Raw genomic sequence first — 128,874 nt, 5'->3', positions numbered from 1 at the left:
CACCCCTGCGGCACCTGCTGCTAGTGACTCCTGGGAATTAGCTCTTTTTCTAGCCAGGAGCACCCTCTGCAGGCTGGTGATCCGCCTGTCCTCTTGGCCCTCGTGTCCCTCCCTGGACCCCAGTACCCCTTTAACTAAAGCACAGTTAGAGAGTTACTCAGTCTTTAAGGCCCCCTCCACAGTGGTCTTCAGAGTCGTGTGGGCTCCCCAGCAGCCGGTGGTCTTCTCGGTCCTTTTCCTCCTCCAGGCTCCAGCAGCTCCCCAGGACAAACACAGCTCCAGCAGCAGTAGCAGCAGCAGCCCCTCCTTCTCCAGCAGCCCTGGTGGCCAGGAAGGAAGGACCCCCCACAGGTGGTAGATGTAGTGGTGGTGGTGGTGGGGTCCTGGCTTCTCCCTCCAGAGAGGGGGAGTGGGGGTTGGCCAGCAAGGCCCCCCACCCCTCACTCACTTGCTCAGCAGCAGCAGTAGTCCTGGGGGTCGCCGAGGCTGTACCGGGCTGCCTGCTGCACCTCCGGGTCCGCATGGAGGGGCTCGTGGTCAACCTCGTCAACGTCTATGCCCCGACATCGGCCCCGGAGCGGCTGCAGTTCTACCAGCAGGCGTCCGCCTTCCTCGGCTCCTTGGATCCTCGCAAGTGCCTGGTCCTGGGCGGGGACTTCAACACCGTCCTAGAGGAGCGGGACCGCTCGGGGATCGAGCAGAGCCCTGCCGCCGCGGACGTCCTCCGGGAGATTGTCACCCATCACTACCTGGTGGACGTCTGGCGCGACCACCACCCGGACGATGCCTCCACGTTCACCTATGTCCGGGTGGAAGCCCATCGGTCGTGCCACTCCCGGTTGGACCGCATCTATTTATCACGGTTCCATCTCTCACGGGCCCAGTCCTCCAGCGTCCGGCCGGCCCCATTTTCGGACCACCACCTCGTCACCGTGACGGCCTCTCTCTGTGCGGAGAGGCCGGGGCCGGCCTATTGGCACTTTAACAACAGCTTGCTGGAGGATGGGGGCTTTGTGGCGTCCTTCCGGGAGTTCTGGCTGGCCTGGCGAGGGCAGCGGCGTGCCTTTCCCTCGGCGCGGCGGTGGTGGGATGTGGGGAAGGTGCGCGCCCGGCTCTTCTGCCGTGACTACACCCGGGGTGCCAGCCGACGGAGGGATGCGGCGATAGGGCAGTTGGAGCGGGAGGTCTTAGAGCTGGAGAGGCGTCTGGCCGCCAACCCCGAGGATCCATCCCTTTGTGGGGCGTGCCGGGAGAAGCGGGAGGAGCTCCGGGTCCTCGAAGACTATCGGGCCCGGGGCGCCTTTGTTCGATCCCGCATCCGCCTCCTTCGGGAGATGGATCGTGGCTCCCGCTTCTTCTATGCCCTGGAGAAAAGGAGGGGGGCCAAGAAGCACGTCACCTGCCTTCTGGCGGAGGACGGCTCCCCCCTCACGGATCCGGCGGAGATGTGCGAGAGGGCCCGGACCTTCTACGCGCGCCTTTTCTCCCCGGATCCGACCGATCCTGCCACTTGCAGAGTGCTCTGGGACGGGCTCCCGACAGTCAGCGCGGGCGACCGGGACCGGCTAGAGCTGCCTCTCTCTCTGGCCGAGTTCTCGGAAGCCCTCCGCCGCATGCCCACCAACAAGTCTCCGGGCATGGACGGGCTGACCGTGGAGTTCTACCGCGTGTTCTGGGACGTCCTCGGCCCGGACCTGGTCAGCGTCTGGGCCGAGTCCTTGCGGAGCGGGGTCCTCCCTCTCTCGTGCAGGCGAGCCGTGCTCGCCTTACTGCCGAAGAAGGGGGACCTCCGCGACTTAGGGAATTGGCGTCCCGTCTCGCTCCTCAGCACGGACTACAAGATCGTAGCCAAGGCCATCTCGCTGCGGCTGGGGGCCGTGCTGGAGGACGTGATCCACCCAGACCAGACCTACACCGTCCCGGGCCGTAGCATCTTTGACAACCTGTATCTGGTCCGGGATCTCTTGGAGCTTGGGTGCAGGGATGGTCTGTCGTTCGCCCTCCTGTCCCTGGATCAGGAGAAGGCGTTCGACAGGGTGGACCACGGGTATCTCCTGGGCACTCTGCAGGCGTTAGGCTTCGGGTCCCAGTTTGTGGGTTTTCTCCAGGTGCTGTACGCTTCCGCGGAGTGTCTGGTCAGGCTCAACTGGACCCTGACCGAGCCGGTCAGCTTCGGGCGGGGAGTGCGGCAGGGGTGCCCCCTCTCGGGCCAGCTGTACGCCCTGGCGATCGAGCCCTTCCTCTGTCTCCTCCGCAGGAGGTTGACGGGGTTGGTGCTTCGGGAGCCGGAGCTGCGGCTGGTCCTGTCGGCGTACGCCGACGATGTGCTCCTCGTGGTCCAGGACCCGGGCGACTTGGCGCGGGTGGAGGCCTGCCAGGCCGTGTACTCGGCGGCCTCCTCCGCCTGAGTCAACTGGGTCAAGAGCTCTGGCCTGGTGGTCGGGGACGGGTGGCAGGCAAGCTCCCTCCCACCCGCGCTTCAGGCCATCCAGTGGAGCGCGGGTCCGCTGCTCTATCTCGGCGTTTACCTTTCTGCCACGCATCCCTCTCCGCCGGAGAACTGGCAAGGTTTGCAGGGCAGGGTGGCAGAGCGGCTCCAGAAATGGACAGGACTCCTCCGGTGCCTTTCCCTCCGAGGGAGGGCACTGGTGCTCAATCAACTGGTCCTGTCCATGCTCTGGTACCGGCTCAACACCCTGGTCCCGGCCTCGGGGTTCCTGACCGACCTCCGGAAGGTGGTTCTGGAGTTCTTTTGGCCAGGACTGCACTGGGTCCCTGCAGGGGTGCTCCACCTGCCCCTGGAGGAGGGAGGGCAGGGCCTGAAGTGCCTGCGCACTCAGGTCCACGTCTTCCGCCTCCAGGCACTGCAGAGGCTCCTTTATGGTGCGGGTAGTCCGGCATGGAGATCCCTGGCGCACGCCTTCCTGCGCCGCTTCCGAGGGCTCCGATACGACCGGCAGCTCCTTTATCTCGACCCGAGGGGCCTTCCGCGAGACCTCTCCGGGCTGCCGGTCTTCTACCAGGACCTCCTCCGGACCTGGAAGCTGTTCTCTGCGACCAGGTCCGGGGTGGCCACCGAGGGGGCAGATCTCCTCGCAGAGCCCCTGCTACACAACCCCCAGCTCCGTGTGCAGGTGGCGGAGTCCCCCGCGGTGCGCCAGAGGTTGGTCCTGGCGGAAGCTACCAGGGTCGGAGACCTCCTGGACTACGACCGGGAAGACTGGCTGGATCCCCTGACGCTCGCTCGGCAGATGGGGCTCTCCAGACCTTGTACTTCCCGACTCGTACTACAGGAGGTGAAGGCCGCTTTGCCGCCCGCTGCTCGGGCCTACCTCGACCGGGTCCTGCGTGAGGGCACGCCCCGCCCACCCCCCACCCCGAGCCCTCCAGACCTTTTCATCGGGCCTCTGCCCCGTGGACCCGACCGGCCCCCCCGCCCCTTCTCCGCCAGCCGGCTGCACGATCTGCAGCCGGTCCATTTCCAAACCGCGCCAAGGAAGCAGCTCTACGTGCTCGTGCTCCACACCCTTCACTTCCTCACCCTCGTGTCCCGCCCCAACACCAAGTGGCGGGACCTCATGCCACCTCTGGAGGGTGAGGAGCCCCGGTGGGCCAGCCTGTACTCCACCCTGGTCCCGAGGCCCGTCGGGGATATCAGTTGGCGGCTCCTCCATGGGGCCGTGAGCACGGGCGTGTACTTGGCGCGGTTTACCCCTGTCCCAGACACCTGCCCCTTCTGCGGCGTGAGGGAGACCCTGGCGCATGTTTACCTAGAGTGCGCCAGGTTGCAGCCCCTATACCGGCTCCTCACCGACATTCTGTTACGTTTCTGGCTGCACTTTTCCCCTCACCTCCTTATCCATGCACTCCCTATCCGTGGCCCCACAAAGTCGCGGGACCTCCTGGTAAACCTCCTCCTCGCCCTGGCTAAAAAGGCCATCCACGCGACCAGTGAGAGGAGGTTGGCCGACGGAGACTCCTGCGACTGTGGGGCTTGTTTCCGGTCCCTCGTCCGCTCACGTCTCCGGGCGGAGTTCCTCTGGGCGGCGTCCGCTGGCTCCCTTGACGCCTTCGAGGAACAGTGGGCGCTGTCCGGGGTTCTCTGCTCGGTGTCCCCATTAGGTTCCCTTCTTATGACCCTTTGACCTCACTCCTGTCCCTGTTCTTTTATTAGTTGTCCCCCGCACTTAGTGGGTTTCCGTGGCCCTGTGGATCCTCCCCTTAGGCTGGGGGGGGGGATCCGTTAGCATGGGGCGGGCTTCCGCCCGCCCCCTCTCCCGGATAACCCAATAGATACAGGGAGTGCTCTGTCTGCTTGGGCTGCCCTGCTGGCTGGAGCATTCCCCCTTCTCTGGCTGCCTTGCTGGCTGGAGCTCCGTCTCCCTTCCTGGGCTGCTACTGCTGCTGGCTGGAGTGTTCCTTCCCTGGACTACTGCTGCTGCTGAGCAAGTGAGTGAGGGGTGGGGGGCCTTGCTGGCCAGCCCCCACTCCCCCTCTCTGGAGGGAGAAGCCAGGACCTCACCACCACCACCACTACAGCTACCACCTGTGGGGGGTCTTTCCTTCCTGGCCACCAGGGCTGCTGGAGAAGGAGGAGCTGCTGCTGCTGCTGGAGCTGTGTTTGTCCTGGGGAGCTGCTGGAGCCTGGAGGAGGAAAAGGACTGAGACGACCACCAGCTGCTGGGGAGCGCACAGGACTCTGAAGACCACTGTGGAGGGGGCCTTAAAGACTGAGTAACTCTCTAACTGTGCTTTAGTGGTGGGGGTTTAGACTGTGTTTGTGGGGGCACAGGGGGTGTGGCGTGGAGCCTGCCCCCTGGTCCATCTGTGTCCCCCCCACAACCCCCACCACCACCGCTGCCCCCTCCACCACCCCTGCAGGCCACTTACCATCTGCCTCAGTTCCTGTCTCTGGGACTCAGCTGCTCGCCTGGCCTGCCACGCCCTATTGCCACCGTTTGGGCCTCCAGCAGCAGCCAGCCAGCCATTGACTGTGCACAAGTGCTTGTGGGTGTGCGCACCCCCCCCTTCCCCTGGATTGACCCCTTCCCCTCTGCAACAGGACCCCTAGCTTTGCCCCTAGTAGCCTTCCCCCCCCACCCCCCCGCCCAGCTTCAGTTTGTTTTGCCTGCCCCACCCATCTCCCTTTGCAGCTTTGTTTGTCCTGCCCCAGCCCTGAAGCTAGCCCCTTGGTCCCTCTGCCCCACTCCCAGCCTGGTTGCTCCCCTCCCGCCGCGGCCCCTCGCCCTGATTAGCCCCTCCCCTCGTGCGCCCATAGCCCCATCAGTGCGCTTGTGCCTCTCCCCTGTTTCAGTTTGCGACTCTTGCACTGCACCCCCCATTGCTCTTGTTTCCCCTCCCCTCCCCTAGTGCAGCTAGAGGAGCCGGATTTCAATCCTCTGTCGGTACCTGATACCCCCCCCAAGTCCTTGGTAGTCCCCGTATCTGCCCCCCCCTGCGCGTTTTGGCACCCTCCTCCCTGCCCACAGCCTAGCAGGGAGGAGTGGGTGACCTGTTCTTCCCCCCCGCCCCCTTTCTCCGGTATTTGCCCTCCCTCCCGACTCAGCATGGCGGGAGACGTGGCGGGTGAGACCCCTGTGACAACGCCTGTCCCCCCTCCCCTGCCTGCTCCCTGCAACCCCCCCCCCAGTCTCGACCTCACCCGCCGCTGCCGAACCACCTGCCACCACTCCCGCTGAGGCGCCGGCAGCGACGACCGATGGGGTGCCCTCTGCTGCTGCCACGTCCCTCGCCCCTTCTGCCTCTGGGGGAGCCCCCCCAGCCGGCAAAAAAAGGCCTGGGCACAAAGAAAGGAAAGAGCCCCGCTAAGAAGCCTCGGTCCTCCATGGCAGGGACTGCCACCACTGCCGCGGCCCCGCCACCGGCCACAGCGCCCCTCACCGCTGTTCCCTCCACCAGCTCTGCGGGTGCCCCTCCCCCAGCCCTCAGGTGGCGGCGCCTCCCCCCACCTGCCGCTACGTCATCTCCCCCGACCGCTGCCTCTGCTACCATCTATAGTGGCTGGGGCCCATTCCGCACCTTGACCAGGAAGCACGGCATCCGTTGCCTCCTGGTGCCCAGCTCGCCCCATGTGGAGATCTACGTGTGGGCGTTGGCGAGGGTGGTGGGGCCCACGGCCATCGTGGCGGCCTCCAAGATGTATGGCAAGGTCGTCTTCTTCCTTGCCTCGGAGGCCGTCACCTTCGAGGAGCAGTGGGCACTGTCTGGGGTTCTCTGCTTGGTGTCCCTGTCAGGCTCCCTCCTTTTGACCCTGTTAGGCCTGAATAAAGATGTAGCACAAAACCAGTTGTGCCAACCTGACTGGAGTCAAGCATCTAGAGGTTTCTGGGTAATCTCAGACTGGAAAATACTGAGAAGCAGCATTGTCTCACAAAGCCCTGGGAAACAGTGAGATCAGTGAAGGGGCTGGGACCAGCTGTGTTATATTGAGAAACAAACTGTCTGAGGAACTGATAAGAAACACAAGCATCTCACAGTTCTGACTCTAACTCCTTGGTTTAGTGTTCGGTGTGTTTTAACTCCCTCACATTCCTAACCTTTGGCGCTTGTTGAGATATTAACAATTCAATATTGTAGAGACTAGGCATGCGTATATATTAAAAGGTGTCTAATTTCTAGTTGTTAGACAAAGGGGGTGGATTGTTCTAGTGAATGATCTATGACGTAATAAAACTGTCTATATAAGCTAATACTAAGCTGTAAAGAGGCGGCTGGTTCTCTTCGGATACGAGCTGTTCTTTTACTGACACGTGCACTTGTCAATAAAGAACTTTTTATCGGACCTTGCTGGTGTTGCCTGTCTCTCTGCGGTCAGACAACGAACTTCGCTGTTGGGGTTCACGTCCCCGACAACCCTCTGACCGCACTCCTGTCCCTGTTCTTTTATTAGTTGTCCCCCGAACTCAGTTGGGTTTTGAGGTCCTGTAGATCCTCCCCTTAGGCTGGAGGGGGGGAATCCTTAAGCAGTGGGCAGGCTTCCGCCCGTCCACTTCCCAGAACCCAATAGGTACAGTTCTAAATCCCCAATTCAATGTCAACGTGAACTATTTCACTGCTGATCATTTTGGGGGATGGAACGGGGAAGCAGGTGGGAAGCAGGCAGTGGTGCAAGTAGAATTTATTTCTTATTGGTACGCTGCACCAGCTAAAGGAGGGGGAAGTGGCTGCCTCACATGACCCCTGGGGGGAGTGGGAAGCATTCCCAGTGCATGGACATGGCACAGCTGCTGTGTGGGCTGCTAAGAGGAGAGGAGGGCTTGCTCTCTGGAACAATAGCTGGGTCACAGTCACACCTGCTTTGGGAATTGCCAGCAGAAGAGCTTCAAACCAGCTCCCTCTGACAGGAGAGAATATTTTTTTTAGACATGATGGCAACCGAGCTGCACGCCAGCAGCTCCTCTGGTGTGGCTGTAGTGCCCCAGCCCTGCCTCCAGCCCCAGCCCTTCCACGCAGCTGCATCTGCTGAGTCCTGTCCGGGGTCTGTACAGCAGCCCCGCAAGAGGACAGGGCTGGGGATGGGGCTGGGGTGGTACAGCCATGCCAGAGGAGCTGCCGGCATGGGGTTCTGCTCCTTTTGCCGCTGCAGTTCCCAGGCTCCCCCACACTGGCAGCTCCTCTGATGTGGCTGTACTGACCCCAGCACTGTCCTCCGGTGGGGCTGCTGTCCAGACCCCAGACAGGAGACGCAGGCATGCAGCTGCGTGGAAGGGCTGGGGGCAGTACAGCCGTGCCAGAGGAGCACCAGCATGGGCAGCTCCTCCTGTGTCTTTCCGGTACGCTGTACTGGCTATAAATAGGTTACTGGTACGTGGTGTACCTGACCGGACCGCCCTACTTGCACCACTGAAAGCAGGCTTATACGTGTGGCAGGATGGGAGTGTGACATCCCCCCAGGGCACAATCTGGAACTGTGGGACCACTGAGTCCCCTTAAACTCTTTAACCTGCTCTATCTCTTATCATGCTGTGCTAGTGATAAGCCACAAACCTCTCCAGGTGCTGTGATCACTCAGCCCTCAACACGTGGACGTCAACACCCAGCTGAGTTGCATGAATTTTCTCTAAGCCACTCATGAATTATACACAGAGAGACCCCAGCCAATCTCTCCAGCCCCCCCCAGCCTTGCACCCCAGTGATATACCATCTTATACTGCTCAAGACCTTCTCAAGCACATTAATTAATTCACCACTTCATTAAAGGAAAGTGGACACGTACCAGCCTTTGTAATCTGAACAGATTCCCCAAGTGCTTTAGACAAACTCATTGGTAAGGCTAAAACATTAAAAAAATGTTATTAACTATAGAAAGAAAGATTTTAAGTGTTAGACACAGAGGTCAAAGTTACTTACATAATAAATAAAAATAGAATTGCAGTCTAAATTCTAAACAAGGGGTTGGCAACCTCTGGCACGTGTGCGAGCAGATTTTTAATGGCACACTGCTGTCTGTCAGGGTCTCACTCAGCCTGCTGCTGAACCCCGGCAGCGGACTGAGCCGGACCCTGGCAGGCAGCAGCATGCCATTAAAAATCCTACCCGACCCAGCCCGCTCTTCTCCACTCCCCACCTACTGCTCTCTCTAGCGGGGGCAGGGTGCAGAAGCAAGCTTAGTTATGCCAGCTGCTGCTGTAGAGCAGGCTCCGTCGGCAGCCAGGCGTCCCTCTTCTCCGCCTCTTCCCCCAGCATGCTGCATCGAGCCCCGCTTCCTCTCCCTCCCTGCCGCCGCTGGCCCTTGCGAAGGAGTGGAGAAGAGCAGCCCCAGCACCCTCGCTGCTCAGACTGGTAAGGAGGCGGAGAAGAGGCAGGAGGAAGGAGGGTAGGAGCGGGGCGTATCCCTCCAGCCCCTTGCCGTGAGCCACTCAGGGGGCTGGGAGCACCCCCCTGATCCCAGCCCACCCCCCCAGCCCTCTGCCCTGCACCCTACTTGCACCCGAGCCCCCTGCATCCCCCTACGACCCCATCCCTGAGTCCTGCACCCTCCACACATACCCAGCCCCACCACACCCCCTGCCCTGACTCCTGCACTCCCTCACTCGCCCCAGCCCTCTGCCCTGACCCCTGCACCCCTTGCACCCCAGCTCCCTGCATCCCCCCACGACCTCATCCCTGACTCCTGCACCCTCCACATATACCCAGCCCCCCGCCCACACCGCTGGCCTGACTCCTGCACTCCTCACACCCCCTGACCTGACTCCTGCACTCCCCCCACATACCCAGCCCCCCCACGCCATGCCCTGATTCTTGCACCCCCCACATCCCCACCCTGAGCACCAGGCTGGCAGCAGGCTGAGTGGGGCCGGCAGCTGGGACCCCAGCTGGCAAAGGGCCGGTAACCAGAACCCCAGACCAGCAGCAGGCTGAGCAGGGCCGGCAGCCGGGACCCTGGCTGGCAGGAGCCAGTGGACGGAACCCCAAACCAGCAGTGGGCTGAGCTTGGCCTGTTGCTGGTCTGGGGTGTCGGCCCCGCTCAGCCCGCTGCCGGTCTGGGGTCCCGGCCCCTGGCCCCACTCAGCCTGCTGCCAGCCTGGGGTTCTGGCTGCTGGCCACTTGCCATCTGGGGTCTGGTCACAGGCCCCGCTCAGCCCGTTGCCGGCCTAGGTGAACAGAACCCCAGGCTGGCAGCGGGCTGAGCCAGTCAGCGGCTTAAGATCAGCATTTTAATTTAATTTAAATTGAAGCTTCTTAAACATTTTGAAAACTTTGTTTACTTTACATACATCAGTAGTTTATTAATATTATATATAGACTTATAGAGAGAGAACTTCTAAAAAAACGTTAAAATGTATTACCGGCACGTGAAACCTTAAATTAAAGTGAATAAATAAAGACTCAGCACACCACTTCTGAAAGGTTGCCTACGCCTGTTCTAAGCTTTACTAAACTAAACAAGATTTGAAACAAACAGCTTTTCTCACCTCACTGGCTGTTCCTGGCAGTTTACAGTTCTTAATACACAGGCTGAATTCCCTTCTCAGCCTGGGACCAATCTCCCCAGTTCAAAGTCGTTGTCTTCCAAACAATCTCCCAGGTGTTGACATGGGGGAGGAGAGAGGCCAAGCGGTGATGTCATTGACCTTCATTTATACATTCTCTCCAAGTGCTAGAAAGATCCATGCTGTGACGTTGGGGTTAGGCAGCCCCTACTGCGTACGTGCCATCTCTGAGGAGTCTCTGGCCAATCTAGATGTAAATCTGTCTTGTCAGTGTTAGTTGCTCCTTTGTTGCCACTGGAAGGCTGGCTGTGGGCATTTTCCACTTACCACATATTTCAGGCCTGGTCTACACTAGGACTTTAATTCGAATTTAGCAGCGTTAATTCGAATTAACCGTGCACCCGTCCACACCAGGAAGCCATTTAGTTCGACCTAGAGGGCTCTTTAGTTCGAATTCGGTACTCCACCCCGACGAGGGGAGTAGCGCTAAATTCGACATGGCTATGTCGAATTAGGCTAGGTGTGGATGCAAATCGAACTTACTAGCTCCGGAAGCTATCCCACAGTGCACCACTCTGTTGATGCTCTGGACAGCAGTCCAAGCTTGGATTCTCTGACCAGCCACACAGGAAACGACCCAGGAAAATTTGAATTCCTTTTCCTGTCTGGGCACTTTGAATCTCATGTCCTGGTTGGACATCGGGGCGAGCTCAGCAGCACCTGCAACGATGCAGAGCTCTCCAGCAGAGGAGTCCATGCAATCCCAGAATAGAAAGAGGTCCCCAGCATGGACAGACCGTGAAGTCCTGGATCTGATCGCTGTGTGGGGCGATGAGTCTGTGCTTTCGGAGCTGCGCTCCAACAAACGGAATGCAAAGACCTACGAGAAGGTCTCCAAAGCCATGGCACTCAGAGGATACAGCCGGGATACAACGCAGTGCCGCATGAAAATCAAGGACCTGAGACAAGGCTACCAAAAAGTCAGAGCGGCAAACGGACGCTCCGGAGCACAGCCCCAGACCTGCCGCTTCTACGAGGCACTGCATGCCATTCTAGGTGGGTCTGCCACCACTGCCCCACCAGTGACCGTGGACTCTGAGTATGGGATAGTGTCGAGGGGCAGTTCCTCGGCGATGTTCGCCGATGGGGAAGATGAGGAAGGGTTTGTGGAGGACGACGCAGGCGACAGCGCTTACAATAACGCTTTCCCCGACAGCCAGGATCTCTTCATCATCCTCACAGAGATCCCCTACCAACCCTCCCCGGCCGTTAACCCGGACTCCGAATCAGGGGAAGGATCAGTCGGTAAGTGCTATAAACATGGAAACATTTATTTTTTAAAAAACAGGAATAAAAAAATATGTAAAAACTATATAAAACCTTTTGCTTAAAAAACTATATAAAGAGAAGGTCCACACAGATAGGGATGGAACAGAAATCCTCCTGGGACAGTTCCACGAAGCTCTCGGAGAGCAGCTCAAAAAGTCTCCGCAGGAGGTTCCTGGGGAGAGGTGCCTTATTTGGTGCTCCGTGGAAGCACACTCTTCCGCGCCAGGCCATCCTAATGTACAGCGGAATCATTGCCTCCACCAGCATTGCAGCGTACGGTCCTGGTCTGTGCAGGGATTCGAGCAGCATCCTCTCTCTCTCTCTCCGAGTGACCCGCCTCAGGCTAATCTCGTTCGGCGACTGCTGCATCTAATTAGGGCAATTAGTGTACTGTTACTATTGTGAATGCTTGACTTTTACTTTGCATAGCAATGACCTTCGCTTAACAGCCACGTGTTGGAGGCCACACAGGAAAAGCATACAGTGATCTTTCCCGTGCACAGCCGCGATGGGCTGGAACAGGGTCAGACTTTATGCTTTACAGATTGCCTTCAGCGGGAGGGCACAGCTATCCATTAACTGTTAAGCAGCCTATAGTGTAGTGCTTACCAGGCCTGGCTGCTACACGGATTCAGCTCTACCGCCCCGCTTGTCCGATCTCCTGTGCAAGACCGCAGCCAATGAAAGCGTATTCCGAAATCTCGAACTTGTCCTGAGAGCTCGTGAGACTAGGTGCCCTGTATGGTCTTGTTCACAGAAACTGACTAGACTGTGTTCAGTGTTCGCAAACATGTATCTTTTCAAGGAAATCACTTCCCTTTTCCCATCACACAGCTGCGGCTCTTTCACGAACTGCCCCGGCATCCCCCTCACAGAGGCTGGCGCAGATTAGGCGGCGAAAGAAAAAGACTAGGGACGACATGTTCTCGGAACTGATGGCTTGCTCCAGAGCCGAGGCGGCCGAGCAGAGACAGTGGAGGGAGACCCTATGTCAGCACCAGCGCTCACACAGCGAACGGGAGGACAGGTCATAGAATCATAGAATTCAAGATCAGAAGGGACCATTATGATCATCTAGTCTGACCTCCTGCAAGATGCAGGCCACATAAGCCGATCCACCCACTCCTTTAGCAAGCGACCCCTGCCCCATGCTTCGGAGGAAGGCGAAAAACCTCCAGGGCCACTGCCAATCTACCCTGGAGGAAAATTCCTTCCCGACCCCAAATATGGCGGTCAGCTGAACCCCGAGCATGTGGGCAAGACTCTCCAGCCATACCCTCTGGAAAAAGGTTAAGAATATCATATCATTGACCCATTGTACTATTTACCAGTGTGGCACTTAATTGACCTATTGACTAAGCCCGTTATCCTATCATACCATCCTCTCCATAAACTTATCTAGCTTAATCTTAAAGTCATGGAGGTCATGGTGGCGGCAGGAAGACCAGCAGGCGACTCAAACGCTGCTTGGGCTAATGAGGGAGCAAACGGACACGCTCCGGCGCCTTGTAGATGTTCTGCAGGACCGCAGGCAGGAGCAGAGAGCCCCCCTGAACTGTATCTGCAACCGCCTTCCCCCGCCACAAAGTCCTGTCCCCCCCTCACCAAAAATCACAAGAAGGAGGGGTGCTAGGGGCCGTGAAAACTGTCACTCCACCCCAGCAGAGCGCTCATGTACCAAACAGCTCTCATTCCCTAAAGTGTGAGAAGTGCTTCCCTTCCTGGATCACCCAGTCCCAAATCCAAGTTTCATCCCCCCACTGTGTAGTTGAGTATTAAAAGTAGTTTGTTGTTATTCACTGTTTCTGTCACGTTTTCCTTGTCAGAAGACTTTGTGTGAAGGGGGGGAGGGGTTTTTTTAATTGCATAGGACAGCCTCCATTACCAGGGTACAGACTTGGGGGCAGGATCAACAGCAGGACACATACAGACTGCAGTCACTAGGCACTAGGGTTATTCTGGGAGGTGAATGCTGCCCCGGGTCAGTCTGTGAGGTGTATGCTGCTCCAGGGTCCTAGCGCCTGACATCCACAAATGGCAAGGCAGGCTGCCCTTACCATGCCCTTCCCCCCTAGCCACGAGCCTCTCCGATGCCCTGAGCCCCAGCAAGAGCCATCATCCACGGACACATACTCACCCTTCCCACACACCCCTCACCCCTTCCTACGCCCCAACCCCCAGTCCAGAGCCTGCATCCAAACTCCGTCCCAAAGATGGCACCCCTCACCCCTTCCTGCAAACCCACCCCTTCCTGCACACCCATCTGCAACCGTCCTCCCCCCAGAGACCGCTGTAGGAGCAGGAGCCTGTCATTCCTCTAGTGTAGAAGCGGTCTGGACATCAGTGCACACCGTACCCACCACAGTCCACGTCCATGTTTCAACCCTTGAACAGGAATTCATAATTAAAGAAAACTTTATTAATAATCAGTGTTCCATTAAAGTTATTTTAAAACGTGTGTTGGAAGGGGGGAAACCAGGAGAACGGGGTATGTAACCGCAGATCGAAGTCAGTCACTGAAACAGGCTCAGGTTCAGCTTCTCTGTAAATCAACTGGAGAGTCATAGGTTACCCTGCTCTCCGAGGAACCTATCTTTCAAAGCCTCCCGGATGCACAGCGCTTCCCGCTGGGATCTTCTATCAGCACGGCTGTCTGGCTGAGCGTAATCAGCAGCCAGGCGATTGGCCTCAACCTCCCATCCAGCCATAAAGGTCTCCCCCTTGCTCTCACAGAGATTGTGGAGCACACAGCAAGCAGCAATAACAACGGGGGTATTTTTTTCGCTGAGGTCAAAGCGAGTCAGTAAGCTCCGCCATCTCCCCTTGAGATGTCCGAAAGCACACTCCACCACCATTCTGCACTTGCTCAGCCGGTAGTTGAAGAGTTCCTTCTCACTGTCCAAGGCGCCTGTATAGGGCTTCATGAGCCAGGGCATTAGCAGGTAGGCTGGGTCCCCGAGGATCACTGTAGGCATCTGCACATCCCCAACCGTTATTTTGTGGTCCGGGAAGAAACTACCTGCCTGGAGGCGTTTAAACAGACCAGAGTTCCTGAACACACGCGCGTCATGAACCTTGCCCGGCCACCCCACGTAGATGTTGGTAAAACGTCCCCTATGGTCCACCAGTGCTTGCAGCACCATAGAAAAGTAGCCCTTTCGGTTAATGTACTCGCTGGCCTGGTGGGCCGGTCCCAGGATAGGGATGTGAGTGCCATCTATAGCCCCACCGCAGTTTGGGAATCCCATTGCGCCGAAGCCATCTATGACGACCTGGACGTTTCCCAGGGTCACTACCTTTGAGAACAGTTGCTCAACGATTGCGTGGGCTACTTGAATCACAGCAAGCCCTACGGTAGATTTGCCCACACCAAAGTGGTTCGCTACTGACCGGTAGCTGTCTGGCGTTGCAAGTTTCCAGAGGGCTATGGCCACTCGCTTCTGCACAGTCAGGGCTGCTCGCATCCGGGTGTCCTGGCGCTTCAGGGCAGGGGACAGCAAGTCACAGAGTTCAAGGAAAGTGCCCTTACGCATCCTGAAGTTCCGCAGCCACTGTGATTCATCCAAGACCTGCAGCACTATGCGGTCCCACCAGTCCGTGCTTGTTTCCCGGGCCCAGAATCGCCGTTCCACACCATGAACGTGACCCATTGCCACCATGATCTCCACTGCGCAGCGTACCCTGCTTTGTGAGAGGTCTGCGCTACTCTGTGACTTCCTGTCCTCACCGCGCTGACGGAGCCTCCTCGCCCGATTTCTCAGCAGCTGACTGTGGAAGAGGTGGACGATAAGGTGCGAGGAGTTGACAACGGCCATAAGTGCAGCGATGATCGCAGCGGGCTCCATGCTCGCAGTGCTGTGGCGTCCGAGCTGTAACCGACCAGAGAAGGGCGCGAACAGATTTCCCGCCGGCGCTTTCAAGGAGAGAGGGCGGGAGTGACGGTTCAATGATGACAGTTACCCAAAACCACCCTCAACACATTTTTCCCCCCAGCATGCATTGGGGGGAAATCCCAGGATTCCAATGGGCAGCGGGGACTGCGGGAACTGTGGGATAGCTTCCCACAGTGCACCGCTTCCAAAGTCGACACTGGCCCCGTTACTGTGGACTCACACAGTCGAACTAGTGTATTTAGTGTGGATACACAATTTCGACTTCATAAGGTCGATTCCACAAATTCGAATTAAGTTGATTCGAAATAGTCTTGTAATGTAGACGTACCCTTAGTAACAAACATATAGCAATACTTCCTAACTTCACATACAAATTTCATAGATGATGTGTACAAGGGGCATGTGGGGTCAAGTGCCCCCCAGATTTCTGCTTGGTGTGCTGGGGAGGTAGGGAGAGGGGCTCTGCCTGCCTCCCAGCATGCTTGGCCCCTGGCAGTGGGGACGGCAGGGAGTGGAAGGGGCAGGACCAGCCACTTCTCATGCCTGCCGCTCCAATGCTCTGTGCTTCCCGCCTGGGCCTGATTGCTGGGAACAGGGGCTGAGCGAGCCAGAGGTCTCTCTGCCCCCCAGGACTTTTTTGGCTCACTCGCTCCCTATTCCTGACAGTGGGCCCAGATGGCGAGATGAGGGGCCAGGCTCCTCAGCCAGGCTCTCTGCACAGAGCAGTGACCCTTAGCAGCCACCTTCAGCTGCTTGAGAAGTGGCTGCATACTGCTCCCCGCCCGGGTCCTGCTGCCACTGAGAGCAGGCAAATGTGCTGAGGGGAGGCATAGTGGGAGAGGGACAGAGACCCCTTCCTGCAGGTAACTCTAGTGGGGTGGGGAGAGAGCAGCAGTCCCTGGCTGGTTGCATGCTGGGAGGTCGCTGGGGAAGGTGCTGGGAGCAGGTTCCCAGGCTTCTGCCTAGCTGGGGCCGGAGTTGGCCCCAGCGGGCCCAGAGGCACATGCTCCCTGCTCCTGTGACCCCAGGAATTACCCAGGGAGGACTGGAAGGTCCTCCCAAAGAGGCGACATATAGAGCAGTCATGTGTCCTCCCCTTTACATTGTGCCCATACAGTATCAGGAGGCAGGAGTTGTCTACACATGCCATGATAGTACATACCTTCAACAGGATAGTAATGGTCAACAGATCAAGACTTTTTAAATGATACCTCACAAGGCATATTTTGTACAAAGCATAGCATAATTATATCACAGTGGTAAATACAGGCGTTCCAGGGTGCTATTTTGAGGTACAGACGGTCACAGGGAGTTAATACAGGGAAAGAAATATACAAGGAAAAAAGAGGAGACACACAGACAGTGAAGGGGGGGAGATAAACAAAGGGCAGAAATAAGAACGAGTCCTAAAGGAGAGGAGATGTACCCAGTGAGTGATACTGAATGTGACAGGAAGATACTGAAGAAATAATAACAGAACTTTTCATTGGTTGGTATCTACTTAAAGGCCACCATCTACCCTGGAGCTCTGTGCCACCTCCCATTGCATCTGTGGGAGCTCTGCTGTGGAGCAAGGGGACTGTGGAGTCTGACATTTATTTCCTGACCCAAGGACCATAATTTAACAAGGAAATTCAGCCCCTTCTAAAGAGTGAGTTTCAGACACGCCATAGGTGTCAATGGGAGATGAAGAGTTAATTCCCCCAAGCCATCAGGGGTTTATGCTGAAACAGAATCTCTACTCTGTACATTGAGGTCTCTATTTTTCAGTTAAAGCAACTCTTGCTGAAAGCTTCTTCTTCGCCTAGCTAAACTTAAAATGGCCAGAGAGATACAAAGCTCATTATGGCATGTCCTTGCTTAGAGTTCCAGAGAGAATGATAAGGCTCCAGCCTGGTTGAGGCCTCTAGGTGCTATTGTAATATAATCATAAAAACAACACAAGGGGATTGGACATTTCTGTAACCTTAAATGCCAGTTCCAGGAGACATGAGTGGAAAGGCTGTTCTCAATTTAGTCCTAGTTGACTGAAAGAAGTTGGTTCAGTGACCACAACACTGCATGTAACATCTTTAGGGAAGAGATTCTGCCAGAACTATCCTGATGACACTGACATTTGGAGGGAGTGAGGTTGTTAAAAATGGGGACGCTCACAGTAAAGACCCTACAGCTAAAAGTGAGGGAATTACAATCCTTAGATTCAGCATGGAGGTTACTCACCTATTCCACAGAGCTGCAGAAGGCGTGCATAAACCAGAAAGGAAGCAGGAAGGGTTAAATGGCAAGAATCAAGAGGTTTTTCAAACTAAACAAGCCGACTTCCAACTCCAATGAACCCAATAGAAAGGAAGATAAAATATGGCAGCTGAATGTAACAACGGGCATTTGGAGAGTTTTGAGAGACTTTAAAGAGCACTTAGCCAAAGAGAGACTCTCCTTCACTATAGGGAAAGCAGGAAGCCTGCACTGGAATTAGTGAGCCCCTGGACTTGCAGGGAGTAATGGGAGTGATTCAAGAGTACAAAGACATTGCAGAGGGATTAAGGCCTTAATCCTAAATGTTTGTAGGGTTGGGAAACAAATCATTTATTAGTATCAGTCGTCACTGTGACAGAGATTGCAACCGGATGCAGCATCTTTGGGGACCATATTGTATTAAGGTTGTGAATGGTTTATGTATCACTATGGGCCAAGGATTGTATGCAACTCTGAGGGGAGAAGTCACCTCACCTGCTTCAGGAACTACAATCAGTGGAGGTTGGTGGTCATTGAAGTGAATCACTCAGGCTGTAAAAACATCCAGAGAGGTCCCAGCTCCTGGGGAGGTCTGAATGTACTGGCACCAACAGGGTTTTCCAGAGACCAACAGATAAGGAAAGGGCTTTTGGCATCAAAATGCTGAATCTGAAATGATCCAGCCTTCTTTTGTCTTGTTTTGATCCAGCAAATGGACAGGGCTTTCTGCCCAAGGGGGCACCGACCCTTGCAGAAGGGTTGGAAAGACTTGGGCTGAAGAGGACCTGTAACGGGTTGGGACTCACCCCTGCGGCGCCTCCTCCTGGTGACTCCGGGAATTAGCTCTGTTCCAGTGTTGGAGCGCCCTCTGCAGGCTGGTGATGTCCCGTCCGTCGTTCTGTCCTCTGTTATCTCTGGACCCGCGTTGCTGCGTGCTCGGCGGCGTCCTCTTCGAGGCCACTGCCCTCCGGCAGTGCCCCTTAGTCCATCTGCACCCCCTTCCGGGGGGGGGGTCAGTGCTCAGCAGTCTCACACCCCAGTCACTATGTGCAATCGGCCTCTGAGTCTAATCCTTCCTGTCAGGGATCTGGCATAGCAAGATGGCCGCTCCCTACAGCCAATGGCTGGGTGCACTGCAAAGGGTGAAGGGGGGGACCCAGGCCCGCCCTTTACTCTGGGTCCCGGCCCAGGGACCCTCTGGCGTCAGCCTCGCTGTCCTTCTCTCCCCTTCCGCTGTCTGTTTCCCTGGGCCGCTTCCCCTACGGCCCCTTGCACCCGCTAGGCCCTTCCCTTCAGGGGCCTGCAGCCTGGCAGGCTACGGGTTCAAGCTCCCTAGCCTCCCCGAGCCTGACCAACACTGCGCTGTCTGCGGTGCTAGTCTCCTCTCTTGGAGACTGACCTTCCCCTGTCGAAGGCCTGGAACAGACTGCCTGCTCCTGCTCTGGGCAGCCCTTATATACCCCTGAGCCTGGCCCTGATTGGCTGTCTCTAATCTGGGCCCTGATTGGCTCACAATAAGCCCCTCTCTGATTGGCTCACAATAAGCCTTGTCTGCGCAGGCGCCCTGGCCTGCCACAGCCCATTCTCACAGGGAGTGGGGCAGTCCGCCCCACTACAGGACCCCATAAGACTGAGGGTGACTTCTGGTAAGCTTTTAGCATGTGTATCGGGACTGTTGTTGTTTTGTATATGTTTCCTCTGTAATGCTTTCACCCTAGCAACAAAGGTGCTTTGCTTTTGGAAGACTGGTTGGTAACAGGTATATGTTGTTGTTGCCCCTCGAGAAAGGTTAACCACAAGTGCTGGATTCCAGGCATACCTGCTGGAGAAATCAAGTGAAGTGCAGTGGCACTGAAATACCTAACCTCAGTTTGGTGGGAGAGAGACACAGGTTTCAGCCCGAGGGAGGTGATGGCTGGGAGCCTGAACCTTAAGTGGGCACCCTCGAGGAAGACCAGGAGTGGGATCAAAGTTGCAGTTGTCTCTGAACCTGGGACATCCCTTATTCACAGAAATGAAGTTACCTAATTCCTCTTCAATTCCTGGGTCTGTTTGTTGCACAAGTGCTAATATCATGGGGCCATGCACACTCTTGGTGCTATGCCATACTAGCATTGGGAGTGTAACCAGCACAGCACAATGATTTTCGCCCAGGTTTTGCAGTATTAGCAAGTTATTGTTGACCAGTGGCAATCGAACATCAAATTTGAAACTCTTTATTCTTAAAATGACAATTGTGACATGTTTCTCTTTTCAGGTCTCTGCTCCTTTTGAAAGAAAGAAATGAATCCTTCGGGCACCTGGGCAGGCTGCAGATCAGCACATTTCTGAATCTCAAAGCAGTCACTTAACTGTAAAAAAAAACAGGAGTACTTGTGGCACCTTAAAGACTAACAAATTTATTTGAGCATGAGCTTTCGTGAGCTAAAGCTCACTTCTTCATCCGAAGAAGTGAGCTTTAGCTCACGAAAGCTCATGCTCAAATAAATTTGTTAGTCTTTAAGGTGCCACAAGTACTCCTGTTTTTTTTGCGGATACTGTTAACTGTAAAAGTTCATTGTATTATGGCAGTAATAGAGCTAGCTCAGATTTCTTTCAGCAGCATCCATACTAGGAAATCTCCCTATTCATGGAGTAGCTTAAAATTCACTTTAGCTGTTGAACTAATTCTAAAGTTCCCACAGAAATAATAATGCAGAATAATAATAATTAATACTTACTAATTAATAATACGCTCATAACTTGCCACTCCAAGTAGAATTTCCCAAACGCTTCAATTTAAATACACTGGGTTAGATAGAACAATAAAAGAAGATTTTAAATGAGTACGAGTAATGAGGCATAAAAGTCAGAAATGGTTACAAGAAAAATAGAGATAAAATGTTTACTGATGCCTTACTTAAGAAGCTACATTAGATTAAGTGTCTTCTCCCCACATACTTCAGCAGTCTCACTGACCAAATTTCTTAGGTCAGGACCCCTTCTCCCAAGAATCCAGCGAATACTTCCTTTGTCTTGTTGCTTCAGATGTGGTGAATGTGATGGGCCTGGAGAGGAGGTGGAGGTGCCTTGTGGTGTTTATTCCTCCTTTTTATAATATCAGTCTCTCTCTTGGAAAATATTTCCAGCTGAGATCCTGGAGACAAAAGGTCTACCGAGATCTTATGTTTTGTCCTACAACTAGGTGAAATGTATTGTAATACTGGCAAATATATAATAAACATTTCGAAAAATATTTGGTGTACATCTTATAAAAATTGCTTCATATTGCAAGGAAAGAGACATCTGTAAGACATATTTAAGAGTCTGCAAATATACCAGCAACTTCTTCTTTAAAAAAAGCCACCTCTGACAAATTTTTGACAACATGAAAATTCAAAGTTAAAATTCCACTTTAAAAAGCATCCAATAGAAATGACGGGAAAACACAGGCTGGCCCAGGCAATATTGATTCTTTCCCTCTAGGATAGCCAGCCTCAATCATCCCTTCTAATCTGAAATTTGAAGAAGAGATTGTCCTTTTTACATTTTGTGGGTGAAGAATTGAAAATATTAACCACAAAATATTGGTTTTTATAACCTGGTCCATGTATGTCTCATATTAAGGGTGATGCTTTGTCACGCTGTGATGGGTTGGATCACAGAAACCCCCTTGGGAGCTGCCACCTGATGTGCTGAGACTACCCCTAAGCCCATTTTCCCTGCCAGCTTGGGAGTCCAGTACCTTGCCTTGATACCAGTCAGCTCTGTGTTCTTGGGGAACCAGGGTGTAGTAACCAGCCTGACTCATGAAAAACACCCCCCACCCCCAACCTCTGCTTAAACCAAAACCCATCAGAGGAAAAAAGAGAGCAGTGAAGGGCGTTGGGAGACACACCTAGACTCCTCCTGACAAGGGTGACAAGATTAAGACATCTCTATTAACATACAGAATGAAGAACAGAGACAACTCCCCTAGCCTCATCTGCATGAAAGATGGGACAGGGAGACATCTCCATTTGCATACGGAATGGAGAACACAGAACCGCACCAAACTCTGGGACCAGAAAAAGCAGGGAAGCACTGCATCCTGGGAATCTCTGCTCCAGATGCTAATGAACCTACGCCTGCACACTCCCAGCTCAGCAATTATGAGACTAATTCTAGTAATGAATCCTTGATTGATATCCAAAATACTGAAGCAGCCTAGTTTCATTGTGAGCTCCCTGGAAGAAAACACCACCCATAGCCAAGAGTGATCAGGTCCTATTGTCTAGCCTAAAGAAAACCCTTGAGTCATCAGTTTACCCATAAACAAATCTAGTGTTCTCCCTTGAACCATTGTATTTTCTCTACAAAAATCCCTACTCACCCTCCAGTCAGGGTTCTGATGCTTAGATCCAAACTATGCATCAGTTCTACTGGGACTCCATATTCTCCTGATTGATTGTGGTGGGGACTCTGCTGGGGACTCTTCCTGTCTCCTCTGCTACCACCATCACCTGGGAAACCCGACCACTTCAAGCTTCAGGGAGCAGTGAGATCCCCTTCTCTCTCTTTCTCTCTCTCTGTTTTCCTTTCTACCTTAGGTATTAACCTTCAATAATGTATGTTATGTTGGTTTAGTCCTTGTGTAGTTATCACTATTATTCAATAAATAACTTTTATGGTTAAGTTGGTTGCTTCCCTCTCGCTTGCTGAACTTTACTCTTTTGTGTTTTTAGCTTTCCCCCATTCAATCTACAGCAACGCTTCTTTCACCTAAGCTAAAGATCCCTGCAGCGTCCAAAATACTGTGGGGATCGCTCATCAGGTAGGTTACTGCCAGTACAAAGTGTGATGTGAGAGTGGGGATAGGGACGTGCTGAATCTGGGACGCATAAAAGTAACAGCTTGAAAGTGCTGCTTGACCCAGTCCATGGAGCCCAGGGGCAGATAAGGAGAGGCAGCTTGAAAGTGCTGCTTCCTCCAGCCCAGTGAGTCCAAAGACATATAAGGGGTCAGCTTGACAGTGCTGATTGACCCAGTCCGCTCAGACTTGCTCTGTTAATGTGTGTGTGGATGTGTGTGTTCATCCGGTTCTGGGGCTGGAGAAACCCAGCCCGAGGGAACCAAGGTCCTGCAGGATAGCTCCATTGGGAGGGGACTTGCAGAAGGGAGAAGTAGAGCTCCATATACAAACACAAGTGACCCAAGCAGAACATTGATAGAATTACAGAACAACGCTGGCCTCCCCCTAGAAGAGTAACCCGAATAAATGAGCATGCCCCAAAGTAACGGGCAAAGCTGGTAACAGCCTTGTTTGAGCCAGACATGCTTGCCTGCTGCAAACACAGACCCAGGGCTGAACCACATCCCCTAAAAGCTGCAACCTTAACTGAAAACAGCTTAAGAAGTGTTCCTGTCTCCAACACCCAGGTACTCAGTTCCCAATGGGGTCCAAACCCCAAATAAATCTGTTATACTCTGTATAAAGCGGATAAACTCATAAATTGTTCGCCCTCTATAACACTGAGAGAGAGAGATGCACAGCTGTTCCCCACGCCCGCCCCCCGTATTAATACATACTCTGAGTTAATTAATAAGTAAAAAATGGTAAATCTGTCCTTGGGTAAGTACACTCTGATGGAAGAGGAATCTAGTGTGGCCGTGATAAAGTCTATACATTGTGAGAGTTTTAGGGTAGACTTTCCCACTCTGAGGTGGAGACCCAGAGAATGAAACAGAGCAGGGCCTTGCTGGTTGCTAGCTGCACTTTGAGAAGTAAGCAGACTTTGAGGAGCCGATTATCCAGGCAGGAGAAGACAATTATGTCTGTCTGGGAAAGATAGGTTACTGTGGCCAACAGAACTCTGGTAAAGAGAACTTCACCCTTGGGGCAGTGGAGAGGTCAAAGGGTAGGACAGGATATTGGTAGTGGTCCCTGCCTGCCACAACTTATAGAAAGTACTTGTGTGAGGAATGACTGGCAACATGAAAATAAGCATTCTGAAGGTTGACGGAAATAAACCAACCTCCTGAATCTGAGAGGGAATTATTGTTGCTAGGGTTACCATTCTGAACTGTTGAGAGTGGACAAAGGTGTTTAAAGTCCTGAGGTCCAGAATTGGTCTCCCCCTCTTTCTCTCCCCCCATTTTTCTTAGGGACCAAGAAGTAACAAGAATAGCACCCTTTTTGAATGAAGTCCAGTAGAACGGGTTCAATCACCCCAGCATTAGGAGGGATTGTACCTCCTGTTTCAAGAGATCCTTGTGAGAAGGGTCCCTGAAGAGGGACAGAGAGGAGGTGGAGGGGGTGGTAAGAGCTGAATTGAATGGAATAGCCGGTGGAAACCAGCTTCAGGAACCATCTGTCTGAGGTGATGAGCTCCTAGGAAGGTAGAAAATGGGAACGACGATCATCATACAAGTGAAAGCAGGGCGCTGGTACAACATAAGATCTGGAGCAGGTAGTTTGTGACCCTTGACCAGGGGGTCAAAATTGACATTTTGAGGTTGTTGGTGGTTGTGAGGTTCCTGAAGAGATGGGTCCTTTCTTAGGGAGTCTGGGTTTTCTCCTGGTGGCACAGCAGGTAGTGGACCAGAAGAAATCATTGAGCCTTCTGCAACCTTCTGTATTTTCCTTTTGCTTCAGGTTTATAACTGCCCAGAGGTTGTAGTGTCTTGGAGAGAACTAAACAACTTGGGTCCCTCAAAAGGAAAGTCCTCAACAGTATTTTGCATCTCCCGGTGGGGGTGGGGGTGTTGAAGTACAGACACTCCCCAACTTATACAATAGTTCCATTCCGGAATGCCTTGCGTAAGTCGGAAACATATATCCGAGCATGATGCAAAAAAAAAAAAAAACCCCAACCCCACAACCATCCTCCAGCTTTTTCCATAAGTGCAGATTTGTGTAACTCAGGCCTTGCGTAACCCAGGGAGCATCTGTCCTGCAGCCAGGAGACATGGCCCATGGGCATTTCTGCTGTGGTTTGATTATCTCCCACCACTTTGTTGTCTTTCAGCTCTTGATTGCAGCTTGTGCTTCTGACATCTCTATGGGACCAATGTTAATATCAAGTTGATCAGATTTGCATGTAGGTCTGTCTTTGAAATGCTAGGCCAACCTGTTCCTTTTTTCCTACCTCAGTTGTAAGCATTTCTCAGTCTTGGATTTGTATTGGCCCATTTCCTTTTTTGAGGTTTCCACACACTATTTTACTGATTTTACTGACTCTTTGGTTTCCTAGAAGAGCAGAAGCTTCAGCTTCAGCTGCCCGGTCTGCAGCACATCTCCATTAATCTTTCCTTGCATTGCTTTTCGCTGCTTTGTCTGCATTCTTGTTCTATTTTTTTTTCTTCACTATTTCCTTGGTCTTAGCATTCAGAGTTCCTTTCAGTGCTTTTCAATTTGTGATCCACTATAACCACCAGATCCTTTTCAGTAGTACTGCTACTTAGCCAGTTATTCCTCATTTTGTAGTTGTGCATTTGATTTTTTTTCCTTCTGAAACGAAGTAGTTTGGATTTATCTTTATTGAATGTCATCTTGATGAATTCAGACCAATTCTCCAATTTGTCAAGATAGTTTTGAATTTTAATCCTGTCCTCCAGTGTGCTGGCAGACCCACCCAGCTTGGTATCATCTGCACATTTTATAAGCAGACTCTCCACTCCGTTATCCAAGTCATAATGAAAATATTGAACAGTCCTGGACCCACAATTTATTTCTGTGGAACCCCATTAGAATGCCCTTCGCATCTGATAGCCAACCATTGATAACTGCTCTTTAAATGCAGGCTTTCAATCAGTTATGCACCTACCTGTAAGTAATTTCATCTAGATCATATTTCTGTAGTTTGCTTATGAGAATGTCATGTGGGACTGAGTCAAAAGCCTTACTAAAATCAAGATATATTCTGTCTACTGTTTCTCCCCTATTCCCATGACCAGTAACCCATCAAAGAAGGAAATGACATTGGTTTGGCATGATTTCTGCTTGACAAATCCATGCTGGCTATTACTTATAACACCATTATCTCTCTGGTGCTTACATATTGATTCTTTAATAATTTGTTCTAATATCTTTTCAGGTATTGAAGTTAGGTGGAATGGTCTATAATTCCCTGGGTCATCTTTGTTCCCCATTTTAAAGACAGGTACTGTTTTTCCCTTCTCCTGTCATCTGGGACCTCAACTGTCCTCCATGAGTTCTTGAAGATAATTGCTAACCGTTTCAAGATTGGATCAGCTAGTTTGTTAAGTACATTTGAATTTCATCAGGCCCTGCTGACTTGAATACATCTAACAGATCTGAACATCCTTTAACCTGTTCCTTCCCTATTTTGGCTTATGTTCCTTCCTCCTTGTTGTTAATATTAATTGTGTTGAGTATCTGGTCACCATTACCCTTTTTAGTGAAGACTGAAGCAAAAATAAGCATTAAACATCTTAGGCCTTGTCTACACTACAAGACTATTTCGAATCTACTTAAGTCGAATTTGTGGATTCGACCTTATGAAGTCGAATTTGTGTATCCACAGTAAATACACTAATTCGAATTTCTGAGTCCACAGTAACGGGGCTGGCGTCGACTTTGGAAGCGGTGCACTGTGGGAAGCTATCCCACAGTTCCCGCAGTCCCCGCTGCCCATTGGAATGCTGGGTAGAGCTCCTAATGCCTCCTGGGGGAAAAATGTGTCGAGGGTGCTTTTGGGTAACTGTTGTCATTGAACCGTCAATCACGCCCTCCCTCCCTGAAAGCTCCGGCGGGAAATCTGTTCGCGCCCTTCTCTTGTCAGTTACAGCGCGTACGCCACAGCACTGCGAGCATGGAGCCCGCTGCGATCATCGCTGCACTTATGGCCGTTGTCAACTCCTCGCACCTTATCGTCCACCTCTTCCACAATCAGCTGCTGAGAAATCGGGCGAGGAGGCTCCGGCAGCGCGGTGAGGACAGGAATTCACAGAGTGGCGCAGACCTCTCACAAAGCAGGTTACGCCGCGCCGTGGAGATCATGGTGGCAATGGGTCAAGTTCATGGTGTGGAACGGCGATTCTGGGCCCGGGAAACAAGCACGGACTGGTGGGACCGCATAGTGCTGCAGGTCTGGGATGAATCACAGTGGCTGCGAAACTTCAGGATGCGTAAGGGCACTTTCCTTGAACTCTGTGACTTGCTGTCCCCTGCCCTGAAGCGCCAGGACACCCGGATGCGAGCAGCCCTGAGTGTGCAGAAGCGAGTGGCCATAGCCCTCTGGAAACTTGCAACGCCAGACAGCTACCGGTCAGTAGCGAACCACTTTGGCGTGGGCAAATCTACCGTGGGGGTTGCTGTGATTGAAGTAGCCCACGCAATCGTTGAGCAACTTCTCTCAAAGGTAGTGACTCTCGGAAACGTCCAGGACATCATAGATGGCTTCGCCGCGATGGGATTCCCAAACTGCGGTGGGGCTATAGATGGGACTCACATCCCTATCCTGGCACTAGCCCACCAGGCCAGCGAGTACATTAACCGAAAGGGCTACTTTTCTATGGTGCTGCAAGCACTGGTAGACCATAGGGGACGTTTTACCAACATCTTCATTGGGTGGGCGGGCAAGGTTCATGACGCGCTGTGTTCAGGAACTCTGGTCTGTTTAAACGCCTCCAGGCAGGTAGTTTCTTCCCGGACCACAAAATAACGGTTGGGGATGTGCAGATGCCTACAGTGATCCTCGGGGACCCAGCCTACCCGCTAATGCCCTGGCTCATGAAGCCCTATACAGGCGCCTTGGACAGAGAGAAGGAACTCTTCAACTACTGGCTGAGCAAGTGCAGAATGGTGGTGGAGTGTGCTTTCGGACGTCTCAAGGGGAGATGGTGGAGCTTACTGACTCGCTCGGACATCAGCGAAAAGAATATCCCCGTAGTTATTGCTGCTTGCTGTGTGCTACACAATCTCTGTGAGAGCAAGGGCGAGACCTTTTTTTCCGGATGGGAGGTTGAGGCAAATCGCCTGGCTGCAGTTTACGCTCAGCCAGACACCCGTGCCGAGAGAATATCCCAGCGGGAAGCGCTGTGTATCCGGGAGGCTTTGAAAGCAAGTTTCCTCAGAGAGCAGGGTAACCTATGACTCTCCACTTGCTTTCAAGAGAAACTGACCCTGGGCCTGTGTCTGTATGTGTCGATTTCGATCTGCGGTTACATACCCCGTTCTCCAAGTTTCCCCCACTTCCAAAGCACGTTTTAAAGCAAATTAATTGTTACACTCATTATTAATAAATCTTTGTTTTACTTTGCATTTCTGTTCAGGTGTTGAAACATGGACGCATACTGTGCTGGGCACGGTGTGCACTGATGTACAGACCGCTTGTTCCATAGAGGAATGACATCCTTCTGCTCCTACATAGGTCTCTGGGGTGGGGGACGGTTGCAAGTGGTTGTGCATGAAGGGGAGGGATTGCAGGAAGGGGTGGGTTTGCAGGAAGGGGCGAGTGGTGCCTTCTTTGGATAGGGGTTTGGATGACGGCAGTGGGCTGCGGGTTTGGGCGTAGGAAGGGGTGAGGGGTGTGCGGGAAGGGTGAGTATCTGTCCGTGGATGAGGGCTCTTGTTGGGGCTCAGGGCAGCGGAGAGGCTCGTTGCTACGGTGGAAGTGCATGGTAAGGGCAGCGTGCCTTAACATTAAGGGGGTGGCAGGCGCTAGGACCCTGGACAAGCATACAGATCACAGAATGACCCGGGGCAGCATGCACCACACAGAGTGACCCTGGTGCCTACTGACTGCAGTGTGTGTGTGCCCTGCAGTTGATCATGGCCCCAAGTCTGAACCCTGGTAATGTAGGCTATACCGTGCAATTATAAATCCCCTCCCCCCCCTTACACAAAAAAATCCTCTGACACGAAAGACGTGACCGAAACAGTGATTAACAGCAAACAGCTTTTAATAATCTAATACACACTGGGGGGATGAAACTTGGATTTGGGACTGGGTGAGCCTGTAAGGGAAGCACTTCTACAAATTTATAGCGTGAGAGGTGTGTGGTACATTAGCGCTATGCAGTGGTGCAGTGACAGTTCTCACGGCCCCTACCGCCCCGCCGTCTTGTACTTTTGGGTGAGGGGGGGCAGGACTTCTTGGCGGGGGAGGGCGGTTGCAGATACACTGCAGGGGGGCTCTGTCCTCCTGCCTGCAGTCCTGCATAACTTCAACAAGGCGCCGGAGAGTGTCCGTTTCCTCCCTCATTAGCCCAAGCAGCATTTGAGTCGCCTGCTGGTCTTCCTGCCGCCACCTGTCCTCCCGTTCGATGTGTGTGCGATGCTGTTGACATAGGGTCTCCCTCCACTGTCTCTGCTCTGCCGCCTCGGCTCTGGAGCAAGCCATCAGTTCCGCGAACATCTCGTCCCTAGTGTTTTTCTTTCGCCGCCTAATCTGTGCCAGCCTCTGCAAGGGGGATGCCGGGGCAGTCCGGGAAAGAGCCGAAGCTGTGTGATGGGAAAAGTAACTGATTTTCTTGAACAGATACATGTTTGCGAACAGTGAACACAGTCTAGTCAGTTTCTCTGAACAAGACCATACAGGGCAACAAGTCTCACGAGATCTCAGGACAAGTTCGAGATTTCGGAATACGCTCTCATTGGCTGCGGCATTGCATAGGAGAGCGGACAAGTGGGGAGAGACAGCTGAATCCATCTAGCAGACAGTCCTGGTAAGCCTTACAGTACTTCTGCTTATCAGTTAATGGATAGCTGTGCCCTCCCGCTAAAGGCAATCTGGAAATCATATACTCTGACCCTTTTCCAGCCACTCCCGCCAGTGCACGGGAAAGATCAATGTATGCTTTTCCTATGTGGCCTACAACACGTGGCTGTTAAGCGAGGGTCATTGTTATGCAAAGTAAAAGTCAACCATTCACAACAGTAACAATACACTAATTGCCCTAATTAGATGCAGCATTTCATGAACGAGATCACCCTGATGCGGGTCCCTCGGAGTCACAAAGAGCGGATGCTAAGGGAAGCCCTGCAGAGACCAGGACCATATGCGGCCATGCTTGTGGAGGCGATGATTCCCATCTACATAAGGATGTCCTGGCGCGGAAGAGTGTGCTTCCATGGAGCACCCAACAAGGCACCTCTCCCCAGGAACCTCCTGCGGAGGCTTTTTGAGGACCTAAATGAGACCTTTCTTGAATTGTCCCTGGAGGATTATTGTTCAATCCCTATATGTGTGGACCTACTTTTCATATAGTTTTTCATGGAAAATTTTATATATAGTATTTCTATGTTTTTATACCTGTTTTATAAAAAATAAATGTTTACATGTTTATAGCACTTACCGCCTGATCCTTCCCCTGATTCAGAGTCCGGGTTAACGGCTGGGGAGGGTTGGTAGGGGATCTCTGTGAGGGTGATGAAGAGATCCTGGCTGTCAGGGAAAGCGGTATTGTGTTCGCTGTCGCCTGCGCCGTCCTCCACAGACCGTTCCTCATCTTCCACATCGGCGAACATCGAGGAGGAACTGTCCAGGTTCACTATGCCATCCACTGAGTCCACGGTCACTGGTGGGGCAGTGGTGGCAGACCCACCTAGAATGGCATGCAGTGCCTCGTAGAAGCGGCATGTCTGGGGCAGGGCTCCGGAGCGTCCGTTTGCCGCTCTGACTTTTTGGTAGCCTTGTCTCAGGTCCTTGATTTTCACGCGGCACTGCATTGCATCCCGGCTGTATCCTTTCTCTATCATTGCTTTGGAGACCTTCTCGAAGGTCTTTGCATTCCGCTTGCTGGAGCGCAGCTCCGACAGCACAGACTCCTCGCCCCACACACCGATCAGATCCAGGACTTCCCGGTCTGTCCATGCTGGGGACCTCTTTCTATTCTTGGATTGGCCGGACTCCTCTGCTGGAGAGCTCTGCATCGTTGCAGGTGCTGCGGAGCTCGCCCCGATGTCCAGCCAGGATGTCAGATTCAAAGTGCCCAGACAGGAAAAGGAATTCAAATTTTCCCGGGTCATTTCCTGTGTGGCTGGTCAGAGAATCCAAGCTCCGACTGCTGTCCAGAGCGTCAACAGAGTGGTGCACTGGGGGATAGCTCCCGGAGCTACTAAGTTCGATTTGCATCCACACCTAGCCTAATTCGAGCTAGCCATGTCGAATTTAGCGTTACTCCACCTGTCGGGGTGGAGTACCAAATTCGAACTAAAGAGCCCTCTAGTTCGAATTAAATGGCTTCCTGGTGTGGACGGTTGAGCGGTTAGTTCGAATTAACGCTGCTAAATTCGAATTAAAGTCCTAGTGTAGACCAGGCCTTAGACTTCTTCATGTCATCAGTTATTAGCTGTCCTTCCCTTCTAAGTAGAGGACCTGCACTTTCCTTCGTCTTTGTCTTGATCTTAATGTATTTATATAATCACTTCTTCTTGTCTTCTATGTCACTTGCTAGGTGTCACTCATTTTATGCTTTAGCCTTAGATTTTGTCCCTATGTGCTTGTTCTATTCTTCTGTACTCCTCTTTAGCAATTTGTCCATCTTTCCACTTTTTGTAGGATTCTTTTTTGATTTTCAGGTCATTAATGAGCTCCTAATGGAGCCATATTGACCTCCTACTATTTTACCTATCTTTCTTTACAGTGGGATAATATGCAGTTGTGCCTTTAATAATGTGTCCTTCAGAAACTGACAGCTCTCCTGGAAAAAACTTTTCCCTTAGACTGTCTCTCCAAAAGACCTTAACTACAAGTTCTCTGAGTTGGTTAAAGTCTTATTTTTTAAAGTCTATTCTCTTCATTCTGCTGCTGTTGCCCTTTCCTCTTCTTACAAACATGAAATCAGTTGTTTCACCAAAATTGCCCATTCCACCTTTAGATTCACTAACAGTTCCACCCTGTTGGTCAGAACCAAGTCTCAAATCTCAAATGGCTGCCCTCCTGGTTACTTTCTCCACTCTCTGAAAAAAAAAATTGTCCCCAGTACATTCCAAGAAATTACTGAAAATTTTGTGTTTTACCATATTCCTTTTCCAACAGATGTCTGGGTAATTTAAGTCCCCCATTTCTATCAGGCCTTTTGTTTTGGACACTTCTTTTATTTGTTATTTATTGTAGAAATGCCTCTTCCACCTAGTCTTCCTGATTTGGAAGAAAAACTTAGGAGGCAGCTGTAGAACTTGTCTTTATTTTTGTCACTAGGTTCCTCTGTCAGAGCATTGCACTGTATGATAGACATCTTTGGGAATTTGGTTTGGAATCTGACATATATGATACATTGGTTGACTGGTTCCCAGTTGTTAGGTGTTTTTTCCACAGAATCTGTCATAATGAGTGCTAGTCCCTCTGAGTGTACATTGTCACTATGACCTGAATAGATTAGATGTTTCTTCTCTTGCTGGAAGTTCTTCTTATTAAAACCAGTCAGTCTGCTCTCACTGATGCCCAGGATTTCAAATCCATACCTGTCCATCTCCCTCATGATCTGTGAGATCTTTTATGTTTATTGGGTAAGTTCCAGTAACACACTGTGAAGTGTTTTCTTGCTGCTAGCATCAAACTTTTTCAGGTCCTGTCTTTCAGAGACTTTCACCTAGAACCTTCATGCAGCACAAGGGGTCGGCAGATTTCTCTACTGAGCAGCCACATCTACAGAATGGTAACCTGGTTCCATTTCTATAACTAAGCAACTTTTAAAGAATATATTATATTATGATACTATACAGTATTTATTATATAATACAAGGTGTACATATGGTGGAACAACATTTCCATTAGAACAAAAAATAATCTTAAATACAATTGTCTGTTGGAAGCTGAAAGACAAGCTCTCTTAGGCCCAGTCCTGCAAAGACTTACATGTGTGCTTTAACTTGAGGCACTGTAAGTAAATGTAGGAATATAGGCCAGCATTAGATTAGGGTGAACTATGGTTTTAAATTAAGCTGGGATATTAGTATAGCCATTGGCCCAATGCATATGACCAAAAAGAATGGGATCATGGGAAAGAAGAGTTGTTGTGTTAAACTTGTAGTGACTTTTTCAAATACCAGTGTTTTCTTTATTTATGGTTTGAGATGAAGCAATACAAATAAAACATGATTAACAGGTGCAGTAAATAAGTGACTAGATAAGAAATTCCTTCATCTGGCCTTAGCTAAGGCAATGATATCACTGGTTAAAGGTATAAAAATGTAAACTCTTAAAGGGTTCATTGCTAATACCTTTGTCATCGGTTTTACCCCCACTCTGGACTTTAGAGTACAGATATGGGGACCTGCATGTGAACCCCTAAACTGAATTACCAGCTTAGATCTGGTTTTGCTGCTACCACTCCCAAGTACTAACTCCCTTCCCTGGGTAGCCTTGAGAGACTTCTTCACCAAATTCCTGGTGAACACTGATCCAAACTCTTGGATCTTAACACAAGGAGAATTTAACCATCCCCCCACCTGTCCCCCACCAATTCCTGGTGAGTCCAGATCCAATCCCCTTGGATCTTAACACAAGGAAAAATCAATCAGGTTCTTAAAAATAAGACTTTTAATTAAAGATAAGAAAGGTAAAAGAAAACCCTCTGGGAGATAGCATACAAGCTGATCTCACAGACAATGGATTCAAAACACAGAGGCTGTTCCCCTGGGCAAAAACTTAGTCACACAAAAAATACCCAATTTGATTATTCCCTAATCCCCAAGACAAGTTACAAAGAAAATAAACATAAACCTATTTATTCCCTTCACTAATACTTACTACTTGATCAGAGGCTGATTTCTTGATCTTTTCCACTTCAGCCAAACTGAAACTGAACTAACACAAAGGGAACTTCCCTCCTTCCTTTTGAAACATTTTGTCCCCCTATTGGTTCCTCTGGTCAGGTGTCAGCTAGGCTAGGTGAACTTCATAACCCTTTACAGGTAAAAGAGGCATTAACCCTTAACTATCTGTTTATGACAACCTGCCTAAGCAAGTTGGAGCCAACCAATATGGGTTAAGGACTCTGGGTTTAGCCCATTTGTAAGAATCTTGATCAAATGCTTATAAATGTTTTGTTTACTGTTTGGAGGCCATAAATTGCTTATTATTTAGGCTTTTGAGGTATGATGAGAGTAATTGTATCAATACCATTTAACCTTTGTATTCAATAAAGGAATTTATGTTTAAATTAGTGTCGTGGTAATATCCTGCATAAATAAAAATTATTCCAACAGTAGCCCCATTGATAGAACTACTTACACAGCATAAAGTTAAGCAAGTACATAAACCTTTGCAGGATTGGGGTCTAAATGAGCTCTGCTCTCAGCTTCCGCCTGATGCTTATATTTAAAATATAAGTAAGACTTTTCAGAACAAGGGCCGTAGTGTGCCTCCATCTGGAACGCTGGCTCTCTAGTGCTGCTTGTCACTGCTGTGTGTCTATGGCAAACTATAACAAGCTGCCATGTTCTATAATTTTTCAAACCTGTTTCTACTCCCTCTGTTCCCCACACAAACATTGTGTGCACTCACGCTGAATGGCTTTGTAACACTCATCCCAGCTTCAGGTCACTTGCAGGTTTAAACTAGTATAAACGGTGGGTTCTCTTTAACTTGAAGTCTTTAAATCATGATTTGAGGACTTCAGTAACTCAGCCAGAAGTTAGGGGTCTATGACAGGAGTGGGTGGGTGAGGTTCTGTGACCTGCGATGTGCAGATCAGACTAGATGATTATGATGGCCCCTTCTGCCCTCAAAGTCTATGAGTCTGAGAGATGATGCAGGCAGGTGCTTGGCCCACTTCCTGTTTGTGTTTGAAGGCATTTGGCACATTTAAGACCATATCCTGGCCAAGTCAGCGTCAACCATGGCAGTTTTGCTCTTCTCTTCTTTCACTCTCTCTCGTCCTTTTTCACTTGCACAGCAGCTGACATAGTCTGACTGCACCGCATCACTGAACTGAAAGCACAAAAGCTTAAGTTAGTGATCAAAGGTGTACAACTAGTTGAAAAGAAACACATTTTGGGCAAGTCTATACTACAGCTAGGAAGTATAATTCCCAAAGTGGGTAGTCAGATATGCGCTGGCCTTCCTTGAGCTAGTACCAGGAGTATAACGCTTGATAGCATTCATCACAGTGCATTTTTTGACAGGTTTCCACGCCCCATTTAGGCTTATATCCCACCTTCCCACCCCGTTTCCGTTGGCGCCAAAGTTTGGTGCCATCGGCCATTTTGAAAAAAAAATGTGTGTGTGTTTGACTAGGGAAAGTGTTGTGTGTGTTTGTGCTTGAGTACATTGAGAGAAAAAGGTTGAAAGAAGAGACTGAGATAGTTTAAAGATGAAAAAGAAAGTTTGAGTAAAGTTTAGAGAAAAAAAGGAAATTTGAAAAAAAAGAGGTAAGTTATTCAAGAAAGGAGAGAGGACAGTAAAGGCAGGTTATTCAAGAATAGAAAGAGAGAAAAAATAAAGCAGTAAGAGAGTCTGTGTTACTGAACACATGCGGAGCGAAACAACCTACCCCAGCAACTGTCGGTAGTGAAATGATAGCTGTTCTGGATGATGAGCCTAGGAAGCTAGCCCCTCCTTTCGGTGGACCAATCAGCGGTTGTTTTACAGCTAGGTCACAGAATGCACTTGTTAAACCAATCCTGTAGTCCCAAGATTATAAACAAGAGCCTTTTAGAAATGAACTACTGCGTAGTGGGTTATTTGAAAAATTCTAACCAATGAGCATTTGGCCATGTGTATAAAAACATGTATTTTTGCGAGTGGGGCTTTAAAATTGGGAGCGTAGACACAAAGACATGTCCATGTACAAGACGCCTACAGAAGCCAAGTATCCGGAATTGCCCCTGGGTGCACCAGTACATGTTCAGAAGAGAAGGCCTCTTTATGCTTATTTTGCTAACGAGAAAGGCTCATTGCCGAACCCCATGTTTCATCCTGAAAGAGGAAGAATTTATGGAACCACGGCCATTTGTAAAAGAGAAAAAGGATCAAGTGCGAAAAAAATTCTTGTTGGATTTGGAGAAAGCTGACTCGAAGGCAGAGGTAAGACCCTTTTTATAACAAATTAATGAAAAATTACAAATGTTTTATAAATATTGATGGTTAAATATTTTTGTTTTTTTTATAGGTAGCAATGGAAGAAGAGCCTGTATATGAGGAAATGGCAACTGAGGGACCGTCAGAGTATAGCAATGTCGAGAACCACCCGATAGACCCCGAGTCATGGAAAGACGGCGACGTTGTTATGGTAAAAGCAAGTGAAAGCTTTACCAGTTGTGAAAAAAATAATACATTTATGCGCTTAAAAATGATTTTTTTGTTTTTTGGACAGATAACCAAGCCGGGTCCATACAAGATTACTGCTCTGGTGTGTGACGAGTGGTTGACAGGTGTAGAGCCAGAAGCACACGATGAAGTAAAACCAACTTAAATTATTTGAAAGAAAAGAAATATATCTATGTAAGCCACAGGTTAAACGTTACTATACGATTGTGCTTAATAATAGGTTGCTGAAACAATGATCGACAGAGTCCCCACCAGTGGTGATTCAGAAACTTATGACACAAACAGGGTGTGCAGCGAACGGTTGTCAACTGTAGAACCAAAAGAACATGATGAGGTAAAAGTTACTTATAAAATCTTGAAAGAAATATAAATATAAACATATATAAGGGAGGTTAAACAAAGCTATATGTTTGTGTTTAATAACAGGAAGGTGCCTTGGGGCTCAACGGTGTGTCAGACAGGGATGATAATAATGATGATTCGGAATCAGATGAGTGTATGATTGAGGTAGCACGAATAAACTGTACGTCTTTTTTATTTTTAAAGGTTTGCAAAAAAGAATTTAAAACATGTTTTTACTTTGGCCTGGTCTACACTACGTGTTTAAACCAAATTTAGCAGCATTATACCGATTTAACCCTGCACCCGTCCACACAATGAGGCCCTTTATATCGATATAAAGGGCTCTTTAAACCAATTTCAGTACTCCTTCCCGACGAGAGGAGTAGCGCTGAAATCGGTATTGCCATGTCGGATTAGGGTTAGTGTGGCCGCAAATCGACGGTATTGGCCTCCGGGAGCTATCCCACAGTGCACCATTGTGACCGCTCTGGAAAGCCATCTGAACTTGGATGCACTGGTCAGGTAGACAGGAAAAGCCCCACGAACTTTTGAATTTCATTTCCTGTTTGCCCAGCGTGGAGCTCTGATCAGCACAGGTGGCGATGCAGTCCCAAATCCAAAAAGAGCTCCAGCATGGACCGTATGGGAGATACTGGCTCTGATCGCTGTATGGGGAGACAAATCTGTTGTATCAGAGCTCCGTTACAGAAGACGAAATGACAAAGCATTTGAAAAAATCTCCAGGCTATGATAGACAGAGGCCACAGAAGGGACTCAGCACAGTGCTGCGTGACAAGCGTAACGGAAAGCCAAAGAATCAAACGGCGCTCATGGAGGGAGGGAGGGGGTACTGAGGACTCCAGCTATCCCACAGTCCCTGCAGTCTCCGAAAAGCATTTGCATTCTTGGCTGGGCTCCAAGTGCCTGAAGGGTCAAAAACATTTTCCCGGGTGTTTCAGGGTGTATGTCGTCAATTTACACCCTTCACTCCCCCCGAAAGAAAAGGGAAAAAAATAGTTTCTCGCCTTTTTTCAATGTTACCCTATGTCTACTGCATGCTGCTGGTAGACAGGGTGCTGGAGAGCTAAACAGCCGCATCCTGTCCCCTTCCCTCCCCAGTGGCAGACGGTACAGTACAGAAGGACTGGTATCCGTTCTCATCAGCAGCCCGTGAGTGCTCCTGGCTGGCCTCGGTGAGGTCGGCTGGGGGCGCCTGGGTAAAATTAGGAATGACTCCTGGTCATTCCCAGCAGATGGTACAGAATGGCTAGTAACCGTCCTCATCATAGCAACTGGGGGCTGAGCTCCATCAGTCCCCCCTCCCCCCCGTCATGTATAAAGAAAAGATTCTGTACTGCCTGGACTATCATAGCGGCAGAAGGCTGGTCTCCTCTCCCCCCCTACCCTTTAATGTCCTGCCTGGACTATCATAGCAGCTGGAGGCTTCCTCCCCCTCATTTTATCTCACTAAAAAGTCTGTGTTGCTTATTCCTGCATTCTTTATTACTTCCTCACACAAATCGGGGGACACTGCCACGGTAGCCCAGGAGGGTTGGGGGAGGAGGGAAACAATAGGTAGGGTTGTTGCACGGGCACCCCCTAGAATGGCATGCAGCTCATCATTTCTGCGGGATCTCTGGGGCTCTGACATGGAGCGGCTGTGCTCTCTGGTTCTCTAGTACACTTGCCCCATATTCTAGGCAGGACTGACTCTATTTTTAGACAAAACATAGGAAGGGAATGACCCAGGGGGTCATTCCCATTTTTGCCTATGTGCCCCCGGCCGACCTCAGTGAGGCCAGCCAGGAGCACCCATGATAGCAGCAGACGGTACAGAACAACTGATAACCATCATCTCATCGCCAATTTACAATGGCATGGTAGATGGTACAATATGACTGGTAACCATCTGTGCTATCTTGATATCTTGCAAAGGCAAATGAATGCTGCTGTGTAGCAGTGCAGTACCGCGTCTGTCAGCAGCATCCAGTACACCTACGGTGACAGTGACAAAAGGCAAAACGGGCTCCATGATTGCCATGCTATGGCGTCTGCCAGGGCAATCCAGGGAAAAAGGGTACGAAATGATTGTCTGCAGTTGCTTTCCCGAAGGAAGGATTGAGTGACAACATTTACCCAGAATCACCTGTGACACTGTTTTTGCATTGGGCTCTCAACCCAGAATTCCAATGGGCAGGGGAGACTGCGGGAACTATGGGATAGCTACGGGATAGCTACCCACAGTGCAACGCTCCGGAAATCGACACTAGCCTTGATACATGGACGCACACCGCCGAATTAATGTGCTTAGTGTGGCCGCGTGCACTCAACTTTATACAATCTGTTTTACAAAACCGGTTTATGTAAAATCGGAATAATCCCGTAGTGTAGATGTCCCTTTGTTTTTGACAGACATCTTCAGAGGATAAAGAGAGGCGTCCTTTGAGCAGAATAACTGTGATATGCACCTGTTGTTTTTGCGTGAAGCAAGATTTTTTTTAAAAGTCTGTAAAAAGTAAGGAGGGTGACCAACAGAGCTGCGAAGATGACATTATGGCTGATATTATTAGGGCCGTTGTAGTAAAAGCATTTACCACTGTTCCAAAAAACAACTTTTGGAAAACTGTGCAGCCTGCACGGTAAACGAGCCCAACCCTTTTAGTCACCCTTGTATCTTTTGGGGATGCTCAGAAGTATTTAATCAGATTAGACATATTTCTTCTAAACTGAATGTGGCCCAGATCCTAAATATAATTATAGCCGAAGGCTACAAACTGAAAAAGCTTAACATAACCACTGAAACTATAAATGAAGTTGTTAAAATGATTAGGGAGGTTGCAGAGACATCTGACCCAGTGGCCTTGCTGGTAGACCTGTCAAATGAGGTGGCAGCCAATATTGGCCGATCGGTTTGTAGCAGGATTCGTAAAATGGATTGTACAACTTTTTACATGCCATCTTCTGACCCTAAAGCCTTAAAAAATATTGATTAAGATGTATTGTAAAATAAAAAAAAGGTTGTATAACCATTTTCTATATTACTTTGCTTATGCATTAAATAAATGTGTTTAGTCATACCGTATATTACTTTGCTGCTGCATTAAAAGCTTGTCTACTTTTTTTTTTTTAAAAGAAGAAAAGATGTGTATAGATGCTTTTGTATTAAATAAAAACAATAGCAAAAACTGGATCTTGTGTATACGTGTGTTTTAAAGCAAGTCGGGTTAGACATGGCGAGGTTGCTAAAGAAAATTTATTACTCTCCCAGAGAAGTTGGGAGTTTTGGGGGTGTAACACCCTTATTTCAGACCTCTAAAAGACACCGTAAAACTTTAAGCAGAAAGCAGGTTGCCACTTGGCTTGCAGATCAAGATGCTTACACTTTACATAAACCAACAAAGCTTAAATTTAAAAGAAATAAAATGGTTGTGTTTGATGTGGACGCGCAATGGCAAGCAGATTTGGTTGACATGGCCTCCTATTCTAACCACAACGACGGTCGTAAATATATTTTAATGATGATAGATATTTTGTCTAAATACACCTGGGCGGTAACCCTAAAGAATAAGACTGGGGAAGAGGTGGAAAAGGTGTTTAAAGCTATTTTTACACACGGCCGCGTGCCTCAAAAATTACAAAGAGACAGAGGAAAAGAGTTTTTAAACAAAGCTTTAAAGACTTTGTTTAAGCAACATGGGGTACACCATTTTGTTACCAATAATGAAGTCAAAGTCGAGGTCATGGAGAGGTTTAACAGAACTTTAAAATAAAAGGTATGTGGAGGTATTTTACCGCCCATAACGCCTTTCACTACATCAATGTTCTGCAGGCCTTTATAGATGGTTACAACAGAAGTTATCACAGAACTATTAGAGGACACCTGATTGATGTGACACATGCTAATGCGCTGAGCATGTGGAAAACTGTCTACGGGGATAGTTTTAAAATAAAGGCGCCATGTGTGATTTTTAAGAAAGGGGATTACGTAAGGGTATCTAAAATGAATTATTGTCACTCGTGGAACACACTCTTTTACGATACACCATTCACGTTAGCATCGAAAAAAGAAATCCGAACCTACAACATAGATGCCGGCTATTATTCAAGCATTCACTATTTAATAGAGGACATCAACAAGAATATCGACAAAGATACTGAAAAACCAAAGGTCAGCATCATTTACAGCTCGGTGACTAGAAGGGTTCAGTTAAAAGCAAACGATGAAAATTACTTTTTTTCCACACGGGGAAAATTGGCAACAATATTGGGAATGCTTCCGGATTATCCGTGTAGGATAGTGCTGTACCCTGCAGACATTGCAGGCGAATTTGACTCTTTATACATAGTGGAACATCAGTTAGTAGGGGACTACTATGTGCCGCTGTTACACTGCTTTCCCATCCGCGGTAGCAACAACAAATTTATTACCATCACATATGACAAACCGCATTACGTCCCCATGAGTAAGCAGCATATCGGGACCATTACTATTGCAATAAAGACGGATCAGAATGAACATGCCTCATTTAGTTTTGGGAAGGTGATTGTTAAACTACATTTGCATCCCAGAAAAGTTGAAGAATGGTAACTATGAAAAACTATGGGGACCCCTTTTTGTATAGGAACTACTACAAGGCCCAGGCTGGTTATGGCTTACCGGGATATCAAGGATTACCCATTATGTACGGGGCTGGTTTAGGAGGGATATTTCGCAGTTTTTTTAGAAAAGTCGTGCTGCTTTTGAGAAGGGGTCTTGAAATTATTAAACTCCACATGAAAAGAGCTGCAAAAAATATAACCAGAGATGTAGTGAATCACGCATCCAGTGCTGTTATAAACAAAATAGGAGCACATACGCCACAGGAAGGTTCCAGTTTAGTGGTGATGAGGAGAAAAAGAGCAGCATCGCGCCAGCCATTTAAAGGGCCTCCTAGGCCCTTTAAAAAAAAGCTGTCAGAAGATGCCTCAGCCATAAACCTAAAAGGCACCCTAAGAGGAGGAAGCGATGCATCACCCATGGTAAAAGGGATATATTTTAAAATGGCTTTTATTCATTGTGGCTCTGACGAATGCACGAAATCAGAACTGGATTTATTTCAACTAGCCCTCACACTAACCACTATTGAGAATAGCTTTTATGTAGAGGTGCTGCCTTTGGCCCCTTTAACGGTGAACGTCCCTCTAGAATTTTTTATTTCGGGACATGGGGATCATTACTTAGACCTTAACAACATACTGCTGTACGTGTGGTGCAAGGTGGTAAAAGAAGATGAGACAGACCTTGATGATGATGCCAGGGTGGTCCTAACAAACTACCCCATGGCCCCCTTTTTAACCAGCTGGATGTCACTTTAGGCAACCGTCTTATCAGTCAAAGCAACAATTGTTACCCTTACAGAGCCTTGATTGATAGAGCTAATTTTGAACTACAGCCATGACACCCTCGCTACACAGTTTTTGACAGGAGGGTTTCATAAAGACATGGCAGGAGCCCACAAACACCCTTTTGGTCGACGCGGCTAATGAGGGGTTTATACGCAGGGCCAGACTAACGGCTGGCAGTAGGAAGCTGGATCTGTTGGGACCTCTACACAGCGATTTGTTTTTTCAAGAAAAACTATTGCTGAATGGCATGGACTTGAAAATTAAACTGATGCGTAGCAAAGATGTTTTTTGCCTCGTGAGCGGGAATGCCAACCAGAATTATAAAGTTCACATTATTTCAGTGTACCTGTTTGTAAAATGGGTGAAAGTGACCCCGGGGGTCCGTTTGGGGCATGCTGAAGCTCTAATGACTGCCAATGCTAAGTACCTGGTAGACCGGGTGGGCATAAAGTTGTTCGGCATTCCGGCCGGCAGTCGTGACAGTAACCAGGAAAACCTCTTTTGGGGACAGCTACCCAAGCAGCTCGTAATCGGTTTTTATCGATAACGATGCCTTCAGTGGCAGCTAGGTTAAAAACCCTTTTAACTTTAAACATTGTAACATTAATTTTGTGGCCTCGTATGTGTATGGCGAACAGGTGCCGGCGAAACCCCTACAACCTGATTTTGAGACTGTAAACTGTGTGAGGGATTACATGCAGCTCGTGCAGGTGACTGGAAAATATGTAAAAGACCAAGTGCTCTTGAATGACTGGGGTGAATTTGCCCAGGGCTATATGCTGTACGCCTTCGATCTGATTCGTTCATTATTCTCTGATTCAAACTGGAAACCTGAGAGTGGAGATTCGGTTTGCAATGGCTCTGCCCTCTACAGTTAACATGATAGTGTATGGGGTTTTTGATAACGTGCTTGAAGTGAACCATAGAAGAAACGTCCTATTTGACTATATATGATTATGAACACCGTGCAGCTAAGGACCCTTTATCAAAGGACCCTTCTTTTTTAGATGTTTTTCCTAGCGACTTGCTCCTGAACGGTTTTGTGTACAGAAGACCTTTGGGACTTATTGTTAATACGCACCCCCATGACTTACCTAGGGAACAGTGGCTGGCCCTCTATTTACCAAAACACGGGCCTGGTGAGGTTTTGACTCCTACGAATTTTCCTCAGAGAGTAACTTTTTTCATTATGACTTTTTAAAACCGTAACTCTAATAATGTTGTGTTTCATCAGAGACAACTACAGGACCCCCTAGCTGTAACCTGTGGTTGTTATTGTATTTTAAAAAAAAGTATTAGGAGTTTATCTTTCAATCGTATTTTAAAATTGTACACTGATAATTTACCAGAAAATGACCACCTGCTGGTGCGGTTTGTAAAAGGGAAAAGACCAGGCATGCCCAGACATGTTTCAAACATGTTTCAACATGTCCAGATGTGTTTGTCTTGTCATGAGTTTAAAGAGGTGCATCAATAAAGCACACATTGAATTTTGTTTACGTCTTTTATTTTACACAGTTAACCGTTCAATTTTTTGTTTTTTAACAGGGACATTTTTAAAAGGGGTGATGCTATTTATGGCCTTCACAGGCTCTAGCCCTGTTTTAAGATGTTCTAAAAACTCGTTATTGGTAACATGCCCTACAACAGATGTAGGCACAGTCAGCTCCGCCAAGGCTTTCATAAAAACATTCTACCCTTTAGGAGTCCTTAGGAGCCAGTTACCCCCCTGACTAAATCGAGCATGTGAGACCCCTCAATCGCTTCCCCCCAGTACACAAAACTGCCATTATTGACCCAAGAAGAAACATCTTTACGTTGTCTGAATTTATTTAATGATATTTCAGCTATTTTTTTATAGCGAGGATTTACCCCCTCCAATACCTCCTAAACGACAAAGTCCGATGGCCCCCACCCCCCGGACTTCAGGAGGTCGAATTTCCTCTTGCTCTTGCTCAGGGAGAAAGAGTTTTATTTTAGTCTTTTCCATTTCACCATGCTTGGCCAATACCACGTATCTTTGCAGCACCCCCTCGTAAAGTTTAGCCTTTTCGTAGTCAGATAAACCGGTTCTTTGAAGAATGTCTTTCATTTCTGAATCCAGCTGGCGAGTGGTTGTAGTTCTGATATTTTCTTCACCGCTAGAAGCACACTTTATTTGTTCTAACTGATGGCTAGGAACGAGGTACAATTTTTCAGCGTGTTCCATTATCTGTTAATTAAAAGGCTTGATGGTAGAGGGAGTGCAAAGCTCAACAAAGGTCCGATAAAGCCACCGGCCTGTTTTACAATTAGCTTTTTTCTTTTGAGGGATAGCTTTTTATCACTCCGCTTTTAAATAATCTTTTTCTTTTTAGGACACTTATTTGTCTGGGTTTTAGAGGAACGTTTTCTTTTATAGCGTTGAACGCTATTTCTGAGATGGCCGCTACCAGCTCATCAGAAGCCGAGCAGAGAATAGCCTTCCTTTGCTGCGGCTTGGCTTTGATGAGAAATCTTAAAAGAGAAAAGTTTCTCTGCACACGGCTGGACATGTTTGTCAGAGGGATGCTCTTTTTTCAAATGGAAGTTTGATAAAAATATCTATTTTTATGGGTTTTTTTTAAGGTGTATATACAGGGCCAGTCTGGGAGGAAAAGGCCTGTTCTTAACCTGAAGGCTTCAGGCACTGAAACGTTTAAATCCATCAGCAGATACCCGTAGGGGTTTTTCGTAGCGTCCTCAAAAGCTTCCACAAAGAATTGTGTTTTACCAGGGTACATTTGCCAGGCCAGAGTGGTGATTTGCAGTTTATCACAGGTTTTTTTTAAAAAGAACCATATACTTAGTATTTAAATTAATCATTTGGCTTTTTTTCCTCTGACAAAACACATTTCGCACAATGTACATAATACTTAGGATTTTGTGGTGCACATATTTTGTACAGGCTTTCTCGATTTCACCGCTTTCAGAAGCAGACTCCATTAGATCATCTATAATAACCATGTTCACTTTATTACTAGGAAATAAATGTTCATCATTAAAAGTATTAGGTAAATCTTCCAAAAATGTAATACATGAAAATTTTTGCAGCAACTCTTTATACAATGGTTGCCAACAACTATAACACTACACAATGTTTTCAGGCATACACAATAACAACTTATTACCATTTTCTAACAATTGCTTTATAAAAAATGTTTTTCCAGAATTCGAGGGGCCACAAAGCAAACAGGAAAAAGGGTGAACAAACCGAACATGGCTTTTCATAATAATCAATATCCGTACGGCAAGGTTTTTAAATCCTCCTTGAGGGCTCTTTTGTCATAAACAACTTTCTGGGTTTTCTTCAGAGTTCTTGTTTCTATCAACCAATGTTTTTTACCCGTACGATTCCTGGCTGCTGTACCATGATTTCTTTTGGGATCTCTCCCGTGGGGTAATCCCAGACAAATTATTTTAAGCTTTCAAAATTAATTTTCTCACTATTCCCTGAGTTGAGTGTGATCTCTTTTAATTTCATACAGGTCTTACCGCTGGACAGTTTGTACCCGTATGTTTTAGGCCCAGCGGACACAAACTCCACGATGTATTAATCTGGGGGTATTTTGTTAGTCAGATCCCATAAATAATCCATTAGGGACGGATTCCACTCCCCTTCTTTACTCACAAAAATTACAGAATCTGTATCGTGATAAAGAGACCGCTCCTGTAAGCGATCTAACAGATGGTAGCGCTCTAGCCTGGCATAAGCGGTGGTAAAGCACGCTATAAACACATTAGTGTTGCTGGAATGGGTGCAGCATTCTTTTGTGTACTTCCAAGACACCACTGCCGTATCATCATTGATAAACTCGCACGCTGACATATCGTAATAAGGTACAAAGATGTGCTTGAAGAGCTCGTCAGGGTCCGTTACTGTACTGGTGCTAGTCAAATTTGTTTGCTGACCAAATTTTCCCCACAAGGAATTTAAAAACAGCTTTGAGATTTGCCTTTTTGCGGGGTTTACCTTTATCTTGTTTAGACACAGACACATGCCTTCTCGTCCCCGGTACTCTTTAACGTACTGTTTTTTTTTAACTCGTCCGTCCACGAGTGAGGGAATCCTGAGGCCTCTTGTTTCTGTCTCAGTTGTGTTTTAATGTAGTCTGAAAACAGGGCATCTGAAGAGCAGTTAAAATGCCAGACTTCATAAATTTCAGCGATCCTGTACCCTTTGTTTAAAGCCTTCACCAACTCTATTGTGCACCAAGTCCCTGTTAAAGCCCTCTTCTCCTGATTGTGCCTGCAGGGATCCTTTGGTCTTGTTTCTGCAGAAAGGGCGCACAGGGGGAACATTAGTTTACCACTGACCCTATATGGTAATACAGGGAAATACAGACCTCTCAGAGGGTACACTTTAACCTTGGCGATGCCAAAGTACTGTCTGATATCCCCCAAACCCTCATACACGATAACGGGGTGCCTCACAGGGTATTGTTTAGTCTTGTTAACAAAAGGGTAGAGGCTGGTAAAATCATAGTAATGAACCTGCTCCCCAGGCTGCGGTTTGTAATAAAGGCAGATGGCATTCGTTCTACCACTGTAAAGGGCGTCTCTAGGAATCAAAGGCTGTGGCAGCTTTTTTTCTCGTAAAAAATCCCCCACCCGGTTATCATTAGCCAGCATAGCCTGCCACTCGTGTTCCCACACGGTCCTTACCTCAACCCTCTGTCTTTTTAGAAATTCAGCCTTAATCATGGTTCAGTTGTACAGTTGCCCATAGGGCACATTAAGCAATGGATTGAAATCATTTTCACAATAGCAGATGGGGCTGCCATGAAAAAAACAGTCATTAAATTCAAAGGCCATAGTAACCATCCAAAAAAATAAGACCCTGCTTTAAACTCCCCACCCTGCAAAGCGTGTTGGATGTAAATGTTCTGTGTGGGATACGTACATCAACCATTGAATGGCTGGGGTGGAATATCTCTTCTGCTGCTTGTGGTAATTGTCTAATGGAAGAAGGGCTACGGTTCGCAGTTTTAAAAAATTAAACTAGTACATGGCTATGCAAATTGAGGCTAATGTAAGGTACTGAAAGGGGTCTATGCATTTAGTAACCAGCTTCTCATTATCCTGTCCTGGGTTTTTAACAATCTGCTTCTCTGTTATTTTTATTACTTCATTTCTGAACCAGTCACAAGCCTCTGGCAAAATTTCAACATCTTTTTGACAATAATAGAGCAGTTCTTTCTGGAGATCAAATTCGTTTTGGTGATTGTGTTGGTACCAGTTCAGAAATTCCTTTTTTTCTTCAGGTATCATGTATTCTACTCCAAAGTACTCTATCCCAGGCATAGGCCCCACATAGTTCTGATTTTCAACGGTGTTAAAAAAGTCGTAACCTTTAGCAATAAAAGGTTATCCCTTATGAGCGATAAAAGTGTATCCCTTAAAGTGCTTGTCTACAAAAGTTCGAACATATTCGCTAACGCATTCTTCCCCCTTAAATTCCCAGCTAGTTTCTTTATCTAAATGCATGGCATAAACATAATTTGGCACATGTACCCCCATTTCTTGCATACATTCAAAATCATAAAACACATAATCCTTCCTCTCTTCTGGAGACCAGATATTACACATATAACACTCATGACCGTCTATGTTGTCAGTTTTCTGATAACAGTGGGGACATTTTTTGCTTTTACACCTGTGATTTTTAACTTCGTAAAAGTCGCTCTTATCGCAAAGACTTCTGTTTTTACAATCAACTTTACCATCTTTTGCCAGAGCACTGTGCCTTTCTGAACAGTCCTCGGCCCTGCAAAATAGCTTACAGCTGGGGCATCTCTTTTTTTCATTGACCACTTCAAAGCACTCAGCGCTATTACACGTACAGCAGTGGTTTTTACAGGCATGCTGGTGTTTGTGGCTGTACGTGGCGTAACAGTAGTTGCACAAATACGGTGTGCCTATAAATGCTTTAATATTTAGGATGCCATAATAATGTTTGTCATGTAACAGAACAAAAACACCATCCATTGTAAAAAAGCACCAATTTCCATTTCAAGATACATGATGGTGATAGCTACACCTAAGCGCCCTTCAAAAGAGCTCACGTCTGTAAAGCTAATAATTTTTTGGTCTGAAAGCCCCAACTCTTGATGGAGATGTCTGGCCCTCTCTAACAGTTGGGCATCTGTAAGTTTTTCATCTGATAAGAGACCCAGCACGCTACTGGCAAAACAAAGATTGTTACCCTGGTTATTTAAATCAATTAAATTTTTTCTTTTTTTTCCCAGTGATTCTACTGTACATGATAGTCTTTAAGGGTCTTACAGACCCACCTCCACCAGCCCTGTTTCTAATAATCGTAACAACCAGTCTTAGAGTTCCGGACCCCACGATCTCTGCGTTACTTTGCAACGCTGTGTTATTTAAGAAATCTATGGTGTTTAAATCTTCTCAAGGCCTCCGTAAAGAAAAGAGCGGGTGATTTAGCCCCGGAGCATCTAAAAGTAGCTGCACAAAATCTTCAGGGCCCACCTGGTTATTAATATCATCTCGAAAATTTTGAATAGTGGTGTCAACGGCCGCCATGGCCTCTGTGAACCCCATTACTCTGTCCAAATTAGCGAACCGAAATTCTTGAAAATATTCATAAGTGTTAAACTCTCTTCGGGGTCTTATCCAGTGACTCCCACATTCCAAATACACCTGAGGAGGTGTATTAGGAGCAGGAGAATCTGGACTTTCCGAAGAGGGGGTAGGAGGGTCTATGTCTATTTCCCTTTCTTGTTTGGGGGGTTGTTGTTTTTTAAATAGCTCTGGCTTTTTTAAGTTTTTTGGACAAAAGCCTTCTCAATTTTTTACCTTTTTCCATTTCCCCCCCAACTCCTCTTTACATTCATGTTTAGTCACCCCCTCCCTTCCCCATTCAACACGCTTTCCACCTTTTCAATCAGTGCACGGGTATCTGTTATCTTTTGGTCTAAAACCACCCTTTCTTCAGGAAAATTTTGCTTTTGAAACACCTCAAGAATTAGCTTCCAGAACTTTTTATCTATTAAATGCTTAAGAGATGTACAAACACTAAACAGCTCATTACAAACAACAACTGATGCAGCAAGCCCTACGGGGAGATTGTTATTTGTAGCAAGGGTTCTGCGGGACCCAGAAGCAGGGGGGCTGACCCCTTCACCCTGCTCAGACATGGACACGGTTGCTGCTACAGGGTTGTTTGCCTTTACCTTTTAAAAAGCTAATACCTTTTGGGCTGGGGAGGCATAGGGTTGTTGAGAACTAGGGACTTTGACCCCGTTGCATTGCTTACCAATGTCCCTGGAAGCTGCAGAGGTAGATTTCTTAGCTCTGGAGGTGCAGGGTGGTTCAACATCAGGGGGTCTGATCCCCTTTTCCCCACCCCTGGAAACTGTCGCTGTTTCAGAGGTAGATTTTTTGGCCCTTTTTAAGAGCAGCCGACTGTGTAATGAGGGATTTGGTTGTGCGGGGTTGTTCAAAATCGGGGGAGGGGGGGTTTGATTCCCTTGTTTCCAACTGTAGCTGATTCAGAGGGAAATTTCTTGGCCCCTTTAAGCGAGCGCTCCTTCAACGTTTCTTCTTGAGGGATAACACTTGATAAATCTGCCAATACACATAAACAAAATGTTTTTAGCACATAAGCCTGTATGTTATTTTTTACTAACAGCAACAAACATATCCCCATATATATATTTAAAAAACATTTACACATAACCCCGCTAAAACACTTCTTTATTTTAAGGGGGGGGGGTGTCTAAAAAACTGTGTTTAAATACAATGTAAAAAATAAAGCGCTTTTCCCGATTTCGCCACACGGGGGCAGTACAGCACCAAATTTTCAACAACTGCCAGCAAAACTTTTTATTTATTTTTTTATTTTTTTATACAGTAAACCTTTGGGGCAAAGGCAGCTTCTTTTTTACTAACAACAACAAACATAAACCCCAATACCCGTGTTAATGCACAACCCCTAAACAAATGTACACTATTGCCAATAACAGTTATTTCAAACACATATTTAAAAACCAGTTCATACCATCTTCTGTAATCTCAGGAAAACCTGTCTGCTGGTTTTGACTTCCATCTTGTTCTAAATTAAAAAAAATAAAATCCTTAAAACCATTTCTTTTAAAAATAAACCATAATTGTGTAGCCTATTAATTAGCTTACCAAAATTTAAAGTTTCTAGTGCAGAATCTGGTATGTCAAGGAAAAAGGTCTCATCCTATTTAAAAGCAAATATATTACCTTTTAACTAAGCATAACGCAGGTATAACACCATGGTGGCACACACACACACACAGACGGACACCACCATAGTAACTTTTCTTACCATGTCGTTGCTCCCCATAATGGTAGAAGTCTTGTATCAGCAATATTTCTTTGACAGCATTGTCCAGTTTTCTGTCCCTATTTATAGGTTTAAACCTGTTGAAAAAAAAAGGTCTTGGGGCCCCCTAAAAATTAATATTTAAAAAGGAGTTTCTTCAAAAAAACAGAGTGTGTAAGGTCATTTTTTCTGGGAAAAAAGGTGGGTAGGTGTGTGTGTGTGTCGGGGGGGAAACACATGTGGCTATATACCTTAGCTTCTTTAAACTTTAATGGTTAAAGAGTTCTTATTTTCTATAGTAAATGTGTTTAAACAGTTAATAAAAAGACACTGTAAATGATAATGTACCCACTAACAGCTCTGTAACTAAGTCTTTAAAAGCTGCAACCTGTATTCTTTATTTCATTTTATGGCCTTGGCTTTTTAAAACAAGTTTGCTCATTTAAAAATAATCCCTGTTAAACTTATTACTAAACCCCCCTACAAGTCTTATTTTACATTGTTAAAAAGTTGCTGTGTTTTGTGTTTTACTGTGGGTTTTAAAAAAATTTCCTATTATGTTCTAACCCTTTTTTAAAAAGTCACCGTTGGCATGGGTTGTAACTGACCCCTGGCTTTTAAAGCTTTTACAGGCCATGAGGGTTGGGTTGGGTTATTTTTTTGTATTATTTTATATTGTTAATAAGTTGAGAAGTTTTTTTTTTTGCATTACTTTAAAAAACACATTTTAAAATGGTTTATATTATGTGTTGGCCAGCTTTTGTTACAGGATGGAAAAAAACAAAGGTTGTTTAGATAAGAGCAGTGCAGGGGGCCCCTTACTTGTTTTTTTCCCGGGGGAAAAAGGCAGGAGGGCCTCTGGCTACATATTTTAGCTTCTTTAAACTTCAATGGTTAAAAAGCTTTTATTTTACATAGTAAGCTTATTTACAGTTAAAGTTACTATTATTTCTAATACCAGTCTTTGGCATAATTTTGTTTTAAAAGCAGGCCTAGGGCTTTCTTGTTATGTTCTGGCCTTCTCATCTCTGATCACAGAGGCTGTTTTTGCTAACAATGGCTTTGTTGCTGTTTCAAATTGTGCTTACTAAAAAATGACCAGTGCTAGTCTAAAACATAGGGAGAAAACATTTTTATCACCATACATTACTTTTATAACCCTGGGTTGTTTTTGCAAACTCTGATTTTATTGAAACACCTATGCCAAGGGGTTAAATAAAGGAATGTGTCTTCAGATAGCCTTGTTTTTTCAAAGGGGTCTTCTTTTTTTCTAATCCACTACCTTCAAGGGGCTGTTTCAAGTTGTTCTCACTAAAAACCTTGGGAAAAAAACTTTTTCTTGGTCAATGTTTAACCCTGGGGTGCTTTTGCATGCTTTTTTTTTTTTATTACAACACATACAAAAGGGCTGTGTTTTCAGATAGGTTTGTCTTTTTAAGTGTTGATCAAGGCCTTTACAAAATGTTCACCTCTATTTATCAACAAATTACTTTTATAAACTAGCCGGCTGTGGCTTTAACCCTAAGGTAATTTCTTTTTTATTTTACCTTGTAAATAAGATTACTTACAAAGCAATGCCTTCTTTACATAACAAAAGGAAAATGTTTAGTTTAACAAGTCTTTGGTATCATTTTGTTTTAAAAACACGCCTAGGGTTTTCTTGTTATGTTGTGGCCTTCTTATCTCTGACCACAGAGGCTGTTTTTGCTAACAAAGGCATTGCTGAAAAAGCCTGTTGTTTCATATTGGGCTTACTAAAAATAACCAGGTTAGTCTAAAACCTAGGGAAAAACTTTTTTATTACTTTTATGAACAGGCTGTCCGTGTTTTTAATCCTGGTGTGCTTCTGCAAACTCACATGTTATTAAAACACTTATGCCTAAGGGGCTAAATGAAGGAATGTGTCTTCAGATAGTCATGTCTTTTCAAGTGTTTATTCCTTTCCATGACTAAAAGTGGGGGAAGAAGCAGCCTTCTTCTCGCTAATCTAACGGTTTACAAAATAAGGGGTTTATAAACTGTCTATTACTAAAAACCTGAGGTTTTAAACCCGGGGTGCTTCTGCCTGCTCTATTTTTAGTACAACACATACAAAAGGGATGTGTCTTAGGTTTGTCTTTTCAAGTAATTATACCTTTGCAAAACTTAATGTAACTTTAACTTGTGTTTGTTAAAAAGCAGGTAAAGAAGCAAACTCCTTCTCTGTGATCCACTGACTCACAGAGGCTGCTTTGCTAACAGGAGCTTTGCTGCAAAAGCCTGTTGTTTCATATTGTGCTTACTAAAAAATGACACATTAGTCTAAAACCCAGGGGAAAACTTTTAAAATTGTTTGTTACTAAAAGCGAATGGTTTTAACTTTTATAAAAACCCCTCTGTAAAAGGGCTACATGGAGGGAAAAATCCTGGGGGGGGGGGTCTGTTTCTTTAGATAAGAATAAGACAGTTAAATGGGAGGGGAGAAGAGGAGGGGAGAGAGACGAGAAGGGAGTTGGCTCTTGTTTAAAATCTTGGGACTCTAGGGTTGGTTCAGAAAAATGAATTCTATGAAGCTGCTGTAAAACAAACTCTGATTGGGCTGATCCAAAGGTGGTGATAACAAGTCTGAGAGGGTCTGAACTAGGGAAGTTGCCTCATTCTATAGAAAGAATTGAAAGGTAAGAATTCTCTCTCTCTCTTATTCACCTATGTGCTGTCTACCTTTGCCTTTTGCAAAGGGGGTCTCTTTTCCCTTTTCTTGCCCTGGTCTCTCTTTCACCCTCTCTTTTTTCTTAATCTACCCTGGTATCGAATAGTTTAGTTGTATTTTATTCACTTTTTACCCTATGCTTACTAAACAGGCTCTGCCTTAGTAAATTCCCCTTTTAAACCTAGTTTATAATGTTTTAAAATGTTTTTTTTCTTAACCTACACAAAATGTGTTTAAATGTGTTTTTCTTAGCCTCCCTTTATAGTTTTTATCATGTGCTTATTAAACAGACTCTGCCTTAGTAAATTCTCTTTTTAAACCTAGTTGTCAATATTATTTAACTTTTTTCTTAACCCACCCTGATAATAATACACCTTTTACATTCATCTGAAATTTTTCTATTCTTTAATAGCTTACCAAACTAGCCCTTTACCATCCTCTTTCTTTTCTTGAATAACTTACCTCTCGTCTTTCAAATTTCCTTTTTTTCTCTAAACCTTACCCAAACTTTCTTTTTTCATCTTTAAACTTCTCTCACTCTGTTCTTTCAGTCTTATTCTCTCAATGTACCCAAGCACAAACACACACAACACTTCCCCTATTCAAACACACACACTTTTTTTTCAAAATGCAGACGGCATCCATCTTCGGTGCCAACGGAAACAGGGTGTGAAGGCGGGACATAAGCCCTCAATGGGGCATGGAAACCTGTCAAAAATTCATGGTGATGAATGCTCTCAAGCCATATACTACTTACTTCCCACTTTGAGGATTATTTCCAGCTGGGGACCAGGTGACGTGAAGTGTGGAGGATGGGATACCCCAACTGTTTGTTTGCCAATACAGAATGTAAATATCTCACTTACATCCTTCTTCCTGACAAAAATTGGCTGCTTAACTAGGTGACAGTCCACTTGACTTTGTTGACACCTGGCTTAGACGTTGGTTTTTCTTTTGTTTCTGAGGAACTGGTTTGTGCCTGCTTTTCAAAGCTTGGGACATGTTATAGCAACGTTATACAGTAGAATCTTATAACTTTTCATACAATGTTGATACACATATTTTATCATGACAATGATGTTCAGCAGATTGAGTTTTCAAATGATACCTCACAAGGCCTACTTTGTACAAAATATATCATAACCTTATAAATGGTGAACATGGAGTACAGGGTGTCACAGTTACTTACCTTGAATAGTAACTGGAGTTCCTTGAGTTGCATGTTCCTATGAGTGCTTCATTATCCATCCTCCTTCCCCTCTCTGCTGCAGAGTCCCCTACCCAGGTGGGGATTCCATGGTACAGAAATAAATGAAGTATGGGGCATGAGGATAGCTAGAGCTCATGTGCAGACTGCCTGGACATTGCTGGAAAGAACTCTTTGATGGAAGGCACATGGGGCACACACACATCTGAAGTGGAGCATCCGGAGATACACACGTCTCAAAGAATTCAAGTTACTGTCTCTATACGTAAGTAATCTCTCCTTCTGATAAAGGCTGCCTTTTGAGGATGAGGGTGGGTTATTGTTTGGGACTCTGCTCATTGTCAGGAATCAGGGCTTTCTGCAGAGCAAATCTCCAAGCCACCTAACGAGCACAGTTGGCCTGTAGTAAGCTGCCTTATTGGCTACACAGCATGATTTGTTGGTAGAATCTTCAGAATTGGCTCTTCAGCCCAGTAGCAGCAGCTGTTCAGCTTCAACTATATATAAACATGTTCCCAGCTGCAGTGTAGCCATTTCCTGTATCACAAGCGAATTACTGACATCCTCCCTTATTTTTCCTACACATACGCAGTCCAAAAGAGTCTTGGTGGTGAAATTCATCCTATTGCACTGCAGAAGGAGCACCATGAAGAAAACACAGAAGAGGAACAGAACTTTCACAGCTCATCGATAAAATCAAGGTGAAATTATTTCAAGCTGAGTGAGCAGACAGGAAACAGGGGCTGCTTGTAAATGTGAACATGTTTTCTGTTGCGACAGTTGTGAGCCACAAACTTTCTTCTGGGGGTGAATTTTAAAAGTCGAATTCACCCCAAACTAGCTCTCTTCAGAGATGCATGGTAAGCACAGACTGAGTTATATTTCAATTGAACTAAATCGTATTAGGTATAGCTTTATGAAGAAATTCTAAATCTCTTATTAGGAGAGAAGAGGAGGTCTGAGCTGTTTGTTTTCTCCTAGAAATAGAGTGACTGTAATGTCATAATTGTGTCTTTATTTAATCTCCAGGTACATGTCTTGTATTTAAACCTTAAGGAAGAAAAATGCTGTGAATATTGCTCTAGTTTGCAAACATCTTTGCAGATCTATGTATGGGAAAAATTAAACTGTAGTCCTAATGTAAATGTGTGGAGGAAGTTGGGATTCAGAAAAACACTTAAAACAGCATTTCAGTCCCTTTGCTGCACTCTATTGTCTGAATTCTATGTTCAAAACTCAATGCCACTCCCTAAGCAAATGGAATTTTCAATAATTCCCCCCCCCCCAAAAAAAAACTATTTAGCAACGTGTTCAGGGGAAACATTTAAAAAAGCTCCTTTTGGAAGTTTTGACCCAACGGCCTCACTTCTGTTTTACCTCTCTGGCTAATGAATTGCAGATACCACAAATTCCCAAGTATCAGAGGGGTAGCCGTGTTAGTCTGGATCTGTAAAAGCAACAAAGAATCCTGTGGCACCTTATAGACTAACAGACGTTTTGCAGCATGAGCTTTCGTGGGTGTGGGATGCAAGAGTGCATCTGAAGAAGTGGGTATTCACCCACGAAAGCTCATGCTGCAAAACGTCTGTTAGTCTATAAGGTGCCACAGGATTCTTTGTTGCTTTTACAAATTCCCAACTTTTTCACACACATTTACAGGAATCTCTCAGATATGGGGCACTTAAAAAAAAAGAGAATTTTCAAGTGATTTCCCATTTTTTATCATAAGTGAAAATTTATGTTCCAACAAAAGCTGCAGCAGCCTTTCTGGGACACAAGGGTTTGTTCCAACTCAACCAAGGAACTCTGCTGCACCAGCGCTCATAATGGCGACTGTGAGCACATTCCTGGAGTGCCTCAGAAGCAGTAATTAATGGGGTTCCCTGATTTTTGACAGGGCTACCTGCCAGTGACCAAATTACTCTCATTCACACATTCCTACAAAAATAACATTTTTTTTCAAGTCAGAACCATTATTTGGAACCCGACGGTGCCCATGTGGCTGCTCCGTATTATTACTGCTGCATAAAGTGCAAAAGACACAACCTAAACCTGCCTCTAAAAGCTTTGAGTGTCAAGTAAGAAAGCCAGGGCATCAGTTAACACTTTCTCCTCCAAGAGTGTAAATATTTATGCAGAGCTGAGATGATTTTCACCACTCCGGGGTTTCCTTAGCTCTGCTCTCTGCCAGCTCTGCTCTCAGGACACTCAGCCAGTCCCTTTCCCCTGTTTTAAGCCCAAGGCAAGCACCGTCCCCTCCCCATTTTCCCTGTGACCCCTATCCCTTGTCTATTGCTCCACCTCCACTGACTGGGCCACTTTCCCTGTAAACTATAAGCACTCCATTTGTTTCTTTCTTTTTTTGTGGGAGTGAGAGCCGGAGCAGCATGTCAGGATTGCCAGAGGGGTCAGAATCTCCTCACAATGCACCTAATAGATGGAGAGAGAGAGTGTGAGTGGGGCAGACATGTCCAGAGGTGCAGCGAGAATTGGCGTTGCCTTAAAATCACCTAAAATGCAGGCTCTTGCAAGTGGGGTGCCATTAATTTTTCAACAAAGAAAAAATAAATGATGCACATCTTAGTTTAAATCCTCTAATTTGACATTTGAGATCCTTCCTAATATCCCATGGTGAGCAGAGGGAAATCGCTGACTAACATCCTTGTGCAGCGACTGGGCAATATGCTGTTGTATGAGTCCTGTTATAAAAATCATGGAAGCATTGAAGATTTGCTTTAATTGGAGATGTTTTAGTTTCTTTGCTGAGGAAAGAGCCATTTTCTCAAAGCTTTTCTGTTCTTCCTCCTAGATTTTTTTTGTGTGCATCTGTGTTTAAGCACCAAGAAAACTGAGAGAAACAAATCAAACGAGGCCACCAGATCTAGTTTGTAGCTTTCTTGCTAACGGTAAGTTCATCAATCTCTGCATTTTGCCTAGGATTGGGCTAATTTCAATCTGATGTCATTATAGTTTATCCATTTGATTATGGAGGCTGATCAATATGTCAGAAATTACCCTTCCTTTGCTACACTGATGTTCAAAATACCCCTGAGGCTTTCAAAACTAGGACTGGTTCTCAGTACACAGGTCCTGATACTCCATGACTCTGATGTACAGATTCAAGATTGTGCTGGGATATTTTCTGAATTAGGTATCCCCACCGCAGGGTTTGGAAATCTATTCAGATGATAAATACTATCCTAGCACCTTTCATCCTAAAACTTCCGCTGGCTTTACAAACAGTCACTAAGCTGCATGACACCCCTCTGAGTTAGATGAGTACAATAGTCCCCATTTTACAGATACGGAAACTGAAGCACAGGAAGACAAAACTAGCTATCCAGTGAGTCACTTGTGAGGAAAAGCACTGAGGAGTTATAGGCCTCAGTGCCCTGCTTTCACCACTAGGCTACATTTCTTCCCTCTACATAAGAATAAGAGTTGTTATTCCATATTAACTATTAATAATGGGACTTTACATTGTATTTTAGGTTTTTTTCCCCTGATACTGGTGATGGAAAACCGAAGCAGCATCAGTGACCTGCTTGTACGTGCCCTTAACAACCTTCTTCAGGAAGACTTTAAAAGATTTAAAGACAAACTATCACACTCTGACTTTAAGAGGAACGGTATCATTCCCCAGGGTCAGCTGGAGCATGCTGACAGGATAGATACTAAGAACCTCCTGATGAAATTCTATGGTGCAGAGACTGCCATGGATGTAACCATAGACATTTTCACTCAGCTCAATTTCAGAGATGCTGCTGAAAAACTCAGAGAAGATGGAGAAAAAGGTAAGAAACCTAAAGTTACTCTAAAACCTGGGAGTCTCCCCCAGGGCAGCAGCAAGAGCAGGCTGATGGCAGGAATGACAAATTCTCAATCCCAGCTGGAAATGAGGGGGACTCAGAGCAGAATTGCTCACATCAGAATCTCTGACCTGCTCCAGTCCCTTTTCACCACTCAGCTGGCACAAGAGGAGCAGAGTCAGCCTGTAACTCTCCAACTGAGGAAATTCCCAGTGCGGGGGTGTCCCCAGTGGGTGTAGAGCCAACATAGCAATGCAGAGAGAGTGTCACAGCCAGAGAGAGGTGGGGAGGAAGAGTAATTGCAGTGCATCTCCAGCCAGGGGACTGTTCGTTGTGGACCATTGGTAGCTGGTGAAAGTTAAAACAGCTCCCAGGCTGCTGTAACCTGTGCTGCAGCTGGGACTTAGAATTGAGGATATGAAATTGGAAACTGATCACAGCAGAGAGTCTGGCCCAGTAGATTTTCACCAAACAGTTGAATGGCCCGATGAGACTCTTCTGGAATTCCAAGCAGGAACTTTATCTTTAAGGCTATTTTTCATTGAAAACACACAAAACAACTTCAGTGCAGTACGAACAGCCAAGGAGCCAGCAAACCTGGAGAGCTGCAGTTCCAAAAGCCTTTGGCAGCTAATCACAGAATATTAGAGTTGGAAGGGACCTCAGGAGGTCATCTAGTCCAACCCCCTGCTCAAAGCAGGACCAGTCGCCAACTAAATTATCCCAGCCAGGGTTTTGTCAAGCCTAACCTTAAAAACCTCTAAGGAAGGAGATTCCACCACGTCCCTAGGTAACCCATTCCAGTTTTCCACCGCCCTACTAGTGAAAAAGTTTTTCCTAATATCCAACCTAAACCTCCCCCTCTGCAACTTGAGACTATTACTCCTTGTTCTGTCATCTTCTACCACTGAGAACAGTCTAGATCCATCCTCTTTGGAACCCCCTTTCAGGTAGTTGAAAGCAGCTATCAAATCCCCCCTCATTCTTCTCTTCTGCAGACTAAACAATCCCAGTTCCCTCAGCCTCTCCTCATAAGTCATGTGCTCCAGCCCCCTAATCATTTTTGTTGCTCTCCGCTGGACTCTCTCCAATTTATCCACATCCTTCTTGTAGTGTGGGGCCCAAAACTGGACACAGCACTCCAGATGAGGCCTCACCAATGTTGAATAGAGGGGAATGATCATGTCCCTCGATCTCCTGGCAATGCCCCTACATATACAGCCCAAAATGCCATTAGCCTTCTTGGCAACAAGGGCACACTGTTGACTCATATCCAGCTTCTCGTCCACTGTAACCCCTAGGTCCTTTTCTGCAGAATGGCTTCCTAGCCATTTGGTCCCTAGTCTGTAACATTTTATGGAATTCTTCCGTCCTAAGTGCAGGAGTCTGCACTTGTCCTTGTTGAACCTCATCAGGTTTCTTTTGGTCCAATCCTCTAATTTGTCTAGGTCCCTCTGTATCCTATCCAGCGTATCTACCACTCCTCCCAGTTTAGTGTCATCTCCAGACTTGCTGAGGGTGCAGTCCACACCATCCTCCAGATCATTAATGAAGATATTGAACAAAACTAGCCCCAGGACCAACTCTTGGGGCACTTCGCTTGAAACCGGCTGCCAACTAGACATTGAGCCGTTGATCACTACCCGTTGAGCCCGACAATCTAACCAGCTTTCTATCCACCTTATAGTCTGTTCATCCAGCCCATACCTCTTTAACTTGCTGGAAAGAATACTGTGGGAGACCGTATCAAAAGCATTGCTAAAGTCCAGGAATAACACGTCCACTGCTTTCTCCTCATCCACAGAGCCAGTTATCTCCTCATAGAAGGCAATTAGATTAGTCAGGCATGACTTGCCCTTGGTGAATCCATGCTGACTGTTCCTGATCACTTTCCTCTCCTGTAAGTGCATCATAATTGATTCCTTGGGGACCTGCCTCATGATTTTTCCAGGGACTGAGGTGAGGCTGACTAGCCTGTAGTTCCCCCAATCCTCCTCCTTCCCTTTTTTAAAGATGGGCATTACATTAGCCTTTGTCCAGTCATCTGGGACCTCCCCTGATTGCCATGAGTTTTCAAAGATAATGGCCAATGGCTCTGCAATCACATCTGCCAACGTCTTTAGCATCCTTGGATGCAGTGCATCCGGCCCCATGGACTTGTGCTCATCCAGCTTTTCTAAATAGTCCTGAACCACTTCTTTCTCCGCAGAGGGCTGGTCACCTCCTCCCCATACTGTGCTGCCCAGTGCAGTAGTCTGGGAGCTGACCTTGTTCGTGAAGACAGAGGCAAAAAAATATATTGAGTACATTAGCTTTTTCCACATCCTCTGTCACTAGGTTGCCTCCCTCATTTCTCAGTATGAGGCAGGAGTCCTCCCCTCTTGTGCTCTCCTGCTCGTGCTTCCTCCCGGTATCCCACTACCCCACTTACCTCAGGGCTTTGGTCTCCTTCCCCCGTTGAACCTAGTTTAAAGCCTAGCTCATCACTAGGTTAGCCAGACTGCTTGCAAAGATGCTCTTCCCTCTCTTTGTTAGGTGGAGCCCATCTCTGGCTAGCATTCCTTCTTCTTGGAACACCATCCCATGGTCAAAGAATCAAAAGCCTTCTCTCTGACACCACCTGCATAGCCATTCGTTGACTTCTACGATTCAACAGTCTCTACCTGGGCCTTTTCCTTCTACAGGGAGGATGGATGAGAACACCACTTGCACCTCAAACTCCTTTATCCTTCTTCCCAGAGCCATGTAGTCTGCAGTGATCCGCTCAAGATCATTCTTGTCAGTATCATTGGTGCCCACGTGGGGAAGCAGGAAGAGATAGTGATCTGAGGGCTTGATGAGTCTCGGCAGTCTCTGCATCACATCGTGAATCCTAGCTCCTGGCAAGCAGCACATTTCTTGGTTTTCCTGGTCGGGATGGCAGATAGATGACGCAGTTTCCCTGAGGAGGGTGTCCCCGACCACCCACCCCCTCCTTCTCTTGGGAGCGGTGTTCATGGAACCCCCATCCCTAGGAAAGTGCATCTCATGCCTTCCAATCGGTGGAGTCTCCTTCTGCTCCCTTCCCTCAGATGTATCATCTAGTCCACTCTCCGCATTACAGATGCTCCCTGACTTATGCAAGTGTTCTGTTCTGGAACACCTTGTGTAACTCAAATTTTGCATAAGTTGGAAACATATACCCGACCATTACACAAAAACAAACAAACAAACAAACCCTCCTATTTCTAGCTTATGGAACTTTTTCCATAAATGTGGATTTGGGTAAGTCGGGTCTTGTGTAACCCGGGGAGTGTCCGTAGTACCTGTGGAGAGAACATGAAAACAGTTGCTCACTTGTATCTGCATTCTGGAGGTCACGTGCTGTCAAATTTTTCACCATCCTTCTGTCCTTGCTGTGCAGCCTGCTCTGATTCTTCAGAATGTTGTGCCTGTAGAAGCATCTCCTGACATCTGTCCAGGAAATCTTCATTTTCTCTTATGCAACGCAGGGTTGATACTTGTTTCTCCAGATCTTGAACCTTCTCCTCCAATATGGAGACCAGCTTGCACTTTGTACAGATAAAGTCACTTCTGTTCTGTGGAAGAAAGACAAACATGGCACATCCTGTGCAGGTCACAACAGCTGATTTCTCACCATCCATATTACCTTCTTCTAAGAGCTTCCTCAGCTGTTGCAGTAAGTACTCAGAGAACCCTGCAAGATTAAAGCCTTAGTGGGCTCTCCCCAGGAGAACTCCTAGTCAAACTCCCTCTGTTAGCCTCTCTGCTGTGTTCCACATGAATGTAAGAGACAATGTCAATGGTGATCCACTCTTTAGTTAGACTCCATGTGCTCTGTTGTGAGTTAAACTCAATCTCCTGTTACCATCATTCCTGTTCCTCTCACCCAGGGTGATAGTGGAGCTCAGCTAGGTTGGTTCTGCCCAGGGTTCCTGGGATGGAAGCTCCGGGGCTGGCAGTGGGGCTCTCCCTAGAGGCCTTTAGAATTCACTGATCTGGACAGTCCCCCAGGGGAGAGTTTGGCAGCCTGCATAGCGCAATGCAGGGTATTTATTTGTTGTAGACTGTGAGCTCTGTCAGGCAGGTACGTCCTTGTGCAGCGACTGGGCAATCTCTCAGTTTGTATTTAAATCTTTTATACTCATAATCTATCTGATGATGAGGGAAAACAACATCCACCATGGTGAGCTAGAGAAACCAATGTGTTAGAGGTTGTGCCTCTCCGGTTAGAATACCATGGGGAAGATATGATGGAAGTAACCCCAGTAATCCTCAATCAGATGGACCTGAGACAGTCTGCTGCTAAACTCATGGAGGAAACAAAGACGGGTAAAGAGCCTAAAGTTGCTGTGACTCCTGGGAAACTCTTTTTCAGTATTCCCCCTCCCCCACCCCAAAAACCAAAAAAGATACAGCAGAAGCAGTAACAGCTGCAGTCGGTTAATAATATTGAGTAGGTTCCAGGACAGAAGGGAAAGCCAGTGGAAGCCAGAGTGGTCCAAAGCAGGGATGCAGGATTTTCCTAGTGCGCGTGTGAAATTGGACGTTCCGGCACGAGAGGGAGCACACAAGTTGCTATATGGATACTGTATTGACAAGCCACATCAGAAGAAAAAGCTGTGATAAATGTAGGGTGGCCAGATGTCCCGATTTCATAGGGATAGTCCCGATATTCAGGGATTTTTCTTATATAGGTGCCTATTACTCCCCACACTCTGTCTTGATTTTTCATACTTGCTGTCTGGCTACCCTAGATAAATTGCAAACCTGTTCAGTTTTCAGATTGGATCTTAGTGGAGAATCTGAGAATGAGAAATGGGGGAAAGAGCAAGCGATCTGAGGGAACTGGCAGCCCAGATACCCTATGGTTCTACTGCTTTGCCGTGGTCTGATGGCACAAAGAATATAGCAGAAACTGGAAGGGGAATCCCCAGCTAGCAGAGAACTGGCCTAGGCTGCTTCTGTGCCAGCATCTCATGCAGTCCCTAGCCGAGGAGGTGTGGTCGTGGAACGAGCACTATTGTACTCCAGTGAATCCTGGAACTATACTGGCTCCTTGGGATCACCAGTTGGTGTAATTTAGAACAACCCTCAAGCTCAGATCATTTTAGAACTAGCCACCAGCCTCAGAATCAGGGAGATCTCATGTCTTTTTGTTTTTGTTAGTAGTTTCTAAACTTTTTTCCCTTGAGGACAGCCTTTAAACCTCAAACTAATCACTAGGGGTGAAAGGATGAGGTAGCTGTCTGCATTTCTGTAGCAGAAAGCTGAAAGGACCTAAAAATACACCCAATATGCTTTAACAACAACATCTGTTCTGTTTGAGATGTACCTAGATGTACCTATGGGTTAACCCTTCCCAGAGCCTGGAGGTCAGCTCCGTGCAGGCTTGTGCAATCGTGGTGGGCATGGGATCCATAGAGAGGGGGAAGTGAGCTAGGGCAGAAAGCTGAGGAGTAGGACTAAGGCCAGAGCACGGCCAGGGAGGGAGGTGGGAGGAAAACACATTCCTTTCCAAGTCCCTTTGGACACATCACTAACTGACCTAGGGCTGTATGGGCTGTTTATCAGGGCTCAGTCCATGCAGGCGGATCCCTGGGACAATGTGGCTCCGTTGGAGCTGTGCTGCCAGGGAATGGGGAGAGCAGGACAGGGTGGGAGGGCACGTCTCAGAGAGACTTTTGCAATATCTTCATCATTGAACCTCCTTGGGCCAGCATGGCATCTCTTGTGGTGACAGCAGCAGTGGGGAACTCTGATTTTGCTGGAAGAGGGAAACTGCTAAGGGACACATTAAATATTTTTTACATTTGTGAAACTTTGACTGTTTACATTATTTTAATATAAAAAATAGTGAGGAAAAAACCATAATAGATAACATGAATGACACCTGCATTTCAATAGCCAATGTTTTGTGAATTCTTGGATCAAAGAAATGCTTTGGGGAGACTGATGCTCAGGAAACAAACAAGCTTTCAGGCTCAGGAAACTTTTGTAAGCCTTGCTCCTGGCCAGCAATGATCAAAGAGACATTCAATCCCTTATTCCCAGCAACCACAATCTTCATGAGCTCCCTGGCATGCAAGGGAAGTGTGACCAATAGGATACAGCAAATTGTCAATGGAAAATTGGCTTTTTGTCAAAAGAAATTTTGTTTGTGAAAATTGCCTGCTTTCCATGGGAAAAACAAAATCTTTTCTTATGAAAACAAAACAATTTTGATTCTGAAAAGCTGCTGGAGTGCTGTATGGGAGTTATAGTAAAGGTGCCTCATGACCCCTTTCTTTTCTATAGGCTAGGCTCCCTCTCTGGACTACGTCTCCCACTATGCAACATGGTGGCTCAGCAAGAGCAAAGAAACATGGTGCATCATGGAAGATGTAGTCAGGCTAGGGATCTTTGCCCATAGAAGAGAATGGGAGCATGAGGCAAACAAACTACAATTCCCATAACACATTGCAGCAGCATTTTTTAATCAAAATTTTGGTTTTCAGCCAAAACTTTTTGGCTTTCACAGTTTTATGTTTGATTGTTTTGTTTTTTCTACCAAAACCTCAAAATTTTCCATGGTGGGGAAAAAAGAAATTCTAACCAGCTCTAAGATTCTCCCATGTGTGCTGCTCCTTCTCAGCAGTCTGATGTGGAGGGGAACAGGGTCAGGGTTCTACCTCCTCTCTGCTTCTCACTGACTTTTTGGAGTGCTGGTTCTCTCATGGATACAGTTCCCATGCTCCCCTGAGATCAGGTACTGCAATTATCTCTGGTTATTGTGTGGGAATTCCAAGGGTGTGCAATTAGGACCATGCCTTCTCCTTCCACACCTGTGTAAACACCAGGTCCAATCTAGTCCTGTTATAACAACAGTGTCAGTGACACTGTACTTATGGATGAGGTGGCAATTCCATGATAAAACCCTGGGTAGGATTTTCTAACTTGTGCATGTAAACCAGCAGGGTAGATTGGCCGTGACTTGGTTTTTTTTCTCCTTTCCTCTGCAGTGTGTGGGTGCAGGTCGCTATCCAGGATTATCTGGGTGTATCTCACTTAATCATTTCCCTGCCACTGCTGGGGCCTCAGACACTGGTGCATCTCGGTCCCTCCTATTCTCTGCCTGTGGCACATAATAGTCTAGTATCCTGTGGGCTGTAATACTTTGGTCTCATTTTGGTTGTTGGGTTTAGTGTTCAGGGGCTGGGGGGTGTTGGTTGGAGGTCAGACTACATGATCAGGTGGTTCCCTTCTGGCCTTAAACGCTATGGTATTATTGCAATTAATCTCCCTTGTTAGTTTTATCACAGGAAAAGGAGAAAACAGTAAAAGCTGAAGAAGAAACAAGAGGGAATGACAGACGAGGGGATCTGGGACCATGTGCAAAGAAACATCAGGCCAAGGAGCAGGGAGTTGATAATCCCTCTCTGAAAGGCTCTGGTAAGACGGCACTTGGACTAAGAAGTGGATGCAGTAGTCTAATTATGACAGAAAGATGCATCTCAAACGAGGGGAACTCAGAGAACAACAATAAATGTAATTAAAGGACTATACTACTGACCTACAAAGAATGAACAAATATACTAAATTGTTATGTCCAAAATATTATAGCAGGACAAATCCCACACTGACACATGCAGGGCTGCTTCCTATGAAGAAGCCATTTGCTGTGCTCTTATCGGGTCAACTTCAGGGCCGGCTCCAGACCCCAGCGCGCCAAGCGCGCGCTTGGGGTGGCATTTTGCCGGCAGGGCGGCAGCCGGCTCCGGCGGACCTCCCGCAGGCATGACTGTGGAGGGTTCGCTGGTCCCGTGGCTTGGGTGGACCTCCCGCAGGCGTGCCTGCGGAAGCTCCACTGGAGCCGCGGGACCAGCGGAACCTCCACAGGCATGTCTGCCAGAGGTCCCCCGGAGCCGCGGGACCGGCACCGCCAGAGCGCGCCCCGCGGCGCGCCGCTCTGCTTGGGGCGGCGGGATTCTTAGAGCCGCCCCTGGTCAACTTACACTGTATTAGGAATTGTGTGATGACCATTTCTAGAAATGGTTAACATGTGAATACTGCTAAATCATTTAATGCATTGTGGTTGGTCTGTGTGCTCGTACTCAGGCTAGAACACATTTTTGTTTTTCTAAAGTGTGCTCATATGGTTTGGCCCTATGCACACAGCCTGTAAACTGGTTTAATGGTGCCCGTGGTTTAAAACCTTTTAAAGGATGTCTTTCTAACACAATTTTTAACACAGTGTGGTGCCGACAGATCCCAGTCATCGGCGGGCAGGATTGAACCTGCTACCTCCGGAGTGTAGTGCATGAACCTCTACTGCATGAGCTAAAACCAACTTGCTGTTAGCTAGGGTTGTACAGCAGACTCATTTTATCTCTCTCTCTCTCTCCCTCTCTCTAAGTGGTCTCAGTGTCACTAGATAGGACAGAACACCACACCCAGGAGGTGTGTGGGTTACAGTAGCATTCTGAAATGTTGGTAGAGTGCTGTAGGGGAGTTATAATTTTGTGCCTCATGACCCCTTTCTCCAATATGAGTCAGGCGCCCTCTCCGGACTACATCTCCTACCATGAGCCATGGTTGCTCAGCGAGAGAGAAAACCATAGGGCACCATGGAAGATGAAGTCAAGCTAGGGATCGTGGCCCATAGAGGAGACAGGACCTTAATAAGCAAGTCAGCTGTCCACTGAAACACTGGCACTCTACCTCCCATACTGCACTACTCAGGATTAGAGGTGTGCCCCAACTAAATACCGGTGTCCAATCCTATCCTCCAGTGTTTGGAGTGGCAGTATCAAGGAATGGGGGTGGAAGGTGAAGCAGAGAAGGGTATCTAGAGGTGAGAAAAACAGAAAGGGATTAAAAGAGCTAGCAAACAGGAGAGGAGAGAAAACATAACCAGGGAGCAAGAAGAGAAGTAGTTACACATAAAGACGACCAAAGGTACTGGAAGGAGCGGGAGGAGAATAGAGAAATAACACAGAAACTAAAAGAAAAGATCAGAAGGAACAAAAAAAAAAGGAATGAGCCAAATTATCCTTATTCAGAAAGGCATTTAATCAAATTTTTAACTTTAAGCACATGCTCAAATCTCATTTATTGTACTGGGACTTCAATCTGTGCTTAAGTGGTTTGCTAAATCAGAACCAAGGTGAGAGATGATCACCTACAAAATAATTAAACTATAAAAGACAAGAGACTATTTTTAACATGAAAAATTCTAGCAAAATGTCAAGTCACATGATGGTGGGAATACTGGGAGACCGGAAAGAACAGAATGTCACCAATATCTTGTCCTGTCCAACCTTTGGATATAACCGATGAATGGCAGTTCAAATGATCTTTATTTGAACAACTGTACTCAGTATGTCTAATGCTTCATGCCATTGTCATTGAATTAGATTACCAGAAGAAGTATAGAGAACATATACAAGAAGAATACCAAATGATAGAAGATAGGAATGCTCGCATGGGTGAACAAGTGAGTCTAGACAAAAGATACACAGAACTGCTTATTGTAAAGGAACATCGGCAGCGGGAGGAGAAAGAACATGAAATAATCACCAGAGGAAGGAAACACACAGAACTGATGGCTCACCAGACCAGTCTCACTAAGATTAATGTTTTATTTGACCCTGGTAGAAATCAACAAAGCCCAAAAACTGTTGTGCTGCAGGGAGCTGCTGGAATTGGGAAAACAATGACAGCAAGAAAGATCATGTTGGACTGGGCAGCTGGAAAACTCTATCAGAAAAAGTTTGATTATGTTTTCTATATAAATTGCAGAAAAATAAATCTTGTTACTGCAAAGAAAAATGTTGCTGATTTGGTTTTAGACAATTGTCCTAATGGAAAAGGACCAATTAAAGAAATCTTTGAGAAGCCAGAAAAACTCCTGTTTATAATAGATGGTTTTGATGAATTGAATTCCGTGCTAGATATGGAGGAAGTTAGTCTGTGGTCTGACCCATTTGAGAAGAAGCCAGTGAAAACTGTACTGTGCAGTTTATTGAGAAAGAAAGTTCTTCAAAAATCCTTCTTACTGATCACTACAAGACCAACTGCTCTGGAGAAACTAAAGCAGAATTTGAAATTTCCATGTTATGCAGAGATAAGGGGATTTTCTGGAGATGACAGGAAAGAATATTTTCATAAATTCTTTGGTGATGAAAAGAAAGCAACACAAGCATTTAATTTTGTCCAAGAAAATGAAATGCTCTTCACCATGTGCTTTGTCCCCATTGTGTGTTGGATCATCTGCACGGTTATGAAGCAACAGATGGAAAGAGGGGAAGATCTTGCACAAACTTCAAAAACAACCACATCAGTATATTTGCTCTTTCTGACCAGTTTACTAACTGATCATTTCACTGACTCAGTGCAACAGTCTAAAACTACCCTGTGGAAGCTTTGCTCCTTGGCTGCAGATGGAATTTTAGAACGGAAAATCCTGTTTGAAGAAGGTGACCTGAAGAAACACAATTTATCCTTGTCTAAGATTCAGTCTCTCTTTCTGAATAAAAGTATTTTTCAAAAAGATATAGAATGTGAAAGTGTCTACAGCTTCATTCACTTGAGTTTCCAAGAGTTTTTTGCAGCTCTGTTCTATGTGCTAGAGGAAGATGAAGAGACAATGAAAAAATCTTTGTCTTCTAAGAAAGATGTGACTCACTTGCTAAAAATTTATGGACCATCTAAAAATAATTATTTGATGTTAACAGTACGTTTCTTGTTTGGTCTCTTAAATAAAGAGAGAGTAAATGACATGGAGAAAAAATTACATTGTAAAACATCATCTGCAATAAAGCTGGATTTATTGAAGTGGTTTGAAGCAGAAGCTAAAAACATCTCCCTTCTGCCTTATAAGACCTCTGGGGAACTGCGTGACCAGCTTGAGTTGTTTCACTGTTTGTATGAGAGTCAGGAAGAAGAGTTTGTGAAAAGTGCAATGGATAATTTCCAAGAAATTAGATTGGAACACATCAGGCTTACAACAATGGATGAAATTTCTCTTTCATTCTGTGTAAAGAACTGTTGTAGTAAGCAGTCACTTTACCTGTGTAATTGTACACTTGGGATTGGAGAACGAGAAGAAGGATGGATAGCAAAGCTACGGAAATGGTTATTTCCTCTGTAAGTATCACAGTTTATTTAATATAAATCTGTAAATCCTTAGAATGGCATCTTGTCATGTCTTGGTTTATGAGATATTTGCAGATTTGTCTTGGTCTTTCCCAGTAAAATGTGGTTGCACTAGGTGGGTCTGAAAATTTCATGATTCCAGGGTAGGGTGGAATAGGGAAGCGAGGGTTAACCAGAAGGACCTAGAAACAACTTGGGGCCCCTTAGCTTCCTAGGAAACTAGCTTGTATCAGATATAACGATGAGGAAGCAAGGTGCTTTGAATTGGCAGTAGTTGGATAGCTAAGTACGCTGTCCCTCTGGGTCTGGTAGGGTTGAAGTAGCTGGGTCAGAAAATCTCATGATTGCAGAGTAGGCAGGAATAGGGAAGCGAGGGTTAATCAGAAGGACCCAGAAACAGCTGAGGCCCATTAGCTTCCTAGGAAACTAGCTTGGATCAGATTGAAGGAGAAAGCAAACTGCTATGGGGCTGGCAGTAGTTGCATAGCTAAGTACCTGTCTGCCTTGAAGAAAATCAGCTTCTTGTTGAAGAGAGATTTCTAAGACCATTGTTAGTTTGCTTTGTTAAATTTAAAAATCTGTTTGAAAACTCTGATCTCTCTGTCCTAAAGGGAGAAGTAACCAGAAACTCATTGCTAGATCCTGAATGCAATAGGCTCTTGAACACATTGGTGTATCTCAGCCCAACAAAGGATCACTTGCCACACAATGGCATAATCATATTTTTTGAATTAAGCAATACTGTTGTTCTAAGGGCTCACATCTCAGAACTGAAACTCAGCTAGCACCACCTGAACTCTGAATTTCTAGTGCTACGTTGTTTAACAATTTAGTGACATTTATCATTTCAAAATTCAGCTACAGTGAATTTCAGTGAAGTGACTGAGAGTGTAATCCTCACACTGAACAGTCAGAGTTAAATAAAAAAAAAATAGAGCAGTTGCCCCATTCACTAACATCACTGCAGCAACTCCTTTCTCCATCCCCACCCCAGTAATAACTGATTAATATTAATAGATTTTGAGGCCAGAAATGACCATTGGGATCATCCCGTTTGACCTCCTGCATAACATAGGCTATAAAATTTCACTTAGTGAGCTTGAGTATATCTTCTAGAAAGACAGCCTGACTTAATTTAAAGATTTCAAGTGATAGAGGATTCTCCATATCCATGGGAAGGCTATTCCAATACTCCAATCTATCAAGCTTCAGTTTGCACCCATTGATCTTGTGCTGCCTGTTTCTGCTAGATTAGGCCCCTCTGTTTTCTCCTATCACCCCAGGTTGGTGCCTATAGATCATGCTCAGGAGCACAGTCGGAGCGCTGTGTCCAGAAGAGGACACTGCAAGCCGAGGAGTGACATAGGTCCCAGACAGCACAGCACAGCAGAAAATGGGTGGGACACCCCCTGCAGAGGGCACTCCACAGCAGGATGGAACTAATTCCTTGAGCGACCAGCAGGAGGCGCCAGCAGTGGTGAGGTTGAACCTCGTTATATTGGCCAAGCCTCTGTTTAACCCCAGGGGTTGCCCCAGGAAGTTGTCTGGCGAACCACACAGACTTTGGCCTGTTGCAATGCCAGACTTTGCTAGATCTCTTGGTCTCTGACTCCAGTTTGATTCTACCTCTGATGCTGATTCCTGCCTCTTGAATCTACACTGGTACCACCTCTGACTCTAGCCTGACCCTGACCCATGGAACCTGGCTCTTGCGATTCATCCAACTCCTGCCTGGCAACTATTATCTCTAGTGAGCAGATCTCAGCCCAGCTGTTACTGCTAGGCCAGACCATGTACTCCCCAGTCTCTTACAGCAGAATTAGCAATGAACAATTCAGAAGACTCTCAAATGGAAGCTGACTGTAGCTCAACTCCTGCTGCTCCTGGACTCTGCACAGGTACTCAGCCAGCTGCCTGAAGCCCTCAAGCAATCATCTCTTGTTCCCTCTTCACCAGTCTTGGCATCTTCCCAAAGGCTACAATCCAAGCCATGCTGTTTCCTGCACTACCCAGTTCCTGGCCATATCACAGGCGTTCCCCACTGTTAGTCAACATCTTACAATACAGCTCCACCTTGCAGCTGATGGAGGTGCTAGTGAATTCTCTCGCCTGGAGAGGAGAGAGATTGATCTGTGTGTAGGCTCTGCTGGGCAGTATCCTTAATTTCTTCTCTTCTGGGTAGTAATGTGTGCACCAGATGTCTCCTGCCCACCCCCTTCCCTCAGCTCAGTTATGGGACAATATGAAAGGGGCATTATTTGGGATAGTCTCCTCCAGCATAGATCCAGGTCCTGAGTTAGGGGCAGGTGCTGGCAGCAATGAACAATTCACAGGCTGCTGTCACTATTGCAAAACTTTAGGGTCGCTTCCAGTGCTGCTTTCAGATCTGAGGATTCAGAGATCCACCATATAGTGCACTAACTTACCCCAGCTGCTAATGGACCCAGGAGGCCAGAACTGCAGACAAGGATCAATGTAGCAGATGGGAATCTGTGTCCAGGTAACTAGATCTGGAAGAATAGTTTTTTCTGATGAAAAGTGCTCTGCTTGCAAAACTGAAATTTTCTGTGAGGATTTCAGTTTTGCCCAAACTGAAATTTTATTTTGGGGAAACAGAAAGTGGCTGCTTGCCTGGAAAGCTCTTGTCAGTTTCATTTTCTGTTAGTGAAATTGACAAAAGCTTTCCCAGGTGGCCGCCTTGGCAGTGTGCAGGGTTGTTCTGCCACCCCCTAGCTCTGGAGGAGAGGAAGGCAGAGGACCCACAATGCATCCCCACTTCCCACCTAGCTAAATCTATTGGAAACACATTTATGGCGGTCTGTCATACCTGACGATGTCACAGCATTACATGTTCTCACATTAGCCTGATCTGTTAATTGCCTAGATATGTTAATTTATTAAGTTTTTCAAGCCTTTATCTTTCAAATAGATAAAATTATTGGTACATAAGTTAATTTTGAATGCATCTGTCTTTAATTGATTAATAATAAGACCTACTTGCTTGGCAGAATTTGCAAGACCATCTGTCATTCACTGCATATCTTCAACTCATTTATTTATAAGAAAAATGTCATCTGCAAAATCTAGGTCTCCAAACTCCCCATCTATCCACACAATGCCCATCTCCATACTGACAGTCTGTCGAAGTCAATAGCAACCCCAAACAAGATGAGGTACAAGATACAACCTTGCCTGACACCAGAATTAACATTAAACCAGTCTGCTAACTCTTGGTTTATAATTGTAACCCTTCTGCCAGTCAGAGTTGGCAGCAACAAGGGCCGGGTTCAGTATCCGGGCCTTCCTTTTCAACAATACAACGCAAAACCAGCTCAAGCCCTGATCCAGGGCAATTACAACCCACCCCACTGGGTACCTCTAAGAGGCAATACTTCCCCTCTCACAAGCACCGAGTCTGAGTGTAGCAAAAACTTTTAATAAAAGGAGGGAAATAATGCAACATTAATTTGGGGGAAACACCACAAACAGGGTTTATGAACATAAACTGTGAGCAAAAGACCCACCACCAACTAAGCTAGGCAGTGTCCTTTTCCCCTTGGGTCCTTAAATCCAGCACCCCAAAAGTCCCGTTAATGTACCTGTCCCTTCTCTGTACCCAACTCACAGTTGCTGTCCTTGGACAGCGCGGACCCAGAGTTCAGAGAGGCATCCACAGAGTCCACCTCCCAGCCTGGGCAGAAGGCAGGGTAAAAAGGCACCTCACAAGCTCCGCTTCTCGGGCACTCGCTCACTGCCCCGACAGCCAATTGCCACGCCTCTCTGCGGGGCTCTGCTCCAGCCCTCTCCACCAGCTGCCTGCGTCTCTCCGCCGGCTGGCCACTTACCAAGATGTCTTCAGGACCCCCCACTTAGCACAGCTCTCAGTGATTTCAGCTGTTAGAGAGGGAACCTCACTGCTGGTGCACACTGGGCAGTCTCTTGCATCACAGACACTGTCCCAAAGCAGGTCTAATACTTAGACCTAGGTGTCAGTGGCTGCAGTTCTGCAGTGTGTAACAAGACTCTCAACTGAGTTTAAATTAGCTCTGTTATCACACAATGGAGAGAGGAAGGGTTAAATGGTGTCTGGGGCCCTTAGGCAAGGCCCGCACCACCAGGTACAAGTACCTGTCCCCACCCTCTCTCAGCTCACTGGGCTTTGGAATCCATGTTCCCTGCCTAGCGAGTCCCTCAGTCAGGAAATGCGAAGTACAGTTCTGCTGTCCTTGATTCACACAACCAGGATGACACCACTTTATTACTCCTGCCCCCAAAACAAAGGGACTGGGGATCATGCTCAGCACCTAGGCAGGGTGGGTGTGCCCATGCAAATGAGATCCTCATTCAGACTCTGCTTACATAATAACGTGAATGATTTTCTCTGCTACCATGATTCCCTAACTAGACTGTCAAATGCCTTTTGGAAACGCACACAATTCAAGACTACTGGCAGCTGCCATTTATTACTTTGTTCTATGGTCTACACAAGTGCTACCTGGGCAAAAAACAGTTTGTTGTTGTCCAAGTCTGCTATCTAAGGCTTTTAAAGGCTTGTCTACATGAGGACATCCAGGAAAGTTAATTTGAATTAACTAAAGGTATAGATTTTAAGTGGACTAGTTAAACTATATCAAATCCCTGTGTGGATACTGTTATGCAGAATTAAAGTGGCCTTAATGTGGTTTAGTTTAATTCACTTCCAAAGGCCATTTTAATTCTGAATAAGAGCATCCACATAGGAATTAAATGTGTTTTAACTAATCTACTTCAAATTCACATTTTTTGTTAGTTCTGATTTAGGATGATTGCACAGAAAACTGTCCCTGGGACTGAAAGCAGTGTAATCTTGTGCCAGTTATTACAATCATTCAAATCTTCTTTTTAAGGGAGTTTGATTAAGAACCTCTTTTCCATTTTTCTGGGATATATTCCTTCTCCCATGCCAAACTGAAAAGGTGAAGAAGGATTTTCACCGAAAGCAGCAGCTCGCCCATAACCTTGTTTTACATGGCCCAGCCACTAGAGGGGGACAAATGCTACACAGGGCTAGTGTGGGTTACACGGCTGTTAGGAATGAATAGCTAACGTGACATCAGAACAATGGACTGTGGTGTCTTCAGATGCTTCTCTTTGTTTTCTTTTTAAAGAGGATAATAAATGTCTGTTGTGGAATAAAACCTACCCCATCATCGTCAGGAAAGGAGATGGGAAATCTGTCTTTCAGAAATTATGTTTAAAACTCCATTCTCTCTTCTAGGAATCCAGGGATTAAAGATCTGAGAACTTCAACTGCATACTCATTGTGTCAAGGACTGAAGGATCCTAACTGTAAACTGAAGACAATATCGTAAGCAAACTTCTCTCTTACAGCCATTTTGTTACTGCTGCTATGCCACGAGTTGGGCAGCAATGCATTTCTACCCATTGTCTGGTATTACTCTGTATTCCATTTGAAGTGTATCTCTGAGCTGCAAATCATAGTAAACATCTAAAGACTCAAACTGCATTTGACACAAAACAACTAAATTAACCATGTGTCAAAGCCTCTTCTCTGCCCCCAGCCAGTAAGTAGGCCAGGTGCTGGGCTGATGCACAAGGTGGTGGAATCCTCCTCAGCCAGGGCAGGGAGTGGCTGTGGAGTTTCTTCATGGAGCCTAATTCAGCTTAATGCTAATGGTGAGAGAGAGCCCCACCCTCTGCACAGCATCTCACACACCCAGCGTGCCCTGCACAGAGGAACAAAGGGTCGCTCTGTGGCCATTGGGAAAGGTGCTGGATTTGCCCCTCAGTGAACAAATGTCCTCCGTTCTCTTCCTTAAATTGTCTCCTGGGGACGGGGGGGGGTGATTGTTGAATGTGCAGAGACTTGGGACACTAGGGTAAGTGACCAAGTGACCTTCATTTCCTGCTAGCTGACAACTTTTATGCTTCTCACGTATGGCCCCCTGGTGGCCTGTCTAAACTATGGTTCTGTGCAGCTACTATAAACACTACAGTTCTTAATTACGGTTTCTCTATACTGAGAGTTAATGGCGCAGTGAGCTGGGTAGCTAGCCCCGCCCATCTCCTTGCCATGGCTACACTGCTATGTTTAGCACACTAGCTCAGTGAAAGTTGGCCATTGACATCTTCCCAATATGAACTTTACACCTCCACCACTGGCACAGACATGCCCTCAGAGACTGGGAGAACAGCGGGGCAGCGAGCATAGCCGTGACAGGAGACGATAGCATCACATAGCCCAGAGGTTCCCAAAGTTATATTTGCTGTGCTACCCTTGAGAGATTCACATCACATGTGCACCCCTCTCCGAGCCCCTGTTCCTGGTGAGCGCGATAAGGCCCTGACCTAGGGCCACAGGGCTGGAGATGGAGACTGCCCTACAGCAGCTTCTGTGCCTGTGGAGCTGGGCTCAGTCCCCTGCTGCAATCCTTGTGATCTGGTGCATGGGCTCACAGCACCACTCAGGTTTGACCCAATGATGACAGGGGTTGGCCGAGCTAAACTTGAGTGAGTGGTGCTGCCACCATCTGTGCCAGGTCACAACACCACTCACTCAAATTTGAGAGGGGACCAGGCCAAATCTGAACAGCACTGCCACCCTGCACATTTTATTTTTAAACATGGGGCTCTGTCCAGCACCAATAAAGACTTTGCATCCTCTGATAACCTGGTCACGCCTCCCCAGCAAGCTATGCCGCACAGTCTGAAAACCTCTGATGTAGCAGGGATGTGCTGATGGAAAAATCTCTGACAGCGGTGCACTAGACCTGCAGATGTTTCTAAAGTGGAAAGGGCATGTGCAATACACCTTGAAGAACAACCGTTACAGAACCGTTAGTAACATGGACAGCAGATATAATAGGCTAAGGGAGGCTAAACCTCCCCAAACCCAGGCCATGGCCCCACCCACGCTCTGCCCTGAGGCACTGCCCTCGCTCCGCTTCTTCCCCAAAGCCGGTGGGGGCTTGGCTCGGGCCAGTGGCCCGGAGCTTGAGGCCCAGGTTGGCCAGTGGCCAGGAGCTGGCTGGTAACTCGGGACCTGGGGTGTGTGTCTCAAACCTCAATGGGAGGCTTGGGGCTACTCTGGCTCCAGCGGGGTGGGATAGGGGTGAGCCTCAGGCTGGGCAGGGGGCTAGCCTCTCCGAATGGAGGGTTCACCCACCATTCATGGTTAGTAACTGTTTCCTACAGTGCAGAGGTAACTTAGATCTGTCCATTTCTTCCCTTCAGCTTGTCCAGCTGCAAACTCTCATCTGCTTTCCCCGAGCACCTCTCCCCTAAGATGCTCTTTACAAACTGGTCCCTGGAAAAGCTGGATCTGAGTGCTAACACACTGGGAGACTCAGGACTGAAACATCTGTGTGAGGGACTGAAACATCCACACTGTAAACTGCAGATACTGCTGTAAGTAACCCAGCGCTGTATTTTGTTAGTATATGACTTTTTCACTAATCTCTGTGTGTTGTTTCACCCACCTGCCATGTCCCATCTTTCAGACAGTTAGCACTTTGAGGCAGAGACTGTCATATTTTTGTACAGCACCTGGGACACTGGGCCTAGACCTGGTTGAAGCCTCTACATGTTACTGCAATGCAAATGTTTATTAATCAGTAATAAATTCCGTATGCTGAGATCCATCCAGTCTTGCAAACTCAGGAGGAGAAGGATGTGTTAACACATGCAGGGCAGGAAGTGGTGTTGATGGATCCTTCACTGAGCATCAGTGGTGGGAGTTCAGCCACCGTGCTGACTTCCTTCAGTTCTGCCACCATCTTAGCCAAGCGGCTCGACTTCTCCATTCTCATTGAATCCCATAGCCACAAACTCAGATGCCTTGTAACCTTCCCTTAAAATCCAGTCTGACCTGCCTCCTCCCTCTCCCTGCTAGTCCCCAGCTCACTCTCCACTTTACCAAGACAGACACATCCCCCAAGTGGACACAGTTATACAGGTGTAAATGTGCTTGATACCAGCATTACTTATTCCCGTGTAACGGTGATCACACTAGGTGTTGTACCAAGATAACAATTCTGACAAGAAAATCACACTCCTCCATGTGACATAGTTACACCAGGACAAAATCTGCATATAGACCAAGCCTAAGATCTCCTGCTTGCTGCTCAGCCCCATCCCTTCGATCTACCCCATTTCCTAACCTACCTCTCTCCTCCCACCCTTGTCAGGTTTCTTTTCCTCCACAAACCAGCGTGCTCTGGCTCCTCTATCCTAAATAAATCCATGCTTGTGAACAAAGTAACTCCCTAGTCAGCGGCCCCTTGTCCCAGCTAATTCTGCTTGGGAAGGAGATGGGAAAAGCTTTACTAAAAATTCACATCCAATTTTATATGCAGTGAAAATGGGGCTAATTTCTGGACCATCGTGTGAGGGATTCTACATGACAATGAGATTTGTTAATGTAGAAGGAAGAGGACTGACCAGTTCTTATTCTCTCCTCTCTTCTGTTTACTCATCATCTCTAGCCATCCTGGCCCAGCTGAGGTGTTTTACAACTGAGGCTTACACTTATATCTCACCTACCCTTGTCATAGCCCTCAGCTGGGTCAGGGGTGCTAGTGATGCTGCTAATCAGGGTCGAGCTCTCTTCCCTCTTCGACCCAGGCTGTGGGTGCAAGGTTGGCAGTGGAACTGGTCGAAAAACCTGAAAGAAACATTGTGAAAATTTCAGAATCATTTAAACTTTGTTAGTTTCAAATGCAATGGCTTTGTGTTTATTTTTTAAAAATCAACTGAAAATGTTTTCATTTAAAAATAAGACAGTGAATCAGGGATCCTGGGTGTGATGTTGCACTCCAAATGCTTTATGAAAATATGCTTATAAATGGGAATATGATGTAACTGGAATATGCTTTCTGCAAAAGGTCTCTTGTAACATATCATTAGAAAGCTTATAATCTACTGAGTGTGTTCATCCAATTTGTTTGCACGTATTATTTCTATGTCTGGAGTTAGGAGAATAAGATATAAACTTGTATCACTGATGTAAACATATTAAGTGGAAGCCATTAAGGGTGCTTCAGAATCAATGAACTGTAAATGGCTCTGTTTACTTGAAAACCTTCCTGTGTACCTGTGGGCCAACCCAGGAAGAATGGAGTCTAGGAGGTCTTACAGTGACATGTGACCACGTCACCTGATAATGAAATCCATCTTGAAGCTGGTACTTTTCCAGAGAGGGGAGGGATTTCAAACAAATGTTTCCCACCTTAGGGAAGTTCTATATAAAGTGGGGAAAGCAAACAATAGGAGTCTTCAGCTGGCTTAAGAGATGGCCTCCCCACCCCACAGGGATACCTGCAAGCACCTGGAAACAAAAGGACTGTAACCACAGGGGTGGGTGAGAACAGGCTGGACCCAGGTCAGAAAAGGTATCTGGTCTGAGAAGGATTTTACCTGAAGTAACAACTTGGGTGAGAAGCTAACATTTCTTTTAGTATAATCAGCTTAGCCTTGCGTGTTAAGCTTTATTTTGTTTAGTGACTTACTTTGTTCTGTCTGTTACTTGAAACCACTTAAGTCTTACTTTTTATACTTAATAAAATCACTTTTGTTTATTAATCAGCCCAGAGTAAGTAATTGATACCTGGGGGGTGGGAAAACAGCTGTGCATATCTCTCGATCAGTGATATAGAGGGTGGACATTTTATGAATATCCCCTGTATAAGCTTTATACAGAGTAATACAGATTAATTTGGGGTTCAGGCTCCCAGAAAGGCTGAACACTGGGTGCTGGGAAAGTCTCTGTTAACTGAGAAGCCCCTGGGCTGAGTGAATCTCAGTTTCTGTGAACTGCAGGGGTGTGTGGCCCAACCTCTGGATCTGTGCTGGAGTGTCTGACTCAGCAAGACAGGAGTGGAGGGGCGCCTGTTCTGGCAGGAGGGTTGTTCTCAGTGGTACCCCAGTGCATCAAGTGACAGTCTCAAGGGGGTCTCTGTGACCGAACCAGTCACACTGGGTGTAAGCGAGAAACCTGAAGGGGAACTGGTCATGCACTCCAATAGTCTAATGAGCTGACCAAAGCTCTTAGAGAAGAACTTAGCTTGTTAACCATGGCCACTGTACAGCACAATATGAATCTTCCCTGTCTGTGACCTCTGCTGGGTTGTGCACTGTGTAACATTATTGACAGGTGTTTAGAATTTGATTGCAAGTTGAAATACCTGATGCTCCCAGTTAATTCTTTGCTGGGTGTCATGCTAAGCATTAAAGTGCCTATTTTCCATATTGTTTCTTGTGTCAGAGGTTGAATAGTCTGAAACTTCCTTTCCACAGGAGATTTTGTCTTTCCATTCTGCGCACTCTTCTGTCCTATGCAAGGTCAAAAGGGAGACCACTCCACAAGACATGCCCAATTGGACATTCAATGTCCAAAGCAGCCAATCACAGCTTGGCAGGTGGGAATATGTGCACAGAATGTGAATGTCACATTATCAGATGATTATCTAATTTCGGTATTTTTGTGGGACACTATCTGAAATATTCCAAAAATCTTCTTGCATTGTGTACAAATACAATCTGAGTCAGGAATTCATCATGTAATTAATTTTAATAATTAAAATGCATTGGATGACATGCATAAAGGCTTTATAGACACAGAAACTACCAAGTTACCAGAAAGAAGGAAGTGGCACTGCACTAAGTGAAGTGAATACTGACACCTTTATGGAAGGAGATGGTAATTGTTCTCTCTGTTCACTTTGCAGGTTGTGGCAGTGCCATCTCACAGCTGCTTGCTGTGGGGATCTCGCTGCTGCACTCAGCACAAACCAGTCCCTGACTGAGCTTGAGCTGAGTGGGAATAAACTGGGAGATTCAGGTATTAAAGTTCTGTGTGAAGGACTGAAACATGCCAGATGTAAACTGCAAAAATTAGTGTAAGTAATTGCTGGGTTCCTTGATACTTTCCTTGTTAGACCAGCCTTTGCAAAAGTGGGCTCTAATTTTGTACTAATATTTTGAGGTCCTATTTTCACTTATGAAATCACCTGCATTTGCAGGAGCAACTGGATACACAATCACTGAATTGTGTGCACACACAGTTGGGCAGGTAAATGTGAGTTTTGTACATTCAATCTTATGGTTGTACACAGATGTTCATAACAGCCATGTGAAAACACATTTTCTTCAGGAGAAAGCCTCAAATATTGGGACTGTCCCTATAAAATCAGGACATCTGGTCACTCCACTGTCTGTTCACTGTGCCCATCTCCATCTCTGCAGGGTTTGGGATTGCCATCTGACTGATGCTTGCTGTGGAGCTCTCTCCTCTCTGCTCAGCACAAACCAGTCCCTGAGAGAGTTGAACCTGAGCGGTAATAACCTGAGTTATTCAGGAGTGAAGCTTCTGTGTGAAGGACTGAAACATCCAAACTGCCAGTTACAGAAGCTCGAGTAAGTGACTTCTGGTTTCTGTAGGAAAAGAATCCATCACAGTGTGTGCTGGGCTTCCAATCACCTAGGGACGCGTGTGGCCTGCATGGCCCAGTGAGGTGAATTGGGCTGATCTGTAAGGGCTGAGGATGGGAGTGTGTTCTGTGTCTCCAGGAGGTGCTGCACACACAAGTGCAACCGAGGGGAGGAGGACAAAGTAGCTTTAAGCCACCTTTGTGCCATTCTGGTTCCAGGCTAGTCAGGGCCTGAAACAGCCGACAGTGTAACTTATGCAACCTGCCTCCTCCCACCTCCTACACATGGGGTTGCACAAAGCAGCCTGTGACTGGCACAATGCTGCCCTGTTTGGTGCTGTAGCTGTAGAAGGAGGGAGAATTCTCCCCTGTGTCTGTTTCTCATGAGATGTAAGATTTTCAGGACAGTGTCTCCTCAAGTGTTCAGACAGCGGTTACTAGAGCTGATCTGGAATTTCCCACTGATATATTTTTGATAGAAAATTTGGTTTCCTCTGAATGAAATTTTCTATGGAAAAAGATTGATTTTTGCGAAGTCTTTTGACTTTTTTGTTGTTGTCAGGAAAATAAAATCAAAACATTTCATTTCAGGTCAGGTCAATGTTAATCATTGCGTCTGTCTGAACTGCCGCAGTGCCCCATGGGAATTGTAGTTTGGTTTCCTCATCACCCCCATTCTCACATATGGGCTGCATTCCCCTGCCAGTATATGTCCCCCATGATGGGTGTGCAGTGCAGAGCTCAATCACAGGATTAGATTGTGGCGCATCATGGTAGACAGTCAGGCCATGGTGCTCATGCCAGTGAGGCAAAGGGAGGCAGAGGGATCCCAAGAGACACAACAGCAGCTCTGGCAGACACATTCAGTAATGTCAACCTGAACCGATGCAGGATGTTTTGATGCAGTAATGTTGATGTTTCATTTAGATGAAAAATGTAAGACCAAAACTTTTCAACATTCTCAAATCAATTATTTTCTGAATGTTTTGTATGTGAAAAGCTTCAATATTTTGACCTCTGCAATTTGGGATATAAAAAAAATGTCAGAATAGTGGCATTTCCCAAAGGATGGAAATGTTATTTTTCAATATGCCGCAATGGCGGGCATTATCTGTCAAAAATTTCTTTGACGGAAAATTGAGTTTAGACCTAAATGAAAATTTGCACATAAAATATCTACTTTCCTCTCAAATTGTCAGTCTTTCTTCAGAAGACAGAACACACAAAACCCAAAAATTTTCAACTGAAAACCAAAATAGTTTTTGTTTTTTGAGGGGGGTTTTCTAGCAAAAAGGTGAGCATATTTTTTTGGAGCATGGGGAATGGGGAAAGTTTTTCTAAACAGCAAATTTGTAGAATTTTGGTTGATTTTTGACTAGTGAAATCTTTACAAAACAGTTTTTTTAAAAACTAAATTTATCTGGGTTTCAAAACATTCATCAAATAATACAAAGGTGCAATTGGGTTAACCTCTCCCATTGTGTACTGCACACAGTAGCAGTGTTATTTCCTTTCTATCACCAAACAAACCAATTGTTGCTAAATCTATTGGAAACACATTTGTGGCTGTCTGTCATACCTGATGATGTCACAGCATTACGCGTTCTCATGTTAGCCTGATCTGTGAGGAGCAAGATCACAAACAGATGTCACACAGGAATGTGCAGGCTCCCATGGAAGACTTTCCATGACACTTGGCCACTTTTTTTCAATATGTTTTTCTCGTCTGTCTTTCACAAAGTGTTTACAACCATTATTGATAGTAGCTCTTTATTCAGGTCTGTCCTTGGCTATGTCTTCAAAGTTGTCAATATTTATTCCACATAAGGTCAGATTCTGCTTAAAGGTGTCTTTGAAACATTTTCTTTGATCAGCCCTCCTGCCCTTTCTGAGTTTCAGCTCCCCACAGAAAACTTTCTTCGGGAGTCTATCATCACAGAATCGTGACCCTGCCTCACCCGGTCCTTGATTCTCTACTGTGGTGGACGCGCCCTCAGGAGGTTTGCTCGGGGTTCCCTTCACTGCTCCATGTCCGTCTCTGTTGCTAGTGACGGACACATCAGACTTGGGATGGGCAGCTCATCTGGGAGACCGCAGGACTCAAGGTCTCTGGTCTCAGGCAGATCTCACTCTCCACATAAACATCAGTGAGCTAATGGTGGTACCCATAGCATGCCAGGCTTTTTGAACACACCTAACAGGTCATTGTGTATCAGTCATGACAGACAATACAACAGCAATGTTCTATATCAGCAAATGGGGGTGCACTCTTCTCTCCCCTGTGCCGAGAAGCCGTCATGTTGTGGGACCTCTGTATAGAACATTCAATACACCTGCAAATGTTGTACCTCCCTGGGGTACAGAACGAGCTGGCAGACTGCCTCAACAGGTCGTTTCATGGCCACGAGTGGTCCCTTTGCCTGGAGGTTGCAATTCAATCTTCTAGAGGTGGGGCTTTCCCCAGATAGATTTATTCACCACGCGATGCAACAGGCAGTGCCAGCAGTTCAGCTTCTTCCAGAATCACAGCCTGGGCTCCAGCATGGACACATTCTTCATCCCATGGGGACACCATCTTCTGTATGCCTTTCCGCCTATACCGCTCGTTCACAAGGTACTCCTCAAGATCTGGAAGGACCAAGTGCAGGTCATATGGATAGCACCAGCCTGGCCCTGTCAGCACTGGCACACATCTCTCTTAGAGATATCAGTAGTGGCTCCGCTCCCGCTACCACTCTGGCCGGACCTGACACAAGATCACTGTCCGCTTCAACATCTGAACCTTGAGGCCCTTCACCTCACGGTTTTCACTAAGCCCCTGGTCAACTGATTTTTAAAAGGACTGGACAGGCTGTACCACCACGTCCGCCAACCTGTTCCCTCCTGGGACCTCAATCTGGTCCTCTCTAGGCTAATGGGGCTGCCCTTCGAACTGTTAGCAACATGCTCACTGCTCTACCTCTCTTACAAGGTGGCGTTCCTGGTAGCGATAACTTCAGCCAGGAGGGTATCCGAGCTCAGGGCCCTAACATTAGAACCTCCCTACACCATGTTCTCTAAGGACAAGGTGCAGCTCAGACCTCACTCTGCCTTCCTCCCGAAGGTTGTGTTGCAGTTTCACATCAACCAGGACATCTTTCTCCCGGTGTTCTACCCTAAGCCGCATTCTAGCAGCAGGGAGAAGAGGTTCCAGTCTCTGGATGTCTGCAGGGCTCTGGCCTTTTACATTGAGAGAACGAAACTATTCAAAACATTGGTCCAGCTATTTGTCGCAGTGGCAGACCAAATGAAAGGTCAGACGTGTCCTCTCAGCGCATTTTGTCATGGATAGCGTCCTGTAATCGTGAGTGCTACAATCTCACAGGAGTGCCTGCAACTCCTCTCACTGCGCACTCCACCAGGGTACAGGTGTCATCCACAGCATTCCTGGCACAGATCCCTACTCAGGAAATCTGCAGAGGGGTGACATGGTCTTCCATCCACACTTTCACCACACACTATGTGATCACCCAGCAGGTCAGAGATGATGCGGTCTTCAGGAGAGCAGTGCTCCAATCAATAGAAGACTCCAACCCCACCACCTGAACTCGAGCTTGTGAGTCACCTGATTGGAATCGACATGAACAAATACTCGAAGAAGAAAAAACGGTTACTCAACTTCTCATAACTGTTGTTCTTCGAGATATGTTGTTCATGTCCATTCCAATACCCACCCTCCTACCCCTCTGTCCGAGTAGCCGGCAGGAAGGAACTGAGGGGGTGGCAGGTCGGCAGGGCTCTATATTGAGCGCCATAAAGGCACAACTCCAGGGGGCTCCCAGGCCAACCCTCCAGCTAGCTATTAGAGGAAAAATCTTCCAGCAATCATGCACATGAGCGTGCACACACCTGATTGGAAAGGACATGAACAAAACACATCTTGAAGAACAACAGTTATGAGAAGGTGACTATCTTTCTTTTCCTCATAGGCCTCTCCTCACTCTCTGTCCTTGCATCCCTTCAACCCCAGTGGTGTGCGCTGCTCCTCTCTGGCTCCTCTCCCCTCATTCTGTCTAATTCTCTTCCATGAGTCCACAGTTGCTCTATCTGTGTCCTTCTCCATAGTGCCCTGACTCCTTGTGCAGCTGTGATTGTCCAGTGAGTTTTGTGCCTTGGTAATCAGTGTGCAGTGGGGTCTCCTTATGGAGCATCCTGTCTGCACTAATTCATGGCCAGGAGCTGAGGGTGTGAGCTTGCACCTTCTGAGTTAGTTCCATGTCTCTTGTGATGAGAACAGCACCTGCCTGGGAACATGGAAGCCCTGCTTGGGCTTTGAAAATTCAAAATGAGTAGTTGTACCCTTACCAACACTCTGTTCTGTCTTTTTCTTCCATACTCCCCCCAGACCCCTGATGTATGACTAATGTCCCCTCTCCCCCTTCTTTTAAAAAACACTCTGAGCTTCCAGAGGAGCAAAAGGGAAACCCTTGCAGCTGCCCATCCTGCCAGGTTTGGCTGCACAGGCTTTTGAACATGTCATCTCTTAGTGCTTCAGTTACCTCATCTGTGAAATGGGGTTACCTTTGAGCTACCTCACAGGTGTGTTGTGAGGCTAAATTCATTCATGTTTGTACAGTAAATCCAGAGCGTTAAATGGAATCAAAGCAGTGGTTTGATTCTTCCTATACACATCAAAGATCTCTCCAAGTCCATCCCACTCCCTGATAGACATTCCTCCTGTCAGCCCCTGGCTGTCTGACAACCGTTTTGACCATTCACTCTCCACAGTGATCCAGCTCCCCACTGCAGTAAAGTCTGACTTCTCCTCTCCCTTGCCAGTTGATTAGGTACATTCAGCTGCATGACATGTGTTGGATGGGGTTTAAGATGCCTGCTGACAAAACACCACAGTGACGTGGGGTTTGAGATATTCCTGGTTGAACTACCAAATTGTCTGAGATTTAACATGTTACTTGGTGTTGCTTTTTGACACACATCTACCTGACATGGAGGGTGCACAGGATGGCAGGGGTTAGGAGGCAGAGTTAGTGTTGTTGTGGGATTTTAATTCTGCATTTCTGTACTTTCCAAATTTGTCTTTTCTTACTGTAACTTTAGCACTGACTTTCCTGGCATCTGTGGTTTTAAAATTACAGTACTCTTAATAGGGTGACCATACATCCCATTTTGGCTCGGACAATCCCTTTTTTTAAGCCCTGTCCTGACCGTCCCAACTTTTTTGGCATTTGTCCCATTTGCTCTTGCCAACTTGATCAGTGCCGAGTCATGTGAAGAGAGGCGAGCAGCAATGCCACCCCCGTGCAGGGGGCAGGAGGTAGGGCTTGGGCGCAGGGCCCCCGCATGGGGAAAAAAGGGTAAACTTTACTGGGTCCGGAGGCCCTGGACGGCCCAGCCCAGGCTGCCACCCCCATTACCATGAGGAAAAAAATTAGGCTAAATTGTAGCTCATGCCTGAGGATACTTATAGAAACTTATTTCCATGTATCTATGTATCTATTGTCCAGATCTTGTGAGATTTGCTGGAGCCAATCAGAAGCAGTGTGTTAGAGCAATTTCAAGCCACATTCTGAACAGGGAGTTGCTGGGCCTGCTGGCGCAGCCCAGGCCCTTCTCTAGAATACAGAGTGTGTAGCTTGTGCAGTTAAACTAGGACTGGTAGTTTGAGTCTGAGAGACAAAGAGATTTGTGCTCCTCTATGTGACATCGTCTATCATACCAAGATCAAGAACTACCAGTCCCAGATTTCTTGTGCATAGGCAGGAGGGAGGGACAGCTGGTGGAAGGGGCAAAGCAAAGCACCATAAGACAGTGGGAGCCAGTGCTGCTGCTGCTTCTGGTAGTATTTGCAGACCCAAAATATATGTGAGTAAGTGTCTAATTCACTCACAGTCACACACACACCCCATACTGCTGGCTATAAATACAAACCAGGCAGCCTGAACTGTAAGGTATAAAAGAAAAGGGAACTAAAAGAAGCTAAAGGAAACCAATCTATCCTCCAGTTTTTCAAAACAGACAAGGCCTTTCTGCAGTCAGGCAATATACTAATTAGGGAAGCAGATGAACAAAATCAAGATGATAATTATTTCAATATAAAGACTGTGTCTGTGTGGCACTGGCAATTTATGACAAAGAAAAGTTGCCAGAACGTGCAGCATGTGACTCAAGTCTAATGCTTGAAGATAGTCAGGTAGTATCACCATTAGCAGGGCCAGCTCCAGGCACCAGCTAAGGAAGCAGGTACTTGGGGCGGCCAATACAAATATTCGGGCGGGCCGTCCGTGTCTTTGGCGGTAATTCAGTGGCAGGTGCCTCGGCGGCAGGTCAAAGAGGAAGAGAAGGACCCTCCGCCGAATTGCTGCTGAAGAATTGAGCGGCTAGATTGACCGTGCCACTGATCGGCTTTTTTTTTTTTTTGCCGCTTGGGGCAGCAGAAAATCTGGAACCGGCCCTGACCATTAGCACCACCACATTCAGAAGGTTTACAAGAAGCAGGAGACAGTAGTGCTACACTATCTGATTCTTGTCTTTTCAAAGATCCAGGCTTGTGGCCTGAAAACATAACAGATTCTATCCATCAAAAAATTGTTCTATCTGGTGTCCTGACTTTTGAAGAAATGCAGAAGCTAGCCAAGTCAATGCCAAAGCAGGTTGGTGAGCATAATTTTCCTGAATTTCTTCTCAGATGTAAAACTTCCAACAAAAGAGAAAAGATACCAAGAGACTGGCTTGTTCGGAGTGCTACCAACCAAGCACTGTATTGTTTTCCATGTCGGCTATTTCCTGCAGGGAGGCATAAGCAATGCAGTATGCTGGCAAAAAATGAAGGGTATTCACCAATTGTGAAAAAATGGCATAAACTATATACTAAACTTCCTGAACATGAAAAGAGCATAGAATATAAAACTTGTTACTGCCAGTGGAAGCAATTACAGCAGTCACTGTCAGGTGGACATGGAGTGGACAGTGAGATTCAAAAACAAATTTTAACAGAAGCTACAAGATGGAAAGAAATATTGGAAAGATTGTTGGATGTTACCTTATTTCTTGGTTCATAAGGTTTATCATTCCAAGGAGAAAATAATCTGATAGGTGACCCACAAAATGGTAACTTTCTTGGAACTCTTGAGATTTGTGCTCATTATGACAGCATCACTTGTGACCATTTGACTAAAATCAAACAGAAGCAAACAGAGGGCAGAACAATGAAAGGACAGGTGCACTCTTATGGGAGAGTGAGAATGAGTTTATTGAATTATGTGGTAAGAGTATGCAGAAGGCCATCCTGGCAGAGAGAGAAAAGGCCATTTATTATTCTATCATATGTGATGCTACTTCTGATGCCTCTCACCATGAACAACGTTTTGATATAGTGATTTGTAGTTCACAACAAAGACAGTGGTACATTTAACATTAAAGAAAGGTTTCTTAAGTTTATCAACTTTGATTTAAAAAAAGGAGAACAGATAGCTGAAGTGCTAATTGGCAGCTTGAAGCATCATAACATTCCTCTGGATGACTGTAGAGGTTAAGGTAAACTTGCTAACCTAGTGGGGGGGGCTTTAAACTAGGTTTGCCGGGGGATGGTGACCTAAGCCCCAAGGTAAGTGGGGTAGTGGGATACCGGGAGAAAACACAAGGAGGAGGGTACAAGATGGGAAGCCTGATTCATACTGAGAAAGTAGGGCAATCGGCTAGTTTTCTTAGCTGCATTTACATGAACGCAAGAAGCCTGGGAAACAAGCAGGAAGAATTGGAAGTCCTGGCACAATCAAGGAACTATGATGCAATTGGAATAACAGAAACTTGTTGGGGCAGTTCACACTACTGGAGCAGTGTCATGGATGGGTATAAACTGTTTAGGAAGGACAGGTATGGGAGAAAGGTGTAAGACTTCCAACAAGAGAGAAAAGATACCAAGAGACTGGCTTGTTACATTGTATGTAAGAGAGCAGAATGATTGCTCAGAGCTCCAGTTTGAAGCTGGAGAAAAGCCTGTTGAGATTCTTTGTTTTAAGTTTAGAGGCGAGAGCAACAAGACTGACGTCATGGTAGGCATGTGCTATAGACCAGTGGTCTCCAAACTTTTTTGATTGCGCACCCGTATCAGTAAAAAAATTTTGAGCATGCACCCCCTGCCGCGCTGAAGCAAAAAAAAAAAAAGCTGCTTGGACTCCAGCCCGAACTGCCGAAACGCCAAAAAAGAAAAGAAAAAAAAAAGAAAAGCACTCCTCCTGCCGTGCACCCCACTTTGGAGACCACTGCTATAGACCATTGGATCAGAAGGATGAGGTAGACGAGACTTTCTTCGGACAACTAACTGAAGTCTCCAGATCACAGAAAGAATTGGTAGGGGAAGTAGAAGTGGGTGGCAACCTAGGCAGTAGTGACCATGAGATGGTTGAGTACAGGATCCTGAAAAAAGGAAGAAAGGAGAGTAGCAAAATACAGACCCTGGACTTCAGAAAAGCAGACTTAGACTCCATTAGGGAACTGATGGGCAGGATCCCCTGGGAGGCTAATATGTGGGGGCAAGGAGTCAGGAGAGCTGGTTGTATTTTAAAGAAGCCTTATTGAAGTTGCAGGAACAAACCATCCCGAAGTGCAGAAATAATAGAAAATATAGCAGGCGACCAGCTTGGCTTAACAGTGAAATCTTCGGTGAGCTTAAACTCAAAAAGGAAGCTTACAAGAAGTGGAAATTTGGATAGATGACTAGCAAGGAGTATAAAAATATTGCTAGAGCATGCAGATGTGTAATCAGGAAGGCCCAGGTACAATTGGAGCTGTGAAGGGTAACAAGAAGGGTTTCTACAGGTATGTTAGCAACAGGAAGAAGGTCAGGGAAAGTGTGGGATCCTTCCTGAATGGGGGAGGCAACATAGTGACAGATGATGTGGAAAAAGCTGAAGTACTCAATGCTTTTTTTGCCTCGGTCTTCACAGACAAGGGCAACTCCCAGACTGCTGCACTGGGCAACACAGCATGGGAAGTAGGTGAGCAGCCCTCAGTGGTGAAAGAACAGGTTTGGACTATTTAGAAAAGCTGGACATGCACAAGTCCATGGGGCCAGACCTAATGCATCCAAGGGTGCTGAGGGAGTTGGCTGATGTGATTGTAGAGCCATTGCCCATTATCTTTGAAAATTCGTGGCAATCGGGGAAGGTCCCGGACGATTGGAAAAAGGCAAATATAGTGCCCATATTTAAAGAGGGGAAAAAAAGAACCTGGGCAACTATGGACCAGTCAGCTTCACTTCAGTCCCTGGAAAAATCATAGAGCAGGTCCTCAAGGAATTCATTTTGAAGCACTTGGAGGAGAGGAAGGTGATCAGGAACAGTCAACATCGATTCACCAAGGGCAAGTCATGCCTAAGAAACCTGATAGCCTTCTATGATGAGATAACTGGCTCTGTGGATATGGGGAAAGTGGTTGATGTGATATATCTTGACTTTAGCAAAGCTTTTGATACGGTCTCCCACAGTATTCTTGCCTGGAAGAAGCTTCAAAATGGCTACTTCAAAAGTATTCTACAGATCTTTCTGAGAATTTTCCTTTTGAAATGTTGCACCTGAAAAAAAAATCTTCAAGTCTACTTTTGGAAAATAATATGAACCACCCCCACATATCTTATTAAATGAGATTTAAAAAAAATTGCAATTAATTTTCAGTGAAGTGTGCATAGCTCTATGGATTTTTCGCACACTGCCAGTGACTGTGGCAGAAGCTGAAAGAAGTTTCAGCAAGCTAGCACTCATCAAAAACTGCAGGTGTTCTACAATGGGACAGGAAATGTTAAGTCACCTAGCTATCTTATCTATTGAGAGTGAACTTGCAAGAGAAATTGACTTTGGGGGGCTAATTCATGATTTTGCAATGAAAAAGGCCATTAAAATGAAGCTTTAAAGTTAATTGACCTAATTATAAAACGTTTGCAGTGATGTTGGTCCATTAGAACAAAAAAAAATCAAGACATCAACAGGATATAATAGCTTTATAATGACCACAAAGTTACAAAATAGTCAGCAAACTTGTAGGACTATCAGGCTGGGTGTTATGTTAAACAAAAATAGCAAAGGGTGGGGGGCATTTTCAGAAACGTAGAATATGTAACAGTAATTTCAGAATTAAAACAAACTTTTTTAATGGTTCATGAGATTGCGTGTATGGGATGTGGGATTGTGGTATGTGTATGGGAGAGGGCCCGTGTTACAAATTTGTACTGGGCCCTTCTCAGATGAGCAGTGATGCCAGCTCCAGCCTCATGTGGGGCGCAGGCAGGGCTTGGGCGAGCAGCGATGCCAGCTCCAACCTTGTGCGGGAGCTGGTTGGGGGGACAGGACTTGGGCAAGCAGGGATGCTAGCCCCGTGTGGGTGGTGGGCAGTGCTGGATTAATGCAGGTGCTTTAGGTACTGCAGCCCAGGGCCTCTGGCTATGGGGCCTCTGCAAAAATAAAGGGCTCAGGCAGGCTGCCTGCATGCCATGGCCCCATGCCACTCCCAGAAGTGGCTGGGAGTGGCATGCACCTGAGTGGCACGTCTCTGTGAGCCCCTGGCGGGTGGGGGGGGGAAGGGGGACAGCATGTCTCCCCATGCTGCTCCCACTCCCAGCACCATCTCTGCGGGTCCCAATGGCTGGGAAACCAGCCAATGGGAGCTGCGGGGGCAGTGCTTGTGGGTGTGGGTAGCACACAGAGACACTGCCTCCGGTGTGCGCAAAGACATGACAGCATCCGGCGGCCTCTAGGAGTGGCGTGGGGTCCCAGCATGCAGGCAGCCTGCCTGAGCCATGCTGCACCGCCGGCTAGGAGCCACCTGGGGTAAGCACCTCCTGGCCAGAGCCTGCACTTCACACCCCCTCCTGCACCCCAACCCCCTGGCCCAGGTCAGAATCCTCTACTGCACCCAAACTCCCTCCCAGATCCCACACCCTCTCCTGCACCCCAACCCCTTGTCCTGGCCTGGGTGCCCCATAAATATAATAGCCCCGGGCCCACAGGAGAGTTAATCCGGCCCTGGTGGTGGTGGGTACTCGGGAGAGTGACTCGGGCCAGCACTGCCCCACACAGTGTCTTGTTTTCCCTTTGGGAAATATGGTCAGCCTATCTATTAAGATTCATTTGAATTATATTGTTGATAAATAATTACAATCTTGGCTTTAGGTTGATAGTTTTTTGTCATGGTTCATTTTTGTTTTCACAGCTTGTCTGAAAACCACATAGATGAAAGAACAACCAAGGAGCTGGACGTTTTGCAGAAGATAAAACCTGGTTTGTCAATTGTGCATTATACAGCATTGAGCCATGAGAGCCCAGGTGCAAAGCGAAGCTGGGTGGCATTGCTTCTATCTCAGCGCCATACATACACCTCCAAAGTATTGACTGGGATTGCAGAATTTCTGTGGTATATTTTTGTGTTGCACTGGGAGATTGGACTTGTTTTGCTGTTAAGCATGGCTACATATTGGCTTCTGTGATTGATAAATATTTAAGAATCTGAAACACAAGGCCGTATAGAGGATTAACAAATCTTGAAACAGTTTTTGATTCTCTTACAGAAATCTTAATGGTGTAAGAGGTGTTAAGTGGGAATTAATTTCCCCTTAAAGCTGTGATGTCAAACCCCTGATCATGTGATGTATTTTTGTTGCTGCATCACATACTCAGATTCTATAGAATCTAAGCTTTTCTTAATTGACTTTTTAAAAGTAACTTCCTTGGCTTCATAGTGTGACAGTCTGTTACCCTGATCTTCACCCCTTTTACAAAACCATTGGGAGCTCCTCTCTTCCTGCCTCCAAAATACCTCAGGGGCTCTACCAATTTTTACAGAACTTGGGGGCTTTCCAAGAAGTGGGGGCTTCTCTCCCTTGTACAGATTCAGGGTTCTTTTTTCTCCCAAACATTGGGACTCTGTGGCAGTATGTATCCCTATGTTCACCCCTTTACTGGAATATGATAATTTTTGTACAAAGTATGCCTTGTGTGGTATCATTTGAAAACTCTTAATTTGTTGATCATTATTATCCTGGTAAAATATGTGTGTCAACATTACATGTAAAGTGATAAGATTCCTCTGTATGGTATTACTATGACAGGGAACAGTCACACACCAGTCCCTCAGAGACCAAAGGAATCTGATTCTTCAGCCAGGTGTCTATTAAATCAAATGCATCAGCACCTGGTTAAATGGCCACTCTTCAGCAGGAAAGAGTATGTGAGTGAAAAATTTACATCTTGACAAAGAAAGAGCTTGGGGTTCCCGTCTACATACTTTCTACTTCCTGAATCTCAGCTGGAGATGATTCTCGAAGAATAGAAAGAACTATAGGAAGGGAGAGCAGACACCCTATGGCATTGACAACACTTGAAGAACAAAGGCAGCATTACTGGATAGGGTAAGGGACCCAGACTGAAAGAAATTCAGCCTGTAAGACCATTGAAACGTGAGAAGAGAGACTTTGCTTTGAATTCACTTAGCTTCTTAAGTTAGGCATTCATTGTGTTTTACTTTTATTTTCTTGTAACCAATTCTGACTTTTATGCCTCATTACTTGTAGTCCCTTAAAATCTACCTTTCTGTAGTTAATAAACTCATTCTATAGTTTTATCTAAACCAGTGTGTTTGGATTGAAGTGTTTGGGAACCACCACTTGAGATAACAGTGTCTGTGCATATCATTTTCTTTTGATGAAAAGATGGACCTTCTAGGAGCTTTCATTGTCCACCCCTGTGCTGGCACATTTCTGAGGGACCAGGCAGGGACTGGGAATTTTCTGGTGTCACTGTGCAATACAATGCATGAGTCCCTGGCAGAGCATTAATGTAACATAGCTGGGAGTGATTTTGCTGTGCATGAGCAGCACGAGGAGTGGTAGTTCTCACAGCAAAGCAGTGTAAAAGGCATCCCAGGCTGGATTGCCGAGAGGACACAGCTGCAGTCCAGATTGTACCCTAGGTAATGTCACACGTAGTGTGAGTGGGGTGTTGGGGGAGTAGACCAATCTGCAGAGTGCACCAGCGCTTCTTCTCCCCTCCTGCAAGGGAAAAGCATCTGCTAGCATCGAGATCAGCAGGCAGGGCAGTGAGACAGATCCCATGGGCTCTGGCAGGCAGCTGGGATTGTGAACTCTTTGGATAGGGACCATCTTGAAGGGGAGAGACTCAGGAGTAGGAGCTGGATTTGCTCTGTGCTCGGTCTGACATTGGAGGCGGGGGATTATTGGGGGGTTTTGTTGGGTGGAGGGTGTGGGAGGGAGAAAGGGAGTCGGGGCCCAGGGAATGGAGAGTTATGGAATGCAGTGGTCTGGTAACCTTCATTTTCAGTCTCTTAGGGCAGGGGGAAGACACAAGGCTCTCCTTGGATCCAGTGGGGAATTGCCATTCTGTTCCAATAGCTCAGTCATTGTTTGTTGTATGTTGCCTTATTGTTTAATTTTTTTATTTGGGTTTTTCATAGTGTTACACAACTCCACAGCTATTAAGTCGGCATTTTCTGTATTCTTCTCCAACATTTGTTTATCCTGGATGCACGTTTGTGTCAGCATCATGTGTCAAGACATAATGCTGCACTTTAGAGTTTGTGCTAATGCAAAAGAATTCGCCCATTCTACAGGGCTAAGGGAGTTCTCAGGCATGTTTCACAGACATTTTTTCATGGTCCCAGTTTCTGATCCATTCCAGTCAACACTTTCAGAAGCGTGTGCTGGCAAAGTGACAGTTTGGCTGGCTAAAGTGTGTGTGTGCGCGTATGCATGTGCGTACACGTGCTGTTTGTTTTGTCCCCATTCTCTGGGTTCTCATGACTTTTTCAGAAAGGTGATGTAGGTGTGCACAAAAGATCCTGAACATCCAGGCAAGAGTGATGAACAGAGGAGCAGGACAGAGAGCTGGTTAAGGACATGGCTGGTCACTTGGTTTTTTCAGAAGTCCCAGCAGGAGTCCCATGTACCCAGACAGATGCTGCTCTAGTTAAGTCTGATGTAGTGAACTCATTCTCCTCATGGCTACTGACTTGCTGTCAAGGTTCCCCCCTCTACTCTGAACTCCGGGGTACAGATGTGGGGTACAGATGTGGGGACCCACATGACCCCCCCCTTTATCTTATTTTCTACCAGCTTAGGTTAAAAGCAGCAAAGAATCCTGTGGCACCTTATAGACTAACAGACGTTTTGCAGCATGAGCTTTCATGGGTGAATACCCACTTAGTTGGATGCAAGTAGTGGAAATTTCCAGTGTGAAAAGAGAAACTGCTGAGCTTCAGTTCATCTGCAAATTTGACACCATCAGCTCAGGATTAAACAAAGACTGTGAATGGCTTGCCAACTACAGAACCAGTTTCTCCTCCCTTGGTTTTCACACCTCAACTGCTAGAACAGGGCCTCATCCTCCCTGATTGAACTAACCTCGTTATCTCTAGCTTGCTTCTTGCTTGCATATATATACCTGCCCCTGAAAATTTCCACTACTTGCATCTGACGAAGTGGGTATTCACCCACGAAAGCTCATGCTGCAAAACGTCGGTTAGTCTATAAGGTGCCACAGGATTCTTTGCTGCTTTTGTGAATTCTTGGATCAGAGAAATACTTTGGAAAGACTGGTACAAATGCTTTCAGGCTCAGGAAACTTTTGTAAGACTTGCTCCTGGCCAGCAATGATCAAAGAGATATTCAGGTTCTTATTCCCAGCAACCACAATATTCTTGAGCTGCCTGGCATGCAAGGGAAGTGTGACTAACAGGGTACAGCAAATTGTCAACAGAAAATAGCATTTTTGTCAAAACAAATTTTGTTTGTGATAATTGCCTGCTTTCCATGGGAAAAACAAAAACTTTTCTTATGAAAACAGAACAATTTTGATTCTGAAATGCTGCTGGAGTGCTGTATGGGAGTCATAGTTCAGGTGCCTCATGACCCCTTTCTTCTGTATGGGCCAGGCTCCCACTCTGAGCTACATCTCCCATGATGCAACATGGTGGCTCAGCAAGAGAGAAAACCATGGTGCAGGATGGAAGATGTAGTCAGGCTGAGGCTAGGGATCTTTGCCCATAGAGGAGAATGGGAGCAGGAAGCAAGCAAACTACAATTCTCATAACACATTGCAGCAACATTTTTTTAAATCAAAATTTTGGTTTTCAGCCAAAACTATTTGGCTTTCACGGTTTTATGTTTGATTGTTTTGTTTTGTTTTTTTTCTGCCAAAAACTCAAAATTTTCCATGGTGGAGAAAAAAAGAAATTCTAGCCAGCTCCAGTATTTTTCCATGTGTGCTGCTCCTGCTCAGCAGTCAGATGTGGAGGGGAACAAGGTCAGGGCTCTAGCTCCTCTCTGCTTCTCACTGACCCTTTGGGGTGCTGGGTTTCCCCAAGGATACAGTTCCTGTGCTCCCCTGAGATCAGGTACTGCAATTATCCCTGATTCTTGTGTGGGAATTACAAGGGTGTGCAATTAGGACCATGCCTTCTCCCTCCACACCTGTGTAAACACCAGGTCCAATCTAGCCCTGTTATAACAATAGCTTAAGTGACACTATAGTTACGGTGAGGTGGCAATTCCATGATAAAACTCTGGGTAGGATTTTCTAACTTGTGCATGTAAAGCAGCAGGGCAGATTGGCTGTGACTTGGGGTTTTTCTCTCCTTTCCTCTGCAGTGTGTGAGTGCAGGTTGCTAGCAAGGATTATCTGGGTAGATCTCACTTAATCATTTCCCTGCCACTGTGGAGGGGCTCAGGTACTGGTGCATCTTGGTTCCTCCTATCCTCTGCCTGGGACACATAATAGTCTAGTCTCCTGTGGGCTGTAATACTTTGATCTCATTTTGGTTGTTGGGTTTAGTGTTCAGGGGCTGGGGGGTATTGAATGGAGGTCAGACTACATGATCAGGTGGTTCCCTTCTGGCCTTAAACGCTATGGTATTATTGCAATTAATCTCCTTCGTTAGTTTTGTCACAGGAAAAGGAGAAAACAGCAAAAATTGAAGAAACAAGAGGGAACAACAGACGAGGGGATCTGGGACCCTGTGCAGAAATACATTATGCCAAGGAGCAGGGAGATGATAATCTCTCTCTGAAAGGCTTTGGTAAGACTGTACTTAGAATACTGCATCCACCTCTTAGTCCAATTATGATAGAAAGATGCATCTCAAACAAGGGGAACTCAGAGAACAACAATAAATGTAATAAAAGGACTGTGCTGAGTTACAAAGAAAGAACAAGTACACAAAGCTGTTATGGCCAAAACATTAAAGAGGGATAAATCCCACATTGACACAGGCAGGGCTGCTTCCTGTGAAGAAGCCATTTGCTGTGCACTTATTGGGTCAATTCACACTGTATTGGAATTATGTCTGATGACCATTTGTAGAAATAGTCCACTGATAAATCATTTAATGCATTTTGGTCTATGTGCTCGTACTCAGGCTAGAACACATTTTTGTTTTTCTAAAGTGTGCTCATATGGTCTGGCCCTATGTCCACATTCTGTAAACTGGTTTAATAGTGCCCATGGTTTAAAACCTTTTAAAGGATGTTTTAACACTCTTAACATAGCATTCTGAAATGCTGCTGGAATGCTCTATTTGAGTCATAGTTCATGTGCCTCATGACCCCTTTCTTCTCTATGGGCCAGGCTCCCTTTCTGGACTACATCTCCCATGATGCACCATGCGGCCCAGCAAGATAGAAAACCATGGTGCATCTTCATCTTGACTGAAGATGAAGTCAAGCTAGGGATCTTGGCCCATAGAGGAGACAAGGCCTGCATAAGCAAGTCAGCTGTCCACTGAAACACTGGCACTCTACTTCCCATACTGCACTACTCAGGATTAGAGATGGGCCCCAACTAAATACCAGTGTCCAATCCTATCCCCCAGTGTTTGGAGTGGCAGTATCAAGGAATGGGGGTGGAAGGTGAAGCAAAGAAGGGTATCTAGAGGTGAGATAAGCAGAAAGGGATTAAAAAAGCTAGCAAACAGAAGAGGAGATAAAACATAACCAGGGAGCAAGAAGAGAAGAAGTTAGAAATAACAAAAGAAGACAAATGATACTTACTGGGGAGAAAGGGAGGAGATGGGGGAAAGCCGACTGCTGCAGAGGAGCGTGTGGATCGGACACAGACTTCTCTTAGGGGAGAGTCTGATGATAGAGAATCTCCAGGTTATAGTCAGGAGCAGAGGAATGAGAAGTATAATGTAAGGGCCGGATCAGATGATAAACAGTCACATAAAAAAGAAACTGGCACATCAGAAAAAGGCAGGCTAATAAACAGGGACAAGTTTTTAAAGTGCTTGTACACAAATGCCAGAAGTCTAAATAATAAGATGGGTGAACTAGAGTGCCTTGTGATAAAGGAGGATATAGATATAATAGGCATCACAGAAACCTGGTGGACTGAGAGCAATCAATGGGACACAATCATTCCGGGGTACAAAATATATCGGAAGGACAGAACAGGCCGTGCAGGGGGAGGAGTGACACTATATGTGAAAGAAAGTGTAGATTCAAATGAAGTTAAAATCTTAAGCGAATCCACAGGTTCCATAGAGTCTCTATGGATAGAAATTTCATGCTCTAGTAAAAATATAACAGTAGGGATCTATTATCGACCACCTGACCAGGACAGTAATAGTGATGATGAAATGCTAAGGGAAATTAGAGAGGCTATCAAAATTAAGAACCCAATAATAGTGGGGGATTTCAATTATCCCCATATTGACTGGGAACATTTCACTTCAGGACGAAATGCAGAGATAAAATTTCTCGATACTTTAAATGACTGCTTCATGGAGCAGCTGGTACGGGAACCCACAAGGGGAGAGGCGACTCTAGATTTAATCCTGAGTGGAGCACAGGAGCTGGTCCAAGAGGTAACTATAGCAGGACCGCTTGGAAATAGTGACCATAATACAATAGCATTCAACATCCCTGTTGTGGGAAGAACATCTCAACTGCCCAACACTGTGGCCTTTAATTTCAAAAGGGGGAACTATACAAAAATGAGGGGGTTAGTTAGACAAAAGTTAAAAGGTACAGTGACTAAAGTGAAATCCCTGCAAGTTGCGTGGGCCCTTTTTAAAGACACCATAATAGAGGCCCAACTTCAATGTATACCCCAAATTAAGAAAAACAGTAAAAGAACTAAAAAAGAGCCACCGTGGCTTAACAACCATGTAAAAGAAGCAGTGAGAGATAAAAAGACTTCCTTTAAAAAGTGGAAGTCAAATCCTAGTGAGGCAAATAGAAAGGAGCACAAACACTGCCAACTTAAGTGCAAGAGTATAATAAGAAAAACCAAAGAGGAGTTTGAAGAACGGCTAGCCAAAAACTCCAAAGGTAATAACAAAATGTTTTTTAAGTACATCAGAAGCAGGAAGCCTGCTAAACAACCAGTGGGGCCCCTTGACGATGAAAATACAAAAGGAGCGCTTAAAGATGATAAAGTCATTGCGGAGAAACTAAATGGATTCTTTGCTTCAGTCTTCACGGCTGAGGATGTTAGGGAGATTCCCAAACCTGAGCTGGCTTTTGTAGGTGACAAATCTGAGGAACTGTCACAGATTGAAGTATCACTAGAGGAGGTTTTGGAATTAATTGATAAACTCAACATTAACAAGTCACCAGGACCAGATGGCATTCACCCAAGAGTTCTGAAAGAACTCAAATGTGAAGTTGCGGAGCTATTAACTAAGGTTTGTAACCTGTCCTTTAAATCGGCTTCGGTACCCAATGACTGGAAGTTAGCTAATGTAACGCCAATATTTAAAAAGGGCTCTAGGGGTGATCCCGGCAATTACAGACCGGTAAGTCTAACGTCGGTACCGGGCAAATTAGTTGAAACAATAGTAAAGAATAAAATTGTCAGACACATAGAAAAACATAAACTCTTGAGCAATAGTCAACATGGTTTCTGTAAAGGGAAATCGTGTCTTACTAATCTATTAGAGTTCTTTGAAGGGGTCAACAAACATGTGGACAAGGGGGATCCGGTGGACATAGTGTACTTAGATTTCCAGAAAGCCTTTGACAAGGTCCCTCACCAAAGGCTCTTACGTAAATTAAGCTGTCATGGGATAAAAGGAAAGGTCCGTTCATGGATTGAGAACTGGTTAAAGGACAGGGAACAAAGGGTAGGAATTAATGGTAAATTCTCAGAATGGAGAGGGGTAACTAGTGGTGTTCCCCAAGGGTCAGTCCTAGGACCAATCCTATTCAATTTATTCATAAATGATCTGGAGAAAGGGGTAAACAGTGTGGTGGCAAAGTTTGCAGAGGATACTAAACTACTCAAGATAGTTAAGACCAAAGCAGATTGTGAAGAACTTCAAAAAGATCTCACAAAACTAAGTGATTGGGCAACAAAATGGCAAATGAAATTTAATGTGGATAAATGTAAAGTAATGCACATTGGAAAAAATAACCCCAACTATACATACAACATGATGGGGGCTAATTTAGCTACAACGAGTCAGGAAAAAGATCTTGGAGTTATCGTGGATAGTTCTCTGAAGATGTCCATGCAATGTGCAGAGGCGGTCAAAAAAGCAAACAGGATGTTAGGAATCATTAAAAAGGGGATAGAGAATAAGACTGAGAATATATTATTGCCCTTATATAAATCCATGGTACGCCCACATCTCGAATACTGTGTACAGATGTGGTCTCCTCACCTCAAAAAAGATATTCTAGCACTAGAAAAGGTTCAGAAAAGAGCAACTAAAATGATTAGGGGTTTAGAGAGGGTCCCATATGAGGAAAGATTAAAGAGGCTAGGACTCTTCAGTTTGGAAAAGAGGAGACTAAGGGGGGACATGATAGAGGTATATAAAATCATGAGTGATGCTGAGAAAGTGGATAAGGAAAATTTATTTACTTATTCCCATAATACAAGAACTAGGGGTCACCAAATGAAATTAATAGGCAGCAGGTTTAAAACAAATAAAAGGAAGTTCTTCTTCACGCAGCGCACAGTCAACTTGTGGAACTCCTTACCTGAGGAGGTTGTGAAGGCTAGGACTATAACAATGTTTAAAAGGGGACTGGATAAATTCATGGTGGCTAAGTCCATAAATGGCTATTAGCCAGGATGGGTAAGAATGGTGTCCCTAGCCTCTGTTCGTCAGAGGATGGAGATGGATGGCAGGAGAGAGATCACTTGATCATTGCCTGTTAGGTTCACTCCCCCAGGGGCACCTGGCATTGGCGTCTGTCGGTACACAGATACTGGGCTAGATGGACCTTTGGTCTGACCTGGTACGGCCTTTCTTATGTTCTTATGTTCTTATGTTAATAGAAAAAATAAGACAAAACTAAAAGAAAAGATCAGAAGGACCAACCCTTCCCCCCGCCCCAAAAAGGAATGAGCTAAATTATCCTTATTCAGAAAAGCACTTGAGCAAATTCTTAACTTTAAGCGCATGCTCAAATTTCATTTATTGTAAGGGGACTTCAATCTGTGCTTAAGGACATTGCTGAATCAGAACCAAGGTGAGAGATGATCATGTACAAAATAATTAAACAATAAAAGACAAGAGACTAATTTTAATATGTAAAATTCTAGCAAAATGTCAAGTCACATGTCTAGCAAAATGTCAAGTCAAAAACCAGCTTACCATTCTCTAAATCTGCGATCTATGGCTTTTAAAGGATTGTCTACATGAAGACATCCAGGAAAGTTAATTTGAATGAACTAAAGGCATACATTTGAAGTGGATTAATTATACTATGTTAAATCCCTGTGTGGATGCTGTTCTGCAGAATTAAAATGGTCTTAATTAGGTTTAGTTTAATTCACTTCCAACGGCCATTTAAATTCTGAATAACAGTGTCCACACAGGGATTTAATGTTTAAATTAGCTGCTTCAAATTCACACTTTTAGTTAACTCTGATTTAGGATGATTGCACAGAAAACTTTCCCTGGGCCTGAAAGAAGTGTAATCTTGTGCCGTTTGTCACAATCACTCAAATCTTCTTTGTAAGGGAGTTTGATTAAGAACCCTCTTTTCCATTCTTCTGGATATATTCTTCTGGTGGGAATGCTGGGAGACCAGAAAGAACAGAATGTCACCAATATCTTGTCCTGTCCAACCTTTGGATATAACCGATGAATGGCAGTTCAAATGATCTTTGTTTGAACAACTGTACTCGGTATGTCTAATGCTTCATGCCATTGTCATTGAATTAGATTACCAGAAGAAGTATAGAGAACATATACAAGAAGAATACCAAATAATAGAAGATAGGAATGCTTGCATGGGTGAATATGTGAGTCTAGACAAAAGATACACAGAACTGCTTATTGTAAAGGAACATCGGCAGCGGGAGGAGAAAGAACATGAAATAATCACCAGAGGAAGGAAACACACAGAACTGATGGCTCACCAGACCTGTCTCACTAAGATTAATGTTTTATTTGACCCTGGTAGAAATCAACAAAGCCCAAAAACTGTTGTGCTACAGGGAGCTGCTGGAATTGGGAAAACAATGACAGCAAGAAAGATCATGTTGGACTGGGCAGCTGGAAAACTCTATCAGAAAAAGTTTGATTATGTTTTCTATATAAATTGCAGAAAAATAAATCTTGTTACTGCAAAGAAAAGTGTTGCTGATTTGGTTTTAGACAATTATCCTGATGGAGTAAGACCAATTAAAGAAATCTTTGAGAAGCCAGAAAAACTCCTATTCCTAATAGATGGTTTTGATGAGTTGAGTTCCTTGCTAGACATTGATGAAGTTAATCTGTGCACTGACCCATTGAGAAGAAGCCAGTGAAAACCGTACTGTGCAGTTTATTGAGAAAGAAAGTTCTTCAAAAATCCTTCTTACTGATCACTACGAGACCAACTGCTCTGGAGAAACTACAGCATAATTTAAAATTTCCATGTTATGCAGAGATAATGGGATTTTCTGGAGACGAAAGGAAAGAATATTTCTATAAATTCTTTTGTGATGAAAAGAAAGCAACACAAGCCTTTAATTTTGTCCAAGAAAATGAAATGCTCTTCACCATGTGCTTTGTCCCCATTGTGTGTTGGATCATCTGCACGGTTATGAAGCAACAGATGGAAAAAAGGGAAGATCTTGCACAAACTTCAAAAACAACCACCTCAGTATATTTGCTCTTTCTGTCCACTCTGCTAACTGACCATTTCACTGACTCAATGCAACAGTCTAAAACTACCCTGTGGAAGCTTTGCTCATTGGCTGCAGATGGAATTTTAGTACAGAAAATCCTGTTTGAAGAAGGTGACCTGAAGAAACACAATTTATCCTTGCCTAAGATTCACTCTCTTTTTCTGAATAAAAGTATTTTTCAAAAAGATACAGAATGTGAAAGTGTCTACAGCTTCATTCACTTGAGTTTCCAAGAGTTTTTTGCAGCTCTGTTTTATGTGCTAGAGGAAGATGAAGAGACAACGACAAAACCTTTGTCTTCTAAGAAAGATGTGACTCACTTGCTAAAAATTTATGGACCATCTAAAAATAATTATTTGATGTTAACAGTACGTTTCTTGTTTGGTCTCTTAAATAAAGAGAGACTAAATGACATGGAGAAAAAATTACATTGCAGCATCACCTGCAATAAAGCTGGATTTATTGAAGTGGTTTGAAGCAGAAGCTAAAAACATCTCCCTTCTGCCTTATAAGACCTCTGGGGAACTGCGTGACCAGCTTGAGTTGTTTCACTGTTTGTATGAGAGTCAGGAAGAAGAGTTTGTGAAAAGGGCAATGGATAATTTCCAAGAAATTAGATTGGAACACATCAGGTTTACAACAATTGCTCTTTCATTCTGTGTAAAGAACTGTTGTAGTAAGCAGTCACTTTACCTATGTAATTGTACGCTTGGGATTGGAGAACGAGAAGAAGGATGGATAGCAAAGCTACGGAAATGGTTATTTCCTCTGTAAGTATCACAGTTTATTTAATATTAATCAGTAAATCCTTAGAGTGACATTTCATCATATCACCATTATAATGCCCCCTTTTTTTCAGTGGATTATAAGGTATTTGCAGATTTGTCTTGGTCTTTTCCTGTAAAATGAGGTTACGCTGTCCCTCTGGGCCTGGTCGGGTCAAGGTAGCTGATTCAGAAAACTTCATGATTGGAGCGTAGGCATGAATAGGGAAGCGAGGGTTAAGCAGAAGGACCCAGAAACAGCTGGGACCAATTAGCTTCCTGGGAAACTAGCTTGGATCAGATAGAAGGATGAGGAAGTTAGCTGCTATGGGCTGGAGTGGTTAGCTAAGTACTTGTCTGCATTGAAGAAGCTGGACACCAGAACTGGAGCAAACATTTTAGCTTTGCCAGTTTCACCAGTGCTGTATAGAGGAGAAATGTAACCTCCTTGTTCCTACTGTATATACTCCTGTTTATACACCCAATGATCCCATTAGCCCTTTCAGCCACAGCATTGCACTGGGAGATCATGGTCAGTTGGTTCTCCATCATAATTCCAAGTCCTTTTAAGAGTCACTGCTTTCCAAACTACAGTTCCATATTATAAGTAAGCCCATGTTTTTTACTCCTTCCATCTGACCTGTCAAAGGGCATGTTGTTTTTGTGGACCAGTTTGCCTAGAGATCCAGAGAGCTCTATGTAAGTGACCTGTCTTCTCCTACAGCCTAGTCACAGTTGCAAATGTGTTAGACCTGCCGAGGTCCTTGAGCACCTGAATAGCAAAAGGAAAAGGTATAAGGACTAGAAGCTGGGTCAGCAGAGCCTGGGACAGCTGATATTCCCCCAGTGCCACCAGGAGGCCATGCAGAGGCTCAGCCAGGGAACTCTGTGGAGAATATATGCTGCAGGAAGTACTGCCAAGAGATCCAGACTGAGGTACCCCATGGCCCTCTGATTGGCCAAGTGCCCTATTCAACCCCAGATGTTGCCCCAGGATGTTGTCTGGGCTGCCACACAGACTTTGGCCTGCTGCAGTGCCAGACTTTGCTTAGTCTCCTGATATCTGGCCTCTGACTCTAGCCTGATTCTGACCCTGACTCTTGCCTACAGAACCTGGCTCTTCGGATCCCTCCAACTCTTGCCTAGCAACTACTGTCCCTAGAGAGCAGAGCTCAGCCCAGCTGTGACCACTAGGCAAGACCACCTATACCCCAGTCCCTCGCAGCAGGATTAGCCACAAGCAATTCAGAAGATTCTCAAATGGAAGCTGATTGTAGCTCAGCTCCTGCTGCCTCTGGACTCTGTGCTGGCACCCAGCAAGCTGCCTGAAGCCCTAAAGCAATCACCTCTCATTCCCTCTCCACTAGCCTTAGCATCTTCCTCAAGGCTAAAATCCAAGCCATGCTGTTTCCTGCACTGCCCAGTTACTGGCCATGTCACAGGTGTTTCCCAGCCATTAGTCAACATCTTACAATACAGCTCCACCTTGCTGCTGATGGCAGTAGTGCTACTGCATTCTCTCACCTGGAGAAAGCAGCAAAGAGTCCTGTGGTACCTTATAGACCAGTGGTCCCCAACGTGGTGCCCGTGGGCGCCGTGGCACCCACTGTGGCATTTATGTGCGCCCGCCTAGTGCCCAGCGGGGGAGAGAAGCCGCGGCCCCGCGCCTGCTGGGGAGAGAACTCCAGGGCAGGCTGCAGGCTGCAGAGACTGGTGTTCTCTGTCCCTGGTAGGTGCGAGGCTGTGGCTTCTCTCCAGCTTCTCTGGGGCTGCAGGCACTGGTGTTCTCTCTCCCTGGCAGCCGCGGCCCCGCCCCTGCCAGGGACAGAGAACTCCAGGGCTGCAGGCTCTGGGTGCTGGTGTTCTCGGTCCCAGGCAGGCGCAGGACCCGCCTAGTGCCCAGCAGGGGAGAGAATCTGGGGCCCTGCACCTGCTGGGGACAGAGTCCTCTGGGACTGCGGGAACTGGTGTTCTCTGTCCTCGCGGCTTCTCTCCAGCTTCTCTCTTCTCTCTGGATTCATACATTATGTAATATTAAATATGATGGTTTTTTGTATTATTTAATGTACAAATACAAAATAAGCCTTGAAAAATTGTTAGTGCCCGCCACACTCTTCTGAAAACATGAATGTGCTACTGGCCACAAAAAAGGTTGGGGACCACTGTTATAGACTAACAGACGTTTTGGAGCATGAGCTTTCGTGGATGAATACCCACTTCGTCGGATGAGGAGAGAGATTGCTCTGTGTATGGGCTCTGCTGGGCAGTATGCTTAATTCCTTCTCTGTAATGTGTGCAGCACCCAACTGTGAGATGTCTCCTGCCCACCCCCTTCCCTCATCTTAGTTATGGGACACTGTGAAAGGGGCATTATTTAGGATAGTCTCCTCATGCATAGATCCTGCTCCTGAGTCAGGGGCAGGTGCTGGCAGCAATTCATAGGGTGCTGTCACTACTGCAAAGCTTTAGGGTTCCTTCCAGTGCTGCTCTCAGATCTGAGGATCCAAAGATCCACCAAATAGCGCACTAACTTACTCCAGCCAGTAATGGACCGAAGAGGCCAAAACTGCAGACAAGGATCAGCGTAACATATGGGAATCTGTGTCCCATCCACTGGGTCCTGGTAACTAGATCTGGAAGAAAAGTTTTTCTTCTGATGAAAAATGCTCTGTTTGTAAAACTGAAATTTTCCATGAGGATTTTAGTTTTGTCAAAAAAAAAGAGATTTTATTTTGAAGAAATAGAAAGTGGCTGCCTGCCTGAACAGCTCTTGTGAGTTTCATTATCTGTTAGTGAAACTGACAAAAGCTTTCCCAGAGGGCTGCCTTGGCAGTGTGCAGGGTTGTTCTGCCACCCCCTAGCTCTGGGGCAGAGAAAGGCAGAGGACCCGCAATGCATCCCCACCTCTCACCCAGCTCTGGGGGATGGACAGGCGGAGTGCCTGTTGTTTTGATGTTTTATCCTGATTGGGGAAAAAAAATTGTCCGAAAAAGTGAAATTTTTCATGGAATGGTCTACCCTTTTTTTTTCATCCAGTGCTGCTGGTAACAGCTGTGTGTGTGGAAGGGGACTGCAAAATCTCTGTGCCACTAGAAATGAGTCCCCTTGACTCTAAATTAAAGGATCAGGTCCATTAGCCTGAAAGCATCAGTGTCATCTTCATGATTCTTCCCATGCCATCAGGGCAGAAGGCAGACATCGAACAATGTCCTCCCTGTGCTGGGCTTGTTTTCCAGGTCTTTTATATTTATCTGTAATAATGCCACTTCAGCCTTTACTGAGCTACAGAATGTGCCTCTAGGCCAGTCTCTCTGTCTCTTGCCCTGGAGTTGACAAAGAGAGGCCTGTTTGGGAAGCCTCTTATGAACATTCTTAAAAGAAGCCCCAAGTGTGTCCACCTCTTATTCCATATTGTATTGTTGTACAGTAGGTAGTTATGCTCATTCTAGGACCTGTTCACTACTTATTCTGTCCATCCCTTTTACATTGAATAGTCTATGCAGACACCAACAATGAACTCTACTTAATTTGCATTAAATGGACTTCCATATTGATGGATTTCAGTTTTGATAATTTTGCTAATCACATTGGACTTCCATATTGTTGGTGATGATGGAAATACAGCACTCGCTTCACCTATTCTGGGCTTTATGTGAAACACAATCACCACTATCATGAATGAGGCTGCCAAGATAAGTTAAATTATTCCCTTTTTCAAGGCTTCATCTCTCAAATAGATAAAACTATTGGTACATAAATTTATTTTGATAACTTCTGTTTTTAATTGATTAATTAGTGAGACCTACTTGCTTGGCAGAATTTGCAAGACCACCTGTCTTTCACTGCATCCCTTCAACTCATTTATTTAAAAGAAAAATGTCAACTGCAAAGTCTAGGTCTCCAAGCTCCCCATGTATCCACACAATGCCCATTTCCATACTGAGAGTCAGTCAAAGTCAATAGCAACTCCGAAAAAAAGAGGCACAAGATACAACCTTGCCGGACACCAGAATTAACATTAAACCAGTCTGCTAACTCTTGGTTTATCTTTATTGTGCACAAATTTATAATAATTTGAATGATTTTCTCTGCCACTCAGAGGGGGAGTGGGAGGAGTGAGGTCATGAAAGGCTCAGGAGAGGGGGCGGGAAGGGGTGGAGTGGGGGCAGAGGTTGTGACAGAGCCAGGGGTTGAGCAGTGAGCACCCCCTGGCACATTAGAAAGCTGGCACCTGTAGCTCCAGCCCCAGAGTTGGTGCCTATAAAAGGAGCCGCATATTAACTTCTGAAGAGCTGCATGTGGCTCTGGAGCCACAGGTTGGCCACCCTGTTCTAAGGTCTATACAATTTCTACCTGGTCAAAAACCAGCTTACCATTCTCTAAATCTGCGATCTATGGCTTTTAAAGGATTGTCTACATGAAGACATCCAGGAAAGTTAATTTGAATGAACTAAAGGCATACATTTGAAGTGGATTAATTATACTATGTTAAATCCCTGTGTGGATGCTGTTCTGCAGAATTAAAGTGGTCTTAATTAGGTTTAGTTTAATTCACTTCCAACGGCCATTTAAATTCTGAATAACAGTGTCCACACAGGGATTTAATGTGGTTTAAATTAGCTGCTTCAAATTCACACTTTTAGTTAACTCTGATTTAGGATGATTGCACAGAAAACTTTCCCTGGGCCTGAAAGAAGTGTAATCTTGTGCCGTTTGTCACAATCACTCAAATCTTCTTTGTAAGGGAGTTTGATTAAGAACCCTCTTTTCCATTCTTCTGGATATATTCCTTCTCCCTTGCCCAACTGAAAAGGCATAGCAGGATTTTCTCTGAAAGAAGCAGCTCACCCATAACCCTCTTTTATATGGCTGAGCCACTTGATGGGACAAATGCTACACAGGATTAGTGTGGGTTACACCACTCTTAGGAATGAATAGCAAAAATGACACCAGAACAATGGACTGTGGTGTCTTCATATGCTTCTCTTTGTTTTCTTTTTAAAAAGGATAATAAGTGTCTGCTGTGGAATAAAATCTGCCCTCTCATCTTCAGGAAAGGAGATGAGAAATCTGCCTTTAAGAAATGATATTTAAAACTCACATTCTCTCTTCTAGGAACCCACTGATGAAAGATCATAGAACTTCAGCTGCATTCGCATTATTGCAAGGACTGAAGGATCCAAACTGTAATCTAAAGACAATATCGTAAGCAAACTCCTCTCTTACAGCCCTTTTGTTACTGCTGCTATGCCAGGAGTTCGGCAGCAGTGCATTTCTGCCCATTGTCTGGTATAACTCTGTATTCTGTTTGAAATGTTTCAGAGTAGCAGCCGTGTTAATCTGTATCAGCAAAAAGAACAGGAGTGCTTGTTGCACCTTAGAGACTAACAAACTTATTTGAGCGTAAGCTTTCATGGGCTACAGCCCAATTCATCGGATGCATAGAATGGAACATACAGTCAGAAGATATTTATACATACAGAGAACATGAAAAGGTGGAAGTACCTATACCAACTCTAAGAGGCTAATTAATTAAGAGAAGCTATTATCAGCAGGGGAGAAAAACTTTTGAAGTGATAATCAAGATGGCCCATTTTGGACAGCTGACAGGAAGGTGTGAGGATACTTTAACATGGGGAAATAGGTTTAATTAGTGTAATGACCGAGCCATTCCCAGTCTCTGTTCAAACTTAAGTTAATGCTATCTAGTTTACATATTAATTCAAGTTCAGCAGCTTCTCCTTGGAGTCTGTTTTTGAAGCTTTTCTGTTGCAAAATTGCCACCTTAACATTTGTCACTGAGTGATTAGAGATGTTGAAGTGTTCTCCTACTGGTTTTTGAATGTTATGATTCCTGATGTCAGATTTGTGTCTGTTCATTCTTTTGCATAGAGACTGTCCGGTTTGGCCAATGTACATGGCAGAGGGGCATTGCTGGCATATGATGGCATATATCACATTGGTAGATGTGCAGGTGAATGAGCCCCTGATGGCATGGCTGATGTGATTAGTCCTATGATGGTGTCACTTGAATAGATATGTAGACAGAGTTGGCATTGGGCTTTGTTGCAAGGATAGGTTCCTGGGTTAATCTTTTTATTGTATGGTGTGTGGTTGCTGGTGAGTATTCGCTTCAGGCTGGGGGGCTGTCTGTAAGCGAAAACAGGTCTGTCTCCCAAGATCTGTTTGAAATGTATCTCTGAACTGCAAATCATAGTAAACATCTAAAGAATCAAACCCCATGAAACCACTAAACTAATTGTGTGGCAAACCCTTGTCTCTGCTCCCTCCCAGTAAGTAAGCCAGGTGCTGGTCTGATGCACAAGGTGGAGGACTCCTCCTCACCCAGGGCAGAGAGCGACTATGGAGTTTCTTCACAGAAACTAATCCAGCCTAATGCTAATGATGAGAGAAAGACCCACCCTCAGCACAGCATCTCACACACCCAGCCTACCCCTGCACAGAGGAATAAAGGGTCGCTCTGTGGCCATTGGGAAAGGTGCTGGATTTGCCCCATTAGTGAATAAATGTCCTCTGTTCTCTTCCTTAAATCGTCTCCTGGGGACAGTGGGGTGATTGTTGAATGTGCAGAGATTTGGGACATTAGGGTAAGTGACCTAGTGACTTTCATTTCCTGCTAGCTGAGAACTTGTAAGCATCTCACGTATGGCCCCCTAGTAGCCTGTCTAAACTACGGCTCTGTGCGGGTACTACAAATGCTACAGTTCTTACTTAGGGCTTAATGTGCAGTGAGCGGGGGAGCCGTGCACCAACTGGCTGTGTGGGGCCTGCTGCCAAGCACTGAATTTCCTTAACACACTTTGACCCTCCCACTTGAGATCGTCCCGTTATTTATTTTAATGTATTTCCAGTGTGGTACATGTTTTGTCCTTTACTGAACAAAAGTTAATCACACTTGCTCGGGTTTTGCTTTTCATTTCATCCCCATCTCTGTCTGTTCTGTTCCTCTCTCAGCACCTGCCCAGCTTGCGTACTTCTCAGCCATCTGATCCCCACCCACCCCACTCCCCAGAGCCACCCAGAGGATTCAGGGGGCCTGGGGCAAAGCAATTTCAGGGGCCCCTTCCAAAAAAAAAGTTGCAATACTATAGTATCATGTATTTGGAAATGTAAAAAACAACCAGTGAAATACATTCAAAAATTATTTTTTTAATAATTTGAAAATACACCTCTACCTCGATATAACTCTGTCCTGGGAAGCCAAAAAGTCTTACCGCATTACAGGTGAAACCACATTATATCGAACTTGCTTTGATCCACCGGAGTGCGCAGCCCCGCCCCCCTGGAGCACTGCTTTACTGTGTTATATCCGAATTCGTGTTATATTGGGGTAGAGGTGTACATGAAATACATGATTTAAAAACATTAAATGATTTAATGGTATGTATACATTTGCAATTACATAATGGGCTGTTGCTGGGTGATGGTGATGGTTGGTGCCAATGGGCTGTCGCTGCCTGGGGGTGGTGCTGCTGTTGCCCAGGGCTGGGTGGGGAGCTGGGCTCTGGGTCAGGGGGTGTCCGGCCCAGAGGGGCTGGGCTCAGAGCTGTGGAGGGAAAGGGTCAGAGGGTCCCCAGCTCTGAGGGGCTGTGCTCAGAGCTGGAGCACAGGGCTGTGGGGGGATGGGGTCGGGGGTGCCTGGCTCAGAGGGGCTGGGCTCAGAGCTGGGGGTCAGGGCTGGGGGAGGAGGTCAGGAGGGTGTCTGGCTCAGAGGGTCTGGGCTCAGAGCTGGGGGTCAGGGCTGTGGGAGGGGGTCAGGAGGGTGTCCGGCACAGAGGGTCTGGGCTTGGAGCTGGGGGTCAGGGCTGTGGGAGGGGGTCAGGAGGGTGTCCAGCACAGAGGGTCTGGGCTCGGAGCTGGGGGTCAGGGCTGTGGGAGGGGATCAGGAGGGTGTCCAGCTCAGAGGGTCTGGGCTTGGAGCTGGGGGTCAGGGCTGTGGGAGGGGATCAGGAGGGTGTCCAGCTCAGAGGGGCTTACCATGCTGTTTATTCCCGCCTCCCCCATCTCCTACAGCCTCAGCATGCGCCGCATCCAGGAGCTGCCCTGGCCCCTGGCCAGCGCTGCAGCAGCCTGGCTCTGTCGGGATCTGAGCTCGCACCCCCTCCCTCTTACCACACGGCTCTGAGCGGGAGGCACTCAGCTCCTGCCCCCTTACCATGCAGTTCCAAGTGGGAGGAGTTCAGGCCCGATCCATGCTGCTTTAGCTCTGTCCAGGGCCACTCCTGCCATGCTGCTTTAGCTCTGTCCAGGGCCACTCCTGGACGTGGCTCGCTGAGGTGCCGGGGGATGGGGGAAGGTGGAGGCGGAGGTGGAGGTGGAGGTTTGGGGGGAGTCTCCGACATTCTCGTGGGAGCCCCTGCGCGGCCCGGGGCCTGGGGCAAATTGCCCCACTTTCCTCCCCCTCCCCACCCTAGGCAGCCCTGCCATTCCCCTGAACATCCTACAATGTTCCAAGGGAACAGTGACCTAGGCGAAGACAAGGCACTACAAGTGAGCATAACAAACAGATTGTGGGTAGGGGAACAGGAAGGGAATGGGGTGGGAAAGAGAGGAGAAGGATAAATTACAGTCACAATTATTAATCAATCATGTCCATAGTTTTCATGTTTCTGAAGGTAAGGTAAACAAGTATTTTGTAGGAAGAGTATATTGTTTTCTAGGCAAAAAACTGTAAATCATCAAGATTATTCTTTTATGAATTCTGGTGTGAGAATGCTGCTAGAATCTGATCCTGTAATACCATCTCCATGTGATTAGTCTCCAGGAACTCAAGGGGACACTGCTTTACTTAGTAATTAATTATTTAGTAGTAAGGACTACTTGCGTGAGGCAGGATCAGGCCCCTGAAGTATTGTTAAACTGTCCTGTCTCCCTAGTGTAACTGTACTGTGAAGTTTTATCCATAGTTTTCAGTCCTCCAGAATTAAATTTTAGACATCCTAGAAGTAGAAGCAGGCTCCTGCTCTCTGATAGGTTTGGGGTGGGTGCATCAAAAGAAATGTCTGGGGGTCAGGCTGCCTCAGCTGTAAACCTCTGGATTGACCAGATGGTCTGACCCTCTCCAGACCAGATCACATGCCTCACTCATACTGTGACTACATTGCCTCAACATGCTCATAATCTGCTTGCAGCTCTGCATTCATATAACGACAATAATCAAATCAAATCTCATACTGCAGGGGGCAGGAAGGAATTTTTTCTCAATGCACAACTGATCTAGCGTAGTCTGGAATTTTTCTGCCTTCCTCTGTAGCATCAGAGATTACACACAGCTGGAGATGGGACACTGGATGGAGTGGGCCACTGCTCTGAGGTGGTACAGATAATTCATCTGTCTAAGATGCCTGGCTGGAGTGTCTTACTCACACGCTCAGGCATACACTGATCTCCAGATTTGGGCTCGGGAAGGAATTTCCCTCATGTCAGATTGGCAGGGAATTGGGCAGGGAAGGGAAGTTGTCATCTTCTGCAGTTTCGGGCTCAGATCACCTGTTGATATTATCTGGGCGTATCTCACCAAATCACTTCCCTGCCTTTGCAGGGGCCTCAGCCATTGGTGGCACCTCAGTCTCTCCTGTTCTCTGCTACTGGTGCACGACAGTTTAGCTCCCTGAGGACTGAAATGTTTTGGACTAACTAAAGTCTTTGGATTTAATATGGAGTGACCTGGTGCTACGTAGTGGTTTGTGATCTACGGGAGGTCAGACTAGATGATCTGGTGGTCCCCTCTGGCCTTAAACTCTATGAAATGATGAAAGTCCTCAACTGGAATCCATCATCAAGTGTTTATTCTTCAAGTAAGCACATGTGCTTTCCACTTTGTTTCAAAGAAGAAGAAGAAATAGTTACTAACCTGTTCTGTAACTGTTCTGCCAGATGTGTTGCATGTGTCTATTTCACATCCCACCCTCCTATCCCTCCATATCGAGTCTTTTTGGCTAGAAGGAACTGAGAAGGGTTGGCGGCAGCTCCAGCCTTTATACCGTCACATGGCAGCGCATGCCAGTGGAGGACACGTGAGCCATCTCTGCTGATGGAAAAATCTCAGAATGGTGCACTGGGCTTGCAAATGTTTCTAAAGTGGAAAGGGCACGTGTGATACATCTTGAAGAAGAACTGTTATAGAACCATTAGTAGCATGAACGGCAGATATAATAGACCAGGAGAGGCTACACCTCCCTAAACCCAGGCTGTCACCCCGCCCATGCTGTGCCCCGAGGCCCCGCCCTTGCTCCACCTCTCCCCCGAAGCCAGTGTGGGCTTGGCTCGGGCCACGGGCCTGGAGTTTGGTGCCTGGGCTGGCCAGCGTCTTGGGACCCAGGCAGAGGGGTATGGGGGGTGCCCTCAAGCTGCAATGGGGGCCTCAGGGCTACTCTGGCTCTGGTGGGGTGGGGTAGGCGTGGGCCTCAGGTGGGGCAGGGGGCTAGCCTCTTCAAATGGACGGTTCACCCACCATGCATTGTTAGTAACTGTTTCATACAGTGCAAAGGTAACTTTGATCTGTTCATTTCTTCTCTTCAGCTTGTCCAGCTGCAAACTCTCATCTGCTTTCCCTGAGAACCTCTCCCCTAAGATGCTCTTTACAAACGAGTCCCTGGAAAAGCTGGATCTGAGTGCTAACACACTGGGAGACTCAGGACTGAAACATCTGTGTGAGGGACTGAAACATCCACACTGTAACCTGCAGACATTGCTGTAAGTAACCCAGCGCTGTATTTTGTTAGTACGTGACTTTTTCACTAATCTCTGTGTTGTTTCACCCACCTGCTTTGTCCTAGCTTTTAGCCAAACAGCTGTTTGACGCAGAGATTGTCATATTTTTGTACAGCGTCTGGGACACTGGGGCCTCAACCTGGTTGAAACCTCTACATGTTACGGCAATGCAACAATTTATTAATCAGTAATAAATACCATGTGCTGAGATCCATCCAGTCTTGCAAACTCAGCAGGAGAAGGATGTGTCAACACATGCAGGGCAGGAAGTGGTGTTGATGGATCCTTCACTGAGCATCTGTGGTGGGAGTTCAGCCACTGTGCTGACGTCCTTCAGTTCTGCCACCATTTTAGCCATCTTCATCATCTGGACCCATGGGAAGGAGACTCTGGAAAAATTCCACCATGATTTCAACAGCTTCCACCCCTCCATCAACCTCAGCCTGGACCTATCTACACGGGAGGTCCACTTCCTAGACACCACGGTGCAAATAAGTGGTGGTCACATTAACACCACCCTATACCGAAAACCTACCGACCGCTATGCCTACCTTCATGCCTCCAGCTTCCATCCCAGGCACACCACAAGATCCATTGTCTACAGCCAAGCACTGAGGTACAACCGTATCTGCTCTAACCCCACAGACAGAGACCAACACCTAGAAAATCTCCACCAAGCATTCTCAAGACTACAGTACCCACACGAGGAAATAAGGAAACAGATCAACAGAGCCAGATGTGTACCCAGAAGCCTCCTACTGCAAGACAAGCCCAAGAAAGAAACCAACAGGACTCCACTGGCCATCACATACAGTCCCCAGCTCAAACCCCTCCAACGCATCATCAGGGATCTACAACCCATCCTGGACAATGATCCCACACTTTCACAGGCCTTGGGTGGCAGGCCAGTCCTCGCCCACAGACAACCTGCCAACCTGAAGCATATTCTCACCAGCAACTGCACACCGCACAATAGTAACTCTAGCTCAGGAACCAACCCATGCAACAAACCTCGATGCCAACTCTGCCCACATATCTACACCAGCAACACCATCACAGGACCTAACCAGATCAGCCACACCATCGCCGGTTCATTCACCTGCACGTCCACCAATGTAATATATGCCATCATATGCCAGCAATGCCCCTCTGCTATGTACATCGGCCAAACTGGACAGTCTCTAAGGAAAAGGATAAATGGACACAAATCAGACATTAGGAATGGCAATATACAAAAACCTGTAGGAGAACACTTCAACCTCCCTGGCCACACAATAGCGGATTTTAAGGTGGCCATCCTACAGCAAAAAAACTTTAGGACCAGACTCCAAAGAGAAACTGCTGAGCTCCAGTTCATCTGCAAATTTAACACCATCAGTTTAGGACTAAACAAAGACTGTGAATGGCTTGCCAATTACAGAACCAGTTTCTCCTCCCTTGGTTTTCACACCTCAGCTGCTGGAACAGGGCCCCATCCTCCCTGATTGATCTAACCTCGTTATCTCTAGCTTGCTTCTTGCTTGCTTATATATACACACCTGCCCCTGGAAATTTCCACTGCTTGCATCCGAAGAAGTGGGTATTCACCCACGAAAGCTCATGCTGCAAAACATCTGTTAGTCTATAAGGTGCCACAGGATTCTTTGCTGCTTCTACAGAACCAGACTAACACGGCTACCCCTCTGATACATTTTAGCCATGCGGCTCGACTTCTCCATTCTCATTTAATCCCATAACCAAAAACTCAGGCACCTTGTAACCCTTCCTTAAAATCCAGTGTGACCTGCCTCCTCCCTCTTCCTGCTAGTCCCCAGCTCACTCTCCACCTTACCAAGACAGACACATTCCCACAAGGGTGTACGCAGTCATACAGGTATAAATGTGCTTGATTCTAGGACTGTCGATTAATCGCAGTTAACTCACGTGATTAACTCAAAACAATTAACCATGTTTAAAAATTAATCTCTGTTTTAATCAAACTGTTAAATAATAGAATACCAATTGACATTTATTAAATATTTTGGATGCTTTTCTACATTTTCAAATATGTTGATTTCAATTAGAATACAGAATGCAAAGTGTACTGTGCTCGCTTTATATTATTATTATTATTACAAATATTTGCACTGTAAAAATGATTTAAAAAATAGTAGTTTGCAATTCACCTCATACAAGTATTGTAGTGCAATCTCTTTATTGTGAAGGCAAAACTTACAAATGTAGATATTAACAATGTAAAACTTTAGAGCCTACAAGTCTCCTCAGTCCTACTTCTTGTTCAGCCAATCTCTCAGAGAAACAAGTTTGTTTACATTTATGGGAGATAATGCTGCCCACGTTTTATTTACAATGTCACCTGAAAGTGAGAACAGACGTTTGCATGCACTTTTGTAGCTGGCACTGCAAAGTATTTACATGCCCGATGTGCTAAACATTCGTATGCCCCTTCATGTTTTGGCTACCATTCCAGAGGACATGCTTCGATGCTGATGACACTCATTAAAAATAATGCATTAATTAAATTTGTGACTGAACTCCTTGAGGGAGAATTATATATCCCCTGTTCTGTGTTTTACCCACATTCTGCTGTATATTTGGTATTATAGCAGTCTTGGATGATGAGCCAGACACTATCTGAAATATTTTGAAAATCTTCTTGCATTGTGCACAAATAAAATCTGAGTCAGGAATTCATCATGTAATTAATTTTAATAATTAAAATGCATTGGATGACATGCATACAGGCTTTATAGACATCTAAACTACCAAGTTACCAGAAAAAAGGAAGTGGCACTGCACTAAGTGAAGTGAATACTGACACCTTTATGGAAGGAGATGGTAATTGTTCTCTCTGTTCACTTTGCAGGTTGTGGCAGTGCCATCTCACAGCTGCTTGCTGTGGGGATCTCTCTGCTGCACTCAGTACAAACCAGTCCCTGACTGAGCTGGAGCTGAGTGGGAATGAACTGGGAGATTCAGGAATTAAACTTCTGTGTGACGGGCTGAAACATCCCAGCTGTAAACTGCAGAAATTAGTGTAAGTCATTGCTGGGTTCCTTGATACTTTCCTTGTTAGACCAGCCTTTGCAAAAGTGCTGAATTTTGCATTGAGAATATTTTGAGGTCCTTTTTTCACTTATGAAATCACCTGCATTTCCAGGAGCAACTGGATATACAATCATTAAATTGTGTTCACGGACATTTGGTAAATGTGGGTTTTGTACATTACATCTTTTGGTTGTACACAAACATTCATAATAGCCAGATGAAAATTCATTTTCTACTGGTCCAAGTCTCAAATATTGGGACTGTCCCTATAAAATCAGGACATCTGGCCACCCTACTGTTTGTTCACTGTGCCCATCTCCATCTCTGCAGGGTTTGGAATTGCCATCTGACTGATGCTTGCTGTGGAGATCTCTCCTCTCTGCTCAGCACAAACCAGTCCCTGAAGGAGGGAGAATTCTCTCCCACGTGTGTGTGATTTTCAGGGCAGGGACAGTGTCTCCCAAGTGTTTGTACAGCAGTTAGTAGAGCTGGTCTGGAAGTTCCCACTGATATATTTTTTGATAGAAAATTTTGGTTTCTTCAGAATTGAAATATTCCATGGGAAAATATTGATTTTTGTGAAGCTCTTTCAACTTATTTTCAACTTTATTTTATTTTATTTTTTGGTTAGGAAACATTTCATTTCAGGTTAGTTTGACATTAATCATTGTGTCTGTGTGAACTGCTGCAGTGCCCCCATGGGAATTGTAGTTTGGGTCCTTCATCCCCCTCATTCTCATTTATCGGCTGCATTCCCCTTCCAGCATATGTCCCCCATGATGGGCCTGCACTGCAGAGCTCAGTCACAGGAAGTGACTGTGGTGCATCATGGGAGACAGTCAGGCCCTGGTGCCCACACCAGTGGGGCAAAGGGAGGCAGGAGGTATTCCAAGAAACACAGCAGCAGCTCCAGTGGGCAAGTTTCCTGCTTAACAAGTAGAAGTCAGCAGCAGAACTGAAATTAGGGTTGGTTGACATGTATTTTATCAAAAGTTCATTTGACAGAAAATTGAGTTTAGAACTAAATGGAAATTTTCACATACAATATCTTCTTTCTCATCAAATTCTCAGCCTTCCTTCAGGAAACAGAACACTGAAAACTCAAAAACTTTCAGCTGAAATCCAAAATATATATTTTTTTTCAGGGTTTCTTCCCCCAACTTAACCGGTGAACGTTTTGGGGATGAGGGGATGGAGGGAGGGAAACATTTTCTAACCAGCTCTAGTTGAAATATTCTCTGTTGATTTGTAGAATTTTGGTCAATAATTGACTAGTGAAGCCTTTACAAAACAATTTAAAAAAACTATTTATCTGGATTTCTAAACTATTCACCAATGTTTGCGGTCTTGCTTCTCATGGGTCATTGCTATACAAAGGCGCAATTGGGTTACCCTTCTCCCCACCCTGCCAATGAGTACTGTGCACAGTAGCAATGCTATTTCCGTCCTAATACCAAACCAATCAGTCATTGCTAAATCTATTAGGAACTCATTTATGTCTGTCTGTCATATCTGATGATGATGTCACAGCATTCCATGAGTACTCACGTGGCTGTATAGCCTGACCCATGAGAAGCAAGACCGCAAACATGTGACACACAAACATGCAGGTTCCCATGGAGGACTTTGCATGATGCTTGGCCCTTTTTTCAGTCAGTTTTTCTTGTCCGTCTTCCTCAAACTGTTCACAACCGTTATTGACAGTAGCGCTCCATTTATATCTGTCCTTGGCTGTGTGTTCAAAGTTATCAATATTTATGCCACATAAGGTCAGATTCTGCTTAAGGGTGTCTTTGAAACATTTTCTTTGACTCTCCCTCCTGAGCTTTCTGAGTTTCAGCTCCCTCCATAGGGAACTTTCTTTGGAAGTCCATCATTGCCGGTTATGATAACAAGACCTGTCCATCTAAGCTGAGCTTGGCTGATCATTCCCTCATTGGTGGTTTTTGCTTTTTCAAGGATGTTAATGTTTGAGACTTTGTCTTGCCATTGACCTTCTGAATGGAGTGGAGAGAGCACATGTGGAATTTTCAAAGCTGATTAATGTGTCTGTGGTAAGCTGTCCATGTTTCACACCCATATGAAAGGGACGCTGTCTCTGCTGCATTATATATAAGGTTTAGATTCTGGTTTGGGTATTTTTAGTAAAAGTGAGAGAGAGGTCACAGGCAATAAACAAAAATTCACAGAAGCTTGCAACCTGTCCCTCAAATTTTACTAAAAATACCCTGGGGGTGGGAGGGGAATAACAGCGGGAGTACTGCAGTGGGAGTGACTGGGGGCTGCTGCTCTGGCAGCTCCAGGGCCAGCTACCGGCCAGCTATTCTGGGGTCCCCAGGACTGGCCAATGGCCAGCTGCTTCAGGGGACTGCGGGCCAGCCTGATGCTACGGGGAGCCTGGGACCAGTCACTGCTCCGGTGGCCCTGGGGACTGGCTGTGACAGCTGCTCCAGCCCTGCTGACACAACCCCCCCACCACCACTTCAGCCCTGAGTCTGCTGCTCCGGCAGGCCCCGGGGATGACAGCTGCTTCAGCCGTACCACTGAGGAAGTCACAGAGGTCTGGGAAAGTCACAGGATCCATGGCCTCAGTAACAGAATCATACTCTTAATTGTATATAATCAGTTCTGTTGACAGTTTGACGTGCTGGTTGAGTATCCAATGGTGAAGTCTTCTGAAGGCCTGGTTTGCCTTTTGTATTTCTTGTAATTAAGTGCTGAAGGGTGGAATGTTGTTGCTTCGATGCTGTCAAGGCTGCTAAGCTGCTCCAGCTGCTCAGTGCTTCTGTCCTAGGAGCTCTGATGTTATCCGCACTAGCAGAGAGTGTAGCCTGCTAATTCAGCAGACCTCAGTGTTACTCAGAGAGAAGGACCACAGGCATGGTTGAGTGACAAAGGCACTTGGTCAGGTTTATTGCCTTCAAGGCACAGTCCTAAAAACTGGCACAACTTGCACAAGTACCTTTTTTCAGGAGTGTGCTGTGGCAAGGAGCAGCTGAGTCAGCAATGGGAGTCTCTGCTGTCCCCTTGGCCACACAAAGGGTTAAAGTGAGGTACCCAGACATTTATAGACTGAGACAAACAACTGGGATACACAACTTACGTACGTAACCTCCCCTTGTACCTTATTCCTGATATCTCAGACAAAACATCCCTATTCAATATTCTGTCAAAACATCTTATCTTGCGCTAGGTATATTTGTAATGGCCTTCTGGAATGTATTTATGTAAATATCTAGGGCCTAGCTTTTCTTAGGAGGGCCTATGGTTTGGCAATGCTAGCAGCAACTTTGCCAAGTTTATGTACTAATCAGTGAACTTTGCTTTACTACGTGACCTGATACTGATTCACAGCTGTGATGAAGTGGGACTGTTCTTAATGTTTCCTCTGAATACAGTGTGGGTGCCTCAGTTTCTGGCCAACACTCTGTCTCTGTGGCAACTAATGGCCCGGGCCCTTCCCCCCTGCAAGGGGATGCTAAAGATGTGGGAGAACAAAGAGATCAGGTGACCTCCTGGCCTGGGAAAGAGACAAAGGCCAGAAAGGAGGGGCAGGAGGGGGTTTCAGTTGGGAGCTGGCTGGAGATGAGGAGTGAGTGCAGACAGGGTTGTCTGCCTTGCTGGGCACCAGAATGGACCTGCCTGAGGGGTCCGGTTCTCTGTACCTACTAGCTCTGTTTTAGAATAATAGAATCATAGAATATCAGGGTTGGAAGGGACCTCAGGAGGTCATCTAGTCCAACCCCCTGCTCAAAGCAGGACCAATTCCCAACTAAATCATCCCAGCCAGGGCTTTGTCAAGCCTAACCTTAAAAACCTCTAAGGAAGGACATTCCACCACATCCCTAGGTAACCCATTCCAGTGCTTTACCACTCTCTGAGTGAAAAAGTTTTTCCTAATATCCAACCTAAACCTCCCCCACTGCAAGTTGAGACCATTACTCCTTGTTCTGTCATCTGCTACCACTGAGAGCAGTCTAGATCCATCCTCTTTGGAACCCCCTTTCAGGTAGTTGAAAGCAGCTATCAAATCCCCCCTCATTCTTCTCTTCCGCAGACTAAACAATCCCAGTTCCCTCAGCCTCTCCTCATAAGTCATGTGCTCCAGCCCCCTAATCATTATTGTTGCTCTCCGCTGGACTCTTTTCAATTTTTCCACATCCTTCTTGTAGTGTGGGGCCCAAAACTGGACACAGTACTCCAGATGAGGCCTCACCAATGTCGAATACAGGGGTCAAATATCAGAAGGGTGGCCGTGTTAGTCTGGATCTGTAAAAGCATATAGGGGAATGATCACATCCCTCGATCTGCTGGCAATGCCCCTACTTATACAGCCCAAAATGCCATTAGCCTTCTTGGCAACAAGGGCACACTTTTGACTCATATCCAGCTTCTCGTCCACTGTAACCCCTAGGTCCTTTTCTGCAGAACTGCTTCCTAGCCATTCAGTCCCTAGTCTGTAATGGGATTCTTCCGTCCTAAGTGCAGGACTCTGCACTTGTCCTTGTTGAACCTCATCAGGTTTCTTTTGGCCCAGTCCTCTAATTTGTCTAGGTCCTTCTGTATCCTATCCTTACCCTCTAGCGTATCTACCACTCCTCCCAGTTTAGTGTCATCTGCAAACTTGCCGAGAGTGCAGTCCACGCCATCCTCCAGATCATTAATGAAGATATTGAAGAAACCCGGCCCCAGGGCCGACCCTTGGGGCACTGCTCTTGAAACCGGCTGCCAACTAGACATGGAGCTGTTGATCACTGCCCGTTGAGCCCGACGATCTAGCCAGCTTTCTATCCACCTTATAGTCCAATTGTCCAGCCCATACTTCTTTAACTTGCTGGCAAGAATACTGTGGGAGACCGTATCAAAAGCTTAGCTAAAGTCAAGGAATAACCCGTCCACTGCTTTCCCCTCATCCACAGACCCGGTTATCTCCTCATAGAAAGCAATTAGGTTAGTCAGGCATGATTTGCCCTTGGTGAATCCTTGCTGACTGTTCCTGATCACTTTCTTCTCCTCTAAGTCCTTCAGAATTGATTCCTTGAGGACCTGCTCCATGATTTTTCCAGGGACTGAGATGAGGCTGACTGTCCTGTAGTTTCCCAGATCCTCCTCCTTCCCTTTTTTAAAGATGGGCACTACATTAGCTTTTTTCCAGTCATCTTGGACCTCCCCCATTCGCCATGAGTTTTCAAAGATAATGGCAAATGGCTCTGCAATCACATCTGCCAACTCCTTTAGCACCCTCGGATGCAGCGCATCCGGCCCCATGGACTTGTGCTCGTCCAGTTTTTCTAAATAATCATGTTCTACCATCTCTGAAAATGAACCAGTCTATATTCTAAAGGAATGTTTTTGATGCAACTTTGGACAATGTCATTTGCGAATTAGAGCACAGATTCAAAGCAACCAATAACTTTTTTTAAAAAATTCCGTTCAGTCCTAAAATATGTGACACTAGAGCCTGGCGGGTGGGGAAGAGGGAAAGTATGTCTCCCCGTGCTGCTCCCACACCCAGCACCATCTCTGCAGCTCCCATTGGCTGGGAAACCGGACAATGGGAGCTGTGGCGGCAGCGCTTGTGGGTGCGGGTAGCACACAGAGACAAGCTATCCCACTGCCCCTGGTGCGCACAGAGACATGCCAGCAGCCAGCCGCTTCTAGGAGCGGCATGAGGCCCCAGCATGCAGGCAGCCTGCCTGAGCCCTGCTGCACTGCCAGCTGGGAGCCACCTGGGGTAAGCACCTCCTGGCCAGAGCCTGCACCTCACACCCCCTCCTGCACCCCAACCCCCTGTCCCAGGACAGAATCCTCTACTGCACCCAAACTCCCTCCCAGATCCCACACCCTCTCCTGCACCCCAACCCCTTGTCCTAGCCTGGGTGCCCCACAAATACAGTAGCCCTGGGCCCACGGGAGAGTTAATCCGGCCCTGGTGGTGGGTACTCGGGTGAGTGACTCGGGCCAGCACTGCCCCATACAGTGTCTTGTTTTCCCTTTGGGAAATATGGTCAGCCTATCTATTAAGATTCATTTGAATTATATTGTTGATAAATAATTACAATCTTGGCTTTAGGTTGATAGTTTTTTGTCATGGTTCATTTTTGTTTTCATAGCTTGTGTGAAAACCACATAGATGAAAGAACAACCAAGGAGCTGGACGTTTTGCAGAAGATAAAACCTGGTTTGTCGATTGTGCATTATGCAGCATTGAGCCCTGAGAGCCCAGGTGCAAAGCGAAGCTGGATGTCATTGCTTCTATCTCAGCGCTATACATACATCTGCAGAGCATTGTCTTGGATTGCAGAATTTCTGTGGTATATTTCTGTGATGCACTGGGAGGTTGGACTTGTTCTGCTGTTAAGCATGGCTACATATTGGCTTCTCTGATTGATAAATATTTAAGAATCTGAAACACAAGGCCGTATAGAGGATTAACAAATCTTGAAACAGTTTTTGATTCTCTTAAAGAAATCTTAATGGTGTAAGAGGTGTTAAGTGGGAATTGATTTCTCCTTAAAGCTGCGGTGTCAAACACCTGATCCATGTGATGTATTTTTGTTGCTGCATCACATACTCAGATTCTGTAGAATCTAAGCTTTTCTTAATTCACTTTTTAAAAATAACTTTCTTGGCTTCATAGTGTGACAGTCTGTTATCTTGATCTTCACCCCTTTTACAAAACCATTGGGAGCTCCTCTCTTCCTGCCTCCAAAATACCTCAGGGGCTCTACCAACCTTTATGGAACTTGGGGGCTCTCCAAGAAGTGGGGGCTTCTCTCCCTTGTACAGATTCAGGGTTCTTTTTTTTCTCCAAACATTGGGACTCTGTGGCAGTATGTATCCCTATGTTCACTCCTTTACTGGAATATGATACTTTTTGTACAAAGTATGCCTTATGCAGTATCATTCGAAAACTCATAATTTGATGATCATTATTATCCTGGTAAAATATGTATGTCAACATTACATGTAAAGTGATAAGATTCCTCTGTATGGTATTATTAAGACAAGGAACAGCCACACACCAGTCCCTCTGAGACCAAAGGAATCTGATTCTTCAGCCAGGTGTCAATGAAATCAAATGCATCATCACCTGGTTAAGTGGCCACTCTTCAGTAGCAAAGAGGATGTGGGTGAAAAATTTACATCTTGACAAAGAAAGAGCTTGGGGTTCCTGTCTACATACTTTCTATTTCCTGAACCTCAGCTGGAGATGATTCTCGAAGAATAGAAAGAACTATAGGAAGGGAGAGCAGACACCCTATGGCATTGGCAACACTTGAAGAACAAAGGAAGCAGCACTGGATAGGGTAAGGGACCTGACTGAAATAAATTCAGCCTGTAAGACTGTTGAAACATGTGATGAGAGAGACTTTGCTTTGAATTCACTTAGCTTGTTAAGTTAGGCATTTGTTTTACTTTTATTTTCTTGTAACCAATTCTAACTTTTATGCCTCATTACTTGCAGTCCCTGAAAATTTACCTTTTTGTAGTTAATAAACTTATTTTATATTTTTATCTAAACCAGGGTGTTTGGATTGAAGTGTTTGGGAACCATCACTTGAGAAAACAGAGTCTGTGCATATCATTTTCCTTTGATGAAAAGATGGACTTTCTAGGAGCTGTGCTGGCACATTTCTGAGGGACCAGGCAGGAACTGGGAATTTGCTGATGTCATTGTGCTAATGCACAAGAATTCTCCCATTCTACAGGGCTAAGGGAGTTCTCAGGCATGTTTCACAGACATTTTTTCATGGTCCCAGTTTCTTATCCATTCCAGTCAACACTTTCAGAAGCATGTGCTGGCAAAGTGACAGTTTGTCTGGCTAAAGTGTGTGTGTGCGTGTGCGTACACGTGCTGTTTGTTTTTCCCCATTCTCTGGGTTCTCATCGCTTTTTCAGAAAGGTGATGTAGGTGTGCACAAAAGATCCTGAACATCCAGGTGAGAGTGACAAATAGAGTAGCAGGACAGAGAGATGGTTAAGGACATGGCTGGTCACTTGGCTTTTTCAGAAGTCCCAGCAGGAGTCCCATGTACCCAGAAAGATGCTGCTTTAGTTAAGTCTGATGTAGTGAACTCATTCTCCTCATGGCCACTTACTTGCTGTGAGGGTTCCCCCCTCCACTCAGAACTCTGGGGTACAGTTGTGGGGACCTGCGTAGAAGACCCCCACTTAGCTTATGTTCTACCAGCTTAGGTTAAAACTTCCCCGAGGCACAAATTCCTTTCCTTGTCTTTGGGGGGTATATTGCTGCCACCACCAAGGGATTTACACAAAAATTCAGGGAAGGGTCACTTGGAATCCCTATCCCCCAAAAATATCCCCCCAAGCCTCTTCACCCCCTTTCCTGGGGAGGCTTGAGAATAATATACCAACCAATTGCCTTAGCAATATGAGCACATACAAGACCCTTTGTTGTCAAGCCACTGAAAATCAATGTTTCTTAAAAGAACTACTTTATTTATAAGGTAAAAAATAAAAGAATCACACCTGCAAAATCAGGATGGAAGGTAACTTTACAGCAGAGGTGGGCAAACTATGGCTCATGGGCCACCTCCGGCCCGCAGGAATGTCCTGTCCGGCCCCTGAGATCCTGGCTGGGGAGGCTAGCCCCTGGCCCCTCCCCTGCTGTCCCCCCTCTCCTGTAGTTATGCCACCGTGCAGGCAGCATGGCTTGCACCTGCCCACCTCCCAGGATTTTCAATAAGCCTGTCCTGCTGCTCTGAGTGGCATGGTAAGGGGGCGGGGGGAGGGAGAGTGGCTAATGGGCAGGAGGTCCCGGGGGCAGTCAGGGGACAGGGGGTGGTTGAATGGGCAGATGTTCGGGGGGGCGGTCAGAAGACAGGGTGAAGGAAGGTGCCACAAGTACTCCTGTTTTTTTGGGGGGGATTTGGGAGGTCCCAGGAGGGGGGAACAGGGAGCAGGGAGGGCTGGATAGGGGGTGAGGTCCTGGGGGGCAGTTAGGGATGGGAGTCCCAGAAAGGGGGCAGTCAGGGGACAAGGAGTGTGTGTGTGTGTGTGTGTGTGTGTGTGTGTGTGTGTGTGTGTGTGTGTGAGGTTGGATGGGGTCCCAGGGAGCCTGTCAGGGGGCAGGAGTGTGGATAGGGGTCGGGGCAGTCAGGACAGGGAGCAGGGTGGGTTAGATGGGTCGGAGGTTCTGAGGGGCAAAGTCAGGGGGCGGGAAGTGGGAGGGGGCAGATAAGGGGTGGGGGCCAGGCTGTTTGCAGAGGCACAGCCTTCCCTACCCGACCCCCCCATACTGTTTCACAACCCCGATGTGGCCCTTGGGCCAAAAAGTTTGCCCACACCTGCTTTACAGGGTATATAAAAAGATTTAAAACACAGAGGGTACCCCTCTGGCTCAGCTTCACAGTTACAAAACAGGAATAAAACTACCTCTGTAGCACAGGAGAATTCACAAGCTAAAACAAAATAGAACCTAATGCATTTCCTTGCCCTACTTACAATTTCTGTGATTTTAGATGGATTATTCCAGGAATATTTTCAGGAGATGTTGTCTCTGCTTGGCTTTTTTCTCTGTCCAGAGATGGAACAAACAAAGAGAGCAACAAGAAATCCTTCCCCCGCCCCCCAGATTTGAAACTATATTCTTTTTCCATTGGTCCTTCTGGTCAGGTGCCAACTAGGTTATTTGGACTGTTTATCCGCTTACAGGTAAAGCAATCCAGTACAGCTGCCAAGGAGGGATTTTATGCTACTGCATACATAAAGGTTGCTACCCTTCCACCTATATTTATGATATGTCCCTCCCCACAAATCACAGACGGTGCTGGACAGCCTATTCCACACTGGCTGTGATTTCTTCCTGGAGCTCTAGGAGAAAACAGAGTTAATGCACCTCTAGACATACTATGGATTATGTAAGAACTAAACAGTATTTCCCACATTTTAAGGATGATTTTAACCAATTGATTCTGGGAAACTTTCACTGGAGAGTGCATCAACTACTTTGTTAGAAGCTCCTGAAATATGTTGTATTTCAAAATCTTGGAGAGCTAAACTCCACTGAAGAAGTTTTTTGTTATTTTCCTTGAATGTATGAAGCCACTTCAGCACAGCATGGTTGGTCTGCAGGTGGAAATGCCATCCCCAAACCTATGGTCTTAGCTTCTCCAGAGTGTACACAATGGCATAACATTCTTTCTCTGTGATTGACCAGTGGCTTTCCCTCTCAGACAGTTTTTTGCTGAGAAACACGATGGATGGAATTCTTGATCCGGTCCTTCCTGCATTAAAAGTGCTCCCACACCACGCTCGGATGCACCTGTGGCTACTAGGAAAGCTTTGTCAAAGTCTGGGGCCCTTAGCACAGGGTCAGACATGAGTGTCATTTTAAGCTGGTTAAAGGCTTTTGACACTCTTCAGTCCACTGAATTGTATTTGGATTTTTTTTCTGTTTAGGTCTGTCAGTGGGGCAGCTATTTGGCTGTAGTGCGGTACAAATTGCCTGTAATATCCGGCCAAGCCTAAGAAGGATTGGACCTGTTTCTTTCACTTTGAGACAGGCCACTTTTGGATAGCATTTCCTTTGGTCTGTAGGGGGTTGATAATTCTTTGACCCACCTGGTGTCCAAGGTAAGTCACTCTGTTTATGACTATTTGACACTTTTTGGACTTAGAACATAAGAACGGCCGTACTGAGTCAGACCAAAGGTCCATCTAGCCCAGTATCCTGTCTACTGACAGTGGCCAATGCCAGGTGCCCCAGAGGGAGTGAACCCAACAGGCAATGATCAAGTGATCTCTCTCCTGCCATCCATCTCCACCCTCTGACAAACAGAGGCTAGGGACACCATTCCTTAACAGTTAGTCCTGCCTCCCTTATGCACTCAAAGCCTTTTTGTAGATGGTCCAGGTGTTCTGCCCATGAATCAGAAAAAATGGCCACATCATCAAGGTAGGCAACTGCTGATTCTCCCAATCCCACTAGGAGACTATCTACAAGTTTCTGGAAGGTGGCGGGTGCATTTTGCAGCCCGAAAGGGAGCACATTAAATTCAGACAGCCCCTTATGGGTGATGAAGGCTGACCTTTCCTTGGCGGATTCATCTAGCAGTACTTGCCAGTACCCCTTGGTTAAGTCTAAGGTAGAGATGAACTGAACACGTCCCAGTTTCTCCAATAGCTCAGCTGTGCATGGCATTGGATAGTTGTCTGGGCGAGTTACAGCATTTAGCTTATGGTAGTCCATGCAAAAGCGTATTTCCCCATCTGGTTTGGGAACTAGAACCACTGGAGATGCCCATGCACTTTCAGAGGGCTGGATTACACCCATCTGTAGCATGTCCTGAATCTCCTGTTCTATAGCAATTTTGGTTTGAGGAGCCATCCGATAAGGTTGGGCTCTAATTGGGCGAGCATTACCTATGTCAATGGAGTGGTATGCCTGTTCGGTCCATCCTGGGGTGGCTGAGAACATCAGCGCGAAGCTAGTGCACAGCTCCGTGATCTGCTGTCTCTGAAAATGTCCAAGGGTCATGGAGAGGTTCACCTCTTCCACACCACCATCACTTTTTCCTTCATAGTAGACACCTTCAGGCCACTCAGCATCATCTCCTCCCTGGGCTGTAAACTGAAAAACCTCTAATTCCCTGGAATAAAAGGGCTTTAGAGAATTAACATGGTACACTTTAGGTTTAAGGCGGGGGATGCTATGTGATAGTTAAGAGCTCCCACCATAAATGGCCCTTCCCACGATGCTTCCATCTTATGGGTCTGGAGCGCCTTCAAGACCATGACCTGGTCCCCTACTTTGAAGTAACGCTCTCTGGCATGTTTATCATACCAGACCTTTTTTTCTTTTTGAGCATCTTTTAGGTTTTCTCTAGCAAGGGCTAAGGAGTCTTGGAGGGTGTTTTGTAGGTTGTTTACAAAATCCAGAATGTTAGTTCCTGGAGAAGGTGTAAACCCCTCCCATTGCTGATTCACCAACTGTAATGGCCCCTTAATTCATGGCCATAAACAAGTTCAAAGGGTGAAAATCCCAAACTGGGATGTGGTACAGCCCTGTAGGCAAAGAGCAACTGCTGCAACACTAGGTCCCAATCACTGGAGTGCTCATTCACGAATTTACATATCATGGCCCACAAAGTCCCATTAAGCTTCTCCACTAGGCCGTTCGTTTGATGGTGGTAAGGGGTGGCAACCAAGTGGTTCACCCCATGAGCTTCCCAAAGATGTTTCATGGTTCCTGCCATGAAGTTAGTTTCAGAATCTGTAAGGATGTTGGAGGCCAACCTAC

General features: G+C 46.2%; 2 protein-coding genes and 1 long non-coding RNA gene across 3 annotated transcripts; 2 read left to right on the top strand and 1 right to left on the bottom strand.

The window, feature by feature from the left end:
- Positions 1–44,330: 44,330 nt before the first annotated feature.
- LOC123368741 lies at positions 44,331–49,775 on the bottom strand. The gene is made up of 4 exons (XR_006578876.1): positions 49,673–49,775; positions 49,376–49,429; positions 48,632–48,942; positions 44,331–45,626 (listed from the first exon to the last, which is right to left on the bottom strand). It is a non-coding gene; the product is annotated as an uncharacterized LOC123368741 (long non-coding RNA).
- A 2,428-nt stretch (positions 49,776–52,203) lies between these two features.
- On the top strand, positions 52,204–92,523 carry LOC123368706 (NACHT, LRR and PYD domains-containing protein 3-like). The gene is made up of 13 exons (XM_045013750.1): positions 52,204–52,326; positions 53,630–53,830; positions 54,158–54,425; positions 56,375–56,471; positions 57,057–57,359; positions 64,665–64,805; positions 66,770–68,501; positions 73,768–73,857; positions 75,744–75,917; positions 79,235–79,405; positions 79,752–79,922; positions 91,139–91,206; positions 92,034–92,523. The coding sequence occupies exons 5-13, from the start codon at positions 57,080–57,082 to the stop codon at positions 92,174–92,176; spliced, it is 2,970 nt and encodes a 989-aa protein (XP_044869685.1). The 5' UTR covers positions 52,204–52,326; positions 53,630–53,830; positions 54,158–54,425; positions 56,375–56,471; positions 57,057–57,079; the 3' UTR covers positions 92,177–92,523.
- Positions 92,524–93,685: 1,162 nt separating this feature from the next.
- Positions 93,686–117,045, top strand: LOC123368157 (NACHT, LRR and PYD domains-containing protein 3-like). Its single transcript, XM_045012711.1, is given in 9 exon segments — positions 93,686–93,691; positions 95,887–96,013; positions 101,114–101,680; positions 101,683–102,499; positions 102,501–102,833; positions 107,943–108,032; positions 113,370–113,543; positions 116,428–116,598; positions 116,940–117,045. Coding segments are annotated over 9 exon segments (2,391 nt in total).
- The last annotated feature ends 11,829 nt before the right edge of the window (positions 117,046–128,874 follow it).

The sequence above is a fragment of the Mauremys mutica genome, chromosome 4 (assembly GCF_020497125.1).
Source record: "Mauremys mutica isolate MM-2020 ecotype Southern chromosome 4, ASM2049712v1, whole genome shotgun sequence".
Taxonomy (NCBI): Eukaryota; Metazoa; Chordata; order Testudines; family Geoemydidae; genus Mauremys; species Mauremys mutica.
The sequence above is the reverse complement of the archived record's forward strand: the minus strand, read 5'-3'. Positions and strand labels throughout refer to the sequence as shown.

What these genes read in the sequence shown, in the direction of transcription:
- LOC123368706 (XM_045013750.1), top strand. Translation starts at nt 57,080, where the DNA reads ATGGAAAACCGAAGCAGCATCAGTGACCTGCTTGTACGTGCCCTTAAC. An exon ending in TGCCAGTTACAGAAGCTCGA is followed by an intron (nt 79,923 to 91,138) that starts GTAAGTGACTTC and finishes TTGTTTTCACAG; the next exon opens with CTTGTCTGAAAACCACATAG. An exon ending in TTTGCAGAAGATAAAACCTG is followed by an intron (nt 91,207 to 92,033) that starts GTTTGTCAATTG and finishes TTACTATGACAG; the next exon opens with GGAACAGTCACACACCAGTC.